General features: G+C 37.6%; 2 protein-coding genes across 7 annotated transcripts; one reads left to right on the top strand and one right to left on the bottom strand.

The window, feature by feature from the left end:
• Positions 1-12,060: 12,060 nt before the first annotated feature.
• RC3H1 (ring finger and CCCH-type domains 1) lies at positions 12,061-87,908 on the bottom strand. Of its 6 annotated transcripts, XM_025285607.3 has the most exons (21): positions 87,609-87,746; positions 74,048-74,141; positions 54,303-54,671; positions 52,015-52,135; positions 51,053-51,292; positions 50,410-50,585; positions 49,124-49,324; positions 44,838-44,970; positions 40,079-40,197; positions 38,631-38,743; positions 34,998-35,279; positions 34,446-34,660; positions 32,500-32,870; positions 31,778-31,945; positions 27,235-27,387; positions 25,015-25,228; positions 24,465-24,555; positions 24,205-24,337; positions 22,263-22,436; positions 20,875-20,990; positions 12,061-19,631 (listed from the first exon to the last, which is right to left on the bottom strand). In XM_025285607.3, the coding sequence occupies exons 3-21, from the start codon at positions 54,531-54,533 to the stop codon at positions 19,481-19,483; spliced, it is 3,402 nt and encodes a 1,133-aa protein (XP_025141392.1). In that variant the 5' UTR covers positions 54,534-54,671; positions 74,048-74,141; positions 87,609-87,746; the 3' UTR covers positions 12,061-19,480. The 6 variants fall into 6 exon arrangements, with proteins under 6 accessions (XP_025141392.1, XP_044798751.1, XP_006042830.1 ...); XM_044942816.2 differs by lacking the exons at positions 74,048-74,141; positions 87,609-87,746 and adding an exon at positions 87,775-87,908; XM_006042768.4 differs by lacking the exon at positions 74,048-74,141 and having other exon boundaries at positions 87,609-87,740.
• On the top strand, positions 86,878-89,057 carry LOC123333840 (protein enabled homolog). The gene is made up of 3 exons (XM_044943938.2): positions 86,878-86,947; positions 87,428-88,137; positions 88,748-89,057. The coding sequence occupies exons 1-3, from the start codon at positions 86,878-86,880 to the stop codon at positions 88,955-88,957; spliced, it is 990 nt and encodes a 329-aa protein (XP_044799873.2). The 3' UTR covers positions 88,958-89,057.
• Positions 89,058-109,906: the final 20,849 nt, after the last annotated feature.

The following is a 109,906-nucleotide window of genomic DNA, read 5'->3' as shown; positions in this document are numbered from 1 at the left end:
CCAGGGATTGAACCCAGGTCTCCGGCATTGGAGGCAGATTCTTTACCATCGAGCCACCAGGGAAGCCCAGTATGTAACTAGCCAAGTTGAATGTCCAGAAAATTCTAGCTTTCTACCTCTCAGTGCAATGCCCTCTTTCTCATAGCTTTTTAAGGAGACAGAATAAAAGACAGCTGATGTTATCTAATCAGAGGGGAGAGAAGAGAAATATTTTGAAACAGGCGCTACCTTCAGGCCTCTGAGAGACCATGTGTCTGTGACCCAGACAGGTTACACCTTTGTGTAAAATGGCCTCATTCCCCATTCAGCCTTGAAGTGATTTGAGAGGGATACAATAGCAGGGGCCTCAGGGTGCCACCACAGACATTTCTTAAGGTGGAGGAGCTGGGTGAGGAATACTTAGAAAAATTCTATTGGGGGATTGGGAGACAGTGTGGGGCAGGTGAAAAACAAGCTTGCAACTGAAATACTTCTAAAAAGCAAACAGAATGAATTATATTTATGTATATTGTTAATTTTACTTATTTTAGTAATTGGGGAGATGAAATCAAATTAGTGGAGATAAAGGGCAGGGTTTATATTTATTTCCCTCTTCCTAAATACACCAAAAACAGTATGACAAGGATTGCTACAACTGTATTCACAGGATATAAGCCACCTTCTGTGTGATTGAAGACTGGTATTAAGTTGGTATTGTCATAGGCATTCTAAAGAGTTCTCTATTCATTAGACAGGAGAAACCTCTACCTAGACTGCAGTTGTGTCTAATTTATTTTGAAACTTTTTTGGCCGCACCCTGTGGCATGTGGGATCTTAGTTCAGGACTTGGGATTGAACTTGCACCCCTCGCATTGGAAGGCAGAGTCTATTCCCTAGACCACTGGGGAAGTCCCTATGTCTAAGTCTTGGTTGATTTAAACTTTGGACACTATGACGGCCTCTGTGTATGGTATGAATGGTTACAAGGAACAGTCCTAAAAAGCCCCAGAATGGTCAGAGTCTCTTGTCACTCCAGATTAAAGGCAATTGGAAAGTCTCCTGTTCAACCACTTGTCCTCAGCAAACATAGAGCACTACCTAGACAGCAGGCACTGTTGTAGAGGCTGGGAGCTCCAGTCAGGAAGACATGCAGCGATCACATAAAGAACCAATATATAAAAAATAAACCTGGGACTTCCCTTCCAGTGGCTAAGACTCCGTGCTCCCAATGCAGGGGGCCTGGGTTCGATCCCTGGTCAGGGAACTAGATCTCACATGCTGCAACTAAAGATTTAGCATGCTGCATCAAAGACCCCGCACAGACAAATAAAATAAAATAAACTTAAAAAAAAAAGTCTGTAACATGTTGTGTGTGCTTAGTTGCTCAGTCATGTCCCACTCTCTGCAACCCCATTGACTGTAGCCTGCCAGGCTACTCTGTCCATGGGGATTCTCCAGGAAAGAATACTGGATTGGGTTGCCATGCCCTCCTCCAGGGGATCTTCCCAACCCAGGGATCAAACCCAGGTCTCCCACATTGCTAGCAGGTCTTCCACATTGCTGGCAGATTCTTTACCATCTGAGCTACCAGGGAAGCCCATGTTAGGTGTTAATAAGGGTTACAGAGGAAAATACAACAGGCCAAGGGAGTAGAAAGTGATGAGAGGAGATAGGGACATTATTGTAGAACGGGTGGTAGGAAAGTCCTCCCTAATGAACTAATATTAAGGACACAGAATAAAGTTGGGGGCGGGGGGAGAAGGAACCACATAGTACTTTCAGGAAGAGCTTTCCACATAGAAGAAACAGGAGATAACAAACATCCTGAGGTGGAATATGCAGTTCAGACCTATTGTTCCAACTTGTAGAAGTTGTGAGACTTATGCCTTGGAGGAAGGCAGATGAAGAGATGGAGCACAAGGGGTGAAGGTGGTCTGGTGAACATCTGTGGGAAAAGAGATGAGGATGCAGATACCACCTGACCAGGTAGTGAAGAACTATATATACATCAGCAACTGGGTTTAATATGTTCATTCATTCATTGAGTCATATGCTCATTTAATTAACATGCGTTTAATAAATGCCTATAGGTACCAGGCATGGTTAGTGCTGGGCCTGGGTATATGAAGATGACTTTGCTCTCCAGGAGCTCCATGCTTCACAGTAGACCCCAGACATGATGATAAACATGCCCATCAATGCTACTGGTCATCTGACTAAAGCTGGGGCAGGAGAGGGGAAGATCAGGAGGAGATAATAGTGTAACAGATTTCCAAGACTAAGATACAAAGTCTTTTTATTTTAAAATAATTCTAAAGTAACAAAAAAGTTGCAAAAGTAATACAAAATATTCTTATACATCCTTTACCCAGGTTCCCCAAATATTCACACTGTTCTCATCTTACATTTGCTTTCTGTTGTTTCATACCCCTCTCTTCCTCCCCATCTCTATATTATATTTTCTGTATTGTTTTAGAATAATTTACAGTTATAAATGCCCTTTTACCCTTATATAAAGTGAGGTTCCTAAAAACAAGAACATCTCTTTATATGATCACAGTATAAAAGACACAAGATTGACAGTAATACAGTACCATTTTAAAATCCATAACTCTTATTCTAAATTTACCAAATGTCCCACTAATATTCTATATTCTTTATAGCAAGTGGTTCTCAAAAATTTGGGTCTTAGGATCTCTTTTTAGTCTTGCTAAATTACATTTAAACATAATTATTTAAATAATGCATACATAAAATAACTGTAACTTCATGCATACACTGAAAGGTTTGCATGGGGGAACTCCCAGGATCACACTTTGGGAAACATTAATTTTCAGGCCCTGAAAGTCCCTGCCCCACCACTTCCAGATCCAGGGTCATACACTGCATTTAACTGTCATGCTTCTTTGGTCTCCTCTAGTTTGAAACAAGGAGAAGGCAATGGCACCCCACTCCAGTACTTTTGCCTAGAAAATCCCATGGACGGAGGAGCCTGGTAGGCTGCAGTCCATGGGGTTGCTACAGTCGGACACGACTCAGCGACTTCACTTTCACTTTTCACTTTCATGCATTGGAGAAGGAAATGGCAACCCACTCCAGTGTTCTTGCCTGGAGAATCCCAGGGATGGGAAGTCTGGTGGGCTGCTGTCTATGGGGTCGCACAAAGTCGGACACGACTGAAGCAGCGCAGCAGCAGTTTGAAACAGTTGCTCTCTTTTCTTTGTCTTTCATGACTATGGAATTTTTTAGAGTATGGGCCAGCTATTTTTGAAGAATGTCTTTCAATTTGAGTATATCTGAGGTTTCTTCAGGATTTGAAATTTACACTTTTTTTTTTTTTTTTTTGGTAGGAATACTAAAGAAATAATACTGTGTCATTCTCAGTGCATCATTTCAGGAGGCACGAGGTATCAATTTATCCCATTAATTGGGATAATTGATGTCAGTTTTGATCACTTAAGTTAAATAAGATCAGGACTGTAAAATTATAACATTTCCCTTTTTATTAAGTATCCTGTAAGAAGATACCTTGAGAACATGATAACATTATTTTTCATCAAACTGTCACGTGCTAATTTTAGCATTCCTCAGTGGTTCTTCTGTAAGACTTTTAAAGCACTTTTCCTAGTTCCCATTTGATTCCCTAAAAAGAATTATCATTGAAACCATTAGAATTCAGACTTCAACTAAAGTTAGACAACACACTCTCTTGCTAGGGTGTGAGGAAAATGCCCTTTCACTCATTGCTGGTGGGAACGCAGACTGCTATAATCCTTTGAAGGAAAAGTTGGCAATACTAACATTACAAATGAGTTTACCCTTTGAGCTGGAAATTCTACTTCAGGAAGTGTATCCTACAGATATATCTGCATGGGTATAAGTAAGGTTACCAGTTATAAGTTGATTTGCAATAGCAAAAGATTAGAAACAATCTCCACTTATAGCAAACTAGTTAAACCAACATACATCCCCACAATGGAAGACTATGCCACTGTCAAAAAGAATGGGGCTCTTTTCTGTGTGCTGATATGGAAGGGTTTCTAGGACCACTAAGTAGAAAGAAGCAAGCACTGCCAAGCAGTGCTTAGAATGTGCTACCTTTCGTATCACATATTGGGGATGATAGGGGTAGGTGTCGACAGACAAGGGTGGTACTGAGTTTTGTCAATATGAATCTTCTTAATTAATTTTCTATTTTTGAACATGTCAATGCATCATTTAGTCAAGAAGGTATGGACTTTGTGAGCAACAAGGGCGTCAGTGTTGTATTCCACAGAGGCTTGGGGAGACAGGAGTATAAGGGCACGACGTGAAAGTGGTGGCAGCACCAAAGAGAAACTAGAAGCAGCTTGAGCCCCTGGCTGGTGACAGAGGAGGAAAGAAGAATGAGAGTAGCCAAGGTCAGAGTCTGCAGGTAGAACTGTGGTGTTTAGGTGTGCTCTGCCTGGGAAGATAATTGCTAATGACTGTATCATATTTCACTGTCTAGAATTTTAACCATTGCTTCACAGTCAGTTCAGTTCAGTCCAGTCACTCAGTCACGTCCGACTCTTTGCGACCCCATGAATCACAGCACGCCAGGCCTCCCTGTCCATCACAAACTCCCAGAGTTCACTTAGACTCACGTCCATCGAGTCAGTGATACCATCCAGCCATGTCATCCTCTGTCGTCCCCGTCTCCTCCTGCCTCCAATCCCTGCCAGCATCAGAGTCTTTTCCAATGAGTCAACTCTTCGCATGAGGTGGCCAAAGTACCGGAGTTTCAGCTTCAGCATCGTCCCAGGGCTGATCTCCTTCAGAATGGACTGGTTGGATCTCCTTGCAGTCCAAGGGACTCTCGAGAGTCTTCTCCAACACCACGGTTCAAAAGCATCAATTCTTCAGCGCTCAGCTTTCTTCACAGTCCAACTCTCACATCCATACATGACCACTGGAAAAACCATAGCCTTGACTAGACGAACCTTTGTTGGCAAAGTAATGTCTCTGCTTTTCAACATGCTATCTAGGTTGGTCATAACTTTCCTTCCAAGGAGTAAGCGTCTTTTAATTTCATGGCTGCAATCACCATCTGCAGTGATTTTGGAGCCCCCCAAAATAAAGTCTGACACTGTTTCCACTGTTTCCCCATCTATTTCCCATGAAGTGATGGGACCAGATGCCATGATCTTCATTTTCTGAATGTTGAGTTTTAAGCCAACTTTTTCACTCTCCTCTTTCACCTTCATCAAGAGGCTTTTTAGTTCCTCTTCACTTTCTGCCATAAGGGTGGTGTCATCTGCATATCTGAGGTTATTGATATTTCTCCTGGCAATCTTGATTCCAGCTTGTGCTTCTTCCAGCCCAGGGTTTCTCATGATGTACTCTGCATGTAAGTTAAATAAACAGGGTGACAATATACAGCCTTGACGTACTCCTTTTCCTATTTGGAACCAGTCTGTTTTTCCATGTCCAGTTCTAACTGTTGCTTCCTGACCTGCATACAAATTTCTCAAGAGGCAGGTCAGGTGGTCTGGTATTCCCATCTCATTCAGAATTTTACACAGTTTATTGTGCTTAGGCCAAAATCTTTAAATCTTTGAATGAGATAATAATAATATGTGGCATTTACTACACACCAGGATCTGTGCTGAGTGCTTTATAGGCATTTGCTTCTACAATTCTCTTGTCAGCTCTACCAGGAATATATTATGCCCAGTTTACAGACAAAGCAACTACTATTTACAAGGGTTAAAGACTTGCCCCAAATTACAAAGCTGGCAAAGCAGAGATTCAAACCCTTGTCCGCCTGTCTCACAGGTCTTGGGCTCCTACAGGACAGCTATCAAGAAAATGTCCAGGGACTTCCCTGGTGGCACAGTGGATAGGAATCCACCTGCCAATGTAGGAGACACAGGTTTGATCCCTGATCCTGCAGGATCCCACATGCCTTGGAGCAACGGAGCCCGTGTGCCACAACTCCTGAGACTGTGCCCTAGAGTCTGAGAACCACAACTACTGAAGCCCCACTGCTAGAGCCCATGCTCCACAACAAAAGAAGCCCCAGCAATGAGAAGCTTCTGTACCACAACTAGAGAGCAGCTCCCACGCTCCACAACAAGAGAAAAGCCCGAGCAGCAGTGAAGACCCAGCAAAGCCAATAAATATATAAATTAAAAAAATTTTTAAAAAGGTCTGTGTCAAAAAAAAAAAAACAAAACACTAAACAAACCAAAGTTACCTAGAATCAAATAAAAATTCACACACACACACACACACACACACAAAGAAAATGTCTGTTTTCTCAGGTTAAAACTTACAGTGTCCAGTTGTTTTTCTTGAGGCAGGGTTTAAGTCACTATCTAGTCGCTCAGTCGAGTCTGACTCTGCGACCCTATGGACTGTAGCCCTTCAGGCTCCTCTATCCGTGGAATTTCCCAGGCAAGAGTACTGCAGTGATGCCATTCCCTTTTTCAGGGGATCTTCCTGACCCCTGGGATGAACAATACAATACAGGGATGGAACCTGTATTGCAGGCAGATTCTTTACTGTCTGAACCACAAAGGAAGCCCCTCCTGTGAGTAGTCTCTATCAACTTTGTCCAGGAGTCCCTCAAAATCCAGGGCCCAGAAGCAAACTCAGGGGCTGTCACCATTTCCTTTGTCTACCCAAATTTTATCACAGAGCATTTGTCTTTGAGGCACACTCCAAATGTGATTTTTCCAGGCAGTCCTTTGGAGTCTTTAATACCAGCCCAGTCGTTAATTCTCTTGCACACAACTTCTCTTGGCTTTCATTGTGAAGATTTTGATGACCCCAAATCCCTTTCCTCTTGGTACAGCTTAGACTGGTTTGGTACAGCTTAGACTGGTTTGATGAGGAAAGGAAAAAGCATCTGGTATGTTGGGTGGACTACTTTGGGTCTGTCTCTGTCTACACACACACACACACACACACACACACACACAGAGTCATTAGTATTCTGTAAAGTGTTTTTTAATAACTGTATTTATTTTTGGCTGTGCTGGGTCTTCATTGCTGCATGCAGGCTTTCTCTACTTGTGGTGAGCAGGGGCTACTCTCTAGTTGCAATGCGTGGGCTTCTCACTGTGGTGGCTTTTCTTGCGGTGGAGCTTGGGCTTTAAGGTACACCGGCTTCAGTAGGTACAGCATGTGGGCTCTAGAGCACAGGCTCAATAGTTGTGGTACATGGACTTAGTCGCTTTGTGGCATGTGAGATCTTCCCGTATCATAGATCAATCCCTTGTCTCCTGCATTGGCAGGCCAATTATTTACCACTGAGCTACCAGGAAAGCCCTGTGAGATGTTTTAATAATTGTGTACCTTAAAATCAAATTCTTCATGGAAAGGTCTAACCGTTTCTGGAAGTGGAGGCAGACTTTCGGAACTTTTATTAGATAAAAAGTAGCACTACTTCTATGCTGAGCATAAACAAGGTTGGAAGGAGCTCAGAAGGCCTCTCTATGCTTTGCACTGTGTGTAGGTTTGAGGAGCCATGGAGAGGAAAGAATGTAGCATTCAATTGTCCTCTCTTTAATGCTTCCTTCAAGGCCAGTAATAAAATATAAAACTCTTTCCCTAGCCCTGCCTCTGGTCTCAGTAGTAACTCCTGTGAGCAGGAAATCGAGCTGGTCCTCACCATTACCGCATATCCTAGGCTTTTCTTTCTATTCTTGTCTTTGGATCCAAGAGAAAGACCTTGGCAGAGAACAAACAGTAGAACTGAGCTCCTGCTGTGGTTACTGAGTAACTCAAAGCTTAATTCTTCCACAGAAATTCGGCAAAACATCTAGCACACAAACACACACACACACAAAAACAGAGTTGTCTCCAACTCTCTTGGGTTTCTAGTTTACTAGATGGCTACGGCCATCTAGTAATTAAGGTGAAAGAAAATTTTTCAAACTAAATCCTGCATTATCATTCGGCAGCTAATCTCAAAGCATCTCACTGGTATTTGTCCAAATTCTCACAAATGTGAGAAAGTTCAGTTTCAGTTTCATGGAAATCAAATAAAACAAATACTTATTGAACATGTCCAGTGCACATGCCACTGGGTCTTGAATGTACCAGGTACTCAATAAATATTTGTGTTTGAAGAAACCCAGGTTCAGAGTAGTTTGGCTGACTTATTAAGAAGGAAGTATTTTAAATTTCTCCCAAATGGAAGGTTAAGACTATCAAGTAAAGTAAAAAAGATTACTTATCCAGAGGAATTGACACCTTGTATGAATAGAAACACCTCTTGCAAGGTTGAGCAAGAGAGGGCTGCACGGGGTCAAAGTTCTAAGCAACTTGTAGGTGGTAAAAGAGAAACTGAGAAGACAGCAGAGGCAGAGGTTGGAGGTAGTGGGAGAAAGTTCTATGGAGAGAGGGTGGATTAGACAGACCAAGAAGCAACAGGCAGAAACTCGCAGTAAAGCTGAAGTCGAGAGTGTATGTTTTGACAAGTACAGGTCAATTATGTGACTGGTGTCTTTTACTTACTTCTGCCAAGGGTTGCTTTAGCAAATTTAAATCCACTTGAGGGTGGAGGAGGAAATGAGGGGGTAGAAATGAATGTAGCTTGGCAGCTTTTATCCCATCAAGACACAGTTGGTTTCAGGTCCTTCCCAAACAGCCAATGCTAAAAATCAACAGATACTGTACGGGTGCAGGCTTCTAACTTTGAACAGAAACAAGTTCTAGGAACCACATCTCATGTGGCTTCACAGGTTCAGCTTACCAGGGAATGGTGCTGGATACAAAACCCTCCAGCCGCTCAGAGAGAAATGGGCCAGCCCACTCTGGAGAGACAGCCTGTATCATGCCCTAAGGCCAGGAGTTCATCCGGTTGTCTAGCTTGTTGTCAGGTTAACAAAATGTCCAGTTAGATGATAATGGTAAGCAGAGACTGAGGAAAATTAGAGGGTATGCTTTAGATCCTAATAACCTGAACATTTTTGTACTTGAGAAGATAACAAGATGATGACAAACTAAGGTCACTGTATGCTTTCCTTAAAACTGAATTTTTTAAGAGCTTTGAAACTGTAATTTTTTCCCCTTTAACCTGATAATATTGGATCAGGCTGTGCACTTGGTCAAGGGAATTACGGGAAGCTGACTTTGGTGGCACCCATTTGGGTATTTAGAAATGCCAATCATACTCGTGCTGTTCTCAAGTACGGCCTAAACACTGTCTCAGAAATTCCTCCCCTCCTTTTCATTTTCTTTGTCCTGCTGCGAGCCCTAATCATTTCTTCTAAGTCTGTTGCAACAGATTTGTAACTGAGCTCTCTGCCTTAGGCCCTTTGTTGTTGTTTAGTCACTCAGCTGTGTCCTATTCTTTGCAACTCCAGGGACTGTAGCCCACTAGGCTCTTCTGTCTACGGGATTTCCCAGGCAAGAATACTGGAGTGAACTGTCATTCCACTCAGGGGATATTCCTGATTCAGGGATCAAACCTGAGTCTCCTGCATCGCAGGTAAGATTCTTTACCACTGAGCCACCAAGGAAGCCATGCCTTAGGCCCTGTTCCACTTCAAATCACAATCATCACGTCACTGTCAGGTTGAAAATCTTTACTAGTGTTTAATTGCTAAGGGAAAAAAATCACAACAGCTAAGAAGGGGTACATAAAGCTTTCCAAGTCCTGCCCTCAACCAAACTTTTCTATATCCCCAACTCCTTGAAGATCTGTTCCAGGCCATATACTATGTGCTCCCAGGCTTAGAACTTCTACTTCTGCTCTGTTCCCCATACAAACACTTCTGTGCCTTTCAGGACCAACTCCTGAAATGTAAAAACTTTGCTGAGTCACTGTGCTTCTCCAGCCTTACATTTGTCTTTAAGTGGTCTCCGAGTTACCCTCGTTACGCCTCATATCTTATTCACTTCACTAAAACAGGCAGAAACTGGATCCCTCTGCTTCTAAAATTGCCTATCAAGAAAACCCCACTACTCCAAAGTGTGGTCTTTGGGGCTGGTTTTTGGACAGACAGCACCGGCAACATCTAGGAGCCTCTTGGACAATCTTGGACCCACTCCAGACCTGCTGAAACAGGAGCTGCACTTTAACCAGAGCTCCAGGTGAACTATATTCACCTTAGGATTGAGACGCTTGCTGACACACAGAGCCTATTCAATAAACATGACTAAAGAGGCACACATCTGATCGCTTTAGTTCCCCAACTTATGACCCTTCCTTGGACAGCTTTTACTTTCAGAATAAAACCCAGCTTTGTGATCTGGCTCTGCATCTGAAGCCATCTCACTCTCTCACTTCAATGACCTTTCAGTTTCCTAACAGTCTTTCTTTTTTTGCGGAGTTCACACATCTTTTTTTCTCTGACTAGGGGTCTCCTTACCCCCGCCACCACCGCCCCCAGAACTCCCCACCCTGCCCCAAGCCATTTCTTACCTTCAAGGCCACTGTCTCAGGAAAGCATTTGCTGCCCAGCCAGGCAAGATTAAATCTTCCTTGAGTATAGTCTCACAGCCCCTTGCTCTTTTCTTCTGAAGATAATCATGGATGAATAATCTTTTGGGTTGAGAAGGAAATGGCAACCCACTCCAGTATTCTTGCCTGGAGAATCCCATGGACAGAGGAGCCTGGTGGGCTACAGTCCATGGAGTCGCAGAGTAGGGCATGACTGAGCCACTAACACAACAATGATCCTTTGGTAATTCTGTCTGTGGTGTTTTGTAGATGATTGTTACCTATCCATAAATGTACACATCAAGTTCCGTAACTGGAGTTTGAGCTCCTTGAGGGTAGAGAATATTCTTTGTTCTCTACAGTATTGTGCCATATGGGGAGTACTCAGTAAATTACTTTAGTAAATACTGTAGTAAGTATTCAGTGAGTAGTTGCAAGTTCTGATGTGCTAGGTGGTCCCAATAAGGGTGGCAAGTCATTCTAACTGAGCTACCATGTTGGAAAGCAGAGTTTACAAATTGATCATGCAGACTAGCTGGTTACTGGGACTGAAATGCTAATACACACAAAGACACAAACTCTTATTAATCAATGAGTCTCAGTGTAAAGGATCAGAAAGTAACCTGTTGCTTGTAAGCAGGGTGGGCCTGGTTAAGTGGTTAAGACAGCAGGTCTGGTTTTGGAATTCCCATTCTCGATTTTATTTTAGGCAATAGTTACCATCCCTCATACCCCCTGAGCTTTTTTTTTTTTTGACTGTGGCCACTTCTCTTGAGGTCCAAAATGGTACCAATGGATACCTAATGCTAACTGATAGTAGAAGGCGTGATGTTTGTTCACTGGTAATATACATCATTTTTCTTTTAAAAATAGTTAGTTATTTTAAAGGAAACTACCCACTGTCAGTTATGTGTCTTCTAAAAATATGGACATTTTATTCTATAACAATGTGCTATTATCACTCTGAACAAAATGTTATTCCCTTGTTTTTTCTAATATTCAATGTGTAAGTCAAATTCCCCTAACTAAATCTTTGAATGTTTGGTTTGTTGAAATTAGGATTCAAAGTCCACACAGTGCATGTGACTTTTGTATCGCTTAAGTTCCTTTTAATCTAAAGTAGTCCCCTCCCTTCCCCTGCTTTTTTCTTTAAGCCACTGAGTTCTTGAAGAGGGTATATTTTCCAGTAGTCTCTAAAAACTCTCTAAATGTCAGGACTCATTAATTGGTGGGGATTGCAGGACAATTAGGAAAAGTGAGTAAGAAAGACAAAAAATATTTGCATCACGAAGGTATTCAGAGTAAGGCCATGTTGCTTAAGCATAAAAAGGTCCTGCTTTTAAGAGAAGGCATAAAAACCAGAACTTTGCATGTGAACAATGGAGTCTCACTGAACGCTGACTCTAGGATCTGAGAACCATTACCTTTATTCCTAATGTGCAGTCACTGTATAACAAATGAATGATTCTGGACTGTGGTGTTGGATTAATTCCTGTGAAATCTATAAAACTGGCACTATGAGTATGTGTTTGTGTATATTATCTACTTCTCTATATTTCACCTAAAAAACAAACACAACTCCATAAAAAAAGGTACAAATAAGTACATAATCCCAGGGGTTAGAATAAGATGGCACAGGCTCATTTACAAAAAAGACTACGCATTTCTCCTCATTAATTTATCATTTAATATAAATGCTGACAGAAAGCAGATAAAGACCTTGTAGACACTTTCATATATTTACAAACCAAAAGGCGAATCACCTCCTTCTACTTGTTAAAATAATCCTTTTATCTGCAACTTGTGGGAGCCTTAAACACTAATTTGGAGCAACATGAGGCTGAGTCAGTTTCCAAGATAATAAAGAAAATAACACCATTTTAACAAAAGTGGCAACTTTGATATAAACAGCATGCACACAGGTTGAACAAGATGGCCTCATCCTCTCAAAACCCGACTATATACTTACTCAGACCCAGCATTTAGCTGTCCTAAACATCTTTCTATTACTACTTTTCCCCACCTCACTTTTTTTTAAAGGCCATTTAAAAACTGAACATATAAACAGATTTTTAAAGAGAGAAAAATGGTCTACTTCAAACACAGGGTTCTTCTTTCCTATTCCCAAAGAACTTCTAGGAGATAACATCTTCAAATAATAAGATTTCACAGCTTGCCAGATGCTAATTTCACAGCTTGTGAAATTCCAACTCATTATCTGTCTTCACTTTTTAAAGAAAAGTTGGAAACACTTGGAAAAAGTGAAATTTCACACTTTAGCAATTTAAAAACGAGCTGTCCCTTTAAGGCTCAATATTTTTAATTCTTAACAGGTGGGTGAGGCAGGCGAGAAAGAAGAACAGGGAGCTAAGGTAAGAGGAAAATAACAGAAATGCACAAAAACTTTTAAAAATGATATTCTGTCTAGCACTAATTTAAGAATTTAATTAAAGGAGACATACATTTTCACTGTTCAAACTGTAAATGATTTCATGGTCATTTATAACCTGACTCAAATATCATGGGCTCCTTTATTAACCTACATTATTTTTGTCTTGTTAAATATACCTCTGCAGGGCACAATCACATACAATCAATACGATTGGAAAATTACACAAGCTCTATCCCAAGCAAATATGCATCAATATTAAAAAGTTATTAAAAAAAAAAAACAAAATAAAACAAAATAAAATCCACCCAAAAAGGTGATAATGACTGCAGAATGTCTCGGGGAGACTGGTATGAGCCTAACGACCAAACTGACTATAGTCAAGGGAAAAGGGGAAGAGGGGTAACCAGGGGAAGAGACCACACACAAGAAGAGGAATCTCACAACTGGAAAATGTTTAAGTGGGTGAAAGGTTTTGTTCATTATCTTAATTCATTTTTTCCATTTCTGTTGTTCTAAAAAGTCATAGATTTATTATAAAGTAAAATAATGAAGCCTATGGATCAATGGTGGGGCGGGGGTGGGGGGAAATCAACTTTTTTCTTCTAAGTTCCTTTCATTCCCAGAATGTAGGAAGGAGAGAAAGGATAAAGAAGAAATAAAGGAAATTTAGGCAACAATACACTTGGAAAAAGTAGCTCTCAGAACAGTGTCTTAGTATGAACAGAGGATGTAAACATGATAAGCAAAAACTTACAATGCCTTGAAATCAGAGGAACATTTTACAGGGTGGCTCAGATATTTCTGTGAGAATGGCAGTCAATTAGTGGAGAAAGATTACGCTAATAAATGGTGATTTCTTTAAAAAAAAAAAAAAAAAAAAGGCTACCGATTATCCACCCAATAGTTTGCTTCCATTCTTTTCTTGATCCTTTCATACATCAGCTGGAGTTGGAGTAGGGGGCCACCTGACAGTTTCCAGTTATAAGATGACTCTTGAGTGTACAACCTAGAATGGATGCCAAAGACTTGTGAGCTCTGTCTACTTAAGAGTTTAAATTAAAAACAAAACAAAACCAAAAAAAAAAAAAAAGAAAAAACCACACAAAAAACCCCAACTAGAAACAATGAGACCTCAATACAAGAAAATAAATCACCTTATCTAGTATATAACATACATTAGGATAACAAACTCCACAGGATTTTATTTTTCTAAATACATATTTTGGACACAATATTTTGTCGTGAGGCTTATTTTAAATTCTCTCTCTCTTGGGTTATTGTGCCTTATTTTCTTTTGAAAATAAAAGTTATTAATCTCGGGATGTTCTGCTCAGGAATAAAGTTGAGGGGAAGTTCAGTGTTTGGTTGAAAACTCACAAGCTCTGTAATTCCAGTGGTGAGGTTAGTCCCTTTATCACAACAGGATTTCAAAGGGATCTTTACCCACTTTGTTCAGTGCAGTATTGAAAACTCACCCATTGGGAACATATTTATTATTAAAAGGTGTTACTTCTTGGTGGTGGCAGTTTTTTTATAAAGTAAACTTGCTGCTAGTGTTACTATCAGTTAGAATCTAAAACATGTGAAAACATCTTTAGCAAAGAAAATCTTAAGAATCAAATTGTAAGCTGGCATTTACTATAATTAATAGTGTCTTTTGACAAAAACATCTTTCTTTTTCCAAGTGGCTCAGGAAAATTGAAATAAGAATTTAAAAAAATATATTAACTGCAATCCACCTGTAATTCCCAATAAGTCATTTCAGCAGGAAATTTTCATAAAGCTGAGTTGAAGCCACAAATAAATATAAAAACCATAGTTGTCCAAGGCAGAAAAGTGTGCATATAGGCCAGCAAAATGCACAGTCAGGTAGAATAATGACAGCAGTAGACTGCTTACTTTTTCAATCCCTAATGTAGAACGTAAAATATGCTTTAGTTTAGAAGCCCTAATTTTTACCTAAAAGGATAGGCAGATTTTTCATGGAAGATATCACCTTGCAAACACAATAATCATCTATCATCAATAACAACAAAACACAATTGGACTTCTGGGTAAAAATCTAAGTAAACACTGCAGTTAATTTCCAGACAGGTTCTTAATTTCCCCTAAAAAGTAACTGGGCCTTTTAATGACATATAAAACATTACAAGTGCTTTTCACAGACACAGTTTATACATGAAACCTTTACTCAACTCTTTAAAATGAGCAATAAGAAAGCAGAAAAGAGATGGTTAAATCTCCATCTATCACCATTTATATATAAGCAATAGCAACCGAGTACTCTCTATCTTTAGTGAAAAGAATCTCTTTTTCTCTGAATCTGAATATAATCTAACAGGTACGAACTACAGTTAATTATTTTTCACCAATCACATGTTCATGGATTCTTTTACTCAGTCCCAAGACTTGATCATACTGACAGCAGATTGTCTTATAGGCACAAGTAAAATAACAAAAATATAACAAGCTATCATGACAAGACAATCTCAGTATATGGGGGGAGGAACTGCTTACACACAATACTGTAAAGATGACATTCATGGTTTTAGAAAAACTGATGGATTTTCATTACTTTTATATTTCATAAGGCCAGCTAACTTTGAGAGTCAACTTTAGACATATCTCCTTACACAGTATAATCAACTCATGAATACTAAGAGGTTTCACAATCAAAATGGCTACTATTTCCTCCCAAACCAAAACAGAGTAAAGCACAAGTCTTTGGCTCTCCTTTAAAGAAAACAGCAGGTTACCATTCCTAACCAGACCTTTGTTTTGCCTACCAGTAGGGCAAATACCACATTTGTGCATCACTGAGTAATAACACCATTAGAAAAGGCAACTTCACAGAAGTTATTGGCTAAGCGAATTCATTTGAATGCTCTGTTTTGAGGCAGCAAACTGTCACTGTTGCAGATTGGGGAGGGCAGTGGGTAAATCAAGGGGAATTTGCAAGATAGAGAAGGGCCAGAGAAAAAAGAAAAACAAAAGCAAACTTTGAGCTCCAACTTTGAAGACCTATGGAAAATCTGATGGAGTTACATATTCAAGATAGCAAATGAGAATCATACCAATTTTAGGTCTTTCAGACCGAAAAAAAAAAAAAAAAAAGGGAAAGACTAGGAGAAGGAAAGGGAAATAAAATGGGAAAAGGAAATTAGCCATATTAATGCTGTATGAAATATATCTTTATACTTTGAGTAGTTAAGTATGTTGTAGCTGGTATTAAAAATAGTGTCTTACTATTTGAATATTACTAGAAACCTATAACTAATTTTTCTTTTGATTAGAAAAGTAACAAGGAATGGATCTTTGGTCACATCAGCCTCTGTAAATTACCCAAGACATGGCAGCTATTGAACTTATGACAGTATCTATAAGCAAGGAGAAAAAACTACATATAGGTCAGAAAATTGAGTCTAGATATCTTATTCTCAGTTCTTCTACCCTTTTCCTAAGACCCACTGAATAAAGAAAAGGTCAAAGTACTTTTATTCTCTGGTTATAATAAAATTATGGTGTTATCCAAACAGAACTGAAAGCAATGCTTACTACTCCTACCTTAACCCTTCAAAAGTGTTCATTTTCATCAGATGTCTGAGTATTGCCTTATAATTCAGAAGAAATTAACATTTGAATAAGCAAAAAGCCTAAAGATGGAATTTCCTATCCGACTGGCTTCATCGTTTTAACTGTCTCTGGGAATAAATCTAAGAAGCCAGAAAAGTCAGTATCTTTCACAGATTTTAAGAAAAAAGCAGTTAAAAAGTCAAACAGTTTTGCCAAAAAGGCCATTTACCACTATAGGCTCATCATATGACAAAAAATATCACAGGGAAAAGGAAAACAAAGTAAGAGAAAAACAAAATTTTTGGAGGTTTTATTGAATTCCTAAAACTGCTTATGAGCACTGGAAAAGTTGTAAGAATTTCCGAGGTAAGGCAAAATAACTAATCTTAAATAGGTGAGTTACAGGCACAGTGGGACAGTAAACCTTCCTCTTGCTCTTCTACCCACCCAGATTTCCTCTAAAGGGTGGGGTATTAGAGAGGTATAGCTAGAATTAAGGCTATAATTTAAGAGATCCGCATCCTCACTCCATGAAAATACCTTAAAAAGAGAGACTATTTTAAGTCAGTTCCAAACAGTGGCTTTTCTGGTTTTACTCAGAATAGGAAAACATAAATTAATCTCTCTTTCTACCTAGCTTACAAAATCAAAATGGTGAAAGAATGAGTGTATTTGAAGGAAATAAACAAGAACAACAGAAGTTGAGTTATTAGGAGTTTCAACAGATACCCAAAATGGAATTTTACTTTTACTCCATATTTCAACAAAATCAACACCCATAAATTTCTTTTTAATACCAGAATCATTCTGAATTCCAAACTGAACCAACTGCTCCTAAAATTCAGGAATTATCTAACATGTCCAAAGGAGAAATAAGATCTGCCCAAATCTGCCTACAGAAGGTTAGAGGCCAAGAATGTTGCCTTTTATGGTTAGAGAGAGAAATTAAAAATCTCAGGACTCTGTCAGACATAAAATTTCTCTCCTTCTCCTCCCCAAAACAATAAGTACTTAAACAGTAAATGTAAGAGGGTTTTAAGCAAAATAAAACAAAAGAAAAAAGGCAAAAAAGCAAATGTATTTTTAAAAAATAGGAAAATATGGATATCAACTGATAAAATGCCTCATCTTCATTTCAGTGCTTCTACCTCCCAATCAGTCATTTTATCGCAACAGCTGCGCTCATGCGAAAAAATCCATAAAACATACCCAATATATATACAGATATAGCTATGTATATATGTATATATATAATATATATATATAAATTTTTATTTAAATAAAAAAGAAAGCTCGAATCCCAAGCCAATATGTGTATATCAAATCCTTGACCAGCCAGGTCTGTAGGGCATAATCAAATTCAATGTGAAATAGTATATAAACACGGTGCCTTGACTGGGCAAATTAAATAATTGCTACTCAAAAGAGTGTTCTGTTTGGACTCTCCTACTGGTAGGCAATGGCAGGACTGTATTACCCTCCCCCCTCCCTTACCCCCCATTTGTTTCATTTAATAGTACGATAGACACAGAGCTTAGACTGAGGTGGTTATGACCTCAGCAGGAGTTACGGGTTAAGAAAATAAGAAACAAGAAAAATACAAACTCTTGCTTTTACCCAACCAAAGCAATGCAGTAACTTATTACATAACCAGTGCTTTCTGTTTTAGTATAATCCAGAAAGGGACATTTCTAGAAAATCAGGCAAACATAGGGATACGGTGGGTGACTATGTCAAATAATCCCCACTAAACACATTTTATATGGTCTTAGTTCAGTATAGACATGTGGCATCAGAATATGTGCAGCAGAACTAAATGAGAAAAATTATTTTATTCTCTTCAACATTTTCATGAAGAGCCTTTTCAGTATAGTGAAGCCAAGACTACAAAAATTGACTTTTAGGTACTTACTACCTACCTACTTGTGCTAATGATTCCAAAAGGCAACTACTGATCAATTTGTAAACTATCCTTAAGATTCAGGCAGTTCTCATTTGCCAAATCTCCTTGAAAGCCAGGGGCTCCAGTATATAGGAATTTTGTACTTTTGGTTTTTGAGAGTAAAACAAAACATTCATTGAAATAATGTGGCTCTGCTCATTTTAAGTTCAATCAAGCGTTGAGCAGTTTTAAAACATGGTGGATTGTCCTGGTTTTTGAATATTCTATGATTTCAGAAGTTCAACTTGGAAAAGGATTGCTCTGAATTTCCAGTCATTAGCTCAATATAGGTAATAAACTAAATATGTATTTTCAGTGCTAATAAATTATAGTTCATCCTTAAAATAATTTCCATTTAAATCTAATCAAGCACTCTAAAATTGACTTGGATTTCTGATTACATTAAGAAAATGAAAGCGGTTCATGATATGAAAGTGAGGTCTTCAAAAATTAATTGGTAATTATTTCTCTGAAAAGCTGACATAAACAAAAAAAAAAAAAAAAAAAAGACATAAAGCCCTCCTGAGCAACAACAAAAAGTTCTAATGCCATATGAAAAACCTCCCTACACATGAAGCTTGTGACCCAGAAAGAAAGCAAAGTGTGGCTTCCAAATAATGGCTCTTGGAAAAGTTGCTTTGCTGCACATTTTCTAATAACTAGTCTATTACTAATTCTCAAGCACCACAGAATTCTCAGAATGGCTGGGGCTTTTAGTCTGTGGTAATTTATGGGGTTGTGAGAGCTGGAAAGGATTGGGGATATGGAATTATACACTGGGTATGTAATAATACCAAAATACAAGAAAAACCTACTTCATTAAGATCATACAATTAATCAAACAGAGTGTATATATAATATCTTCTTTTTTTTTTTAAAGCCCTGGATCCAAGGCGTCCAAAGTTATTAAAATAAAGTTCATTCACAGAACAAAAACAAATTTAATCTGAATTGCTTGCAGATACTGCTAATTTTCTTTTTCTTTAAATTAAAAAATGCATTAATATGAACTATGTGCAGGGTTTGTTTTTAGTAGTGGTGTTTGTGCACATTGCCTCCGGTGCTTTTCCTGGATTTCTCTGACCACCCTCAGAGAAAGGTTAAGAAGTTATCTCTTCTCCTACCCCTATGCCCCACAGATTGGTTAGGAGCAGAAGATAAAGGTAGGACTCCTCATATTTTATGGAGTAGAACTGGATGTAACTCCTGATCTCTGGGAGTCATTATTGTCCCCTCCTCCCTCAGGGTCCTCTGACAGGTTCAGACAGCTGGTCTTGTTGGACAGGAGGCTGATATTCTCTTGTGTCAATGCTGATCCATTAGGCACGTCACTGTTAACATTAAAAAAAAAAAAAAAAAAAGTTGGAATTTTAAAAGAGGAGAGAGAGAAAACTGATTATTAGTAGAATAAAATCAACAGGGCCTTTCTATATAGCACTATAGAAAATACATGAATGGCTTTCAAACTTTAATTTATAGCTCTATATCCATGCTTTATTTTAGCATATGGGTTGGCAAACCAAGACAAGCTAGGTGACTGGTTTCTGTTTTGTTTAGCTGTTTCTATAAATAAAGTTTTATTGGAACACAGCCTGCCCATCTGTTTACATATTGTCTATGACTGCTTTCACATTACAACAGCAGAACTGAGAGTTCTGACATGGATAGTAAGACTAATAATTTTAAATATTCACTATTTGACCTTTAGGAAAAATGCTGACCCCTGCTTTAGCAGGTTTACTAGGACAAGATAACACATGGATTTAAACAGACAAAAACTTAAGCCTGGAAGCAACAGAGCATTAGAAATTGTTGTTGTATATCATCAGGAAGGCAACTCAGGACTAATGCATTAAAAGCCTCAAAGTGCCCTAGTTGCAAAATATCCTAAGGTGCAAGATGTACAAAGAATTAACTACAATACATTTTTTGCAGGGTTGTTCATAATAGTTGATATGTATTCTTCTGTACCTGTAGAAGACTAATGGGTGATATGGATAGACCAAATTAAAAACCAGGTGGAATAGAACAGGGGATACATGGGTGAAAGAGGCTAAATGCCTGAACACTTAAGGTTATATATACATCAAAATGTTAACAATGGTTTTAAATAAATTATAAAACAAGGCAAAGAAGGAGATGGAAGCAGAAAATTTCATTTCCTAGATATTAACTGATAATTCAACCTTGACTCTATTCTAAAATAAGTTTTATTAACTCCTTTTTGTTGTTTAGTTGCTAGGTCGTGTCCAACTCTTTGTGACCACATGGACTGTAGCACTTCAGGTTCCTTCTATTCATAGCATTTTCCAGGCAAGAATACTGGAGTGGTGTGTCATTTCCTTCTCCAGAGGATCTTCTAACCCAGGGATTGAACCTGTTTCTCCTGCACTGACAGGCAGGTTCTTTACCACTGAGCCACTAAGGAAGCCCCTTTATTAACCCCCAAATTTATGCAAAAATATTCTTTTCTCAAAGTATACAAAATAATGATATTGTAAAAATCAAGTTATATTTATGAGAGTGCTTCTATCATGACTGTATGAGACTATACACAAGTGTCCTTTTCTTTACCTGAATGTTAACGTAAGGTCCTCAGCTGGAACCTTATTTTGTGGTTCTGGTTGTCCATTTTCTGCTTGCTTACTTGTATTCAATTTGCTTTTCATGTCCAGAGAACACTGGTTCTCCTTTGAAAGGAAAGGAAATAAATTTGATTATCTTCTATTTAATTGTGTTGATGGAGGAGAAACCAGCTACAAGTAATACAAAGTGATGAACAGAAATCATATTTAGTTCTGTAAAATGACCAAAGAAACAGGCAGATTAAAAGAACAACAACACAAAATATAGTGGAGTATAGTCCACTTGCTCATCACCCAAGATGGGCAATAAGGGGGCAATGTCTCATGTTAACATTGCAAATCTCATAGGAAAACTGATGATTCAGAAAAATCAAGTCAAAGTATAGTAAGTATCTATAATACATTTATTGAAAACAGGAAAACAAATAAGCCCCATGTATTTCCTTTAAAAGAATGTGAAAACGATGCAACAACAACAAAAAGAAATATCAATTACCATGCAATCTGAAGGAATGTTTCAATCACCTAAGATTCAAAATTTACTGAAATGAGTGTTCATGTACCATAACATAAATCCTAAGCATATCTGTGGATTCAATTCCACAGGAAAGGATATGCTGATAGCATTTCATTCATGACAAAAAACAGGTCATCAATAACTTAAGGGCTGTGAAACCTAGAAATGTTACTTGGTAATATACCTTTGTATAACATGTGATGTGAAAGTCACTCAGTCGTGTCCGACTCTTTGCGATCCCATGGCCTACACAGTCCATGGAATTCTCCAGGCCAGAATACTGGAGTGGGTAGCCTTTCCCTTCTCCAGGGGATCTTCCCAACCCAGGTCTCTCGCATTGCAGGCGGATTCTTTACCAGCTGAGCCACAAGGGAAGCCCAAGAATACTGGATGGGAACCTACCCCTTCTCCAGCAGATCTTCCTGACCCAACCCAGGAATCTAACTAGAGTCTCCTGCATTGCAGGCAGATTCTCTACCAATTGAGCTTCAAGGAAGCCCTTGGATAACATAGCACTGCAAAAAATGCCATCCCCTCTGCTTCCTTAACCAACATGTTTAACAGAAATTTAGTAACTTTCAGGTAATCACCCTGTTTTCCTTGAAACTTTATTATAAATACAGAAATCTAAGACAAAAAACACACTCAAACCAATAGATAAATGAGGAGAAAAGTGATAAAATAAGAAGGCAGTCCATTTTCATGACACTCTTTCTAAGTATTAATCACTCATTTTAGCCTTGGGGTGATGATTCTATAGCTCTAGATGATTCTAGAACTCTAGAGCCACACGTTCAGTGATACAACTACACACAGGGTTTCCTTTCACCTTCCGTCTCTCTTTCCACAGTAACACTTACCATACTCAGTTCCCGGGTTCTCTTCCCAATTTCCCTTTCCACCTGGTGCAGTTCCAAACTCAACTGCTCACTTGAAATCATTCCAGGCCATTTTGGAGGTGGTGGTGGTGGGGGCTGTGACTGGCCTGCCAAGGTATTCGCCTCCCTCTGCAACACCAGTCTGTTACTAACAGCCTAGTGCATAAAGCCAAGCACATACACAGCTCAACACATTTCACACCAAGCATAGAATGACCAGGCCCGATTCCAGACCACAGCCTTAAGTAGCTTATTACTCATATATATTTGCAATAAAAACGATGCAACTATAAGGCACTGTTTCTTTGAATACCATTTGAATAAAAAAGGAAGAAGATGGGGGATTTAAACTTGGTGAACAGTAATTTAATCTTTGGTTTAAGTCGCTCTTCTTTTCTTATTTAAGAGAGAAGTCAACTATAAATGTTGGGGGAAAAAACTATAAATGTGCTTTTTTTTTTTTTCTTTTTTAACTGAATTTTCTCTGAAATAAATTCTATAATTTCTTTCAACAAAACTTCAATAATGACAAGGACTTTTAACCACAGTGAGTTAAACAATGCTGAAATTTTTTGGAACAGAAAATCAGTCTAGGAAATTTCAACTAAGATAAAAAGCCATGAAATAGCAAGGTAAAGAATTATATTTTATGAAGTTAAAGGTCCAAATCTTTAATAACTAGTTACCTGAAGATGAACATAATAAACATAGCATTCTTTTTTCTTACAATAGGAATTGAATTAGCAAGACGTTTTAGACCAATGTAAATAAAGCAATGGAAAAAGGAGACAAACATGAATACTATATAGATTTATATTTCTAAACTTTATCACTTACATAAGAGTATAAGCCAGACACATGCTCAAAAGTAAGCAAGCAAACACACAAAACATCCTACCTATTGGTCTTGCTAATAAGAAAGTCTAAGACAGAATCACTTAGAAATTTATTTCCAAAGCAATGCCTTACATATTATTAAAGATCCTGGTAGAAAGATAAAGACTAACGTTCTAAGAGTATCTTTTTCTTCAGAAGAGAGCAATGCATTTATCACTAGAATGTCTTTAGCTTTTCATATTCAAAGTCTATGTTCCAATCCAAAGGATAATATAAACAAAACCTAGTCTTCCTGATGTGGCACTTAAAGAACTTCAAGAATTTTTTGTCTTCTGACATTCTGTTTCTCTTAAGTACTAGACAGCATGGTGGAAAAAACACTGAACTTAGAGTATGAAGACTTGGGTTCATGTTCAATCTCTGTGAAATTCATATCCTTCAACCAAAAAGGGAGGAAAATACCACCTGCCCAATCTATGTGTCAGGAACCCATATGGGTCAAATAAGATATGTAATAATAATTTATAAAGTGAAAAAACTATATTAATGAAAGGTATTGTTATTATGTAGAGGATTTTTTTTTTTAGGTCAAAGTTGTAAAGATACTGAGGAATAAAAGAAGTGAGAGAAATTTTTTTAAATTAAAGAAAATGTGAGAAATTAAAAACAAAATTTAAGTTAAAATCATCTGTTGATTAAAAAACTATATAGTATACCCTCAACTTAAATGTGTTATCAGGGAATATAAGCTCCTTTTATATATTTTATTTTATTTAACATTTTAGATAATCTAGGAAATTTAGATTATCTAAAATATTATAGAGTATAAAAATATAAAAGGAGTTTATATATAATATATAATAACATATAAAACATATAAAATATGTTTTCTACTCTCAGATAATAGAAATTCTAAATTTCCTAAAGTCTGAAAACTTCAAAGTATTAAAATTCTTTGAAAAATGACACCTGTACTAACTCTTAAGAAAAAGACTTTAAAGTTTGAGGTTCATTGAACCTCAAAAGTTCCTCCTTTTAAAATCTCTTTGAGAACGCTTTAAAAACTGGAATATTTCTAAGCTTGTACCTCTAGTCCACGTAGCTGGGTCTGTTGGCTAATTTGATGGTTTAGCTGCTGTAATTCTAGTCGTAGCTGTTCCCTCTCAGCAGATGGAAGGGGTTTTCCATGACTAGCCACTTCTGACATAGATATTCTCTCCCTTTGATGGGAAGGAAAATGTGGAATAAATTTTACATTTTATTAAAAAAAAAATACTATTGATCAGAAAAACAAAGCAAGTTGAGTAATTTTAAAGGTTTATAAAAGTAATAAGAATGACGTAATACCTCTCACTGAAGTGTCCCTGAGAAGGTATGTTTTGATGAGGTGAATATGGAGAACCTCCCCAGCCACCATGGGTTCCATATGGACCATAATCTGTAAGAGAGTAATTTACAATGAAATGATGCAATTCGTGGATTTGATTCTCCTTTTCAGGTAGTCACAATCTAAAAGTCAAAGCTATATTCTGTACAGTCGTCTTCAAAGATGGCTACCAAAATGGTAATAGGGTATTGATGTTTGTTTTTTCCCCACTAAAATATCAGTCTTTGTAATTTTTCCTCTCGTATGAAATTTTAAAAATAAGATGTGTTATTTTAACAAAAACAATAAAACTATTAAAAAACACACAGGTTATCCCTCATATACAGATATTTTAGTTTGTACCCCTACAATTCCCCAGGTTATAATTACTTTTCTACAGGGCTAACTCCACAGAAAACTTTGCAGACTACTGCCCCTGAAGATTATGAACAGCACTGATGGTAAATAGGGAGAAGGCAGTGTTGGCAGTTGTGAATATGAACCCTCTAAAATCTGATTACCTCTGATTACCTGAAATGTTAATAGATTTTGTGGGAGCTCCCTGAGGTGCCATAGCCTGCATTGGGCCAGCACCCTGATATATCGTTTTGGAAGTTCGAGAAATGGCACCAAACCGAGATACTGTTGGTCGGTCTCCAAATGGGATGAGATCATCATCACTGGTTTCTGCTGCTCTTCTCTGAAGGTCCAATCGCTGGTCTCTCATTCCTTTACTCTCCACATTCTGAGAAAAAATGCAATGAGAAATCCACCCCTCACTTAGATCTCTAACATAATTTCCTTTAGCTCTGTAATAATTTACTGGTAAAAACTAAAATCATTGGTTGCTTTTAGTTGTCATATAAAACACTACCTTTTGAATCTCTGATCACTCCCTATAATGGTCTTTTTTCCTATATCATCAGAAATATTTTTTACATCATTATACATACACACACACACACATATACATATACAAATATATATATGTACACATTCAAATAGATATATATATAAACATTCTTTAAAAATATGTGCCAACATAGGCTTTTAAAAGGGATTTCAGTCAGAAAGATAAATGGAAACTGAACTGTCCGACCCTTGCTACTTAAAGTGAAGTGAAAGTCACTTAATCGTGTCTGACTCTTTGTGACCCCACAGACTTCGTAGTCCATGGAATTCTCCAGGCCAGAATACTGGAGTAGGTGGCCATTCCCTTCTCCAGGGGATCTTCCCAACCCAGGTATTGAACCCAGGTCTCCCACATTGTAGGCGATTCTTTACCAGCTGAGCCATGAGGGAAGCCCAAAGTATAGCCCAAAGTCCAGAAGCAACAGCATCACTATAGAACTCACTAGAAATGCAGAATTTCAGGTCTCATCCCAGTCTTACTGAATTAGAACTTGAACTTTAACAGATCCTTAGGTTAAATTCTAAGGATCAGAATTCACATCCAGACTCATGTTTGAAAAACACTGGGGGAGATTTTCATCCATTTGGGAAATGTTCAATAACATGTAGGTTAGGTTGGACAACACTTTTATTCTTCAGTAATTTATAAAACTTATTTTAATTACTCTTTCTGAAACAAGGGTTTCTATCTACTCGGCCTCCTTATCTCATTCCTGTTCTTAAAGAGGCTGTTTTTTATGGCCTTAAAACAATGTTGCCCTAAACCCACTACAGAAAAGCAAAAGGTTCCTTTCTGCTTTTTTCTCCTCTATATTCCTTTCTTTCTCTTTCTTCTTTTTTTATTGCCTGGCATCTAATCATATTCATGCTATAGATGCCACTTCACTCATTTACAGCTATACTGGCATCTAAGTCTTGCTTTTCTATTACCAAGAACTGGTCTTCTCTCAACCTGCTGGACAAGTCTTTCTCTTTGAAAATCTATATCTAACAACCCAGGGAACTTTTCTTAGAATTAATAAGGGCAAATGGCTTAAGAATAATAGAAAAAAAAAAGTCAAGGCATACCTTTAACTCATTAACAGTACTCCTAAACATAAATTTCATGCATGTAAACAAGGAAACATAGGCAAGAATGTTTACTGTAGCACTGTAGATAATAAAAGATCAAAAACAGCCTAAAAATATCAACATGAAAATGAATAAACAATTATATTTATTTATTTATTGTATGATATCAGTTATCATAAATGGTATCTGATAAAAGAAGTGAAAATGAATGAATTTGGACTTAGATATAAATTTGGATACATCTCAAAAAACAATGCTAAAAAAACATAAGCTGAAATTTATAATATGTATAAGGTCTATAAATATTCAAAACAAAATTGTTTATAAGTCGAATAAAAGTATCCATGAAATGATAAACTCTCAATTCAGGATAGGATTTACCTTAACTCCAGGGAAGGAGAGGAGCAGAAAATGAGATTAGGGAGGTATAGAAAGTCGGATTTAATTACTTAGGTAAAGTTTTATTTCTTTAAAGGATAAAGAAGCAATTAAGATAAAATAGTCATATATTTTAAGCTTGAGTATTAGATACACTGGTGTTACACTACTTTTGTTAAAAAATAAAATGATTTTAGTGTAATACATTTCGGTATACCACAGCTTATTTGAAGCTAAGTAACTATAATTGTGACACAAAAACTAGTGTTGTTCACTAGATTCAACTTTATTGTTTAAACTTAAGAGTTAAGAATTATAAAAGAAATCAAAAAGGTTCTAAATATAATTCAATCACACAGTATAGAATTATGGCTCAGTTGTTACACATACCATCATTTCCACACTCCCTGCTGCCACAACATCTTTAGGTTTTGCATCTTTGGTTCCAATGTAGGAGCCAATAGTGTCACATGACCAGGGTGAATACTGGCTATAATCATTTCCTTTGTATTTCCCAGCTACCTTCAAGTCTTCATCCAAAAACTAGAGATAGAAAAAAGAAAAAGGAAACAAAATAGGAAATAGGTCTATGAGTAACAACACCGAGAAAGCAGGAATTTCTTTAGAACAGCATGCTAAAGCAACAAAATAATGGTTATTTGATTTGTGTCACAATAGAAGATTTTTGTTGACTATGAAAAATGTAAAACAAACAAAAACTGATGTTGAACCATTACATTTTGTTAACACAAAGTCAAAAAGAAGTATCTCAAAATCTTTCAAAGAATCAAATTAGGATTTTTTGAAGCAATTTGCTCATCCCCTTTCTCAACAGATTAAGTTAACATTTAAGCAAATAAGTACTAAGCCCTGGTTTTGCTAGACTCTTTTTAATGTTTCTTTCAATAATATTTCAGGTAAACAAGAGCACTAAACACTCTTTAAAATGTAATCTTAAATGTTCTATATAAGTACATGATGACATAATGACTTTTTCCCTGAGTCTCTTTAATAGCAACAACTTGTATCTTGAATAAAATCTGGTCCTTATGTTGATTCAATGAAGTGAAGATTCCAAATTTTCTTAAGATGAGCTCTGAAGTTATATGATAACCAAATAGGTATTCTAAGTCTGATGTATTTTTACTTACATTCACATTTGTGTAACCTTTTACAGCCTTCTAAGTGCTTACACTATCTCATATGTTCTTCAAGTCCAGGTGAGACAACATGGGTGATCTGACCAAGGTTATACCAGTATAAGGAGTGCTCGCTAAGAGTCGGACAAGACTGAGTGACTTCACTTTCACTTTTCACTTTCATGCACTGGAGAAGGAAATGGCAACCCACTCCACTGTTCTTGCCTGGAGAATCCCAGAGACGGGGGAGCCTGGTGGGCTGCCGTCTATGGGGTCGCACAGAGTCGGACATGACTGAAGAGACTTAGCAGCAGCAGCAGCAGCAGGACACTACTAAATTGCCCTCACTTTATCACAGATGTATATACTGGCATACTAACACTCCAGGGGGATACTGGTACATTTAAATGGCTCTATGCTTCCCCTATACTGAAAAAAATAAAAATAAAAAATTCTATTTTCTGAGTCATCATTCTGGTCTTCTGCAATGGCAGAAGGATCTGCTGTTCATAAATACCACTCATTTTCAAGCACAACTCCTGTTTCCATTGTGTATAACTTCTTCCCGTTTTTTTCTGTCCCACTTCTATTTTAAAAATCCCATCTCTTTTTTACATGTCTCCTCCACACACAAATTTTGTAAAAAACAACTAGTTTTTTAAAAGACATGGCCTACTAACAAGACCATTTTCTGCCTCCAACAGCAAGACATGCAAGATAATTGGTTAAGTAAAAACAAAAACCAAAAATATGCAAAACACAAAACCTGAAGATGTAATTACTAAATAATCCTATTAAAAAATATAATGATAGGTTAGTTCATGTACAGAAAAGTTGAAATACATATTAAAAAGTTGAAATATAATAAACTGACAATGATACAGAAAATGAGATTTTGGAGAAATTTCTATGTTACATTATTTTCATAATGTATCAGTTTAGTATAACTATATGCGGGGTTGTAATAATCAGAATTGAAGTTTAATTATATAGCTTTGTTATGTTAGTAATGAGACAAATTCCAAAGTTCCTTAACAGTCACACATTATTACTTTTTAGAAATAAAAAAAAAAATACAAAGTTATTATTTACTGAATGCCCACTATGTGCCAGATGCCTTATGTCATATTTAATTTTCACCACACCACTATGAGGTAGGTTTTGTTATGCTTGATTTACAAATAGAGAAACCTGAGCCTCAAGGTTAAGGAAAGCTAAGTAACTCACAAAAGATCTGAGCCACAAAGCTGAACCTGACAGATAAGTGTATTTCATTCTAAAACTGGCTCACTTTTCATGGTGTCATATTGCTTTCAGTATTTCTCAAAAAATGGTATTGCATAACAAAGCTCAGGGATGTCTCTAATAGTCAGGTTTTAAAAAAAATCATGTCATGTTTATCCTTTACAAGTAAAATTATATTAAGAGAAGATGTTACAGCTTTACTAATTAACCTAACCTACATTACTGTGGAAAATTCATACAGTGTTTAGACAGGAAAGCTAGATACTGTGAGCTATCTTTAGTAATTTTACTTTCATACATCCCAAAGTTTACTGTTTATTATATGCAATATGGTATACTTTACTTTTCAACTTTCATTGCTTAGAAATACTGTTTAGAATTATAATTCTACACGTAAAGCATGTAAGACATTTTCCTTACATAATATAAACTGCACCCATACGAAAAAAATCTATTTGACTTAAAATGGCTATACACACCGAACTGAGGCAGTATGTATAACAACAAGCCAAAATAAATACATAAGATCAACAAAGCAAAAAGATAGCTTTCTGAAAAGATAAAATTGATGATAAATTCCTAGTAAGACATTAGAAGTGGAATAAAACCTGTCGACATTAAAAAGATAGTAAGATAATACTCACTCATAACTTTTAGCATTGTCTTGTTGAAATACTGATAACCTTGAAATTATTGTTTATTACTCTCTAGTTTATTCAACTATTCAACAGTTTATTCTAGCAACTCTATTTCAGTGTTTTTCTGCCTTTTACTACCTATATTAGCCTGTCTCTTGTATTTGAATTAACCTTATCATCCTACTGCTTTCCTCGCTATTGAGTTTAACAAAACTTTGACATGTCTCAGTTATAAAAATAGTCTAAAACTAGGAATACAAGGAAACTTTATTAATCTGATAAAGATTATCTACGAAAAAGCTGACAGCAAACATCATAACGGTAAACTGTTAGAAGTTTTATTTGCTCAAAGACCAGAAATAACAAAATCTATCATCATCTCTCTTTCTAATATTACACTGGAGATCTAGCTTACATAACTAATAAGAAAAAGAAAATACTTAAGAATAGAAAAGGAGAAAGCAAAATGGTCACCATTCATAGAGAACACAAAAATCCAAAAGAATCCACTAACAAATACTAGAATTAATAGGGAAATCTACCAAAGCTGCTGAACACAAGGATCAAAATTCATAAAAATCTACTTAATTTCTCTGTAATAAGAACAAAGAGAATATGAAACTTCAAAAAGGATTCTATTTAAAACATCTTCAAAAACATTAGTTTTCTAGGAATAAGTTTAATGAAAGATGTGAAAGACACTGAAAACCATACAAGATAGGACATTATTGAGAGAAATTAAAGAATATTCAAGAAAATGGAGAGTATACCATATTCTTGGAGACTCACTACTAGAAAGATGTTACTTCTCCTCAAATGGATCTAAAGCAACACTGTCCAGTGAAAAATATAACTGACCCACATATGTAAAATTTTTTAATAGGCACATTAAAAGATAAAAATATAAAAATCATTTTAACAATACATTTAATAATCCAAAGTGAAAAGGGGACTCTTCTGGTAGCTCAGACAGTAAAGAATTTGCCTGCAACACAGGAGACCCAGGTTCAATCCCTGGGAGGGGAAGATCCCCTGGAGAAGAGGTTAAATTGTTAAATAATTTTAACAATACATTTTATTTAACTTAATAATCCAAAGTAGTATAATTTTAACATGTAATTAATATATATTATATATAATCATAATTATTATATAGACTATATAAATTAATATAAATGTATTACTGAGGAGAAGGGGACAACAGAGGATGAAATGGCTGGATGGCATCACTGACTCGATGGATGTGAGTCTGAGTGAACTCTGGGAGTTGGTGATGGACAGGGAGGCCTGGCGTGCTGTGATTCACGGGGTCGCAAAGAGTCAGACACAACTGAGAGACTGAACTGACTGAACTGACTGACTGACTGAAATATTTTTGAGGGGGTACTAAATCTTCAAATCCAATATATGTTGTATGCTTATAGCACCAGGAAACTCAGATTAGGCTTAATTTAGGTATCATTATCCACATGTGGCTAGTAGTTAGCATAGTGGGTTGTGCAGATCCAGAGATTCGATGTAATTCTAATAAAAACTGCAGCAGATATTTCTGTGGACATCCACATGCTGATTCTAAAGTATGTTTGGAATTTCCAAGGACAAAGAACAGCAAAGATAAACCTGAAGACCAAAACTGGAAAACATATATCACCACATGAAGACAGTGTGATGTTGGTAGAAGGACAGAGAAATAGATCAATGAAACTGAAACATACAGTCACTTGACTATGACCAGATTATGATATTATATACAAAAATCAATTCTAGATGGATTATAGATCAAAATGTGAAATAATAAACCTTTCAGAAGAAAACATAAAAATATCTTCATGATCTTGGGAAGGGTGAAGATTACTTAAACCGCTGATAAAGGAAAATTTGATAAATGAGACTAAAAAGTCACAGGCTTACTTCCTCTTGATGGAAGGCAGAAGGCAATGTTGGTGAAGGTGCAAAAGGAGGTGGAGAGATAACCTTCCTTTCTTCTAGCTGTGCCATTATTTCCTTTCGTCTTCGATGTAGCTCATCTAGACTAGGATGGGGCTGGGGAGGAGGCGGAAGCCGACTGTATGGAGGCTCCTGGAAGTGAAAAGATGAGTATAAATTGAAAAAGAATTTCAGGACACAATAATTCACTTAGCACATATTTTGAATAACTAGCCTGTATACTCATCTGCTGTGATTCATGGGACCGCAAAGAGTCAGACACAACTGAGCGACTGAACTGAACTGATATTCATCTTAACATCTGGAAATAGCAAGACTTAATACAACAAAACAAAACCCCTAAAAGTTCTCAGAACTTCCCAAAGACCTAAATATAAGTTTCTTTTTCTTTGTCAGAGACCATACTTTCTAAATGAATCTAGAAACGTTAATAAAACCATCTAACATTTTCAGAAACTAAGATGGGTTAGTGGGAGTGGGGCAGTAATTTATTTCCCTTTTAATAGTCAAAAAATAAATAAAACCTAAACCTATGAAGATTATGAAAAGGTGACAAAAGATGGTTTCTTTTAAAATAATTAACTGATCAAAGGTTTATTACCATGGTAAAAGGTTAAACAGAAAATCACTGTAAGCAATAGTCTAATTAAATCTACATTAATAATAATAAAAAGAACTCAGCATACTCTGTTGTATGAAGGTCTGATCTGAGTTGGGTGTGGAGCCACTGGATAGTAACCTTCCATTTGTTGGTATCTTTCTCTGGGTTCTGGTACATAGGGTGGCACTGCTGCAGGTGGAATCTCAATGGGTATAGGACTTTCTCGGAAAATCTCCTCTCTTGCGTAAGACTGAGCTGGGTATACTCGACGGCCATCATAGTGTGGTGGGTACATAGGAGGGTACTGTTGTGGCTGTGTGCCATACTGTGAGTTTACTACACGATCTTGGAGGTATGGCGGATAATGATCCAAGTAGGGAGCACCAGGTTCAGGAGCAGATGGTGGAGGTCGGACAAAACGAGACACACATTGTGGAGGTGGAGCATAGTACATACCTGTACAGTACAAAAGAGCAACCGAAAGCAACAATCAGCCAATCTATTTTTCTATCTAAGACTTTTCGTTTTAAAATATTTCAACAGAAAAGAATCAAAAATCCACTCATTTTTTAGATGTTTTCCCCTCTGCTTAGGTATGTAGTCAGGCTAGATTTATGAAAAATATCAAGCAAAAATCCTCCTTCCAAATTATTGAAAACACCAACCTATTCACAGTCTACAACAGTAAACTGGCTCTCTCAATTCTCTGATCATCTTTCTGGTGTGCCTAATATACTGCAAATACTGGAAAGCAAAAAAACTATATTTTCCTGAAGCTTAGGTTCCACAAATCTTTCATTTGCATAAGTTTAGAATGTGAGACTGAGTTAACTGGAAAGAGATATGGCCCTCAAAAGATCCATTCTGCTGGTACAGATAGAGTGGCTAACTGCATAACTCCAGAGTTATTTTTTTGGCCATGCTGAAAGGCACGTAGGCTCCTAGTTCCCCAATCAGGGACTGAACCCGGGCCCCCTGCAGTGGAAACATGGAATCTTAACCACTGGACTGCCAGGAAAGTCTCCTAGAGTTCCCGACCCAATAGTTGTGGCAGTAGCTTCCCAATTTCAAGACATTTGCCTCAACTGATGAGCTCCTCTGTTGGCAATCAGGACAGAAACCTCCTATATGTATTTTCTTCATTGTTTTTGTTTTTTTTTTTTAACATGAATTACATTATGTGAAAACTCATTCTCTATACCTAGTATTACCATTAAAATTGGCTATGTCTGTTTTCTCAAATAGCTGCTTCCTATTTTCTCACCACATTAGTCCAGACCTCAAGTCACACCTGGATTAACAATAGTCTTACTCTTCCTTGACTCTAGACTCTCATCTTTACAATCCATTTGTAAATTTTCCTTTCTATTCCCAAAACCTCTATTTAGGGCATTCTTCCTGAGTCTTTTGAATCCTCAAGTTCTCAATGATCTTCCTTGAGTCTTGCAGTTAATTTCTACCACAGTAATATTAACCACCACAAGTGAATACCTCATTTCAAACATGTATATAGATATACTCTAACACATATAGTTTTCTATTCTTTCTAATATTGATTCTATACTATAAACTCTCTAGAAGTACGTATTTGCATTTTTTCATGTATATTACAGGACCTAGAAAAAAATATTACATGACAACTGAAAGGAAAAAATGTACCATGTGTGTTTAATTTATATTCACCATAATATTATATTCTTTTCTCATGCTTGAAGAAAACTTTTGTCAGGAAAATATATATTGTGCCTCAGCAAATTTCCATTGTCTACTTGAATGACTTATTTCCATAAGTATGTAAACACTTTTAATATACAACTGCTTCTAGCAGTTAGGGTAAACTGGTTTTCCTAGCTTTGCTACTTCATTTATTTCATATTATTTAGCTGATCATATAACTTCAGTTTTTTCCCAAGTATTAAAAAAAAAGCATTTATTTATTTTGAGGAGATTACTGAAAATATGGTCACTCTTACTTGAAATCATTCTTGTAACTCCTAAGAAAAGTGACTGACATAAATGAAAGATCATTACCCTGCTGATAAGGTGCTGATTCGAACGGCGGAGCGGCTCCTCGAGGATCCTGGTAATAAACATCAGCCTGCTGTGCTGGATAGAGCTGAGAACCTCGCGCCACCATCTGAAGAGGTTTAGTGACAGGCATAGGGGGCAGCTCTGTTGGTCCTCTTGGAGGTACAGGATGCGGATTAACAGGCAAGGTAGAAATACTCTTAGGGACTGATTCTAGCCTATGGGAGCAAGAGTCTGCATGTCAAGTTTAAGGTCTTGAAAACATTTCTAAATGTATACAAACTGTTACATGTTTAAAAAAATTGCCAAAATTTGGGAAACAGGTTTTTTCCAATAACCACTGTTTTCCAGAAATTTTGCAAACTTTGATTTTTATGTCACCTATACTGTTTCTCAGAAAATCACTGGCACATGAAATAGAAATAAAAAACAACAGAATAGAGCCCTCCAGTTAAGGGTTTTCCCCTCCCCCAAACAAAACACTGATTATTCTTTCTTCCTTCTACTTTATGTCAATAAAGAAACTTTAAATAAAAGTTAGTAAAAACAACGTACAGGTCAGGAGGGGACCCAGGGGCACTACTGCTCAAGTGATCGATCTTTCCTGGTTTCAGACTGGATTCGTAGCTGGGGTCTGTCCCTCGTGGAATCAGTTGTGTTACTGCATTCCCTGCTGATACAATCCCATTCGGCAGAGCAGGGGTTTTTCTGCTAGGCAGATCCACTGCCCCTTCTTCCGGAAGGATAGCTGTTGAAGGCAGGCCCACCTCATTAAGTTGACCCAAAGAGGCACTCAGGGGTCTTCTAGGAACCAGGCGTTTGTTCATTTTACGAAATCTATAGAAAAAGCAAAGGTGCACAACAAAAACCAAAATTGTGGAAGCAAAAATCAAGAAATAAAATGTATTTAAGATACAAAAGGAAAAGATTCTGAGCATATTACTTACTAGAAATTCTCTTGAAACACTGGCTCTAGCTATCATCTTGGAAACTTGTGTGTGTATATATATATATGTGTGTGTGTGTCTGTATATATATAGACACACATACACAAACTTTGGAGTAGGGTTTGGGGAGGGATCACCCATCAACAGTAACTACTGTTAACAGTTTGATATATAACACAGATTTTTCCACTCTATGCACTAGTTTAATATTCTATATTTATAAGATTATAATTTACAGAAATAGAGTTATATATGGCAAAGAGTCAGACACGACTGAGCGACTGAACTGAACTGAACTGATGGCTGCTTAGTAAATTTTTTCCTCTACTTCAAAATCTTAACTATTCCTTTATGTCAGTATACTTTAGGTTGCCCCTCATTTTTGCTATTAAAACAATGTGGTAACAGAAAATTATATACATACACTTCACACCTGTGTAAATAACCAAAAGCAGAATTACTAAGTCTAATGTATGCATATTAGAAATTCTTATAATGTCCAAAGCTATTATAACTCCTACTGATTAAAAAAAAAAAAAGGCTTTTTTTCAATATCTTATTAAACATTGGCTAGTCTCAGCCTCTGACAGTTAAAAAAAAATCAGGTTTTATTTTAATTTGCATTTCTTTAACAATTAGTGAAACTGAACATCGGAGAAGGCAATGGCACCCTACTCCAGTACTCTTGCCTGGAAAATCCCATGGATGGAGGAGCCTGGTGGGCCGCAGTCCATGGGGTTGCTAAGAGTCGGACACGACTGAGCGACTTCACTTTCACTTTTCAGTTTCATGCACTGGAGAAGGAAATGGCAACCCACTCCAGCGTTCTTGCCTGGAGAATCCCAGGGATGGGGGAGCCTGGTGGGCTGCCGTCCATTGGGTCGCACAGAGTCGGACACGACTGAAGCGACTTAGCAGCAGAACATAGTTTCACATGTTTGCTGGCCATTTGTGTTTCTTTGGTGAATTGTTTACATGTCCGATCCATGTATCTACTGGTTCTTCTCTTATAGATTTGTAGATCATTTTGTGTTACAGGTATCATGTCATTTCACCACCATTTTTCCTTCTTACATTTGTGGTATTTGAGCCATTATCTTAATTTTTAACTTTCATTTAATCAAATTTATTAATCTTCTTTATGCATGCAGGTGTCATTCTTCAAAAATCCTTTCCTGGGCTTCCCTGCCAGTGTAGTGGTAAAGAATCCACCTGCCAATGCAGGAGACACAGGTTTGATCCCTAGTCCAGGAAGATCCCACATGCCATGGGGAAACAAAACCTGGGTGCCAGAGCTACTGAGCCTGTGCTCTAGAGCCTCGGAGCTGCAACTGCTGAAGCCTGAGTGCTCTGGAGCCCATGCTCCGCAAACAAGAGAAGCCACAGCAATGAGAAGCCTGTGCACTGCAACTAGAGTAGTCTCCACTCACCACAACTAGAGAAAAGCCCATGCAGCAATGAAGACCCAGTGCAATCAAAAATAAATAAATAAATTATATTAAAAAAAATCCTTTCCTACATAAGATAATGTAACAACAACAACAAAAATCTCTAAGTACTCTATACTTTTCTCCTAAATATTTAAATCTCTGAGAAATTTATAATTCATTTTGGTGTAAAGGTTAAGAATCCAGCCCTAATTATTTTTCAAATAGAGTTGTTTCACCATCATATTTTTTTGATATTGATGTGAAATGCCACTTTTTTCCACATTGCTGAGTTCCTATATGTATCTGGAATTCTTTCTAGATTTTCTACTGTATTTCATTGGTCTATCTATTCCTATGCTAATATCACAGTTTTTATACTTTAGCTTCATAAAACAGGTTAATATTAATAGTTATTAGTTTAGTCCCCACTGAAGACCTTTTCCCCCCAGAATTTCCTGGTTATTGGCAACTTTTTTCTTCCAAATGAACGAATTTGTTAGGGCCTAAAAATCACCCTGTTAAGATTCTGAGATTTCACTGAATTTACTGTTTAAGAGAAAATAAAACCTCTTTATTTAAAAAAATAATGCCAAGTCTCATCCAAGAACACAGTATGCTTCATTTAGTCAACTCTTATGTTCCTAGGTAGTTTACTAATTCAATTCAATATAGATCCTGGGTATTTATTAGATTATTTGGTGTTTAACGTTTTTTGTTGTTAATGCAAAAGGGATTTTAATGTCATCTTAATTTTTAACTGGTTATGTTTCCCTTTTTAGTTTATATGAAAGCAATTCATTTTTTTGATTTGCTACTTAAATTCTTGGTTCTTTTGATTCTAGCATTTCTCTTGAATTTTCCCATTTAATGATTTTGGATATTTTATTCTCTTGCTTACATACATTAGCTACGACTTCCAGAATGTTAAATAATGCTTTTTACTAGCAGAAAAATTTCGCTGAGTCTTGTCTGAAACAGGACTGTATATAATAAACTAATACCAAGTAAGCATCTGGCTCTTGACTTGAGATATAATTATCATGTTGGGAAAATATCTATGATATTTTTGTTCTACCAAGGAACCTTGATGGACATCAAATATTATTCAAATGCTTTTTGGTATCTCTGGCTATGATCACATGGTTACAAAACCCTTCTTCTCTAACCTACGGTAATTATACTGTGCTACCTTTACACCTTTGTAATGGTGTCTATTTTAATGTACTAAATTCCAAGTTGTAATAGTTGGGATTTAAAAAATATCATGTGAGATGAATCTGTAGCTTTCTTTAATTGTGCTGTCTTTGTCAAATTTAGTGTCAGTGTTACACGGGTTTTATAAAACAATTAAGAGGTTTTTCCTTTCTTTTTATTCTGTGCTAGAGATTTAAAATCATTGAAATTATCTGGTCCTTGAAATTTGAAAGAATCTGTAAAAATGAGCCTGGCAGTAAATATTTTCTTGATAGACAAAGGGCAAAATTTTCCACTGGAAATGCAATTTTCAATTAGTTAAGTTCAATCAGTTAAAGCTGACGAAAATTCTGAGACTTTTAATTTGGGGGAGGGGGTAATGAAAATGACTCACTTCTAGATTTAGTTAACCATAAGTAGTTTTCCATTTGTAGGCACAATGTAATGAAAGGTAAGGAAAGTGATTTGCTTTTCTTTTTTTAAAGTTTTGTATTACTTTCTAAACATTTCTTATTCATCAAAGGGAATGCAAATACATTTCTTCCCATTTCTCAATGGCAGCAAATTATTCTCTAACAAATTATTGGAAGGCTGAGTCTGATGACTTTCAAACTTACTTTTCCAGTTCCTCCTGTGAGTGTGCAAATGTACAGCTGGCCCCCCGAGGGCATCCTCCTCTCTGCTTCATGTCTCGACACATGTATGTTTTATATTTGCTATGCTGTGGAGGCTAAGATCAAAATTAAACATTAGCTATTTAAAATAATGTAAATTTTGTGTCACTATTTAAAGAATAATCCAGATGAACAACTCAGACTAACTTACACACTTACCTAGACTACTCAGAGCAAAAGTGCTGGAACATTATCCTGTCTGAGGTCTTAGAGAGTCCAAAAATAAATTACTTAAAAAATGTAGCCCTAATTTTTCTATGTTGATATGAACTATCAAACATGTAACATCACATAAATTCTTGATTCAATCTTATGAGGGCTCTATGATCTTCCCTCCAACATTTTATAGTAGATAAGCAAACCCCTGGAGTTTAGGACCTTCAAATACTTTACCTGTCTTTTAATAGTTGATTTGGATAGTGTTCAATGTAACTATGCTTACAGTTATGTTCCTTTATAACATACTACAAAACATGGGAAGAACTTAAAAGTTAATATTATTTTTGTAACAGGGAGTTAAAAAGTAATTTTAACTAAATTTTAACATTAATTTTTCTAAATGTCTTAATCATAAAATAAAGTTCTGATCTTAGATTGGGAAAGCATATGTGTACTATTCGACTTAGCAGGACACTTCTAATGTTTCTTAATTTTAAAGAAATTGTTAATATTTACCTGAGCCAGATAAATTAATAACAAAGTTTTAATTTCTCAAGCTTACTATGGCAAAATAAAAGATAAAGTGAACCTAACATAAATTCTGAGGGTGAAATGAAATCATTGGGAGTAAAATTTAAAATTCCAGCCATAACATAGGCTATTATATTTTACTGCCATATATTCCATTAAAAAATATCTGAGGAAAATTTGGCCCACTGGCATAAGAGACATTACGAATGAAAAGTATTTAAATAGTAATAGAGAAAAAGCATTTACAAAGTACGTGAACAGTACTGGAGAAATACAGCATTAGCACTAGAAAGTAATACTTATAATCAAACAGAAAAACAATAGTAGCCAGGAAAAGAATACATTTATATAACTGGAATGACCTTTAACACGGAATCAAATGCTGCTATATCCAATGTTAAAAGTGACTCCAGCACGACATCAGGCCAGCAAGGATTACTTAATTTCAAAGCCGTCAGACAAAATTACTAGGCTAATCCAGTAAACTAGCTGCTAACCATTCTAAACTATAAATCTTATTATTTTTGTTACATTTTTCTTGATGTCTAATGGAACAGGGAGTTAAAAACAGATTTTTAACTTTTAGTTTAATTTCTAGTCTTTACAGAGTCTAAAAATATTCTCGTCGTCTTATTGGGTTAATTTTTATCTGTAAGGATAACCACAGTAGCTTACTTCTAAATTTCAAACACCTCCCTTACCTGCTGTTGATCTGTTCCTTTTTTGCTGTGATTCTGGATATAATCAACCAGCCCATGTACCACTGTACGCACAGCAACCAACCCATTTTCTAGCTGTTCCCAAGTAGGAGGAGGAGCATCTATACAACAAATAAAAAAATTTTTTTTCAAACTATGTTATTCAAAGTTCTGCCCAATACTAAATTAGCAAAGGAGTGCCAGCACTTCAGTGGAATTAAGCTAAGTTTTATATAGCTATTCATGAAATAGCTTATTCACCTAAACATCATTTTAAAGAAATAAATATATCCTTTTAAAGTAGGGGCTGCAATCTAAAATAACTACAGAGAGTGTGAAGGTAACATACAGGAATGAAATATGACAGATAATAAACAGCAACTGTCATCAGACCCTATTGTTGGAAATAACAATAAAGAGTAACAGGCCTGGTGCTCTGTGAGGACCTAGAGGGGTGGGGTGGGGTGGGTGGGAGATAGGAAGGAGGTTCAAGACAGAGAGGATATATGTATACTTATGGCTGACATTGTTGTATGGCAGAAACTCATACAACATTGTAAAGCAATTATTCTCCAATTAAAAAAAAAATAACTCATTAGAATCACTGAAAAATAGAGTAAAAAATAAATTTCTAAGAGATAAAGTACTTTTAAAAAAAGGGTGACGGGGACTGTGTTAAAGAGTATGTCTCCCATCTAAGGTTACGGTGACTCCTCGACTTTAGCTGACTGTTGTTATGTGAAGATGCAAGGATGACACTTCCAGATACACTTCTGTTTCCCAGGGAAAACTGAAATTTGAGATTTTTATGTAAAAAGTTTTAGTTTTTAAATGTTTGCACCTAAGAAAATGAGAGTATAGTACAGACCAACACACTTTGGATCAAATGTAATTGTGAACTGCCTATAGTCAAGCCAAATTGTAATGTCTATTTTGAAATTTTGTATAAGTCAAGTATTGGTAAACAGAATGCTTAAAAAGTTTAATAGAAGAGCTATTATATAAAGCAGCTGCGCTATACACACTCTTCATTTAGTAAGTGCTGTGATTTCCTAAAGGAAAAATTAACTACAAAGCTACATATGAAATGTTCTCTAAAAGAAATACAAAATGAAGCAAGAATGCATATGTATAAATGACTTCCTGTTGGAACACTGAAAAACTTCTGGGTGATGGCATTTGAACTATGCTTTGAAAGACACATGGAACTTCATCAGGAAAAAAGGATAAAGGCACAGAGAAAGTAAAGAGAACAGTCATACACAAAGTATTTTACTGAATACCTACAAAGTTTCAGGTATTATTCAAGTTGCTCAAGAAGCAGTTGATATCAAAACAAAAATCCTTATTCTATTCAAGGAGAAAAGCCAGACAATACATAACGTAAATAATCAAAACACAAATTATCTAGAGAATGATGAGTTGAATAAATAGAGCAAAGAAAGGGAGTGGAACAGGTATGTGTAAAATTTTAGACAAGCTTGCCTGTAAAGGGCTCCTTGAGAAGGTTACATTTGATTAGAGACTCAAAAGTAGGGTCTGAGTGTGCCTTGTGGATCTACTACGATATATGGGGAGAAAAACATTCCAAGAAGAGAGAAGAGTAAGTACAAAGGCCCTAATATGGGAGTATGACATGTTAATGGAGGTGAAATCTGGAATGAATGCAGTGGGAAAAGAGTAAAAGAAGTTGGAGAGAGGTAAAGGAAGACCAGATCATGTGAGGTCTGGTAGATCATAGAAAAGACTGGCTTGTATTGAATGATGGAAACCACTGGAGTTTTTGAGCAAAGGGGTAATAGAATCACTCTGGCTCCTATGTTAAAACCAGACAGACAACAGGAGGCTATTCCATCATCCATGAAGACAGAAGAGGGAGGTAGTAGAGAGGTGAGAAGTAGATGGATTCTGAACAGATTTTAAAGGTAGACCCTATGCGGTATGCTCATAGATCAGATGTACCTTATGAGAGAAAGATGAATTAATGATATCTCCAAGGTATTTGGCCTGAGGAAATGGAAGAATGGAGTTGCCACTAAAAGGAATGATGGGTGGGTGGGTGGAGGATACGGGCTGGAACTCACTTTTAGACAGACTACTCTTATAATTATTAGATTTTCAAGTAGAACTATTGGATAACAGGCAGGCAGATATACAAAAGAATTTAAGAAGAAAGTCTAGGCTGTAAATACTAAGTTACACAGATTTTAAAACACCATCAACTGTAATATGTATCATCATTTTATGTGCTACCAAAATAAAAAAAATTGCTAATTATTACATGTCACTGATTATACAAATGCAGCCCAATTTCAGAAATGCTAAAATCTGAAAAAATGTGAGCCTCAGAACTGATGAAATATAGCAAGTTTGTGAGTCATACAAATAAAATCTAAAGCTGTGAGACTAGATGAGATTATCTAGGGAATGAGTATAAGTAGAAAAGAGAAGAGACACAAGGATTAAATTCCGAATGCACATAAAAGGTTAGAAAATATGGGGGAAAAAAAGAAAAAAGTTTAGAGGTTATGGAGAGAAGAAGAAATCAGCAAAAGAGGCTGAGAAGGAGATTTCAATGTAGTAAGAAGAAAACTAGGAGAGTACAGTGGCCTAGAAGTGAAAAGAGTGGTACAAGGGGTAGAGAGGAAACAACTATGTTAAATGCTAACAGGTCAAACACAAAGAGAATCAAGAATTGATATTTGGAATTAGCTGCATGGAAGTCACTTGTGACCTTGAGAAAAGCCACTCTGATTGAGTGGTAGAGATAAATGTCTGATTGGAGTGTGTTCAAGAGAGTGCTATAAAGAGTATACAATTGGAGTTGTAGGTAGATGGCAAATGATGTCAAAAGTGGATTTTGATGAAAGGAATGATAAAATGTTTGTATGTTGACAGAGCTACTCTATAGAGAAGGAAAACTGATGACATAAGAAACAGAGGCTACTGGAAGGATATACTTGGCAAGATGATATTGATACATAAGGAAAGAGGGTAGCCTTAGCTAGAAGTATGGTTTATCCACTGTCACACAAGGAAGGAGTAGAATATATTGATTCAGACTGATGTAGACATATTGGTGACTGATGAAGTAGTGAGCTTATGAAGTGATCCTTTGATTGCTCAGAATGTTCAAAGCACAGCAGTGGGGAAAAAATAAAATCACTGTGTTCTAAAAATAGATCTTAGAATCCCTGGCAGTCCAGTGGTTAGGACTCTGGGCTTCTACTGCAGGGGGCCCAGGTTCAGTCTCTAGTCAGGGAACTAAGATCCTGAATGCTGTGCAGCATGGCCAAGAAATAAAAAAATAAAAATAGATCTAAACTGATTTGATTAAGCAACTTTGGTAATAAATTTACTACTCTGAAATGTCATGGTCAAGTGTTCCAAGCCTTATTCTACAGGCAATGCATGTCACTAAAAGTTTGAGTATTAAAATCAGAGATGTGATTTATTTTGCAGCAGTAAGCAGATAAGATTAGAAGAATCAAAAGAGTAGAGGAGAATGAAAGGCATTTAGTTTCAGGAAAAGGAATGAGGCACTCATTGAGGCAGTATTAATCTGTGGGATAGAGAGATACTGTGAAAGAACAGACAAATCTTGTCTGAAATGGGGTGAAGAGCAAGTGAAAGGAAAAGATATGCGGTAAGACAAAAGACTCAGGTTTTAAGCTTGCATACCTCAGAGAATCAGGTCATTTATTGAGAAAGGGAACACAGGAGGAACAGCAAGTATCACATGAAGGTGAGTTTGCTTTGAAACACTGAGCAGAGAGGATGTAGAATCTCGGAAAGCATTTGGGAAAGTAGGTCTGGATTGATGAACAGATAATAGTGACAGAGGTATTTGGGAGTCTATTATCTATGAAGGAATAATACCTGATGCTGATAATGAATGACAAACATCTTCAACAGAGAGTGTGTAGAGAAAGCAGAATTCCAAGAACACAAGCAGCCTACTCTTTAGGGGGCAAGAGAGGAAAGAGCAGATAAAGTGAACAAAATAAGACAGAACTAGCATTCAGACAGGCCAGAAGAGAATCCTAAGACTACAGAAAGATAAGGTATCAAGACAGTTTATCAAGGAAGTAGTCAACAACATAACCAAATGCTGAAGACAAGTAATTTAAGAAGCCTTTGGAATTAGAAACTAGGAAATTACCAGTAAATATTAAGAGCTTTTTAGTTCAGTAGTAGGAATAAACACAAAGACAGTAGCATATAAGCTAAAACACCCAAGATTTAAGTATCAGGTGAAAAATGAAGCTTGGTTGATTTTCAGGTTAAGGAGAAGGAACAGGAAATGGCTTGACAAATTAGACACGCAAAAGAGGATATGTGATGGAACAAGATTATTGTGGAGAAGGGAAACTTGGAACCAAAAAAATGCAACTAAAGACATACTATACACAAAAAATGAAAACAAAAACAAAAAACAAAAAAAAACTGGAGTTTTGTCAAAAGAAATGAAAATGGTAAAAATATAGCACAATGTTGTGATGAGACAGGGAAGAAACATAAAGGATCCCAGAAAGAATCTATTTTCCTGGTGAAAAGTAAAAATAAATTAAAAAGTATTAAATAAATATTAGTTGAAGTAACAAACAGACAGACAAGATCAGGACCAGAAACTTATCTACTACGTAAGAGATTCAGAATTACTACTCTGGGAAATTCTAGAGAAATTTAACAAAAGACAAAAGAATCACTGAATAGTACTAAGGCACATATAGGATAGTCCACTAATTCCCCCTGGATTTACCTGGACTAGGGTCAATGTTTGCTAATAGCTCCAAATGGGGTCTTAGTCGATTCAAGTTTGCTGGATCTCCAGTCCGCTGGAGAGCAATTGTTAGTTCCTGAACACTTTGTGCAAAAGAGGCTGGGGTCTGCAACTTAAAAAAAGATTAATATTAACTTCCCCCAAAGACCAGATAATCCTTTTAAAATAAAGATTATTTACAAGATCACAATCAGTTTTTGCAATTAATTATATTTAATTTTTATCCTCCCCCACATCCCATGTGTTGGCCAATTGGATCACTTGCTTCCTGAAGAAGCCTTGCACTTCTCTGCATCAACACATTGGTATATTGTATACTCTCTTCTCTCTGTCATTACACTCCTCAAATGTGAGATCGTTCTCAATTCCTCAATTTGGAAATACTCTTTAGAGCTCAGGTTCTTACAGCACCATGTTAGTGTGCCTCCTGGATCCATTCAAATAATTGAAATTTGGAAATACAGTCTAGAGATAATGTTATACAACAATAAAAGCAATGAAACTGGAGTCAAACTGAGTTTGAATTCAAGTTCTGTTATAGACCAAAGGTTATGGCACCGTATACAATATTTACAGACTCGATCTGAACTCATCTGTTGCACGGACTACATAATTTGAGTTAATTCCAGTTCGGAAAAATTCTGTACTTGCTTTGGGATTCTTGGAAGCTATCAGGTTGCATGTTTTCCTAAGGCTTAATGGACACACATACTTGCCCTAACTCTCCTAAGGGGGCCAATACATTTGACCGTTAAAGAAAAGAAGATTAGGTGATGCTTCCCTAGTGGCTCAGTTGGTAAAGAACCTGCCTGCAATGCAGGAGACCTGGGTTTGATTTCTGGGTTGGGAAGATCTCCTGGAGAAGGAAATGGCAACCTACTCCAGTATTCTTGCCTGGAGAATTCCATGGACAGAGGAACTGGGCAGGCTACAGTCCATGGGATTGCAGAGTCGGATATGACTATGTGACTTCCACTTTTCACAACTAAGGGTTCTTACTTGAAAACATTTAGCTCTGTGGTTTATTAATATAGAAGAGGGCTGCTCTCACCTTATGAAACTGACTGCATCCTGCCTATGACATGCACATCTTTCTACTTTCACTTAAAAAAAAAAATACATGTATGAAACTTTTTCTCCCCTACGGGTCATTTTAAAAGGTATATTTTAAATAGCATACATTTAAAAAAAACATGGAGTAACACAACTAACTAATCATTAAAATGGTGACATGCCTTTTATTCAATTTTTTCATCTTAGCATGTTTTTCACATACTTTTAATAGGCTGTTTATAAACTTCTGGATTTGTTTACCATTAACATTATAACAAAGATATTTTTAAAATATCTAACCATCTTTATTATAAAATACTTCAAAGTAATTGTCTAATATAATTCCTGTGCATCTATCACAAAAATATTTCACTAACATTTTTAAAAAGAAATTTAATGCTATTTAATAGCTGAAGAGGGTATCTGTCCTGACATAACTACAATTTTATTGGCCATGTAACTACTCAGTGTTCTGAGTAGATGTACGTTAACTTCTTTAACCATCCCCTTATAATAATCCTTTATAAATAATTTAGCAAATAACACTTTTGAGTTTCTAACTTTTTTGAAAGTTTGGATTATTCCTTTAAAATAAATTCCTGGAAATAGTAACTTTGGTAAAGGCCATGAATATTTTGAGGTGTGGGGACTTCCCAGTGGTCCAGTGGTTAAGACTCCTCTTCTGCCACAGGGAACTAAGATCCCGCATGTGAAAGTAATAGAACACTGTAAATCAACTATATTTCAATTTAAAAATGGAAAAATTTGAGGCTTCACTGACAAGTTAGTTCCCTCAAAATCTGTAATCCATTTTACAAACCATCAGCAATGAATGAGAGCATATGTTTCTTTATAGTTTAACAGACAATATTTGTCATGTTACTGTTTTAGATGTGTATTTATTATTGGGGCCCATTCTATCCCATCAATTAGATACACTTCCTCTTTGTGAACTCTAAATTCATATTTATTAATTTAGTACGGTTATTGATTTTCTTGTCACTTTTAATAAGTTCTCTATTTCCATGGTCCAATACAATAGCCCTTAGCTACGTAAGGCTATTAAAAACTTTAAGTAATATAAAAATTTTAGTTTATCAGTCACATAAGATACATGTCAAGTGTTTAATAGCCAAATATGGCTAGTGATCACCATATTGGACAATGCATGTATATAGAAGATTTTCATTATCACAGGAAGTTCTATTGCTCTATATAGTAACAAGATATCACACTGCAAACTTCATTTACCAGTTTGTTGCATGAAAGTTTAGGACATTAAATTCAAATTAAATTCACAGTGTGAGCAAATTATTACAGAGTATACACTTAGGTATATAGTCCAGTTCAGATAAGAAGGTTAATAATCTCCTACTAGAGTTTTCACAAAAGTCAGTCAAGTTTCTCTTCAGAAGTAGAAAGGAACTCCTCTAAAAGATCATGATTAAGGTTATAATCAGTCTATTACATAATTTCACACCTAGGAGTGGCAGGTAAAGTTTTGGTAAAGGTATCTACTGCTACTGCTGCTGCTAAGTCACTTCAGTCGTGTCCAGCTCTGTGCGACCCCATAGACAGCAGCCCACCAGACTCCCCTGTCCCTGGGATTCTCCAGGGAAGAACACTGGAGTGGGTTGCCATTTCCTTCTCCAATGCAGGACAGTGAAAAGTGAAAGTGAAGTCGCTCAGTCGTGTCCGACTCTTAGCGACCCCATGGACTGCAGCCCACCAGGCTCCTCCATCCATGGGATTTTCCAGGCAAGAGTACTGGAGTGGGGTGCCAGTGCCTTCTCCACAGGACAGAACAAATAATATATACTGAAAATTATGCATCACATAGTTATAAAACACATTTCCTAATTCTCCTTTGACATCAACCTACTACTCATTTCAAGAATCTTATCTTTAGGAATAGCAACAACAAAAAAAGGGGGGGGTGGGGTGGAGAGAATAGCCTGGAAAGAGGTTTGAGTGGTTAAGAGCTGGATTCTTGAGTCAGAACTAAAAGTTCAAATCCAGCTCTGTCACTTATTACCAATATGACCCTGGAGAAATGTACTTAACCTGCCTCTGTTTCTGTATAAAAGGAATATTACAGGGCTGTTGAGAAGATTAAATGAATTATTTAAAACTACCAGACAGGGAGTTCCCTGGTGGTCTAGTCGTTGGGACTTGGCACTTTCACTACCATGGCCAGGGTTTAATCCCTGGTCAGGGAACAAAGATCCCACAAGCCATGTGGTATGGACAAAAAGTAAAACATTCTAAGCAAAGTATTAACACATTAAAATAAAAAAATAAATAATTAAAACTACCAGACACACAGTAAGCTCTCAGTAAGTGTTAAATATTTTTTATTTAGGCTACTCTTACATACTGACATTTCTTTAAATTAAATATAGGGTGGACTCTCACATATAGTCTCATTTCTATGGTTATAAGGATTTAAGATAAAGTAGCAAAAATTAAGGAAAATAGAAAGTTTTTAAAAATCATTGAACATAATATATACAAATGGCACTTAAAGACTTTTATACAGCACTTTCACAAATTTCATGTTGAATTACAACAAAACCAGCTTAAATATTTACTCTATAGCTTCAAGATAATTAAATATAGCTTTTAGAGTCAGAAATTTTAGGGGTCTGACCTAAAATTCATGTGTACTTAAGTGATCTTTTCATCATAACAAACAACAATTAAAAGTAGAGATAAACTGAAAATCTGATCAAATTTAGAATGGTTGATAACTTATTATGTGAGATTTTCCTGGCTGAGAGTCAAAAGAAACCTCAGTGTACACATCTTTCAGGCTATTAAATAGGTGCTCCAGGAAGAAGATAAAAGCATTTAGAAAATGAGTTTAACAAATATAGTGATCAAAACTCAAGAGAAAAATAAAAGGGAGAGAGGCAATGAGAAAATAGAGACGGGAGACTCTCAAAGGGATGGAAAGCAACACTGGATAAAATGTAAAACATTAATTAAATCAATTCTTATATAAGCAATGTCAGCTACACCTCAATTTAAAAACCTTTATATGAACAAACTGGTATTATGATGCAACTAGTTATGACATGACACTCAGCTATAGAGAATATAATTTACAAGAGCCTGATATATAGTATTCATTTTAATACATATTTATTAAATAAATGAATTACCAAACTCCATGATTAGTCCAAGAAGTAAAGAACAAAAAAAGAGTCTACCTTGTCAATAATGGACTGCATATGAGATTTGTGAGACTGGTCCCCATACAGCAAAGAGGACCACTGGTCTGGTGCAATTCGTAAGCCTGCTTCCATAGCAATCTGCACTATCTGGGAGTCATGTTCTCGCCGCAGAGCTTCATAGGTTCTAAATTCTTCTTTCAGCTGCATCAAAGAAGAGTCTTCATCACGTTTGGTGACCTAATAAGACATATGTAATCTCATGAGTCAAGTAAGAAACAAACTGTGTTTATATATTATAAGACCACATAGAGACATGAAAATACTTCGAAAAGAAGAAAATTCTCATACAACTATTCTGAAAAACACTGCCTTTTTTAGTTTGAGTGTCAGATGAGGGGATGCGATGGCCTCCTTATAGCTTGTTATCAATTAACAATTTTTTAGACAGGCTCCCCGGCCCATGAAGTACTTGTTTTATGTTGTGTCAAAAGCAGGAAACCTTGACTTTAAGAAGGAAAACAAAATGAACAGTATGAGACACATACTGGACACCAATGTTTGAAGTGTGCTGATTCAATCTGGCATACAAAGGACTACGTTCTGCGTTACTGCATATACTAAAATCAAAATTGCAAATGGAGCTCCCGTGCTGTATATGTGGAATTATGTCAGGAGCAAATAGCCACATAAAATGCACTCCTGCTTTAATGACTCTCTCTTTAGATCAATTCTGTTTGTAGTCTTGATGGAAAACTGACATGGCTTTATAGTCTCTTCAAATAAAAACATCTATATGCCTTGATTTGACCTTTGCTGTTCAATATCTAATATAAAAAATTCAATGCAACAAAATTTAACTTTAATAAGACACCATCTCCCTGGAGAAGGGAATGGCAACGCACTCTAGTATTCTTGCCTGGAGAATCCCATAGACAGAGGAGCCTGGTGAGCTATGGTACACAGGGATGCAAAGTCAGACACAGCTGAGTGACTACATTCTTGTTCTTTTTTTAAGATTTTTTTTTCTTCTTTTCTTGATGAGGACTATTTTTAAAGTCTTTGTTTAACTTGTTACAATATTGCTTCTGTTTTATGTTTTGGTTTTTTGGCCAGGAGGCCTGTGGGATCTTATCTTCCTGACCAGGGATCCAACCCGTACCCCCTGTATTGGAAGAAGTCTTAACCACTGGACCATCATCTACATTCTTTAAAAGAAAATCTGCTAAAATTTATGAAAAGATACAGGCAACTTTATTAAACTCAAGTTTTACTACTTAAGTTTGGGGAAAGAAAGTTTCCTTTTAACTTGAAATTTACCATACCTTGAAGCAGGAGGCTCTATAAAGGAGCTGGACAACATGCCCAATGCTAGTTTTAGAGGCTTGAGGAAACCGTGGCTCCAATCTTTGCACCACAAAGAGAACCAATACTTTTCTAGACAAAGCAGAACCATCTTCTAAGGCCAGGAGAACCAGCTTTAGGGCTTCCTCCTGCATTGCTAGGAAAAGTTGAAAAAAAAAAAAAAAAAACACAAAATTTATCATGTACAGATATTAGATAAATCTATTTCTTAGAAGGGCGATATTTAATAATTTCTACAGGTACCACTTAATTAATGGGCAACACAACAACAACCAATATTCACAGCTACACTTTTTGAACCATATGGGGGCAATCTTGTATTACATTCCATATATTTAATTTAAGAAAGCAGGTTAATAAGGAAAGCAGGTTAATAATAATAATTTAAGAAAGCAGGTTAATAAGGAAAACCTCTATCAAAATGAATAAACTTTTAGCATTAAAAGTTTTAAGTGTACTGAAAAACTGACCTGGAATTACCCACGCCATGATTATGGGAAACCAAGTGAGACATTACTTGATAACAACAGAATATTGCAAAGAACTGGCCTTTTTATATCACCTATAGTGCCTACACTATACTTTAAATATAAAATTATATACCTGGTCCAAGGAACTGGCAGCCTCTAGCTCTGACTGCTGCCCAAAGATTGGAAGAGAGTTGCTGAGGATTCTGGTGTTGGAGAATGAGCTCTGTAACTGTCCGTTCACCTAAAGATCGAGCTGCCCTCATGGCACGAATCCTGCCTTCTTCTTCCACTAGTTGGCAGTGGACCAGCGTCACTAGCTTCCTCTGCATTGGGCGACTCAGAACACTCTGAGTAGTACTATTCAGACCCACTCCTTTAAAATAGAATAAAGAGTTATTTCTAGGTTTTCAATGAAGTTTTGGAGTCCAGAAAAACTTCCTCTAATGGGCTGATTGACTTACAGGTATATGGAATAGTTCTGGGTTCTATCAGGATATTTAAAATAAACAATACAAATCACACAAATGAAGCCTAGTTTGTAGTTTAAAAGTATACAAAGCTGTTAACCACATGCAAGTGGAATACTCACGATGACATTAAATATATCATTATTCATTTTAAGCATAATTTTAAAAGGCTAGTCAATATTTATAATTAAAAATTCAAATCTTAGGTCCTAACAGATTTGGTACATTTCACAGTGGTTAAGCTCACCTTTTCAATGAAAACAAGCCATACTGGCAAGACAGTAATGGTAACTTTCAATTGTATTATATCCCCAATAGCACACCACACAAAACTGGATAGAAGGCAGACAATTCAGGGTTGTCAAGTGATACAAAGCCCTTCTGAAACTACTAGTATGCTTATACCTACTTGTGCAACCCATTCAAAAAATGTTTCCAATAAACAGTACCTAAACTTTAAATTCACTACTTTATTTGATGTGGTTTATAATGATATTATTTAACATCAGTGGGTTTGGCTTATAATAAATAAATGAATTTTGTTAACACAGCCCACAATTTTTATGGTCACAAAAGCATCTTTGATGAACATGTGCTTAATTAGCATGGATAATTTCATCCAATTTACCTCTAGCACTGCTGAGTGGTTTCAGGTACAGTGCTAATTCTTCTACGCATTTTTTGGCTTCCTCATAATGTTTTGTATCTTCAACCCCACTACACAAAGTAATGGGCTGCTGCTCAGAAACCTAGAGGTCAAAAAAAGGGTGTTTGAGTGCTCACTAATTATGATCAAATGCTTTGCTGAATATATTTTATGTACTCCTACTCTCCCTGGTGGCTCATGGTAAAGAAGCGGCCTGTAGTGCGGTTCACCCAGGAGTGGTAGACCCAGGTTCAATCTCTGGGTTGGGAAGATCCCCTGGAGGAAACGGCAACCCACCTCAGTATATCTTCCCTGGAGAACCCAATGGACAAAGGAGCCTGGTGAGATACGGTCCATGGGGTCGCAAAGAGTTGGACACAAGTGAGCAACTAACACACTCATTTGCACTCTATCACTGTCACTATCAAAACTACCATTAAATTAACTGAATTCTTTCAAAAGATCTTTTCTATACATACAAAATTATAGCATTTTAAAATTTTTGTTTCATTTCTGTAACAGCTTTATTGAGACATAATTTGCATAACATATAACTGACCCATTTAAGGTATATATTCAATGACTTTAAGTATATTTAGTTATGCAACATCAAAATTTTAGAACATTTTCATGGCCCCTTAAAAGAATCCCACAGTCACGCCTGCCCTATTTCCCCTCAAACCTCCTCCAGTTGTATGAAGAAACTAATCTATTTTCTGTCTCTCTGGATTTGCCTATTTACAACATTTCATATAAACAGAATCATATAATAACTTCCAAAGCAGCTGTACGATTTTGCATTCCCATCAGTAATAAATGAAGGGTCTCTGCTGCTTTATATACTCACCAGTATTTTGCATTGTGTTTTGAATTTTAGCTATTTTAATTCATGTGTAGTGGTATCTCATTGCTGTTTGCACAATTTCTAAAGGTTTTATTTTGTTTATACTTGCTATAAAATGTGGGCTATCTTTCCCTTATTGTAAAATATATCTTTGCAGCTTATTTATTTTATACATAGTAGTTATACCTCTGACTGTCATTTTAATTTGCAATTTTTTAATGACAAACAATGCTCAGCAAGTTTTTATTTGCTCATTTGCCATGTGCATATCTTTGGTGAGGTGTACAGATCTCTATCCATTTAAAGATGATGTTCTTTTTATAATGGAGTTGAAAGAGTTCTTTATATGTTCTAGATACATGTTTCTTCTCAGATACATTATTTACAATTATTTTCTTCCATTCTGTGAGCTGTTTTCTTACTCTCTTGACAGTGTTGTTTGACACACTACGCTTCTGGTTTCATTTTTGTTTTTTGGCTGCAGCTATTGAGATCTCAGTTCCTTGATGAGGAATTGAACCTGGGCCCTCAGCAATGGAAGTGCAGAGTCCCAACCACTGGATGTCCAGGTAAGTCCAGTAAGTTTTCCTTTTGAATAAGCTGTTCTAGAATTACTCCCTTTATCTCCAACATACATAGTATCGACCTTCCTTACTTTTTATCCACTTAGAGGAAGACTGATCTAGCAAATATTAGTGGTACTAATATTAATATAAGTATTAATGTCCAAGTTCTAGTATATTTAGAACTTGGACAGAAAATAATTCACAGTAAACATAGGACACTTCAGACTCACACTATGCAAATCAGTGAGGGATTGTTTAAGTGATTGTATCTATCTCTGAAAAGCCCGCCTTCCTTGGCTTTGTGAAACCTTCTGAAGATACTACTGATCTCTAACTTGAGAATACTGACACAAAGCTGTCAGAGTATCACCTTCAGAATCACTAATTTTTACATTTTATGTATTGAAGGAGCATTTGCTCCTACTCTAGACAAAAGGTTCCAAAGGCAGTGTTCTACAGTTTTCATTACTTTCTGTATCTTTCATTTCAGTTAGTATCTACTAAGTAAAATTGTCTGAAGCAGCTTCATTTTTCTTATTAAGTAAAATGCAATTGTTTAGCAAATAATATCTTCCTCAATATTAAGAAGTCCTTGTGACTTACCACTAAGGCTTCTCTAGTGATCTGAGAGCTAAGGCTGTTGAGAAAATCTGACCACCAGATTGAATGTTACTGTGCAATGAGAAACACTGCACCAGCACAACAGAACCTAAGGTGCTGAAACAAAGGGCCTAAACAATACTTAACAGAATTGCATCTATCTAAATAGAAGGCAATAGGACTCAATCTTAATCAGTTTCTCTCAGAAGGAAAATGCACATATACAGACATTTAAAAATGTAACAAGTTACCCAACTAACCTGAGCACCCACTAGCTGCAACAATGCTGAGTTCACTGGGAGGAGTTCAATGTCTGTATTGATAGTGGTCTGGTCAAATGGGCAAGCCTTGCGGTGGAGTTTGTTCAGGCACATCTTGCAGACAGTATGGCCACAACCCAAACTGATGGGCTTTCTAATTGTTTCGTCAAAAGTCTGAGTGCAAATTGGGCAGGAGAGGAAATCCGTCCACTGTGGAGCTTGTACAGGCATTGTTCTGGAGTTACAATTTACTCACACACACACAAAATCTAAAGCAAAGATTCCACTGGAATCAAAATCTTTGAAAAAAGTTTTTTTTTTTTTAAATATCTTCTGTAAATACAGTCAGCACATAGTGTGAAATATAACCTGAAAAACAAAGAAAGAAAATGACTGTCTTCGTTTACTGTACATTCTCACCCGACTACCTATAACATTTTATACCACATTTATATCAACACAGTCCACCTTTTTTGCATTTGGACAAAATCAGAGCCATAATAAAACAGCTAGTCTCATCCCTTCATTTTAGAGATGGAGAGTAGACCTCAGAAAAAGGAAGTAATTTGCTGTAGGTGACAATAACAAAGCTGGATCCAAAATCTAAGTCTCTCAATTTATCTAAGTTTATGATTGTTTTATATTTTAAAATTAGACTTAAGATAGCTAAGACTACTCTGATCTGCACACAATCTGTTCATCTGTGAAAATTCATGAAGCTCTACACTTAACAATGTATACATTTCAGTGTATGCTATACCCTAATAAAGAGTTTTTTTAAAAACTGGTCTAAAGTAAAAACTACCCTAAAATATTTTTATCATCAAATTCAGTGTGGGTAATGAGATTAAAAAGCGATTGTGGGGTTTTTAACATTTATCTTAAGAGTTTTGGTTTTTTTTTTTTAAACTGGTAAAGATCTTTAAGCCTCTGTTATGGCTTATATTTGCTGCTATAGTATATTGTGTTATAGTTAAAATGATTTACTTCAAAAGATTTTTTAAATTCTCAAGTTTAAGAATGATAGAACAATACAGTTAACCAGAACACATATACATACAGTTAAATTTTACTGTCTATCCACTTCCTTTTGGTAGGGGATAAAAATCAAATTACAAAACTTATCACCTGTGTCTAACATAAATTTTCTTTACATATAAAATCTAATCTGAAATTTCTTGCACATATCTTAAACAACCTGCTATACTTACTGTAACTGTAGTTTCTAAAAATGAGAACTGATGAACAGAACAATAAAGTAACACAGTATTACATGTTCTTAACGATTTGATTATGCTCCCTAGAGACTGCTTATGGAAGAAAAGAAAAACTCATCTAAGCTGTAATTAATTAGAAAGGTAAATTATCTACACATTTTATTTTCCAAGCATTACATTTAATTTAGGATTTACTGAAGTAATTCAACCTTAAATGCAAGAGAGAACCTTAAATTGAGAGAACAATTTCCATTAGTATGCTAAAAAATTTTATCCAGTCATTGAACAAATTTTTACTAAGCACTACTAGTACTGTGATCCAGACTCTGAATTATTAGGGAAACAATGAAACTCTATAGTATCTGCCTTGTGAGTAACCTGAGCTTTGTCTGGATTTTTGTGCTATCAAATAAATGGATAATGGGGGAAAAAATATAAGAACCTAGATAGTTAACAAGTTAATTTCAAATGTAGATCTAAAATTAAAGTTATCTGTGTATATGTTCAAAGGGCCTGTGCAATAAGAGGACAGAGTGAGTAAAGAAAATGCCCACATTTTTATTTCTATAATTAATTATAAATATTTTAAATAAAATATACCTGCAAATAGAATAAGTAGCTACAGGCATGTTTACATTAATTAAATCTTTATACTTAATAAAAAGAGACCATCATCCGAAGTGCTAAGAAGAAAATGAAGTATCTAATTACTCAATTGTAAAGTCAAATGCTACAATTTGCATGGGGTTGTAGAATGCTCCAAAATAAAGGAGAAAAGTGCTTAAAAGACATAATATTTAGAATAAGAACTGGTTATTAGTCAGAAATGTTTGCTGAAGTTGATTAAGTATCATCCAATCTTTTCTATAAATCAGCATGCAGCTTAAATTAATGCCTAAAAAGAATGTGATCTTAGGTTAAACCTTCACACAGTGAATGATTCCTTCCTTTTTACTAGTATGGCTGTGTAAAGAACTTAACATTTGTTAATTAATCATAAAACAAAGTTAAAACATGGCACTTTATTCCCTTAACACTATACAACTATAGAAACCCAAAAGAGCACAAAACATAAATGCTTTATTGCACAATCAGTATAATTTTTACTATTTATATGTCATGTGCCACATACTATAAATGTACTAAATGCTTTACATAGAACAAAATGATAAAAAGTAGGTAACTACTGTTATCCCATTTTACAGATACAGTTGACCCTTAAACATCATAGGTTTGAATACCAAGGGTCCACTTGTACATGGAATTTTTTTTTCAATAGTAAATACTGCATATTACAATGACCTGCTTCCCTGGTGGCCCAGATGGTAAAGAATCTGCCTGCAATGTGGGAGACCTGGGTTCAATCCCCAAGTTGGGAAAATCCCCTGGAGGAAGGCATGGCAACCCACTCCAGTATTCTTGCCTGGAGAATCCCATGGACAGAGGAGCCTGGTGGGCTACTGTCCATGGGGTTGCAAAGAGTTGGACACAACTGAGTGACTAAGCACAGCACAGCACAACAACCTGCAATTGGCTGAATCCTTGGGTGCAGAACCACAGATAAGGAGGAACCATACATATGGAGAAAATTAAACATAGATTTTCAACTGATTGGAGGGTCAAGGGAGTTCAACTGTCAACTCCATGAGAAATGGAGGTTTAGTAAGGGTGAATAAGCTAAAAACAGAAAGAGCTGAAATAATAACCCAGATGTTATTGTTTAGTTGCTAAATTGCATCCTGCTCTTTTGCAACCCCATGGATTGTAGCCCTCCAGACTCTTCTGTCCATGGGATTCCCCAGGTAAGAATACTGGAGTGGGTTGCCATTCCCTTCTTCAGGGGATCTTCCCAACCCAGGGATTGAACCCAGGTCTCCTGCACTGCAGGCAGATTATTTACTGTTTGAGCCACCAGGAAAGCCCAATATGCGTTGTGTATAGATTTTATAACAGGTAAAAGAAAAGCATAATCACAGATTCTGAGACTAAATTCAATATAGTACAATTGGGGAGCTTGAAAAAAAAAATCAAAGCTACAGGGAAGCCAGAAACAAAACAAAAAATAAAACAGAGAGCAAGACAAAAAGATATGAGGTGAGACTAAAGAATTAGAAGGAACCAAAAACTATAGGATCTTTTAACTCATAACCAGTAGCTCATGGTAAAGAATCCACCTAAAAAGCAAGAGATTTTCCCGGGTCAGGAAGATCCCCTAGAGAAAGAAATGGGAACCCACTCCACTATTCTTGCCTGGGAAATCCCATGTACAGAGGAGCCTTGGCAGGCTATAGTCCATGGAGTCACAAAAGAGACAAACATGACTTTGTGACTAAACAACAACAATGGTATCTGATCGTAATGTTAAGGCACTGAAGAGCCAGGAAATGATCCACTTCATTGTTTTTTAAAACAAGGTATGCCTATACTATCAAAACATGCAGAATAATTAAAAAGAGAATTAAGCATGTAGAAATGTTAAGTTAAAGCAAAATTTTCAGACCAGTACGTATGATGTCATTTGTGTTGGGGAGAGGGGGGGGAATCCTACAGTCTTGGTATCAATGAATATAAATGGATAGAAGAAAAAGATACAGGAAATATCTAACAAACTTAACAGCAGTTACACAGTTGGGCAACTTACAAAATGTATACAATCACAATTTACTTATATAAGTACTAAAAACCTGAAATAATGAAAACAAGAGAAGACAGACCACATTTAGAACACAAAGAGTTACTATAAAACTATTAAAAACATTTTATTTAATAAACTGATCTTCTTTTACTATACATATTTGGATGGTCAAGTCATCAAAATTACTTATTAGTTCTTTATAAAATTCATTAAAAACCCTTTAAGAACTTCTCTATAATTTATGTTTCAAAGAACTAGCATAATTTATTACTTTTATAATAAAATGTATCATTTCCATCTGTATTAACCTAGTAAAATGAAGTATATAATTGCTAACCCCTCACACATTCCAGTTAAGTAGCTCTTAGAGGCGTAACAAAGTTTATAGAATCAGCACCTAGTTCTTCACTAAAAAGCATTCTTTTGACCAAAAAGATGGGTTTGAGAGACAAGGAGAGAACATATTTTAAAAGTTTGACTTTGGATAGAAAATTTAATGAATAAGAATAGGGTAAGTCACTCCTTGATGATTCTATTTCAATCAGCAAAATCAAAAACCAAAGCTTTTCTCAAGACTCAAACTGTCATTAAGTTGTAGTAGATACAAGAAGAATTTCCACTTCCTCATTCTTTAAGCATCTTTCTCCAAAGTCATCTTTTAAAACATTGTTCAAGCTTCTCAAAGACAGTTTTTTACACCACCTTCAACTACAAAACACATCTAAACCACAAAGGACATATGACTTGGCGAATATAATAAACATTCTTTCAATCAAGAGTAAACATGAGACACTTTAATCATAACAAGCATGAGGAGGCTGAGAAGACAAAGGAACTGTCACTGAACAAAGAAACAGGAATTAAGTGACTTTGTTGGAATTCTAGATGTGTCCAAAGAGATTATTGCAACAGGTGACCACCTGGAATAAAATGAAAAAAATAAAAAAGTAACAGGAAGACAGTGCCACACCCCACCTATGGCGACTATGCTGGTGTTTTGGTCTCACCACTCCAGTGAAATAAATGGCTCTTCTCAACATCACCAAGATCAAGCCCTGAGCTTTTGGAGTGGGAGCACTGACTCCAAGACCCTAGACTACCAGAGAACTAACCCTAGGGAGTATCAAATAGTGAGAACTCCCACAAAGGAAACCATAAGTATTCCTTATGAGGAAAACACAAGTATTAAATAATACATTAGATGAGATGGATCTCATTGATATCTTCAGGACATTCCATCCAAATACAGAAGAATACACCTTCTTCTCAAGTGAACATGGAACAGTCAATTTAAGAAAACTGAAATCATTATCAAGCATCTTTTCTGACACACTAGACTACATATCAATTACAAGAAAAAAACTGTTAAAAACACAAACACATTGAGATTAAACAATACATTTCTAAATAACCAACAGGTTACTGAAGAAATCAGAAGGGAAATCAAAAAATTTCTAGAAATAAATGACAATAAAAACACAACTCAAAACCTATGGGATGCAGCAAAAGCACTTCTAAGAGGGAAGTTTATAGCAATACAGTCCTACCTCAAGAAACAAGATAAACATCGAATAGACAACCTAACTTTACACCTAAAGCAAATGGAAAAGAAAAAGAAGAAGAACGACAACAACAAATTAGCAGAAGGAAATAAATCATAAAGATCAGAGCAGAAATAAATGAAAAAGAAATGAAAGAAACAGTAGTAAAGATTAATAAAACTAAAAGCTGGTTCTTTGAGAAGATAAACAAAATTGACAACCCTTTAGCCAGACTCATCAAGAAAGAGAGAAGAATCAAATCAACAAAATTAGAAATGAAAAAGGAGAGGTTACAACAAACAACGCAGAAATACAAAGGATTATAAGAGACTATTATGAACAACTATATGGCAATAAAATGGATAACCTGGAAGAAATGGACAAATTCTTTGAAAACCTTAATCTTCCAAGACTGAACCAGGAAGAAGCAGAAATTATTGAACAATCCAATTACAAGCACTGAAATTGAAGCTGTGATCAAAAATCTCCCAAAAAACAAAAGCCCAGGACCAGATGGCTTCACAGGAGAATTCTATCAAACATTTAGAGAAGAGCTAATGCCTATCCTTCTAAAACTCTTTCAAAGAACACTTCCATACTCATTCTACAAGGTCACCATCACCCTGATAACAAAACTAGACAAAGACAACACAAAAAAAGAAAACTACAGGCCAATTATCACTGATGAACATAGATGCAAAAATTCTCAATAAAATTTTAGCAAACAGAATTCACCAACACATCAAAAACCTCATACTCCATGATCAAGTTGGGTTTATTCCAGGGATGCAAGAATTCTTCAACATACGCAAATCAATCAATGTAATACACCATATTAACAAATTGAAAGATAAAAACCATATGATAATCTCAACAGATGCAGAAAAAGCGTTTGACAAAATTCAGCAGCCATTTATGATCAAAACTCTTCAAAAAATGGGCATAGAAGAAACCTACCTCAACACAGTAAAGGCCATATATGGTAAGCCTACAGCAAACATTATTCTCAATGGTGCAAAACTGAAAGCACTCCCCCTAACATCAGGAACAAGATAAGGTGTCCACTTTTGTCACTATTATTCAACATAGTTCTGGAAGTCCTAGCTACAGCAATCAGAGAAGAAAAAGAAATACAAGGAATCCAGATAGAAAAGAAGAAGTAAAGCTCTCACTGTCTGCAGGTGACATGATACTGTACATAGAAAATCCTAAAGATAGTATCAAAAAATTACTATAGCTAATCAGTTAATTTAGCAAAGTTGCAGGATACAAAATCAATACACAGCAATCACTTGCAATTCTATATACTAACAATGAAATACCAGAAAGAGAAATTAAGGAAGCAATCCCATTCACCATTGCAACAATAAAAAAAAATATCTCTAGGAATAAACTTACCTAAGGAGACAAAAGAACTCTACACAGAAAATTATAAGACACTGATGAAAGAAATCAAAGATGACATAAACAGATGGAGAGATATTCCATGTTCCTGGGTAGGAAGAATCAATATTGTGAAAATGACTATACTACTAAATGCAATCTACAGTTTCAATGCGATCCCTATCAAATTACCAATGGCAGTTTTCACAGAACTATAAGAAAAAATTTCACAATTCATATGGAAACACAAAAGACCCTGATTAGCCAAAGCAGTCTTGAGAAAGAACGATGGAGCTGGAGGAATCAACCTTCCTGACTTCAGATGATACTACAATGCTACAGTCATCAAGACAGTATGGTACTGGCACAAAAACAGAAATATAGACCAATGGAACAAGATAGAAAGCCCAGAAATAAACCCACACACCTACAGGTATCTTGTTTTGACAAAGGAGGCAAGAATATACAATGGGGGCAAAGACAGCCTCTTCAATAAATGATGCTGGAAAAATTGGATAGCTACACGTAAAAGAAGGAATTAGAACACTTCCTAACACCACACACAAAGATAAACTCAAAATGGATCAAAGACCTAAATGTAAGACCAAAAACTATAAAACTGTTAGAGGAAAACATAGGCAGAACACTTGATGACAGAAATCAAAGCAAGATCCTCTATGACCCACCTCCTCCTAGAGTGAAGGAAATAATAACAAAAGTAAACAAGTGGGACCTGATTAAACTCAAAAGCCTTTTGCACAGCAAAGGAAACTAAGCAAGGTGAAAAGACAACCCTCAAAATGGGAGAAAATAACAGCAAATGAAACAACTGACAAAGGATTAATTTCCAAATATACAAGTAGCTCATACAACTCAATGCCAGAAAAGCAAACAACCCAATCAAAAGTGGGAAAGAGACTTAAACAGATATTTCTTCAAAGAAGACATACAGATGGCTAACAAACACATGAAAAGATGCTCAACACTGCTCATTATTAGAGAAATACAAATCAAAACTACAATGAGATATCATTTCACACGGGTCAGAGTGGCCATCATTTCAAAAAGTGTACAACAACAAATGCTGGAGAGGGTGTGGAGAAATGGAACACTCTTGCACTGTAGGTAGGAATGTAAATTGATACAGCCACTATGGAAGATGGTATGGAGATTCCTTAAAAAACTAGGAATAAAACCACCATATGACCCAGCAATCCCACTCCTAGGCATAAACCCCGAGGAAACCAAATTGAAAAAGACACATTTCCCATTGTTCATTGTAGCACTATTTACAACAGCTAGAACATGGAAGCAACCTAGATGTCCACCAACAGACGATGGATAAGGAAGTTGTGGTACATATACACAGTGGAATATTACTCAGCCATAAGAAGGAACACATTTGAGTCAGTTCTAATGAGGTGGATGAACCTAGAGCCTATTATACAGAGTGAAGTAAGTCAGAAAGAGAAAGATAAATATTGTATACTAATGTATATATACGGAATCTAGAAAAATGGTACTGAAGAATTTATTTGCAGGGCAGCAATGGAGAAACAGACATATAGAATAGATTTATGGACATGAGGAGAGGGGAGGAGAGGGTGAGACTTACGGAGAGAGTAACATGGAAACTTACATTACCATATGTAAAACAGATAGCCAATGGAAATTTGCTGTATGTCTCAGGAAACTCAAACAGGGGCTCTGTGTCAACCTAGAGGGGTAGGATTGGGAGGGAGATGGAAGGGAGGTTCAAAAGGGAGGGGATATATGAATACCTATGGCTGATTCATGTTGAGGTTTGACAGAAAACAACAAAATTCTGTAAAGCAATTATCCTTCAATTAAAAAACAAATAAAAAGAGTAAACACAAGATAAAATTATTAAATACCAACATCTAGATTCTTTAAACTTCCTCGGAGCAAGGCTATGTAAGAAAAAAAATTTTCTATTAATTAATGCACGCGTGCTCAAAGTCGGCAGGTAAAATATGTGTTAGAGCTCAGACTAAATCTAGCTCATTAGGAGTAATTCTACTGGAACCTTCCTAATCAGAAACAGAACATAAATGATGGATCCTCTTATTTCTAAAAAAATACAAGAGTCACTCTGCTGCTCAATGATGAGAGCAATGGTTAACTTTCCCATCAGTTTAAATAAGACCTACTCTCCTATGTAGATGGCAACAATTGGTGATCTTACTGTTGATAACTGATAATAGATCATTCAGAATACAAATTAAACAGCACTCAGTCTGACCTTGAAGAGAGCCCAAACTTATTTTAAAAAATCATATATAACTTCCCCAATAAAATACACATTCTTACGCCCACAGGAATATGCTTAAACAGCATTTAGAAGGTCGTCTTCTGTGCCTTCTTCCATACCCTTGATAAGAGTTACTAGACAGAATGTGACATTGACATTTTACTAATTCTTCCCAACTTCTAAATTCTGATTAAAAACCATCATTCAAAATATCTCTTATGCTGTTGTTGTTCAATCACTCAGTCGTGTCTGACTCTGCGATCCCACCAACTGCAGCATGCCAGGCTCACCTGTCCTTCACTATCTCCCGGAGTTTGCTTAGATTCATGTCCATTGAGTCCATGATGCTATCTAACCATCTCATCCCTATCCACCTATATTAATAAAATTAATCTTCAATATTATCACCAGAATTTTTTTTTCTTTTAATAAGAAATAAAATCTTATCAGAGTAAGAAAATTATTTCAGTGAACAGTAAACAATAAAACCACTGACTCATTCCACCAGCTAAGTGACTAGTTTGCAGACATCAAACTCCAAGTCATGCAAATGCCTTGTAGTAACTCATTTCAAACCCATGCCTCTGCAAAACAACAAACAACTACATGTTGTGAGCCTTAAGGTTTAAGGGTGATTAAAGCAATTCCTAAAGAGCTACTATAGGCAAAATTATGATAACATGATGTGTAACAGAGCTTGGCTTTCCAAAAGTAAACCATGTGTCATGTCTCATGCCAGGTGTTTTCAGGTGCGTCTCTCATTTAAATGTCCACCACAAATCTAAACCACAATCTAAACCACCACCAGTAACCAGTGTTTTTTAAGCACCAACTAGGTGCCAGTACTTTCAGTGCTCTATATACTGTATCTAATTAATTAAATGTTCACAGCAACACTGTGATATAGTTATTTCCATTTTAAAGATAAAGAAACCAGAATACTAGTGAGTGGCTGGACTATGATTCAAACTCAGGCCAGCTTAACCCATAAGCTGGTACTTTAAAATTCTCTAATTTCTGCCACTTAACAGGAGCAATTAAGTCATTATGGCAAGGGAGCTTTTAGGGATGATGGAAATGTTCTAAAATTGTGCTGATGGTTGCACAAGTCTACAAATTTACTAAAAATTGTTGAACTGTACACTTAAGTAAATTTTACAGCATGTAAATTATACTTCAATAAAGCTGTTTAAATAGCCATTAAGGGCTTTTTATAAAGTCATAGTTTTTAATTTTAATGTAGTAATTTAAAAATATAAAGATACATTTCAGACAGTTGTATGAGCACAGCAGTAATTCTAGTAGTAGTAGTAGTTTGGTCACTAAGTCGTGTCCGACTCTTGCAATGCCATGGACCGTAGCCTGCCAGATTCCTCTGTCCATGGGATTCTCCAGGCAAGAATACTGGAGTGGGTTGCCATTTCCTTCTCCAGGGGATCTTCCTGACGCAGGAATTGAACCCAGGTCTCCTGCATTGCAGGCAGATTCTTTACTGACTGAGCTACAAGGGAATAGCTAAATTAAATAAATAGCTAAATTCTACTGCTTTGAAGATTTCATTTAAATATATTCAAACTGACATTTTAAAAATTGTTAAAAAGTTATTACCATCTCCTCCATCAAGGTTTATTTTATGTGTGTCTGATTTAGAGAGAGAAATAAGAAAATTAAAATTTCTCAAGTATCTATTCTGGCCTAGTCACTCTTCAGAAGCATTATTATACCCATTTTATAGGTAACTCTTGATCTTCAGCAGCATTAAATAACTTGTCCAAAGTTAATAAATTGTCAAGTTGAGACTAAAACTCAGTTCTTATGTGAATTCACAGCATACTTTACCTAGAGCAAGATATTACATCAAAATCTTATTGTCTGTAAGAAGAAAATCCTGGATCTCCTTCCACCCCACCCTACCCCATGAGATGAGTTTAATTATTATCTTTGGCCTTAATTTGCCAGTTGCCTGGGACATTTCCATAGCAACCAATAAACAGGGCAACATCAGAGAAGAGAAAATTTTTAACTGTCTTGAAAAGTGATGCTAAGAGCAGAAAATAAAAACAAAAAGAAGAAAAATTAATGAAGGTTTAGTATAATACCACTCAGTGTTATAATTCTCAGAATATTAATTAATTCACATATAAAACAGTGTGAGATTTCTGAAGGCTCAAGGTTTCTCCAGCAATAACACCCTGTGAAGACCCAATTTTGACTGTAAAAATACTTCTTCCCAAAATAAACTAACTGAATTGTAACTTTATATTGTACACAACATCCCAGATATAAATAACTTAATATGCTAATGTTAGTGCAAATATACACAAATTCTTAGGACCGGTATAAAGAGAAGGACTTCTGACTTAAGAGGAGGAACAGGCCTGGAAAACAGAACTTGATTAAAAGGGTTGAGAAAGCTGCAAAGGGCTAATTTAGGTGGCTTATTTTCCCAGTGTTCAGAGGGACAAAAGCAAACACTTCTATTTCCAATGTAAAGCCAAATTTAGACGAAGAAATAGTAAGGAAGGATAAAGCCATTCACAGAGAAGCTGCTTGATCAAGCTGAAACACTGCAAGTGAAGGACAGCTACTAACTTTGGGTATAAAGTCTGAAGCTTCAGATTCCTATTCTATATAGCAAAGTTCTACACTGTGTGTAAAACCTGCTCCACAAGAGGTCATTAGAGTTATTACAGAGGTGGTGAAATAAAAAGGCCAAAGTCAAAAGCACCATCTTAAAGGAGCTGTGAGGCAGTAGGCAGGGAAATTTATCTGTCATAGCAAAACATCAAAGAGTTTTTTTTTTAGTTTGCATTAATATTCTGCTGAAGATTACATATGCTGTATGTACATATGTCCTCACCATTTAATGGTGGCCCAAACATCAAAGAATAATGAGAATAACCAAAGTCAGATATATGTTGTTAACTGCTTTCAAATTAATCGTAGATGTCTGAAACTTGTTTTCTTTGTGAAAATTGATGTCTTCTGAATAATAACACTTCCTAAAAAACAATAACAAAACCAACACCAAGAACAATGCACAGAAACTGTTTTGAGCCCTTTCTGTATATTAATTCATTTTACTTTAAAAATTAAGTATCTTTTAAAAAAAAGAAAAATAAGAAAATAAGCTTAAAGACAGGAAAAAAAAAAAACTGAAGTCTCCTTAATTAAGACTCTTTTTTAAGCCAAAAAGATAACTCACTTATCTTTTGAAATCTGTCCTATTAAAATAATGGCTCCTTTTCATAAAGGAAGTTTACTCCTCCTGTCCCCAGAAGTTATTTTGAGACACAATGACAAATCTGATTGGCAAGTCCTCAATAATCTTGAATGTAAGGGAAAATGTTCACTATAAAAAAAAAAATTTACTTGTGTCTCATAAATTTATATTCCAGATTGTTAAATACTTAATTTATAAAACTCCTGAGGAATTCAATGAAATTGAGACATTTTAAGGCACAACACTAATTCTGTTTCTTTAATGTATCCTAATTTATTAGTTCTTTCCTTGCTTATATGGAAGCATTTAAGCTTAAATCTTTGTGAAAAGGAGCTTAAAAAAAAATTTACTTCTATCTCCACAATGTTATAAGTAAAAAAAAAAAAAAAAAAGTAACTCAATCCCTGTGCCTACCCGCTGGTCTCTATTTTCTTCTCCCTCACCTCTGAGTTTTCAAACTATCACTGTATCCCAACCACTATTAGTGTATCAACATCTTCTTATGAAATTTAACAGTCACATCTCAATCCTTATCTTCTTTCTATGTGTTTAGTAATGTTTAGTAATGTTAACCAGTTTCTCCTGCAAATGCTGCCCTTCTGGGCTTCTATAATGGCATACTTTCCAGGTATTCCACTAATTAGCAGGCCACTCCTTACATGTCCCTTTTGAGGGCTTCTCCTTCTCTGCCCATCCTTGCCCTCCACCCATAAATGCGGTTCTTCAGCATTCCTTCCTCAATTCTCCTCTCTACAAAATTTCCCTGAGTGATTTCATCTACTTTCAGCTTTTGACTACCAACTGGATGCTTATGACTTCCAAAATTTAAAGCCACTCTTCTGAGTGCCAGCATCATATAACCAGTTGACTACTAGTCATTCATGTCCAACTGGGGTCTCAAACTATCTCAACCATACCAAACCTTTTGTTCCCTATGTTAATGATGAAGTGACTTACCTATTGAGAGAAGCATGAGAAATCATCCTTCACTATTCAGTTTTCCTCAAACCTGCTCTCCCCTCAACTAACAATCATTATGTCCCATTCATTTTATTTCCTCAGTGTTTTTTGAAACCTTTCCATCCATTCTTAAATCCTTACTTTAGGCTGCCAACATCTCTAACCTGGATTGCTGTGACAATTTCTTAAGTCCATGTTAAAAGTATCCTCAACAGAGCAGGTTCTTTAAAATCAGAGAATGTCTTGGGATTCCCCCCGTCCCCTTTCTTGATATCTTCCCTATGGTTTTAATATAGAAGAAGCCAGCTAATATACAATAGCAAACATATCAAGCTGGAATATTTATGCTTTCACCAAAGAAAGTCAACTGAATTAATAGAAAGCTGCAAGTACCGATAAACAAGGATAGAGAAGACTTGAATAACACTATAAATCAACTAGACTTAAGACATCCATAGAATGTTCAACATAACAGAATTCTTTAAGTGCTTATGCTTATGAAACATTCTCCAAGATAGACCATATGCTAGATGATAAGACAAGTCTGAGTAAGCTTAAAAGGATTGAAATCATAAACACTGTAATCTCTGCATACAATGGAATGAAATTACCAACAAAAAAAAACCTTAAACTCACAAATATAGGGAAATTAAACAACATATTGTTGCTATTTCCTTCTCCAATGCATGAAAGTAAAAAGTGAAAGTGAAGTTGCTCAGTCGTGTCCGATTCTTAGCAACCCCATGGACTGCAGCCTACCAGGCTCCTCTGTCCATGGATTTTCCAGGCAAGAGTACTGGAGTGGGGTGCCACTGCCTTCTCCAGTACTGCTAAATAACCTAAGTCAAAGAAGAAATCAAAAGGGAAATTAGAAAATATTTTGAAATGAATGAAAATGAAGATACACCATACCAAAATTCATGGGATGCATTTAAAGTAAGGCTTAGATGGATATTAATAGCTTTAAGTGTCCATATTAAAAAGAAGAAAGTCTCAAACCAATAATCTTACTTTCCCACCTTAAGACATTGGGGAAAAAAGATATCTAACACCAGCAACATGATGACAAATTCTCTGTGGCCAAAATATAAGTTCTGAATTTAATATTGTTAAGTAATGCCAATTTTAGATGATTTCTTCCCTAAATACTACAAAAGAGAAACTTATAAACAAAAGACATTAAAAACTTAAAAACCCAAGTATTCTAATATCCCAAACAGTTTAATATTAGTTAATGAGGTGTAAATGCAATTAAAAAAAAATCTTGACAGTTCCTTTTTACAATGAATATACATATTTCAACTTGGAAGAGGGAGGTAGAGAGATACTTCAAGGCTGATGTACCCAAATATAAAATCTAGGGTTTTGTTTGATTATTTTAAGCAGACAACTTTTAAGCAATCAAGTCTTAACATCAAAGCTAGCAAATAATAGAGGAAAAAATTCTCAACTGTATCTTTCAGAGGGCCTCTGGGACACCACTTATTAGTAGCAAATTATGCTGGTATTCCTATCTTTGAAGGAGATTATCACAGGTTCAAGTAATAAGTGAGCAATATGACAACCCAGATAGCACACTAAAAAGAAAAGACATCTCTTTGCTGACAAGATCTATAAAGTCAAAGCTACAGCTTTTCCAGTAGTCATGTACAGATGTGAGAGTTGGACCCTAAAGAAGACTGACAGCCGAAGAAGTGATGCTTTTGAACTATGGTGCTGGACTCTTAAGAGTCCCATAGACTGGAGATCAAACCAGTCAATCCTAAAGGAAATCAACCTTGAATATTCATTGGAAGGACTGATGCTGAAGCTGATGCTCCAATACTTGGGCCATGTGAGCCTATTCACTGGTAAAGACCCTGATGCTTGGAAAGACTGGAGGCAAAAGAAGAGGGCGGCAGATAAGATAGCATCACTGACTCAATGGACATGAATTAGAGCAAACTCCAGGATATAGTGAAGGATGGGGAAATCTGGCATGCTGCAGGCCATGGGGCTGCAAAGAGTTGGACATGATTTAGCAACTGAACAACAACAACATAAGCAAATGGAAATTTAAAGGAATGACAAGTTCTAAAATAATAATAGAATGTATGGATGGGTCAAAATATTCTAAAAACTTAGAGTGCTTTATTTTTTAATCCTCATAATAACCTTGCAAAATATTATTACAACTTTGAGAAAATCAGGGCTCAGAAAAGTTAAGCAATGTTCTTAAGATCTCACAGCCACCAAGGGTTGAGATTCCAACCTGGTTTATCTAACTTTACTCTTAAAAAAGTTTTCTCTTAGGTTTTTGAATCATTTCCTGTGACAGTCTGCAAAGATGGCCACAGTTCCTCCCATCCCTGTAGCTATACCCCTTTGTAATTTGACTTTGCTATTCTTTCTATCAAGAAAGAGAATCTTTTCCTCCACTTTGAATCTGGGTGACCTTGGCTTACTTTGAAAACTGTAGTTGAATATAGCATTAGTGATGTTTGTAGAGCTCCAGACAGGACATAAAAGCCTCAAGTAACCTTGCAACTTTCCACTCTTACTCTCTTGGAACATGGTGCCACTATGTGAGGGGCACCTGTGCTAGACCTGAGATGAGACCAACAGAACAGAGAAAAATTGTCCCAGCTCAGACCCCTAGAACAATCAGCCCCAGTTTTAGCTGCCAGATGACTAACCTCTGAGACCAGCAGCAGAACCACCTGCAGCTAACCTAGTTCCATTTCACTAAAGCCATTTGAGAAAAGAATAATACTGAATATTCATACTAGAATCTAAAAGGTTCCCTCAACTGAATTACAAACTTTTAGTAAAGTGAATCTCTTCTTTTTATAAGGCCTAAAAATTACCAATATTTAAGTACCTTCACAAACACCACATGCCTAAATTTAGCTTTTTATTCTTGCAGCATAAATTATCAGTAACTGAGGAGAAGAGCACTCAAGTGTACCAAAATGGTGATATTTTCAAAGCACAGCATGAACAACAAATCCTTAGACTTAACAACATGTACTACTTAGGCTTAATTTGGAGAAGGCAATGGCAACCCACTCCAGTACTCTTGCCTGGAAAATCCCATAGACAGAGGAGCCTGGTAGGCTGCGGTCCATGGGGTCGCTAAGAGTCGGATACAACTGAGCGTCTTCACTTTCACTTTTCACTTTCATGCATTGGAGAAAGAAATGCCAACCCACTCCAGTGTTCTTGCCTGGAGAATCCCAGGGATGGGGGAGCCTCGTGGGCTGCTGTCTGTGTGGTCGCACATAGTCCGACACGACTGAAGCAACTTAGCAGCAGCAGCAGGCTTAAATCTATCTGAATCTTTGTGTTCTATTCCAACCTCATACACTGAAACTGTCATCTATGTAACAGTCCTCCATGTTAATGTGCCAGAGCAGCATTATTAACTCTTATTGAAAGTGATTCAAATACTCCCAAGTTAGCTGTTATTAGTCTTCACTGGTACAATCTAAAGGCCTAAACTTCCTTATCAGCATCACCTTAGTCATCTTCAACAGGCTATACTTGCTTTCACCCACCTCTAACTTACCTTTACGTACTCCCTGAATCTTTTCCCCCTCTATCCCATATCCCAAAACTGTGTGTGGCGGGGGTGGGATCTGGGTGCTAAGCACTTACAAACCATCTCATTTAATCCTCCAACAACCTTCTAATCAGGTTACAGCAACTTCTATTATTTCTTTGGAAGAGAACCACAAAGCATATTTTATTAGAATATTTCACTGAAAAATAATCAGGGGACTAAAACACAAAGTGAATTTTAATTTTATAAATATTTTAAGATACTTAATATATTGAAATATAACATATACATAAAAGGTATACAGAGTGTTCAGCTCAATGAATTATCAAAGTAAGCATACCTGTATACCCCGTCCTTCCCAGAAAGCCCCTCACTATCCTTCTCAATCATTATCTCTTTATTCTTGTCAGAGCCCACTGCTATCCTAACTTCTAATATTGTAGATTAATTTTAACTATTTTAAAATTCTATGTAATGAAGTCATCAGCATGTGTTTTCTATTTTGGCTTCTTTCATTCAACATATTTGTTAAGGTTGTTTTTCCTACACTTACATTACTAAACTGTTACAAAACATTCCAGTTAAACTACAATTAGAAAGCAAACCTTCATGAACTCATTTTTGGAGTACTGATGATATCTGATTTTGAATGAAGCAAATTTCTAGTGCTGAACTAGAAGGAAAACACCAAGTATCAAACAACAAAACCGGAGAACAAAGAATTCCCTCTTTACTCAAGAAAACAAAGCAGCACATGTGTCACACTAATAGCCCTCAGTTCAGTTCAGTCGCTCAGTCGTGTCCGACTCTTTGCGACCCCATGAATCGCAGCCCTAGGCCTTTACTTTTACTTGTTTCTACCTTTTTTTTCCTGAGGAAGCTTGTATCCTAGACTTCCTTGTGGAACTTCATAGCTACCATAAGGCTCTGACTGAGTCTAGAACTGGGCAGCAAAGAAAAAACAGGCAGATGTATTCAGAATAGGTACACTTCAAAGGCAATGTGCTTCTTTTGCAATGGGTGGGTGATACTTAGAGCACACTCTGACCTAGGGAATCTTTGTGTTAAAGATATAACCTATTTAATAATAGCAAAATAACAATAACATTAGTACTATTAAAATGTCCCCATAATCTACTGGCCAAGGCCTAAGGACATTTTTATCACTGTTTATTTTAGTGAAATATGCCTAAAAGAATTCAAACTATTTCCAGAACACAAAGTTGCAAGGATATTCAACTGCACATACTTGAAAAAGAATGCTTAAAAAAAAAAAAGTATAGATTCATTTTCCACTTTTAGAGCTATTTCTAGACTGTTAATCTCAGGCAAACTTCTATTCTGAAGAGTTTAAAAGAATGAACCAATTGCTACATGGAGTCCAAACCCAGAAGCCTACAGCTACAATGTATCTTATTTACATATATCAAGTGGTTTGAAAAAGCCATATAAATTGTAAAAAAGGTATTTTGCTGTTCCCAAGTAGTAGCTCAGAGAAGGCAATGGCACCCCACTCCAGTACTCTTGCCTGGAAAATCCCATGGACGGAGAAGCCTGGTGGGCTGCAGTCCATTGGGTCGCTAAGAGTCAGACACGACTGAGGGACGTCACTTTCACTTTTCACTTTCATGCATTGGAGAAGGAAATGGCAACCCACTCCAGTGTTCTTGCCTGGAGAATCCCAGGGACTGGGGAGCCTGGTGGGCTGCCGTCTATGGGCTCGCACAGAGTCGGACACGACTGAAGCGACTTAGCAGCAGCAGCAGCAGCAGCAGCAGCTACTGTTAGAGAACCTACTGATTTGTTACTACTGTACCAGAATTAAACACAAAACATTTCCTCCAGAATAGGTAACAATGATCTCTGAGGGAATAAATACGTGCTTAGGTCTGTGTAGTGTGTGCAACAGGCAACAGAGGATAAAAGGTTGGGATACACCAAACCGCTGTGGGTTATACAACAAACAAATCTAATTTTACATGCTATTCTTTCATAAAATAGGGGGCCTCCTTTCTTATCTTGGAGAAGGCAATGGCAACCCACTCCAGTACTCTTGCCTGGAAAATCCCATGGATGGAGGAGCCTGGTAGGCTGCAGTGCATGGGGTTGGTTAAGAGTCGGGCACGACTGAGCGACTTCACTTTCACTTTTCTTATCTTAAATTACGAACAATTTGTCCCTCTCCCAATCCTGAACTTTCTCCCTATTTCCCTACACATATCACTATGTGAATTCCCTTAGGGAGGGCCTTAGTTGATTACCTTACTTAAAATGGACCCCTCAACCCTAATCATACTACCACCACAATCTGTGCTTCCCATCTCATTCCTGATTAATTTTTCTCCAAAATACTTCTCACCATTCAATATGCTGTTTCTCTTATTTTGCTACAGTGTGGAACTGCCACTAGTAAAATTTAAGTTCCATGAAGACAGGGATTTTTATTTGTTTCTATCTCTCATCGTTTTTGAGTATATTTTATGTGCCAGGCACTATTCTAAATTTTACATGCATTATCTCACCTAGTCCTCACAATGATCCTATTAGATATCAGATATCATTATATCTTAATATTACAGTTGAAGAAACTCAGCACAAATGTTAGGTAATATGCACAAGGTCACATGGTAATTAACTTGTCTCTATTTTTTTAAACTGGTAATGCCTTCTGTAGCCTTTGTTTCTTTAGTTACCTCACTACACAACTTGACACTCAATGTACACAACCTAGTAATCTGGTAAGCATCCTAGATTCCACCCTCTTCTACCTTCATTAAAAATTTTATCATTTCTTACATCTGTATCTTCCTTTCTCTCTCTCCTTCCATGATTGAAGGCTGTATTCATTCATTCATTCAAAAATTACTTATTGAGCACTGACCATGTGCCACACACTGTCTTAGGATCTGAAGATGTAGTTCCTAGTGAAACAAAGTCCCTGCTCTCATATAGGATATATATAGTCTCTCTCACCTGGATCACACAGTGACCTTCTAAGTGATCTGTCTCCAGCTTTGTTTTCCTTCACCCTCCTCACAGCAGCTGGTCATTCACTTATGGTTTTCTTCTATGACCAAAAAAAAAGCAATAAAAAAGGACAATAACTTGAAAGATCCTCTTTCACAAGAGGATATCAAAATGGCCAATAAGTGTATCAGATACTTCTAAGAATCATCACAAGGGGAGTTTAAAGTAAAATGGCAATGAGAAACTATACCTAGCAGAATGGCTAAAAAAAAAAATTAACTGACAATACCACGTATTAAAGGCTATATGAGCATGCAAAATTCTCATACAATGCTGCTAGCAGTGTGAACTGGTACATTTGGAAGCAGTATCCTCTTAGATTAAACAAAAGTCGACTAATGACTCCCAAATTTCACTGCCAGAGGAATGACTACATATGGTTACCAAAAAACATATGCAATAATGTTCATAACAGCTTTACTCATAAAATGCCAAAAACAGACTGTAAACAATCCAAATGTTCATAAACAGTAGAGTGGATAAACTGTGACAATTTCATACAATGGAATACTATACAGCAAAAATAAAAATAGAACAACTGATCTATTGTTAAATATAACATGGCCAAATTTCAGAATACTACAATCAACAAAGCCAGATACAAAATAGCACCTTCTGCAGGATTCAGTTTATAGAAGGATCGAAAAGAATACATGATGTACGATTTTGAAGAAAAACCGACTATGGTGCTAGAAGTGAGAATTTACTCTTGGGAAAGTTGGGAAACACTGGGGAGGGGAAAGAGTAGAAAGAATTCTTAGGTGCCAGAAACACTGAGTATCTTGATCTGGATGGTGGTTACACAAGTGTACATACATAAAAAGTCATCAAGATGTATACCTATGATTTTTGCCCTTTAGTGGGTGTGTTTTGTACCTCAAACATAAAACAAAAACAAAAAAACCCACAACTCTTTGATGGTGCCTTAGCAGAATTGATCCTAACTGCTTGAACACGTCATACAAGATCCCTGGGCTGTGGCCCCTACCTACCTCTCTAGCTTTATTTTTCATCACCATCTGCCTCAGGTTTTATATTTTAGCAACGAAAGTATGAAGATTTCCCCACACAAAACATATGCTTTTTCACTCTAGGTCTTGTCTGGCTCAAATAAGTTAGGGATGTTAAACCCCTATTCACCCTTTAAGTCTCATTCAATTCAGGAAACTCCAGAAATCTCTTTAAAGCCCAGTGTATATTAGGTTGCCCCTCTGATGGCTCCAATACATTCTAAACTTTATCTATAAGAGAAAATCCATACTGTTGTATACTGCAGTATGCCATTTCATTGTTGTTTAGTTGTTCAGCTGTGTCTCTTTGTGACCCCATGAACTGTAGGCCACCAGACTTCTCTGTCCATGGAATTTTCCAAGCAAGAATACTGGAATGGGTTGCCATTTCCTCCACCAGGGGATCTTCCCAACCCAGGGATTAAACCCACATCTCCCTGTCTTCTGAATGACAGGCAGATTCTTTACCACTGAGCCACTGGAGAAGCTGCTGTATGGCACATATTTGCTCAATCATTTTTAAATGATTGAAAAATATCACTACCTGATTGTGGCATGTTTCATATTTCTAAAGATAGTGCTGGACAAGTCACATGAAAGGTAAGAGTGCAGAATATATCACATTGGTTCTATTTTTATAATGCTGGTACTTAATATTTAGAAGAAAGTATACCTCCAAAATTAACCACATTCTTAAAAATATCTATAAATGAGGCAAAGCTAAAACTGAAGTAACAGATTAAAAAGTTAAGGATAAAGAAGCTAATCTGAAAAGACTATATATTGTGTGACTCCAGCTACACAATATTAGATTCCACAGAAACATATGAAGATACTTCACATCATATGTTATCAGGGAATGCAAATTAAAACAATAAAACACCACTGCACACTATTAGAATGGCCAAAATCTGGAACACAGACAACATCAAATGTTGACAAAGATGTGGGGCCAACAGGAACTCTAATTCATTGTGGATAGGAAGGCAAAATAGGCCAGTTAACTTGGAAGACAATTTGGCAGTTTCTTACAAAACTAAACATATTCTTATCATACAATCCAGCAATGACTCTCCTTGATATTTACCCAAAGGAGCTGAAAATTTGTATCCACACTAAAACCTGCATGTGGATATTTACAGCAGCTTTATTCATAATAGCAAAACTTGGAAGCAACCAACCAAGACGTCCACCAGTGCATGGATAAATAACTGTGGTACAATCAGACAATGGAATATTATTCAATTCTAAAAATAAAAAATAAATGAACTACCAAGCCATGAAGAGACATGGAAGAAACTTAAATGCATATTACTAAATGAAAGAAGAATGCATATTGTACAAATCCATAGAATGTACAACACCAAGAGTGAACCCTAACCCTAATATAAACTATAGATTTAAACATCAATTTTAAGTTCATCAATTATAATCAATGTACCACTCTGGTGGTGAATGTTGATAATAAGGGTGGCTATGCATGTGTTGGGGAAAACTTGGTACCTTCTCAATTTTACTGTGAACCTAAAACTGCTCTAAAAACAAACAAAAACAAAGTCTTTTTAAAGCTAAAAAGAATATTTTAAAAAGTTAATAACTGAATTTGAAATCTCTCAAAAATGGAGATTCAATCGATAGAACTTTGCCCCCCACCCCTTCCTTCTCCTTTGCCACTTATCATTTTGTCATTATACAGCTGTGAAGATGCGTAAAGTTTTATTTTAATACTCTGAATACGGTGAGTTAACTAATAATGCATGTCAATCACTAGGGGAATAAGTGCTACAGCTTCAATATTTAAAGGTGTTTTCAAGAGATTATCTGTTCTAAGCTACTCTTAAATGCTTTTAAAGAGATTTAAATATTACATTTTCTATCCTAAGGATTTTCTTATTCTAAAAACCCTCTCTCCCTCCTCCTCTCCTTTTCTAAAGCAGGAGAAAGAGAATAAATTGAAAGGAACTTTTGTGCCCCTATGAGTAGATTTTATCAACTGCAGACTAACATAATAAAATGACATTTCCAAAAAACTTGACTCAGGTAACTCGTAACTCAACTTTTCTAAATGAATGAAGAGCCTTACATTTTTTTAAAGTTTTTAATAAATTTAAAGAGAGGCTAAATTCAAGCAAAGAGTGACAGTTTTAATCAAAACAGTAATTAATGTAAAAACTGACATATAAAACATGGGTTTTAAGAGCAGTAATTAGAGGGAAAGCATTTCAAAATGAAGGTTAAAATTCAGTCTTTTTTTTAATACAGTACTTAAACATGCAAGACTACTACTCTTTTAACAGAATGTCTCCACAAAAATGAACTTTTGAGCAAGCATAACTATCAATAACCTCAGATATGCAGATGATACCACCCTATGGCAGAAAGTGAAGAACTAAAAAGCCTCTTGATGAAAGTGAAAGAGGAGAGTGAAAAAGTTGGCTTAAAGTTCAACATTCAGAAAACTAAGATCATGGCATCCGGTCCCATCACTTCATGGCAAACAGATGGGGAAACAGTGGAAACAGTGTCAGATTTTATTTTTTTGGACTCCAAAATCACTGCAGATGGTAATTGCAGCCATGAAATTAAAAGACGCTTACTCCTTAGAAGGAAAGTTATGACCAACCTAGATAGCATATTCAAAAGCAGAGACATTACTTTGCCAACAAAGGTCTGTCTAGTCAAGGCTATGGTTCTTCCAGTGGTCATGTATGGATGTGAGAGTTGTACTGTGAAGAAAGCTGAGCACCAAAGAATTGATGCTTTTGAACTGTGGTGTTGGAGAAGACTCTTGAGAGTCCCTTGGACTGCAAGGAGATCCAACCAGTCCATTCTAAAGGAGATCAGTCCTGGGTATTCTTTGGAAGGACTGATGCTAAAGCTGAAACTCTAATCCTTTGGCCACCTCATGCGAAGAGTTGACTCACTGGAAAAGACCCTGATGCTGGAAGGGATTGGGGACAGGAGGAGAAGGGGACAACAGAGGATGAGATGGCTGGATGGCATCACTGACTCGATGGACGTGAGTTTGAGTGAACTCTGGTAGTTGGTGATGGACAGGGAGGCCTGGCGTGCTGCGATTCAAGGGGTCGCAAAGAGTCGGACACGACTGAGCGACTGAACTGAACTGAACCAGTGTACAGTGAAGGTCAAATCAAGACCATACACAGTATGGCTATTTTCAGCAAAAGCAGAGGTACAGCTTACCCCAAAAGAAAAGCAAAAGAGACTGACACAAGGCTCTCCATTTTTCAAGCTCTGGAAACTTGAACATGATAATCTGAAGAATGTTTAAGAAGATACAGGTTCATGTGGTAACCAAATTGGATGTTACAAAGTATTTGAATAGAATATAAACTACACCAGGGCACCAACAGAGAATTTTGGATGGCAACAATGTTCAGTTAAAATTCTATTCACTCTTACCAGCTAATTCATATTAGTACAGGAAATTAATTTTTATTAGGCAAAGTGGGTCACATACAGAGCAAAAAAGTTTTTCCATCATAACTGAATTACAGAGAAGAATCAGTGAAATAAATTTCAAGTTCTCATTTTTAAAAGAATTAGTACATCATTATTTATTAAATCTATAGCTATAACCTCTACAGTTTTGATATAAATCACAGTCCCCAATAAATTCTTCAAACATGACTGCAACTTTAAAATTATTGTAAAAGCAACCCCAACTAGTGGAAATCCCCAGAGAGAACTAGAAAAAGGAGTTCTAGATTCTGATCTAATTTCTGCCAGTTATTAGCTCTGAGACATGTTTACCTTTGATAAGTATTCAAAAGGTGTAGAGAAAAAACGAAGAAAAAGATGACTCTAGATTTTAGGGACAAGAGTGGAGTAAAAGATGATGCCCTGATAGGAAACCACATTATACTGGACAGCATCTGGAAAGGCTGATTCTTTGGGGGAGTAAAGAATTTTAAATTATGTGAAGTTTTTAGGACTGCTGCCAGCATAAGCCAAAGTACTGAAAATGTAGGCTTAATGACAAATTGAGGCTGTGCCAATAGGTAAATTCTCTGTGAGAGTGAATGTAAATGGAGAATCAGATTTTGATTGGTATCAGCATTCTTCAATAGAACTTCTTGAGATGATGGAAAGGTGCTATATCTGCATTTTCCAATATAGTAGCCACTAGCCACATGTAGCTACATGTAGTGATGGACAAGGAAGCCTGGCATACTGCAGTCCATGGGGTCGCAAAGAGTCAGACACGACTGAGCAACTGAACTGAACTGAGCCACATGTGGCTACTGAACCCTTGAAATGTGGCTGGTGCAACTGAGGAACTAAATTTTAAATTCTGATTTTAATTAATTAAGATTTAAATTTATCCATACAACAAAGCATTATTTAGCAATAAAAAGAAATGAGCTATCAAGTCATGGAGAGACAGGGAAGAATCTTAAACGTACGTTGCTAAGTGAAAAGACAATCTCACCCATAGAACCATACAATACAAATCGTGAACTGTAAAGTAAACTATGGACTTTAGTTAATAATTTGTCAATACTGGTTTATGAATTGTAACAAATGAACCAAACTAATGTAAGATGTTAACAGAAGTAACTGTGGGGAAAGGCATACATGGAAACATTACTTACAGTGCAGTTTTTCTATAAACCTAAAACTGCTCTATAAGAAACTCTAAATAATCACATGTAGCTAGTGGCTGGTAATAGCACAGGTTCATATTAATGAAAGACTGATGTGGGAAGAGAATGAGAATGGTATTTCATTTTTTGCCACCAACTCCACCAGTACACAAGGTTTATTTTTATGATGAATATTAACATTTGACAGCAGAAAATGTTCAAATATTCTAGATGAATATCTTTATAAAGTGATTTTTATTAAACAAAATTTAAGAAAGTAACATTTATTGAATGCATACTATACTAAAGATATGTTAACTCACTTAAATTTCGAAACAATCCTTTAATATATTACCATTTGTTTTTAGAGACAAAAAATTATACAGTTATATGATAAAAGATGGGAACTAAAATACAACTGACTTCAAAGTCTATGTTTTAACATACTCTGTACATAGTTTTATGATTCCCAAATCACACACATAAGTGAATTTTCCCAAAATGAATCTATCATGAAGAACAACAGGTCATACTGCAAAATACAATAATTAATTAATTAATGATATACTCAGAAGTCTAAAGTGTCTTTGTATTTCATTGTCCCAAGCTAATGTGATAATGCAGGACTGGATGAATACAAACTGGGAGAAATATCAACAAATATGCAGATGATACCAGTCTAACAGCAAAGTGAAGAGGAACTAAAGAGCCTCTTGATGAGGGTGAAAAAGGAGAGTGAAAAAGCTGGCTTAAAACTCAACATTAAAAAAACAAAGATCATGGCACAAAGTCCCATCACTTCATGTCAAATAGAAGGGGGAAAAGTGGAAACAGTGGGCTCCAAAATTACTGCAGATGGTGACTGCAGCCATGAAATTAAGAAACGTTTGCTCCTTAGAAGGAAAGTTATGACCAACCTAGACAGCATACTATAAAGCAGAGACATCACTTTGCTGATAAAGGTCCGTACAGTCAAAGCTATGGTTCTTCCAGTAGCCATGTATGGATGTGAGAGTTGGATCATCAAGAAGCTTGAGCGCTGAAGAACTGATGCCTTCAAATCATGGTGCTGGAGAAGATTCTTGAGTGTCTTTTGGACTGCAGGAGATCAAACCAGTCAATCCTAAAGGAAATCAACCCTGAATATTCATTGGAAGGACTGATGCTGAAGCTCCAATAGGAACAGCTGACTCATTGGAAAAGACCTTGATGCTGAGAAAGACTGATGGCAAAAGAAGAAGAGGGTGGCAGAGGATGAGATGGTTAGATAGCATCACTGATGCAATGGACATGAGTTTGAGCAAACTCCGGGAGACAGTGAAGTACAGGGAAGCCTGGCATGCTGTAGTCCATGGGACTGCAAACAGTCGGACACAACTTAGAGACTGAACAACAACAAAGGTGATTTTTTATCTTACTACTCTTCCTGCTGTCCATCTTACCTAGACTGCCTCTACTCCCACATCTAATTTGCATTTTTAATCTGCTGTGAAATTATATCAAACTTCTTAGAATTATACACAGTGCAAGAGAGGTTCTAAGCCAGTTGCCTTCATATACATGATTTAGTTCATTAATATTTAATGAAGGCTTTTTGGCTATATCTTATTCTAAATTGGGATCTGGCCAGATGATATACACTGTTTTATAATAAAGCTAAGAATATAATGATCCTGTTTCATTCACAAATCTTACACTAAACCATATTTTCAAGCATAATCTCTAAACATAACCTCATTTAAAGATGTTCTTTTATGATTAAATGTATTAATTTAGCACACTAGCTTTCTAATAAATGTTACTAATAATTCTAATAATTAAATGTTCTAATAATTATGTTATCAAACATAAATGAGGTATATGTAAACATAAATATTTACAAAGAGAGTTGACATTTTCCTGAAAAAAGTCACTAGTTAAAAAAAAAAGAAGGGGACTTCACTGGTGGTCCAGTGGCTAAGACTCCATGCTCCCAACGCAGGGGACCTGTGTTTGATCCCTGGTCAGGGAACCATATCCCACACCTGCAACTTAGACCAGGTGCAGCCAAATAAATAAATATTAAAAAAAAAAAAAAAAGAGAGAGAAGAAGAGAAAGCAGGAATTTTACTGCATTGAATTCTAAATATATCTATATAATTATTTTTTAATCACTTTTCAAGTTGCTCTTAAAACACTTAATAAATTTTCCCTAAAAGAGAGGAAATTAGCATCAAAATTTAAATTTCTCTTCCCTGCTTAGAGCTTTTGTATCTGTAAAGTATTATAAATCTTTAACAGATAATATAAAATCTGTATTTCACTTCTCACCATAAACATTAAAATTTAAATTTAATTAGGGGAAGTATCTAATTTTGAATTTTGGAAAAGAATAAAAGAGTATTTTCAAAGCCCAAAATTGAAGCTTTAAATTCAGCAGTAATTCTAAATTTACAAAAGTCCAACTTTATCATACTTTATTCCAGAAAGAAAAAAGAGTCTGTTTATTTTCTCCCTCAATCGACCAACAAACATTTACAAACCAATTGCTTCTGTTTAACAGTGTCCATGCTTTTGGAGGGAATTAGGTATAGAGTTGGGGAAGGCAATGGCACCCCACTCCAGTACTCTTGCCTGGAAAATCCCATGGGTGGAGGAGCCTGGTAGGCTGCAGTCCACGGGGTCGCTAGGAGTTGGACACGACTGAGCAACTTCACTTTGACTTTTCACTTTCATGCATTGGAGGAGGAAATGGCAACCCACTCCAGTGTTCTTGCCTGGAGAATCCCAGGGACGGGGGAGCCTGGGGGGCTGCCGTCTATGGCGTCGCACAGAGTCGGACACGACTGAAGCTATTTAGCAGCAGTAGCAGCAGGTATAGAGTTCGGAGAAGGCAATGGCACCCCACTCCAGTACTCTTGCCTGGAAAATCCCATGGGCGGAGGAGCCTGGTAGGCTGCAGTCCATGAGGTCACCAAGAGCCGGGCACAACTGAGTGACTTCACTTTCACTTTTCACTTTCATGCATTGGAGAAGGCAATGGCACCCCACTCCAGTGTTCTTGCCTGGAGAATCCCAGGGACGGGGGAGACTGGTGGGCTGCCGTCTATGGGGTCGCACAGAGTCGGACACGACTGAAGCGACTTAGCAGCAGCAGCAGCAGCAGGTATAGAGTCAAGACCAAGGTTTTGAAGATTTAGTCAACAAGCAAATCCAAACAGCCTCAAATGTTAGCTGAATAAAAGTCATAAAGTTACACTCGTAAAGATAAAAGACCTTCAATCTAACAAACATTTTCTACTGTAACTTCAAATAAGTTCTTGTTTATTAATATTCCAAGTTTATTCTATATATTAAGAAAAAACAAAAGGCAAACAAGTTGCAGACAACAGACTAAGTATTCATTGCTCACAATTGTAGAGAACATTAAAATTTAGTTCATTCTCACAACCCTAATGAATCAGAGAGTTTAAGTACAACTTCTCTGGAGTAATCAAAACAAAAACGTCAAAATACTGTGACTTCCAACTTTTCTCCCATAAAGAATCCCTGGCAGCATGCCTACTGTACTTAGAGAAGAACACAAAGAATGAGGTGGTTTTTGATTCCTAACAATCACATCACAAAGTCTTTTCTTGCAATTTCAATTATACACAGCACCCGTGCTCAATCATGGCTCAAAATGATTTTATGTTAAATTCACAGAGACAGAAAGTAGCATGGTGGGTTGCCAGGGACTGGGGGAGGGGGAATGGGGAGTAACTGCTCAATAGGTACAAAAGCTTCCTTTTGAGGTGATAAAATGTTTTGGAATTAGACAGAGGTGGTGATTGTACAACATTGTGAATGTATTGTCACTGAACTGTTAAATACGATTAATTTTATATTATGCGATTTAAACCTCCATTTAAAAAAATTTATGTTACAATATATAGACCATTTTAGAGTCCTTCAAAAACATTGTTACCATATTCAAATGCGTCTAGATCTTGGAGATATTTAGAAAAAAAGCATTACCAGCTAAATTATCACCATATATGTACAGTAATAGGTGTGTATTGATATCAGTGCTAAAATGCCTGAGAAACATCAAAATATTGCTGATATACTTTGTAAATAATCTCAAAAAATATATAAATGAACCTTGCAATATTTAATCCTCTAGGACAGAACACAATTTTAGTCAGCTCAACTGTGCATGTTAAGGTGAACTCAAAATTATTACTAAAATTTTTCTCTCAAACCTCAATCAGAAATACTGTGAACTGATGAGAAATGTCTAATATTACATAAAGAGTAAACAAGAATATAAGAAGTAAACAAGCACAAATCTGACCAACACTGGATATAAATAAACATGCTAAAGCTAACTGTCTTGAGGATGTTGTGCAATATCACTTCAGATTGAGTAAACTTCACACATGAAAATGTATAAACTCAACATTAAGAAACTTTGGAATAAGAAAAATTCTTTTATATACATGATTGACAAAATTAACATTATGCTATACCCTCAGAGGCTAGTCCAAATACAGTCTAGACTTGAGGATTAAACAAAAGAGACGGTAATCTTAAAGTAGATCCTAATAGCAGGCTGATTTTGAAATCTGTGACTATCTTGATACAGGTCAACCTGAGAATTTAAATGCACTTGAATCCAACCCCAAAGAATACCTGAGCTCCTGAGCACATACAGGGCCAAAGCTAAACCAGGTCAGCATACCCTGCCAAGGAACATCCTGCTCCGAAGTGTCCACCAAACAAGGATCATTTATCAGTTTATTCTTCACTTTACTGGATACCAACCACATCCAAGATATATGCAAGAAAAGACTCATTAGGCCCCACCAAACTCCATTTCAAGCTCTAATATCTGGAGATTAAAAAATGCTGCAGAATTGTAAATGGTCTATGGCTTTAAAAAATTATAAATGAAGAGCTTCAAATGTAAGCTGACCTGACCTTAACATCATTGAAAGTTACTAAAATCATTTAAAAATCTTCGTATTTATTTCAAAGGTACAATTTAGTTAACAAATTAAAGCCATGAAACAACTACAACATTACCACAAATTTGTTCTATGTAAACAGTATGAGTTTCTATATGTATGGCATTCAGATGTAATAAAACCAAAAATGAGGGTTTTTTCTGTAATTTACATGAGTAAATACTTTCTCAAACTTGTAAGTGAATACTGGCAGGGTACAAATAATGAAAATAGAAAGGATATTAGCACAAAAGGCAAGCTCAATATTACAAAACATAGTTCATAGTTTAAAAAAAAGAAATCCGTCATAAAGGAGATGCAAATTTAACCTTGGGACATATGGCAGGAGTAGCAGTAGTAAAAGATCTATTAATAAGTTATGTCACAAGACTTGGATTTGAGTAAGCTTTTTCATCTATTAATTAAGTGGTCTTTTTGCCAGTTATAGTAGCTTCTCCTTAGACTGAGACTCTTCCTATATAAAATGAGAATACCACCAATACTACAGACGAATTAGGAGAAATAAATGCAAATATTTTTATTCATTTTATAAATATGCTTTGAAAAACTGTCATTTTAGATTTTTAATGTATTAAAAAAAGCCTTTCAAATTTCTTCAAATGAATCAAACATATAGTAACTTTTAATATTACCTCAAAAATACAAATCTAATTCTTAAGCTGTGGTCCCAAAACTTCTTAGAGGAAATTCTTAAATTATCACTTGAGAAAATCTGAACTGACATAATGGGAATAAACATTAATATTGAGAACATGACAATTGAGGGATCACATCTTAAAATAGTTTGACACAAACAAAAGCACAATTCTCCAAGAGCTTTTTCAATATCGAATAGAAATTGGGACCTAGCCTCAATGCTTGTTGGGTCAGCATCTAATTTCAAACACAAAACCATCAACACTTAAAAATCTTTGTTTTCAGGAAGATGATGAGGCAAATTAGTCCTTAATACAAGATCTGTTTTCACAACAAAGCACACTGACCACTTAAAATTTACAAAATCATGAGTTTTTGTAGTAACAATTGCTCTAATGGGTTTAGAGTCACAGATAAATTCAAGTATCAGTCACAGATAAATTTAAGTATCATGATAAGAGATTACTTGCACTCTGTATCAATCTAACAAAATTCAGCAAAAAAAAAAAAAAGACTGACTGATTAAATTATAACTTTGAACACTTTAAAAATGTCCCTTTTGAAATGTATTCCCAGAAAATTCACATCAGCAGGAGCCATGTGAAAGTTGTTCTTTCCCTACTACCTAAAAAGTCAAAACATCCGCAACGTTATTTATACTAGACATAAAATGAAAGTCATTCATATTCATCTATTATACTTCAATTCTAAACAACAATAAAATAGTCCAACCTCTACGTTTATTCAATTGCTAGTCTATTTACCGTGAGTTTTTGTGGAAGAACCAAGGACCAGTGCCTCTCAATAAACTTCATATAACCTGAAAATGCTCTAAATTACAACAGACATGAACAATTCTAACTAGAAGTTCACCCTAAAACTGTGTAAAAGATATTAACTGGCATATTCTCTGCACAGCACAGGTCCTGTGAAGAACGCAAACCAGTTGGACCATGAGAGTGAATGTTAAATAGTGCAAAGCAGTCTTTCGGACGCATTCAAACATTTTTAATATAAATTTCTCCATACCGCCGTAGAAACGGAAATAGAAATAACTTGGATAATTTCCTCCTTGAGAAATTAAGTTTAGGAGAAATAGTAGTTAATTGTTGACGTTTCAGAAATCACTACACAGGGCAACTATAATGCGTCTTGATAAGCCTAAACATTCAACAGAGAACAGTTGTTTCTACTTTTTGAAAATTGTTAAAAAAAAAAAAAAAAAAAAGACAAGTTCTAGCCTGGCGATGAACCTCTTCTGTCTCCTGAAGAAATGCTTCATTCGGTCTATTTTATCTAGTTAATATTGCTTCTTATGAGGCACACTAATAATTTAAAACGGTTCCTTTGAAGAAAAGTTCTATTCAAACATTACAATTTGTCCCCGCGTTGCCAGTAAGCGGCTTTGTTTCCAGTTTCTGGGACTATTCTGGGATGTCAAGAGTTATATTATTTACCGTTCCAAAAGAGCCCTTGTTTCACTCTCACCCTGGACGCGAACACAATTGATGTTTACAGAGAACCGATGCCTAGAGATGTTTAAAGAGGAACAGCCTTTAGCTCTCTCTCTCTCTCCATCCTTTGTCGATAATCACATTTTACCTGGTAGATTTCTTGGTGTTGTGCACTTAATTTTTTTTTTTAAACACCTGCAAACATAACCGCCCTAGCGCCGCCGGGAAGAAAAAAAGACTACCGGGCTCGCTCTGCAGTAGCTCCAGGCAAACAGACTTCGTAAAACCCACTTGGCCAAGGAAGGGGAGCGCGTAAGGGGTAGGGGAGAAGGAGCAGCCTTGAGGTGCAGGGAGGCAGAGGCGGCGCCTGTTTACAGACGCCTTCACCACCTCCACCCCCGCAGCCTGAGGGTCCAAAAAACATCCCCTGGGCGCTCTCTGCACCCGCCGAGGTCCTCGGACTAACAGAGGGGCTGGGCAGCCTGGTGGCCCCCTCCCTATGGCCAAAGCCTCCCTCGCCCTCCCCTCGTCCAGGGCGGCGTCTGTACCTTCCCACGGCCTACCCACCCCTGCAGGCCCTCCCGGCGGCATGCGGAGGCCTGAGGCCTAAAGGACGCCGGCCACTGACAAGCCCCTGGACCACCGGCGAGGTCCGAAACCGGGCGGGCGGACGCCACGGCCGAGGAGCCGAGGGCGGCCGAGGACAGACCCTGCCCCGCCGCGGCCGCCTATTGTTCCCGACGGAGGCCAGGCCGCGGCCGCCCGGCTCCCCACGCCGCCGCCGCCGCCGCCGCCGCCTGCCGCTCGCTCACCGCGCTGGTCCGAGCAGTAGCTCCTCTCAGCTCCGAGTCCCCGCGGCTGTCGCCACCGCCGGGGCAGCCACCGCTGCCGCCGCTGCCACCGTCGACTCTGACTCTGTCCCAGGCCGCCGGGCCACGGCCGCCGCCGCCACCACCAGCGCCGCCTCCGGCCCCCCACCTGCTGCTGAGGCTGCTCCTGCAGCAGGGGCCATCTTGTTGGTCTGCCTCCTCTTCCTCCTCCTCCTCCTCCTCTTCCTCCGCCCCGTCGCTCGTTGTCCTCGTCCCCTTCCTCTTCCTCGGGCTCCGGCCCGCCCCAGAGACTGGGGCGGAGACGAGGGCGAGGCTCCTCCTTCCGGGGGCGGGTCAAGCGGAGGGGGCGGGGCGGGCGCGGGAGCAAAGCTCTGAGTCACCCGCCACCAACGCCGTGGAGGGAGGGCGGCGTCGCTCCCCGCCTGGACCCGGCGCGCACCCACGCCCTGAGCCGAAGAACTGGCCCCCCCAGCGCCTCGGCGTCCCGCGGGCAAGTGGCCAGACGGCGAGGGTGAATTGGAAAATTTCTGACATTTCCAACCGGTCCGGCGCTCACCTCTAGTCCCTTGGCTATCTCAACCCGTCCCTCTACTCTTGTTTCTTTTTCACGTCTCTCCTCCTACACTTCAGAAGAATTTGTTCTTATCTCGTTTTATCCTGGTTCTTGATCACATCAGCTTTGCCCTAGTCACTCCTTTTACAGAGTCTCTGAAGAATTCAGCCTCCCAACAGGGCTGAACAGTCCAAAGGCCTGGACACTCGACTGCCTCAAAACGTCTCTCCAGGCCTATGTGACCAATTAACAGCTGTCTGAGGGAGGACAGGAAAAGAACTGGCTCTTAGAAAAAAAAACTCGGATCTCAAAGCTAACCTTGTGGTTATTGAAAGTCTCTTCTCCCTTATGGAAAAGAAGTCATTTTCATTTGGGGTCATGGGAGACCCCTTCAAGACAATTCAGTTTAACCAAACATTTGCTTTTAAGAAAGGAGAGAAATGGGGATTCTTCTTATACCATACAGTCCTAATTTCAAAATAAATCAGCTAGAATAGAGAGAGACGGTCCTCAAATAAGCACGCAATTAATACTCTTCTGCATTATCATCCCTTTGTTTTTTCCTCAGGTCTGGCCAAGAGAAGAGATTTTGCTGTCCTGTCCTTTCTTTCCTGCATACATCCCCAACACCAAGAGAAGTACTATATTTAGAGAAGCTTCTGTTTTTAAGCTGATAAATTCAATTACTGTAACAGCCAATGTTTTTATATTATTTGTAAATAATATATCACACACCTTCCTAAATTCTGAGCAGAGAACAGTTCTTTTTAGTTGCTAACACCGTCCTGCTAGTCAAATTTCAGCTTCTTTCTAGAAGACCTATTGATGCCTTTATACTGATTGGAATTAAGTCTCTTTGAAGTGGGCTGAATCAGTAACCATCTCTTCAACCCAGTAAATAGTAACCCCAGTCCTGACAAGGGCAAATTTCTAGCTACCATGGAGGGATTAGGTGGGTGTGTGCTAATCTAAAGGCTATCTTTTGGATACCATTTCCCTCCTCAGCCAGGCCTCCCGTCTCCTGCTGGGAAAAAAAGATTAATCTGTTCCTCCAGTTTTTCCTCCTCCTCCCTTCTCACTCCTAGGGAACCTTCCACAACAGAAGGTTTCAGCGGCTGTTGCTAGGCAAACATGCCAACTTCCCTGTTTAGGTGAAGCAAGTAAGCCAACTTTCATTACAGTCAACCTAGATAATGTAATTTATTTGAACTGTTAATAGTTACACCTCAACAGGTAGACCCACTTCAAGGTTCCCTTAAAAAGTAAGATTTTTAAGTTAAATTTATTTTTATTTTGGTTAAAAATAAGTTTTAAATGCAGGGGCTTCCCAAAATTCATTTTAATGATATAATTAAGCAAACATTTGGCAAAAAAAAAAAAAGACCAGCTTTGAAGAAAAGAAGTGTTTGCAATAAAAACTAATCTACAAAAAGTAGTTTATATGCTTTGAACGCACCAGATAGGGTAGACGTATAAAGTGCAGCGAATAATTTATCCCATTAGACTAAGTCTGTTTAGCAGATAATATGGTTATTCAGTGGAAAGAAAAAAGATATCCTGGATTTTATTCCCAAATTAACTCTATAAGAATTCTAGCTAGTGAATTCAGCACTTTTTTCCCCTGATGCTGCTGTTTAAAATTTTTGCTATGTTATTGTTAAGTAATAGTAACCATTTTTAGGGTGTTGAGAGTTAATATGAATAAGATTAAATAATTATGTTGAAATTTAAATTATATTTAAGCTTCTAAATGCTTAAATTATATTATTTGTTTTAATCCAGTGAAATTTATATGCAAATTTTCATGTAAAGGGCTTAGAACAGCACATGGCACACAAAAGGTATACAAATGTTCTTTTCCATTTTAGATATATATCATTATAGTCTTTAGTTTCTTGATCAGTCAAATAAGGATGACAGTAACCAAATACAATTTTGCTCTTAGAATGAACCCTAAAAATTTTTAGTGCTGTTTTTTAATGTCACACACAAATCAGTTAGAATAAGGCCTTGTAAATCTTTTAAATGTGTTTTCTGATATGCCTACATAATGTTTTTCTTTTGATTATTTATTTAGAATAGGCTATGCTTTTTAGTTTATGCTAAGTGATTTTCTAAGTTACCATATGCTTTAAAATTGATCTGGAATGTGTAATTGTCAACTTAAAGCACTGCTTATTGTATTAGGGCTAGGAAAAAACCTTACTTACTGCAAACCAACTCACTGCGACAGCTGAAACAGAGACTACTATAAGTTAGGTAGGTGACATATATACTCAACTCTTTGTTACAGATAAGTGCCATGTTATTGAGTAGGGAGGCTAGAGAGTGGGACGGACTGGAAGAGGAGGAAAAAATTCAAAGATAAACGAATCATGTGTCCCTGCCTTAAAGAAATGTAATAATCTAGTGGGAAGAATACAATGAGAAGTACTTGTCAACAGCTAGAGTATAAAATAGATGATTCTTGTATAAAAATATAGAATTCTGTGAAAGTTAAAAGGAAAAACTAGTGGGAATTGTCATTCTTATGTCATAGAACCTACCTTTTGACAGATGTCAATACTGTGCATTAGATCTGTATGTAGAGGCATATAAATACAATCAGCTTTCAATAGATGCCTGATTGGAGGATATGAAAATGAAGTTTGAATTAGATCTATTAAAGTACAGCTGATTTCGGTATTGACCATCTGGTGATGTCCACGTGTAGAGTCTTCTCTTGTGTTGTTGGAAGAGAGTGTTTGCTGTGACCAGTGCATTCTCCTGGCAAAACTCTGTTAGCCTTTGATGACCTGCTTCGTTTTGTACTCCAAGGCCAAATCTGCCTGTTACTCCAGGTATCATTTGATATCATTTGATATACCAGGTATCATTTGATATCAGGTATATCATTTGATATACCTGATATCATTTGATACTTCCTACTTTTGCATTCCAGTCCCCTATAATGAAAAGGACATCTCTTTTGGGTGTTAGTTCTAGAAAGTCTTGTAGGTCTTCATAGAACTGTTCAACTTCAGCTTCTTCAGTATTACTGGTCAGGGCATAGACTTGGATTTCCGTGATATTGAATGATTTGCCTTGGAAATGAACAAAGATCATTCTGTCATTTTTGAGATTGCATCCAAGTACTGCATTTCAGACCCTTTTGTTGACTATGAGGGCTACTGCATTTCTTCGAAGGGATTCTGGCCCACAGTAGTAAATAGAGTGGTCATCTGAGTTAAATTCACCCATTCCAGTCCATTTTAGTTCACTGATTCCTAGAATGTCAACACTCACTCTTGCCATCTCCTGTTTGACCACTTTACCTTGAATCATGGACCCAACATTCCAGGTTCCTATGCAATACTACTTTTTACAGCATCAGACTAAGTACAGCATGTGACCATCACCTGTCACATCCACAACTGGGTGTTGTTTTTGCTTTGGCTCTGTCTCTTCATTCTTTCTGTAGTTATTTCTCCACTCTTCTCCAGTAGCAAACTGGGCACCTACCGACCTGGGGAGTTCATCTTTCAGTGTCATCCCTTTAAAATCACTGCAGATGGTGACTGCAGCCATGAAATTAAAAGATGCTTACTCCTTGGAAGTAAAGTTATGACCAACCTAGCATATTAAAAAGCAGAGATATTACTTTGCCAACAAAGGTCCGTCTAGTCAAGGCTATGGTTTTACCAGTGGTCATGTATGGATGTGAGAGTTGGACTGTGAAGAAAGCTGAGTGCTGAGGAATTGATGCTTTTGAACTGTGGTGCTGGAGAACACCCTTGCAAGTCCCTTGGACTGCAAGGAGATCCAACCAGTCCATCCTAAAGGAGATCAGTCCTGGATGTTCATTGGAAGAAGTGATGCTGAGGCCGAAACTCCAATACTTTTGCCACCTCACGCGAAGAGTTGACTCATTGGAAAAGACCCTGATACTGGGAGGGATTGGAAGCAGGAGGAGAAGGGGATGACAGAGGATAAGATGGCTGGATGACATCACCGACTCGATGCACTTGAGTTTGGGTGAACTCTGGGAGTTGATGATGGACAGGGAGGCCTGGTGTGCTGTGATTCATGGGGTCACAAAGAGTCAGACACAACTGAGCGACTGAACTGAACTGAACTGAATTGTTCATGGGGTTCTCAAGGCAAGAATATTGAAGTGGTTTGCAATTCTCTTCTCCAGTGGACCACGTTTTGTCAGAACTCTCCACCATGACCAATCCGTCTTAGGTGGCCCTACATGGTATGGCTCATAGTTTCACCGAGCTATTCAAGCCTGTGGTCCATGGGATCAGTTTGGTTAGTTTTCTGTGATTGTGGTTTTCAGTGTGTCTGCCCTCTGATGGATAAGGATAAGAGGCTTATGGAAGCTTCCTGAGGGAGAGACAAACTGAGGGGGAAACTGGGTCTTATTCTGATGGGTGGGGCTGTGTTTAGTAAACCTTTAATCCAATTTTGTTGATGGGTGGGGCTGTGTTCCCTCCCAGTTACTTCACCTGAGGCCAAATTATGGTGGAGGTAATGAAGACAATGGCAACCTCCTTTGAAAGGTCCCATACAGGCACTGCTGCACATTGCCTCTGACCCTCCAGCTGGCCACTGCCAATCCACACCTCTGCTGGAGACTCCTGGACACTCATGGGCATGCCTAGGTCAGTTTCTTGTGGGGTCACTACTCCTTTCTCCTGGGTCCTGGTGCACAAAAGGTTTTGTTTGTACCCTCCAAGAGTCTGTTTCCTCGGTCCTGTGTAAGTTCTGGTGGCTCAATGGTGGGGTTAATGGTGACCTCCTCCAAGAAGGTTTATGCTATACCCAGGTCTGCTGCACCCAGAGCCCCTGCAGCAGGCCACTGCTGACCCATACCTCCACAGGAGACATCAAATGGGTCTTAGGAAGCATCACTACAAGCAAAGCTAGTGGAGGTGATGGAATTTCAGTTGAGTTATTTCAAAGCCTAAAAGATGATGCTTTGAAAGTGCTGCACTCAATATGCCAGCAAATTTGGAAAACTCAGCAGTGGCCACAGGACTGGGAAAGTCAGTTTTCATTCCAATCCCAAAGAAAGACAATGCCAAAGAATGTTAAAACTACCGCACAATTGAGCTCATCTCACACACTAGCAAAGTAATGCTCAAAATTCTCCAAGCCAGGCTTCAACAGTACATGAACCGTGAACTTCCAGATGTTGAAGCTGGATTTAGAAAAGGCAGAGGAACCAGAGATCAGATTGCCAGCATCTGTTGGAGCATCGAAAAAGCAAGAGAGTTCCAAAGAAACATCTACTTCTGCTTTATAGACTATGCTAAAGCCTTTGACTATGTGGGTCACAACAAACTGTGGAAAATTCTAAAAGAGATGCAAATACCAGACTACCTGACCTGACACATCTCCTGAGACATTTGTATGCTGGTCAAGAAGCAACAGTTAGAACTGGACATGGAACAACAGACTGGTTCCAAATTGGGAAAGGAGTATGTCAAGGCTGTATATTGTCACTCTGTTTATTTAACTTATATGCAGAGTACATCATGCAAAATGCTGGGCTGGATGAAGCACAAGCAGGAATCAGTATTGCCAGGAGAAATATCAATAACCTCAGATATGCAGATGACACCACCCTCATGGCAAAAAGCAAAGAAGAACAAAAGAGCCTCTTGATGAAAGTGAAAGAAGAGAGTGAAAAAGTTGGCTTAAAACTCAACATTCAGAAAACGAAGATCATGGCATCTGGTCCCATCACTTCATGGCAAATCGATGGGGAAACAATGAAAACAGTGTCAGACTTTATTTTTTGGGGCTCCAAAATAAGTGCAGATGGTGACTGCAGCCATGAAATTAAAAGATGCTTACTCCTTGGAAGAAAAGCTATGACTAACCTAGACAGCATATTCAAAAGCAGAGGCATTACTTTGCGAACAAAGGTCCTTCTAGTCAAAGATAAGGCTTTTCCAGTGGTTATGTATGGATGTGAGAGTTGGACTATAAAGAAAGCCGAGCACCGAAGAATTGATGCTTTTGAACTGTGGTGTTGAAGATGAGAGTCCCTTGGACTGCAAGGAGATCCAACCAGTCCATCCTAAAGGATATCAGTCCTGAATATTCATTGGAAGGACTGATGCTGAAGCTGAATCTTCAACACTTTGGCCACCTAATGGGAAGAACCAACTTGTTGGAAAAGACCCTGATTTGGGGAAAGATTGAAGGCAGGAGGAGAAGGGGACAACAGAGGGTGAGGTGGTTGGATGGCATCACCGACATGATGGACGTGAGTTTGAGTAAGCTGCAGGAGTTGGTGATGGACAGGGAAGCTTGGCATGCTGCAGTCCATGGGGTCTCAAAGAGTCAGACATGACTAAGTGACTGAACTGAACTGAAAGTACAGCTAGGTCCTGAGACCTCTCCAGTGTAAATTATTTATGTATGCAGAGGAAATGACAGCCTCAAAAATGAACACATGCACAAAATACAGGGTACTGGAGCTGAGTCATTTGGATTTTCTGAGTTGCTTTCGGTAAATTAACTATGGGAGGCCAAGTTAGGCCTCTCTTTATCACCCTCCTTTCCTTGTATATAGATTCCGCATAGTCTACATTTCCCCCCAATCTACACTTCTTTACCAGTGTTCATTAAGATAAATGTGTGGGATAAGAAATAGAGGAAGGTGTCCCATGGAAATAGGAAATCAATAGTTTCTGACCTGCCCTTAATCTTTACAGTCCAATCTCAAGAGAGACCTGAGGTAGTAACTGCAAACTAAACCTAAAGGTTGCCTTAGATCCAGGCTAACAATCCAAAATGATCATGGAAGATGTAGCCAAGTTAGTTCTGGGATTTCTGGAACTAGATTCCTGTAGACTTGATTCCAAAAGAGCTAAATAAAATGATGTTTCTGAGTCCTGCCTTTAATTGCTTTTGAACTGGCCTACCACCTTATTGCCAAATTCAGACTGAAATTGAAGAAAGTAGGGAAAACCACTAGACCATTCAGGTATGACCTAAATCAAATCCCTTATGATTATACAGTGGAAGTGAATAATAGATTTAAAGGACTAGATCTGATAGAGTGCCTGATGAACTATGGACTGAGGTTCGTGAGGTTGTACAGGAGACAGGGATCAAGACCATCCCCATGGAAAAGAAATGCAAAAAAGCAAAATGGCTGTCTGGGGAGGCCTTACAAATAGCTGTGAAAAGAAGAGAAGCGAAAAGCAAAGGAGGGAATGAAAGATATAAGCATCTGAATGCAGAGTTCCAAAGAATAGCAAGAAGAGATAAGAAAGCCTTCCTCAGCGATCGATGCAAAGAAATAGAGGAAAACAACAGAATTGGAAAGACTAGAGATCTCTTCAAGGAAATTAGAGATACCAAGGGAACATTTCATGCAAAGATGGGCTCGATAAAGGACAGAAATGGTACGGACCTAACAGAAGCAGAAGATATTAAGAAGAGGTGGAAAGAATACACAGAAGAATTGTACAAAAAAGATCTTCACGACCCAGATAATCACGATGGTGTGATCACTGACCTAGAGCCAGACATCCTGGAATGTGAAGTCAAGTGGGCCTTAGAAAGCATCACTACAAACAAAGCTAGTGAAGGGGGTGGAATTCCAGTTGAGCTATTTCAAATCCTGAAAGATGATGCTGTGAAAGTGCTGTACTCAATATGCTAGCAAGTTTGGAAAACTCAGCAGTGGCCACAGGACTGGAAAAGGTCAGTTTTCATTCCAATCCCAAAGAAAGGCAATGCCAAAGAATGCAAACTACTGCACAATTGCACTCATCTCACGTGCTAGTAAAGTAATGCTCAAAATTCTCCAAGCCAGGCTTCAGCAATACGTGAACAGTGAACTTCCAGATGTTCAAGCTGGTTTTAGAAAAGGCAGAGGAACCAGAGACCAAATTGCCAACATCCGCTGGATCATAGAAAAAGCAAAAGAGTTCCAGAAAAACATCTATTTCTGCTTTATTGACTATGCCAAAGCCTTTGACTGTGTGGATCACAATAAACTGTGGAAAATTCTGCAAGAGATTGGAATACCAGACCACCTGACCTGCCTCTTGAGAAACCTATATGCAGGTCAGCAGACTGGTTCCAAATAGGAAAAGGAGTATGTCAAGGCGGTATATTGTCACTCTGCTTATTTAACTTATATGCAGAGTACATCATGAGAAACGCTGGGCTGGAAGAAGCACAAGCTGGAATCAAGATTGCTGGAGTAATATCAATAACCTCAGATATGCAGATGACACCACCCTTATGGCAGAAAGTGAAGAGGAACTAAAAAGCCTCTTGTTGAAGGTGAAAGTGGAGAGTGAAAAAGTTGGCTTAAAACTCAACATTCAGAAAATGAAGATCATGGCATCTGGTCCCATCACTTCATGGGAAATAGATGTGGAAACAGTGTCAGACTTTATTTTGGGGGGCTCCAAAATCAGTGCAGATGGTGACTGCAGCCATGAAATTAAGACGCTTACTCCTTGGAAGCAAAGTTATGACCAACCTAGATAGCATATTCAAAAGCAGAGACATTACTTTGCCAACAAAGGTCCATCTAGTCAAGGCTATGGTTTTTCCAGTAGTCATGTACGGATGTGAGAGTTGAACTGTGAAGAAAGCTGAGCGCTGAAGAATGATGCTTTTTTATGCTTTTGAACTGTGGTGTTGAAGAAGACTCTTGAGAGTCCCTTGGACTGCAAGGAGATCCAACCAGTCCATTCTGAAGGAGATCAGCCCTGGGATTTCTTTGGAAGGAATGATGCTAAAGCTGAAACTCCAGTACTTTGGCCACCTCATGCGAAGAGTTGACTCATTGGAAAAGACTCTGATGCTGGGAGGGATTGGGGGCAGGAGGAGAAGGGGACGAGAGAGGATGAGATGGCTGAATGGCATCACCGACTCAATGCACGTGAGTTTGGGTGAACTCCGGGAGTTGGTGATGGACAGGGAGGCCTGGTGTGCTGCGATTCATGGGGTCGCAAAGAGTCAGACATGACTGAGCCACTGAACTGAACTGAACCACCTATGAATTAAGAATATCTGAACATCAACTGATCTCCTGAGACCTATTCCAGGGTGATAGTAAACCGCACCCCTTTATGAAAGAAACATCAGACGACTTGAGGCAGAGAGGTGAATTCTAGGTTCTATAATACTTTAAACAGTGTTATAGGAGAAAGTAGCTCCACTTTTAAATTGGGCAAAACTCATTGGAATGTTGTTGGTTTTCATTATTGTGTTAGTTTGCTAGGGCTGTGGTAACAAATAGCACAGATCGGATAGCTTAAACAACAGATATTTTCTCAAAATTCTGGAGGCTAGGAGTCCAAAATCAAGGTGTAGGCAGGCTTGGTTTTTTCCAAGGCCTTGCTCTTTGGCTTGTAGACAGCCATCTTCTCCCTCTGTCTTCACATGGTCTTCACCATCATGTCTATCTGTGTACTATCTCCTCTTCTTATAGGGGCAGTAGGTATGTTAGATTAAGGCCTACCTCTATAACCTTATTTTACCTTAATTATCTTTCCAAAGGCCCTATCTCCAAATTCAGTCATGTTCTGAGGTACTCGAAGTTAGGGCTATAACATGTGACTTTGGTGGGAGCAAGAGAGATGGATAGACACAGTTCAGCCCATAACAATAATAAATGCTCATTTTTAGATTATCATCAGATCAGATCAGATCAGTCGCTCAGTCGTGTCCGACTCTTTGCGACCCCATGAATCACAGCACGCCAGGCCTCCCTGTCCATCACCAACTCCTGGAGTTCACTCAGACTCACGTCCGTCGAGTCAGTGATGCCATCCAGCCATCTCATCCTCTCTCATCCCCTTCTCCTCTTGCTCCCAATCCCTCCCAGCATCAGAGTCTTTTCCAATGAGTCAACTCTTCGCATGAGGTGGCCAAAGTACTGGAGTTTCAGCTTTAGCATCATTTCTTCCAAAGAAATCTCAGGGCTGATCTTCAGAATGGACTGGTTGGATCTCCTTGCAGTCCAAGGGACTCTCAAGAGTCTTCTCCAACACCACAGTTCAAAAGCATCAAGTCTTCGGTGCTCAGCCTTCTTCACAGTCCAACTCTCACATCCATACATGACCACTGGAAAAACCATAGGCTTGACTAGACGGACCTTTGTTGGCAAAGTAATGTCTCTGCTTTTGAATATGCTGTCTAGGTTGGTCATAACTTTGCTTCCAAGGAGTAAGCGTCTTTTAATTTCATGGCTGCAGTCACCATCTGCACTGATTTTGGAGCCCCCCAAAATAAAGTCTGACACTGTTTCCACTGTTTCCCCATCTATTTCCCATGAAGTGATGGGACTGGATGCCATGATCTTCTTTTTCTGAATGTTGAGCTTTAAGCCAACTTTTTCACTCTCCACTTTCACCTTCAACAAGAGGCTTTTGAGTTCCTCTTCACTTTCTGCCATAAGGGTGGTGTCACCTGCATATCTGAGGTTATTGATATTTCTCCCGGCAAAGTAAAAGGCACCCTAGTGAAAGTACAATTTTAAATCTACCCAGTGAAATCTGAAGCTACTTTTCTTTTTCTAATTACTCCTTGCACTATAAAATATCAATGCTTTGGGAGGCATAAATTAGCAACAGTAAATAGGATACTAGAATTATAAAAACCAAATTATCAAAATTATCTAAGTCACAGCACAATGAGAGTTAGCAGAAGACAGATACTTGAAATTGAATAGACCCAAGATAGTATGACTGGATTAAACATTTTTATCAAGCTAATGATTTGAACAGCATTTAGAGCTCTGCCTAAATAAGTAATTATAGATATTGTTGCTGTTGTTCAGTCGCTCAGTTGACTCTGTGACCCCTGGAGCAGGATGCCAGGCTTCCCTCTCCTTCACTGTCTCCTGGAGTTTTCTCCAATTCATGTCCATTGAGTCAATAATGCCATCCAACCATCTCATCCTCTCTTGACCCCTTCTCCTCCTGCCCTCAATCTTTCCCAGGATCAGGGTCTTTTCCAGTGAGTCAGTTCCCATCAGGTGTCCAAAGTATTGGAGCTTCACCATCAGTCATTCCAATGAATATTCAGGGTTGATTTCCTTTAGGATTGATTGGTTTGATCTTCTTGCTGTCCAAGGGACCCTCAAGAGTCTTCTCCAGCACCACAGTTCAAAAACATCAGTTCTTCAGCACTCAGCCTTCTTTATGGTCCAACTCTCACATCTGTACTTAACTACTGTAAAAACCATAGCTTTGACTAGATGGGCCTTTATTGGCAAAGCAATGTCTTTGCTTTTTAATATGCCATCTGGGTTTGTCATAGCTTTTCTTCCAATGAGCAAGTGTCTTTTAATTTTATGGCTGCAGTCACCATCCACAGTGATTTTGAAACCTATGGAAATAAAGCCAGTCACTGTTTTCCATTTTTCCACATCTATTTGCCATGAGTTGATGGGACTAGATGCTGTGATCTTAGTTTTTGAATGCTGAGTTTTAAGCCAGCTTTTTCATTCTCCTCTTTCACCTTCGTCAAGAGGCTCTTTAGTTGCTCTGATATATTGAGGTTAAATACATTCTGTAACCAAATTATATCATCTAGCAAAAGATGTATGTTCAATATTTCTTAGGCCTTATTAGATTTACCTTGTTATAAGTAACCAGTTAAAAAAAAGTCTGACATTGATATGTAAATCATTCAGGAAACCAGCATTTGAAAGTTGTGCTATAAGCAAGATGGAGAGGAAACTTCCCTTTGCTCCATGCCTTAATTTCTAAGATCTGGGCTTAGGTGAGTCTTTAGAGTTCTCTATGATGTTCTAAGAGGTTAGGGATTAAAGTTGAGCTCTACCAGTGGGAGACAGGTCATGAACCAGATGTCCCTGTGGCATACTCCTCATTGAAGATGAGTTTTCACCCTTATGTTACTCCATAAATTTATTTCCCTTTTGTTTTCCTCTAGATTTGAATAACATCTTATTTGAATGTTCCAGTGTTTTCTCAGACGTGGTACCTTCTTTTAACGGGAGAGTTCAGCAGTTATACCTAGGCCTAAGTCATACTTAGGCCAACCATTCTTATGGGCGGAGAAGGCAATGGCACCCCACTCCAGTACTCTTGCCTGGAAAATCCCATGGATGGAGGAGCCTGGTGGGCTGCAGCCCATGGGGTCGCTAAGAGTCAGACACGACTGAACGACTTCACTTTCTCTTTTCACTTTCATGCATTGGAGAAGGAAATGGCAACCCACTCCAGTGTTCTTGCCTGGAGAATCCCAGGGACAGGGGAGCCTGGTGGGCTGCCGTCTATGGGGTCACACAGAGTCGGACACGACTGAAGTGACTTAGCATAGCATAGCATAGCATTCTTGTGGAGGTCCGTGTCGCATTAGTAACAGGAAATACTACAGCTCCCCCAGAGAAAATGCACATCTCAGGGGATAAGAATCAGTATCTCTTTCCACCTGTATATTTTTCTTCTGTTGTCAGTCTTGGAGAGGTAGAAAGACCTAGTGCAAACCCTTGTCCCATTACTTACTGGCTGTGTTGTACAAGTTAACCTTAGAATGCTGTATTTCCTTTGCTATAAAATAAGGATTAAATGTATTTAATGTATTAAATATATTAAATTAAAATGTATCTAAGATGGTTTTTACGTAGGTAAATGAAAAATACATGTTGAGCATCTAGTGCAATGCCTGACATCTATTAGTAGCAGACACTCAGTGAATGAAAATTATTAAAATTCTACTGTGCTTGTGTGTGTTCAGTCCCTCAGTCGTGTCTGACTCTTTGTGACCCCATGGACTGCAGCCTGCCAGGCTCCTCTGTCCATGGGATTTTCCAGGCAAGAATACTGGAGTGGGTTGCCATTTCCTTCTCCAGAGACTCTTCCCAACCCAAGGATTGAAGCCATGTCTCCTGGTCTCCTGTATTGGCAGGCGGATTCTTTACCACTGAGCCATCCGGAAAGCCAAAATTACTAGGTACTGTGTATTATATTAGACTGGTGATTCTCAATTTTGTGTGAACTTTTAAAAACTGTTATCTCCAGCTCTCCAGAGATTTCCATCTGGGGTATTGGTGTGGGACCAGGGAGTTTTTCTTTTTGGGGATATTACAGAAGATCCCATCCTGTGATCTGAGATGAGAGCCACTGACATAGATCATTGGTCAGCAAAATTTCTTGGTAAATGGCCAGATAGTAAATATTTTAGGCTTTACAGGCTATCTGGTCTCTGCCACAACTACTCAGCTCTGTTATTATAGCATGCAAGCAGCTCTAAACAATGTGTAAACTAATGACCATGACTGGATTCCAGTACAACTTTGTTTACAAAAGCAGACATAAAGAGATGCTGGTGGGCTGGATTTGGCCCCCACACTGTTGTTTGTCATACCTGTCTTCCCTGAAGAGAGATTTTATTTGCTGTAGCCAGGCAAGCTATTTATTACTATAATACACAACAGCAGCTTTAAAAATCTTCCTTACATGTAATGACCAATATTTGATGTTAAACACAATTAGACAGAGATCCTGCCTTTTCAAGGAATTAGTAATCCAGAATAACAACAGCACAGACATATTATTTGCAAATAATCCGGTATGAGTAATTGTCATGTAAACAGATGATTCTACAAGACTAAATGGGAAACTAAGTTCAGAGGTGGGCAGATTTTCCTAATACTTTTGATTTGTAAATATCAGATAAAATCAAAGGAGCACAAGGGGTCATTCAGGAACCAATGTGAAGAGAACAATGCCCCTGATTAGAACTTCCTTCTCATCAGTAAGCTATATAAAGGAGCATCTTTTAAAAGGAGTCCCTTAAACAGAACTTCATGACTTTACGAGGCTGAATTGCCTTCTCACAATGCCATTTCATCAAAATATATTATTTTCAAATTTATTTTCTGAGGTTAGGTGCTATGATATAGCTGTTGTTTAATGACACCTGTGACCGTACCCTTTATTTGACCTGGAAAAAAGAAAGAAGTTTCCTTTTCTCAATAGGAACAGTAAACTTAGGAAAAAAAGAAAAAACTTCAGTGGATCAATTTGTGTGCTTGTGTATACATGTATATATGGATATGTTTATATCAATAATTGGTGACTTAGTAAGCTACCACCTCATGTATGCTCAGTTATGTCTGACTCTTTGCAACCCTATGGACTAGGGCCCACCAGGCTCCTCTGTTCATGGGATTCTCCAGGCAAGAATACTGGAGTGGGTTACTATTTCATCCTCCAGGGGAATCTTCCCAACCCAGGGACAGAACCCACATCTCCTGCACCTCCTGCATTGGCAGACAGATTCTTTTTTACCACTGAGCTGCCTGGGAAGCCCCTAATCTATTGCCTACAGCTGTAGAAATGATGTATAGTAGCTGTTGGGCAGAGCATGATTCTCTTATATTGCCTCATACCCCTGAAAGATAGATGTATATAATGGATATTTATAATTTTTTGACTGCTCATCATCTTACCCTTCCCTTCTTATACTGTTAGGGAATTTTCCAATTGGGAATATTTGTGGGTGGCAGGATCTTTCTTCCCACTACAGGCAGAAAATCCAGATATTTGCCTTCAGCCCTCCACCCACCACCTCCTCCCCCTCTACCCCACAGCATCCTAGAGTGAGAGAAAGTGATCTAAACCTGGTAGGCTGGATGCTGTTACTTGGAACTTTCAGTCTAAACTGAGTTACACAGAAGTAAGTAGAATTCATCCCACTCACACCTTTCATACCCAGAGTCCGAAAAAACAGTGGCAACAATCCTGAGATGGGGTCCAGCCTCCACTGGTCAGGTCAACAGTACCCTTACCAGGCCATTTCTGGACTGACCTTAGCCCAGGTTCTGGCCATCTAGCTTCCTTCAGTTCCCTACCTTACTATTAAAAGTATAAGCCACTCAGGGTTCTTCCAGAAAATTCCCTCTCTGCTGATGTTAACCACCAAAATAGTTTAACATACAAGGGAAAAGGTACAGCAATCAAGGGTCCACAGAAATAAGCCGTTTTCCCATTTTTCATATAGTTGACATTTACTCACTTTAAAGGAATTACCATGTTTTTTCTTTCTTTGGGCCCTGATTTCATGATCCTAGTCATAACAATCTCAAAACTTAACATCTGTATCCATTTCACTTAAACTGAAGTGGAGATATCCTAAATTATATGTTTCCTTCTGTTACTCAGTTCATTGATTATACTCAAATAATAAGCAGTCCTCTCAAGCTTTTGATGTGATTGTTTTCCTTATTCTGCCAAGAATGTTTAGTGTCTACATTAAAAACTAATATTGCACAGATTTCTCAAGGGAAAAGTCTCCATGTAAATATCTCTTAGCTAAAAATTATGACAAATGCAAAGTGCTTTTTATTTTTTCTCGAATTCCTTTTGCTAACAGGCATTCTTTCTAATCAAGCATTTCATCTGGGGCAAAACCCTCTTTGCTAAAATTACATGGAAAAAGAATTATTTTAAAAATTTTGTGCAAAGGTATTTCCACTCTCATAATTGAAGTGTTCATTTGTGGTTCTTTTCTGCAGAGATTTGTAACTTTGTTTCTGCAACATCTAACCTAGCATCAGATGTTCTCAACTGATGATATAAAAGTCACAGAACAAAATTAATTTGCATTGACTTTATCACAAGGAATCACAGCAAATATTTGATAACCTGTTATATATGCCTATCCCTGGAGAAGGAAATGGCAACCCATTCCAGTACTCTTGCCTGGAAAACTCCATGGATAGAGGAGCCTGGTGGGCTACCATCCATGGGGTTGCAAAGAGTCAGACACGATTGAGCAACTTCATTTTCACTTTCTTATATATGCCTATAAACATCATTTTGCTTCTCAGATGAGATTGATACGCAGAATGGATTTTCTGTATTTATATGTATCTAACACAAATGATCATGGAAGAGTATTTGTGTAAACATTGTGGGTGGGGATTCAGATCAGGATGATGCCTGGGATGGATTGTCTTGCTATGATGCTAACGTGTAAAATATTCTGTCACACACTCACACATAAACTCCAAACAAAACAAACCATCTATCAACTTTCTGACCTTATCAGCAATTCCACTTCTAGATATTTACTCAAGAGAAGTGAAAACATATCTACACAAAGATTTATACATAAATGTTCATAGCAGCTTCACTTATGATGACCTCACATGAGAAACAGCGTTTTAGTGTCCATCAATAGAAGAAAATCTAAACAATGGTGTCACCATGCTGCTGCTGCTGCTAAGTCGCTTCGGTTGTGTCCGACTCTGTGCGACCCCATAGACAGCAGCCCACCAGGCTCTGCCGTCCCTGGGATTCTCCAGGCAAGAACACTGGAGTGGCTTGCCATTTCCTTCTCCATTGCGTAAAAGTGAAAAGTGAAAGTGAAGTTGCTCAGTTGCGTCCAACTTGTAGCGACCCCATGGACTGCAGCCCACCAGGCTCCTCCGTCCATGGGATTTTCTCATGCAATATAGTAATTCTCATCAAGAAAAAGGAACAAGCTAATTATACTTGCAATGACATGAATGAGTCTCAAAAACATCTTGCTGAATAAAAGAAGCCTTACATATAAGAAAGAGTTCAGTTCAGTTCAGTTCAGTCGCTCAGTCGTGTCCGACTCTTTGCAACCCCATGAATCTCAGCACGCCAGGCCTCCCTGTCCATCACCAACTCCCAGAGTTCACTCAGACTCACGTCCATCGAGTCAGTGATGCCATCCAGCCATCTCATCCTCTGTCGTCGCCTTCTCCTCCTGCCCCCAGTCCCTCCCAGCATCAGAGTCTTTTCCAATGAGTCAACTCTTCGCATGAGGTGGCCAAAGTACTGGAGTTTCAGCTTTAGCATCAGTCCTTCCAAAGAATACCCAGGACTGATCTCCTTCAGAATGGACTGGTTGAAAAAAAAAAAGAATGGACTGGTTGGATCTCCTTGCAGTCCAACGGACTCTCAAGAGTCTTCTCCAACACCACTGTTCAAAAGCATCAATTCTTCAGCACTCAGCTTTCTTCACAGTCCAACTTTCACATCCGTACATGACCACTATATACTATATGATTCCATTTATATGAAATTCTAGAACAGGCAATCTTTGGTGGAAAAATATCAAAAATATGGTTGCCTCTGTGGGAGAAGGCAATGGCAACCCACTCCAGTACTCTTGTCTGGAAAGTCCCATGGATAGAGGAGCCTGGTGGGCTGCAGTCCGTGGGGCCGCAAAGAGTCGGACATGACTGAGCAACTTCACTTTCACTTTTCACTTTCATGCGTTGGAGAAGGAAAAGGCAACCCACTCCATTGTTCTTGCCTGGAGAATCCCAGGGACGGGGGAGCCTGGTGGGCTGCTGTCTATGGGGTCACACAGAGTCAGACACGACTAAAGCGACTTAGCAGCAGCAGTAGCAGCAGCTGTGGGAGAGGGGGTAGAGACTGACTGAAAGGGACTTGAGGGAATTTTCTGGGGTCGTCATGATGTGTATATATTGATAGGAATTTGCATTAAACAGGCAATTATACATTTGTTAAAATTCATCAAATGGAACATTTTCATTATATATAAATTTCAATTTAAAAAGTCCCATAGGCCAAGAGGAGCTACCCCTCGCCCAAGGTCAGGGGCAGCGGCTGAGAGGAGCTACCCTACGTCCAAGGATCAGTGGCTGCACGGGCGCAGGAGGGCCGAGAGGAGCTACTCCACGTTCAAGGTCAGGAGGGGCGGCAGTGAGGAGATACCCCTTGTCCAAGGTAAGGAGCAGTGGCTGCACTTTGCTGGCGTAGCCATGAAGAGATACCCCACGTCCAAGGTAAGAGAAACCCAAGTAAGACGGTAGATGTTGTGAGAGGGCATCAGAGGGCAGACACACTGAAACCATAATCACAGAAAACTAATCAATCTAGTCACAGGGACCACAGCCTTCTCTAACTCAATGAAACTAAGCCATGCCATGTGGGGCCACCCAAGATGGGCGGGTCATGGTGGAGAGGTCTGACAAAATGTGGTCCACGGGAGAAGGGAATGGCAAACCACTTCAGTATTCTTGCCTTGAGAACCCCATGAACAGTATGAAAAGGCAAAATGATAGGATACTGAAAGAGGAACTCCCCAGGTCGGTAGGTGCCCAATATGCTACTGGAGATCAGTGGAGAAATAACTCCAGAAAGAATGGAGGGATGGGGCCAAAGCAAAACCAATACCCAGTTGTGGATGTGACTGGCGACAGAAGCAAGGTCCGATGCTGTAAAGAGCAATATTGCATAGGAACCTGGAATGTCAGGTCCATGAATCAAGGCAAATTGGAAGTGGTCAAACAGGAGATGGCAAGAGTGAATGTCAACATTCTAGGAATTAGCGAACTAAAATGGACTGGAATGGGTGAATTTAACTCAGATGACCATTATATCTACTACTGTGGGCAAGAATCCCTTAGAAGAAATGGAATAGCCATTATGGTCAACAAAAGAGTCCAAAATGCAGTACTTGGATGCAATCTCAAAAACGACAGAATGATCTCTGTTCGTTTCCAAGGCAAACCATTCAATATTACAGTAATCCAAGTCTATGCCCCAACCAGTAACTCTGGAGAAGCTGAAGTTGAACGGTTCTATGAAGACCTACAAGACCTTTTAGAACTAACACCCAAAAAAGATGTCCTTTTCTCTATAGGGGACTGGAATGCAAAAGTAGGAAGTCAAGAAACACCTGAAGTAACAGGCAAATTTGGCCTTGGAATACGGAATGAAGCAGGGCAAGGCTAATAGAGTTTTGCCAAGAAAATGCACTGGTCATAGCAAACACCCTCTTCCAACAACACAAGAGAAGACTCTACACATGGACATCACCAGATGGTCAACACTGAAATCAGATTAATTATATTCTTTGCAGCCAAAGATGGAGAAGCTCTATACAGTCAACAAAAACAAGACCAGGAGCTGACTGTGGCTCAGATCATGAAGTCCTTATTGCCAAATTCAGACTTAAATTGAAGAAAGTAGGGAAAACCACTAGACCATTCAGGTATGACCTAAATCAAATCCCTTATGATTATACAGTGGAAGTGAGAAATAGATTTAAGGGACTAGATCTGATAGATCAAGTGCCTGATGAACTATGGACATTCATGACATTGTACAGGAGAAAAGGATCAAGACCATCCCCATGGGAAAAAAAATGCAAAAAAGAAAAATGGTTGTCTGGGGAGGCCTTACAAATAGCTGTGAAAAGAAGAGAAACAAAAAGCAAAGGAGAAAAGGAAAGATATAAGCATCTGAATATAGAGTTCCAAAATATAGCAAGGAGAGACAAGAAAGCCTTCCTCAGCGATCAATGCAAAGAAATAGAGGAAAACAACAGAATGGGAAAGACTAGAGATCTCTTCAAGGAAATTAGAGATACCAAGGGAACATTTCATGCAAAGATAGGCTCAATAAAGGACAGAAATGGTATGGACTTAACAGAAGCAGAAGATATTAAGAAGAGGTGGCAAGAATACACAGAAGAACTGTACAAAAAAGATCTTCATGACCAAGATAATCATGATGGTGTGATCACTCACCTAAGAGCCAGACATCTTGGAATGTGAAGTCAAGTGGGCCTTAGAAAGCATCACTACGAACAAAGCTAGTGGAGGTGATGGAATTACAGTTGAGCTATTTCAACTCCTGGAAGATGATGCTGTAGAGTGCTGCACTCAATATGCCAGCAAATTTGGAAAACTCAGCAGTGGCCACAGGATTGGGAAAAGTCAGTGCTGCAATCATGGGGTCGCAAAGAGTCGGACATGACTGAGCGACTGAACTGAACTGAACTGAACTGATAGATAAATACTGAACTCTGGTTGATGTGCATGCTTTTAGGGGTGAAATGTACTAATATCTGCAGCTTAGTTTGAAATGCATCAAAAATAAGGTACCTTGTTAGATGGATAGAAGACTAGACAAATAAATAGAAATGGGAAAAAGCAAATATAGTGAAAAGCCAGTTATAGAATGGTGGTGGTGGGTATATGGATGCTCACAGTGTAACTCTTTATGTTTAAAGTTTTTCATCATAAAGTGTTGATGAGGAAATTATGTTCTTCAAAGCTTAGTTTTAGGCCCCCCTTTTTTCTTTATTCTGTTCTCTCTTCCTGTCTAATCTTACCTACTCCTATGACTTAAGTACCAACTGATGATGCCCTCATCCTTGTATCATTATCCTAGATCTATCTGCTGAGCTTCTGATCCATATATTTCTTACCTGACACCTCACTTAGATGTCTGGTTGCTGCTGCTGCTAAGTCGCTTCAGTCATGTCCCACTCTGTGCGACCCCATAGACGGCAGCCCACCAGGCTCCCCCGTCCGTGGGATTCTCCAGGCAAGAACACTGGAGTGGGTTGCCATTTCCTTCTCCAATGCATGAAAGTGAAAAGTGAAAGTGAAGTTGCTCAGTCGTGTCCGACTCTTCGCGACCCCATAGACTGCAGCCTACCAGGCTCCTCCATCCATGGGATTTTCCAGGCAAGAGTATTGGAGTGGGGTGCCATTGCCTTCTCCATAGACATCTCAAATTCAGCATTTCAAAATAGACTTACATTTATCTTCTTCTTGGTCTAAACCTGCACTTTTAGTGTTTCTCATCTCAGTAAATTGAGTGCTGCACTTTCACAGCATCATCTTTTAGGATTTGAAATAGCTCAACTGGAATTCCATTACCTCCACTAGCTTTGTTTGTAGTGATGTTTCCTAAGGTCCACTTGACTTCACAATCCAGGATGTCTGGCTCTAGATGAGTAATCACACCATCATGATTATCTGGGTCATGAAGATCTTTTTTGTATAGTTCTGTGTATTCTTGCCACCTCTTCTTAATTATCTTCTGCTTCTGTTAGGTCCATACCATTTCTGTCCTTTATTGTGCCCATCTTTGCATGAAATGTTCCCTTGGTATCTCTAATTTCCTTGAAGAGATCTCTAGTCTTTCCCATTCTATTGTTTTTCTCTATTTCTTTGCATTGATCACTGAAGAAGGCTTTCTTATCTCTCCTTGTTATTTTTTGGAACTCTGCATTCAAATGGGTGTATCTTTACTTTTCTCCTTCATGTTTCACTTCTCTTCTTTTCACAGCTATTTATAAGACCTCTTCAGACAACCATTTTGCCTTTTTGCATTTCTTTTTCTTGGGGATGGTCTTGATCCCTACCTTCTGTACAATGTCACGAACCTCTGTCCATAGGTTGTCCACTGGAATGGGTTGCCATTTCCTTCTTCAGGCACTCTATCAGATCTAATCCCTTGAATCTATTTCTCACTTCCACTGTATAAATGTAAGGGATTTGATTTAGGTCATACCATTTTAGTTCAATGATTCCTAAAATGTCGATGTTCACTCTTGCCATCTCCTGTTTGACCACTTCTAATTTGCCTTGATTCATGGATGTAACATTCCAGGTTCCTATGCAATATTGCTCTTTACAGCATCGAACTTTACTTCCCTCACCAGTCACATACACAACTGGGTGTTGTTTTGACTTTGGCTCTGTCTCTTCATTCTTTCCGGAGTTATTTCTCCACTGATCTCCAGTAGCATATTGGGCACCTATCGACCTGGGGAGTTCATCTTTCAGTGTCCTATTTTTTGCCTTTTCATACTGTTCATGGGGTTCTCAAGGCAAGAATACTCAAGTGCTGTACCATTCTCTTCGCCAGTGAACCATATTTTGTCAGAACACTCCACCTGCATGGCTCATAGTTTCATAGTGGCCACAGGA

This window comes from Bubalus bubalis, chromosome 5 (genome assembly GCF_019923935.1).
Source record: "Bubalus bubalis isolate 160015118507 breed Murrah chromosome 5, NDDB_SH_1, whole genome shotgun sequence".
NCBI lineage: Eukaryota > Metazoa > Chordata > Mammalia > Artiodactyla > Bovidae > Bubalus > Bubalus bubalis.
The sequence above is the reverse complement of the archived record's forward strand: the minus strand, read 5'-3'. Positions and strand labels throughout refer to the sequence as shown.

Coding starts and splice junctions, on each gene's coding strand:
- RC3H1 (XM_044942816.2), bottom strand. CDS start 54,533: ATGCCTGTACAAGCTCCACAGTGGACGGATTTCCTCTCCTGCCCAATT. Junction 32,871..34,445: donor ATCAGCACCTTATCAGCAGG/GTAATGATCTTT, acceptor TGTACTGTACAG/GTATGTACTATGCTCCACCT. Junction 20,991..22,262: donor GAACCCGGGAACTGAGTATG/GTAAGTGTTACT, acceptor TTCCTTTCAAAG/GAGAACCAGTGTTCTCTGGA.
- LOC123333840 (XM_044943938.2), top strand. CDS start 86,878: ATGTTTAAAGAGGAACAGCCTTTAGCTCTCTCTCTCTCTCCATCCTTT. Junction 86,948..87,427: donor CGATAATCACATTTTACCTG/GTAGATTTCTTG, acceptor GCCACTGACAAG/CCCCTGGACCACCGGCGAGG. Junction 88,138..88,747: donor CAAGTGGCCAGACGGCGAGG/GTGAATTGGAAA, acceptor TTTTTTCCTCAG/GTCTGGCCAAGAGAAGAGAT.